The following is a 144,179-nucleotide window of genomic DNA, read 5'->3' as shown; positions in this document are numbered from 1 at the left end:
GTTAGGTCCCTTTAGTTTTAAATATTGAATTAATTGAAAATGGCCTCGTTTACGCTTCAAAAAAGTAATTTATTTAATCATTGTCCATGGACCTTGGATAGATAAAAATTGAGCAACGCGGAGGACAGAACTCTTGTCTATTATTGAAATTAAAAATAACGATACACTTTTATAACTGATAATCGTTGAAATAAAAAGTAATTGATTTTTCAATATTTATTTTTGTTCTGTCTACATTATGTCGACTTTTCATAACGAGATGAAATGTATGTCTAATGTGAGTTTCTTTTTTACAGATACAAAACTTACGGTATAAAATGAAAAACTATATATCATTTAAAGTGAAAGCTAAAGGTTTACATTGCAAAATGTACGCGTAAATTGTTCATAACTTATGTATAACGCATTTACGCGTAAGCTTTTACGTTAATGCGCTGAAAGCAATAATCAACACCGCAAAGGTGACAATAACGGGTTAAAAATGAAATCAACGACGGAGGCCGTGTTCACACCAATCGCCATGTACAGTTAACATTTTTACAATTAATTTATCGTAGTGTGTCATAAATGCTTACCTGGTCACTTGATATATGAATGTCCAAATGACTGGGTTTTTAGAACATGCAAAGAAAGTGGGCATACAATGATGGACTGTCCAACTGACCTTCAAAGTGAACATAAAAATGAAGACAACTCAGAACTTGATGTTAATGAAAATGAAAGTGCAGATGTAAATCTACAGTCCATTGAAGTTCAGACAAAAAAAACAAATGTCTGAAACAACTGACAAAATATCCAACACATCAAAACTTTTAAACCTTCACAAAATAGCAATGGATCTAGCACAGTGATACAAGAACAGGATCAACAAAAAATGTGCAAATATCAAATGTCAGTTACTCAGGCAATGACAAATCACAACAATCAATTGATAAACTCCAAATAATGCAAAAAGAACTGCAGCAAGAAATATGGAAAAAACGACAAAGTAAAAATTAACACACTTATTGGCGAATACAAAAAAAAAGGGATTAAGAATGATTGATTCTGACAGTTATTTCAAAGCACTGAAAGCCTCATGGGTCTCCAAATTAACAACAACCAATCTGCCAAATTGAAAGATTATTTCTACTAAATATTTTAACAATCTTGGTAAAAACTGTCTTGTCTTTAAAATGAATTTAGATAATTGAATCAAAAGATGGACTCGGAAAAATATCCGATTTTTATGTACAAGTAACTTCAAGTTGGGTTAAAACAGGAGGAGGTTTATCAACATTTTCTAATCACTTTTCTAATATGCCAGCATAGCTGGCACTTATGGTAGAAGCATCGTTTTGGGACAAAGAACGATAACTCTTGCTAGACGACCCATCTGAAAAGTTTCGTCAATCTCGTTAAATCTCGTACGATTATTTTTTATTAATGGCTGCCAAAATTCTCGTTCAATCGCGATCTTGTAAAAACAGGCAGAACGGAACAAATTCGATGTTAAATACGACATGAATTTTTATTTGTTTGCAAAAACAAGAATTCAGAAATGTTGGCTACTTGTGTAGCTTATTTAAATTTTATTGTACCACGGAAATTACCGAAGTAATGACAACAACATCCGACGCCATGTTTCGTCTGCTTCAACATTCCATTATCAGTGAGGTCAAAGCAAATGTCCTAAATAATCACAGGTACTTCATTCAAAAGTCACAAAATCATAGTTAACGATAACATATTTAGCGTAAAAGTTCCGTCCAGCCATGGGAACACAGAAAAAAACTCTGCAAGCAATATATTTCGCATTTCTTTTTACAAATTGACCATGTCGGGCATGCGGGGTAAACTCCGGTGCACTGGTTGACCATGACTCCTTATGTTCATCTGCCACATATCATTATTCCCCACACCAAGGAACAGTGATAATTATACAGTTGAATGTGATCACGGTTATTCATGTAGTCAATGGCGAATCAAGCATTTTTCATAAAAAGGGGGGGGGGGGGGGCTGACGGGGCGCTCCAGTCATGCTTCAGTTATTCCCTATATAATCATCATTTTTCCCCCAAGAAAAGGGTCTCCCTCTGGATCCTTTGGTAGTCCACAGACTAATTCAAAACTTAACAAAAGTTAAAACATTCAAATAATTCACAATCTTCTTATTCTGTACTTTCTAAATGGCAAACTCTCAAGACATCTTTTCATTGATTATGTCACACCTTATACAGTCCCAGAAAATGGAAACTGTTTTGTTTTCTCTCTCTAAGTTTAATCATAAAAGGAGACTTGAGTCTGAGTAGTACATTTAGAACTGACTGTATATATATTGTATGCTTCAATATTGTCCAAAATTGGATTTTATGGGAAGATGGAGTTATTATGATAACCCATGAGAATAAACCATGATGTGTATATAGGGCATGTTACTTGGAAGAATGTTGGCTACATCCTTTAAAATTCAAGCTGCAGCAGTCGCCTGCATATTTTATGCATCAGTTTATCCCTGATCAAAACATTTTCACTCTACCAAGTACTTTATCACTATATCACTATCAGGTTCACATTTCAACCTATTTAGCAATACACACTTATGATATAACATCACAGTACAAAAATTGTACTCAGTAACCAAATTGCACCTATTCAACAAAAAAAACCTGCAAAAAACTTACAAGTTTTGTTTCACCATGTGAAATTATCTTATTATCATCTTTTTACTCTGGTACATTAATTAATAAGTGATAGATTTCTCTTAGAAGAAATTTAAAGGTCTGAGTGACTATAAACTATACAGAGAACAATACCTGTTGTATTTGTTCAATGGGACAATAGAACTGCAAAATTTAAAAGGACAGGTAACTTAAAGGTCTGAGTGAATCTATGGAAAGGTTCAATTGGGTTCCAATAAAATGAGCAAATTAAATGTGTTACCATGAACATCCTTTTCTTCCAAAAATAATAGTTACAGCATGAAATAAAACAAAATCTCTTTTTATATCCCAGTTTAAAAGATTTGAAATTAACCATACATGTAAAGATGTATGGAATTTGGGTACTGGTCTCATTACAGGATCATGGATTGTTTGGATGTTATTTCAAACTAATTTTTCAATGACTCTACATGGACTCAAAATTAAATTTGTATAACTCTATTGTAAACAAGGGAAGTCTACAAAATAAGCACAGAATAAACTTTTGTCTGGTACATAAAAAAAAAGTTTTGTAAAAAAAAATGACAATTTAGGTAAAATTAGGGTATTCTCATGTTAGCAAATTTATTTTCATGACCAAAAAAAAAAGTACAAACCTAAAGGCAATAAAATGCTTTGCCATGCACAGCCTGATACGACCGCAGATGTATATTGAGCATATAAATAACACCAATTTTTTTTATGTCAGTTGAAATCAAACATATTTTAATTTTGGTCCTTTAAACTTTAATATGGACTAATTAGAAAACAGGCACAGGTAGACCCACGTATTTCTATTCAGCAGAAGTCTCGAACTACATGTACATATCTCCTTAATTCCATATGATAGTAAGTCCTACTAACTATTGAAAGTGTGTACATTTAATTTTTTTCTAGCTCCTCTCGTGTGAAAGCAGAACCTTTTTGGTCACTATTTATGTGTTGCGTCTAAATAAGAATTGTAACACTTTATAGTGACTGAACAGGTTAAACAAATACTTCTTAGGAAACAGAAAAAGAAGACAACTTGAAACAGCACAGCCATGCCAGTATATGTATGTATAAAACTCAGATCAGAATAGCATGGACAATGTGTTAGTTCTATGTCCTTGTGAATTTATTGTGAGGAAAGTTATCAATAATTCTGCAGATAATGCAATTTATTCAAGTGTTTTGTACATTGCTGTTAAAATTTTCACACAATCAGTGAAACATTCAAACAAGCTAAACTGAATTTTTATTACTGAAAGTTTCAAACATTGACAAATGTTTTATTTACCAAATAACTCATGTGTTTCTGTGAGAGAAAAAAAATCATGTGCAATTTTTGGAATTAAAGGGAAAGAAGATCCTTTTCTGGCTCTGGTGCATGTCAATTGTGAATATATACTTACGGTTACCAAATATATTTTCTTTATCATGATACTCACATCAACATTATCAAGAAGTACATGTACATCATAGGAAAAATGCACAGACTACAGATAAAATGTTTAAAACACCATATTTTGAGTGCATCTCCTGCCAAATCTGTACTAGATGAGTTTAATTGATGTAAATAAGGTAATTTTTGGAAGAAAAACCCAGAATAAAAAAATAAAAATACCCCCAATAATGTACTATAACCCCAAAATCAATTCTTATCATCCTTTTGAGTTTTGTGTATGAACCTCCTGGTAAAATTTCATGGAAATCCATTTACTTAACTCAAGTTATTGTCTGAAACCAAATGTGTTTTTTTTAACATGCTTGTATTTCCCATTTCCATTCTCAATTTTTTTTTGCTATCATATAAGAACTTGAAAAGTAAGCTACTTTATGTACATGAAACAAAAAAAATATATGCAAGAAATGACATAAAACTGACTCTGAATTTAATAGTACATGTCAGATATTGATGTAGAACTCACAAACTGAAGATGATCAGAAATACAAATGTTTTTATTCGAGTCATTTTTTTTACCGAAGCCCTTCAGCGCTATCATTTAAAATTATTTAGTCAAAATTTAACACTAGTATTAAGGTTTATCATAACAAATTGGCAAATACAGTCTTATTATCATCTAAAAAATACTGTGTACAGACTGACATGTGCGGTTTGGGAAGTTTTTATGTTTTTAGATATATAAAAGTTAAATTTAATTTGCATATCTGAAAGATGAAATCATTTTTGGCAAAGATCTGGATTCAAAATATTTTTTTGTCCTGTGCCTTTTTATTCATCAATTTGGGAATCAGAACATTTTTTCAAGAAAAATAGCATTTTCCATCTGAACTTATAATTTTATTTTAGACATAAACAAAACTTTATTGTAGCCTTGGACATTCGTTCTGAACATGCATGAAATATTTGCCACTGAACGTTAAACAACCAACAACCAATCAATATCTAGGACATTATAAAGCTGGCATTTAAGGTAGCGCCTTCCTCATATTTATTTATTAGAAAACAGATTAATTGGGAAAATATGTTAAATATCGCAACAAATGCTTATTTTTCCCGAACTGGATTAAAAGTGGATTGGTGTATATTAACGACATATTGGATCGTGAAGGAAATTTCTCCGAAAGTTTTATTTAAAAAAATCTAATTAATAAAACAAACTGGATTGCAGAGTTTAAGATGTTAAAATCTTGCATCCCAAAAGAACTGATGCAAGTTTTAAAAAAAATCCGTTAAGAGTATAATCAATTTATGTGAGGTTAAATTAAGATGGCAAAATAAACAAATTGGAACAAAAGATATCAACAATAAAATACTGTATAAATCTTTAGTAGATAAGAAATATATAAAGCCAATCGGTATCAACATTTGGTCAAGATATTTAAAATTAGAATATGCACCACATATGTCATTCGTATACGATTTTATATTTAAAATATACTTAAAATTTTAAAGGAAAATAAGTAGATAATTTTCATATATTAAACCTACAAAGCAGCTACTATTAAAGTGGGAAATATCTGAGAACGATAAATTCATTTTTGTAAAACAAAAGAAAAAGATTATTTGCATTTCTTTATCTTTTGTTCATTTTTGACAGATTTTTGGGAGAAAGTACATAATCTATCAAAAACGAATTTTCAAGATACTAGCATAACTGAAATTTTAAAATGTGTATGCTATGTTTATAAAGGAGCTACGAAGGTTTATGAATGAGAACAAATCAGTATCGCAAAAAATATTTTTCATAAGGTTAAAAAGATTGATTTACTTAATGGAGACAAAAATAATGTTTATATTTTATTATATATATATATATATGTATTTTCCTGGATACTCAGAAAGTATTTCACAGGGATACTTTATTGAAGCTTGGACAATGAAGTAAAGTTGTAACAAGCAATTTGAAGAATAACGAATATTTATTTGTTGAAAAAAAGAATGTAGCATGGTAATGTATACTGGTTTCACATTAAATTTGTTCACATCGAAACACCTGGTTTGATGACCTGTACAAAAGTTTTGTTCACACCCGTGTCATTAAATGCAATTGCATGGAAGTGAATTTTAATTACTCGGACAATTTTTCTTTTGTTTTAGTCAGAATTTTAATTATCGACGCTATTAATCAAATTATGTTTTTTTTTTATTTATCAACACTATAATGCATGTAGGAAATCTGAATTCAGAATATTATAACTTTTTTAAAAAGTAAAAAAATAATGACCCCATCCCCTTTTTTGAATACTTTCTTTGTTATTCAACAACAGTTTTGCAAGCTGTTAACCATTACTCCACTTACACATCTATCTCAGTGAAGGTCCCTGTTTCGTTAGAACCAGAAGATCAGGGATTCTTCAGGTAGGGTAGATAAACTGCCTATCGTTTACAAAATATTAACGTAACATCAATAAATAAATAATGTTATTCTGATATAAATAAATTTTGTGTATTTACTGTCTTCTGATTGGTTGAAATTATTAGTTTTATTTTCAATGTTATCAATTTTGATGGCGACACGCCCAATCTGACGTTATGTATTCATACGCCAACATGTGTGTACGTTGTTATTGTCAAGATAAATAGTATAAAACATTCTTTGAGCCTGAGTTTTGATAGAAATTTATTTATAATGATTGGCAATAATTTATTTTGATTTTATTGAACCATAAAACTAATTTTTGACTCTTCACGTTTTACATAATCCGCTTCGCGGATTATTCAATGTGAAGAGTCAAAAATTAGTTTTATGGTTCAATAAATTCAAAATAAATAATAGCCATTCATTGAGTGTTTCCGGATAATGGTTGTTTTCAATCAATATCGAAAACGATTGTAATTATCTTTTTCTACATCGTTATTCAGGTAAGACATTTATAATTTGAAAAAATAATAGTCATACGGTAATCAAAAGACATTTTGTAATGTATATACCTAGTACCAGATTATATAAATATTGTAATGTCTATCAAGCATCATAAATAAATACAAATTTAGATAATACATTAATCAACATTACTTTCAATGTTATCAGTTTATACAATTCAAATACACCTAAATATTTTTCGCACATTCCCCACATGCTATATCAGTTTAATATTCCTTTTCTTTCAGGGTTGAAACATTTGTTTTGTAGAACAAGCCTACTTCTAAGCTCAGTTTTAAAAACAAAAAAATACATATAAATTCTTTGTTCTAAACTCTGACAGATAGTGTATTTTGTAAAGAAAATATAATTACTCTAAGAAAAAAAATAATATCTTAGTATTCTATATCACTTATTTTGTAACCCCAAATCAATTTTTTTTACTTTAAATATTCATGGTAAAATGCATGTTCTCAATACCTTGGTTTGTGTACACTTAACAGTACTACGTTGATTATCGACTGCATGTAGACAAAACTTGATTTAAACTACATGTACATGTTGAAGTTGAGCTTTATCAATGGGAACGTAGCTGTGTTAAGTTTACATGTGAAATAAACTAATAAAACACTGATTTAAAGTCATTGTGAACACGGCCTAAAAGTAGAAACCAACGTGTTAAAAGATTTATACGATGCGTTTTACACCGCCTACAAAACAATGACCATTGGTATTTTTGTGTGTTTTTAAAGATGTTAACGTATGTAAAATTTCATTTGGGTAAATCCTAGGCTCAAACTTCGTTTTCAACAGCTATGTTTAAAAGTATAGGAAAATTTCAACATGAATATTACGTCATAGTAATTATTTTTAATTGATCTTTCAATTATGACTTTCCGTTTCTGAATTTCCTTGGAGTTCGATAATTTTTTTTTTAATTCTTATCATATATATCCTTCTGTTTGACTTTGTTTAGCATCGCACAATTTCTCATCTCTATAATTTTTAGGTTATCTGCCTGCATATGTAACTACATTGACAATGAACATGTCGCATGCACAAATCAATCATTTAATATATGTTCATGTATTGTGTGTCAATTAGGAACTGATCAATTTCATCCGAGGGATGGGCCAGTGAACAGCAACAAATTGATCTAAAAAATAAATCGTTTCGTTTCGAAAAGAAAATCACCAATAATAGACATTCAGACTGTACTACAATAGTACATGTAATTGTATTAGAAACAATTGCATTATATGTCTCCGCTTACATGGACTGTTAATTTAGTATAGAGATTGACCTCTAACTTTACTGCAGTTCCATTAACTGACGAATGACATAATAGACATGATAGATTCCAATTGTTGTGAACCATATCCTTATTTCGGCAATTAATGTCTTTACAGTAATGCTCGATACCAACATTTCTCAAAATCAAAAGCGTATTAAAAAGATGAAGAGCTATAATAAAAAAAAAAAAAAAGTATATCCAAAGCCGGGGAAAAATCAGAGCTTTGCACAATGGAGATACATTCCTTAGTTTTCAATAATTTCCAAATTTTTTATTAAGAAATTCAATAAAAAAAAAACGTATGTTCATGCCAGTAGCGAAGAACTGGAAACTGGGCTAGTGATACCCTGGGAGACTATCAGTCCACCAGCAGAGCCATTTAACCAGTGGTAGCAATAACTTGAACGGTATCATTTATTTTTGCACCAGTTGCGCATTTCGACAATCAGCATTATAAATGCCTCATCAGTATTGCCCAAGGCCAAAATATTTTAAAATCAAAAGCTTATTAAAAGATGTAGAATTGCAAACCAAAAAGGAACAAAAAGTTATAAAACAAAATAGATGAAATGCGACGTAGCCATTCCGACCAAACAGGGAGGGTTGCGCTACGTCATCACCACTGCAATGAGCGGAAAGGGGAAGACAATCGTGTTAGTACCCACCTCCTGTAACAAGACCTATTGCATGTAAGATATGTTGCAACTCGCAAGAAAATTAGACAGTCCCTGTCCGGAGAGGATCGTAAGGCTATATTAAAGATAGCAATTTGTCTATGAGGAATACAGAGAACAGTTAGTCCTTGCGTTGAACTCGACTTGGGTATTCCTATCAATTTTTTTAAAGTAACGACTGATTTACACGGAACGTGGAACATGATCATATTAAACAATCTGATATCGACCTGGACAACAGATTCCCGAACATGTCAACAAATGCAGGAAGGAATTCAACACCCAATCATTTTAGATAATTGTTTGATATGAAAGAGACATTACCTGATAACAGGGTTTCTTTGTTTATATTGAACATGTTGAATATGACAACATAATTTAAATAAAGTCACAACTAAACCACTAACAACAGAACCAATAGAAGAAACGTTGCGGTTTTCCATTTCTTTTATCAACATGCTTGAATTAAAAAAAAAAACAGACTTCGTCCCCATTTGCAGGTAATACCTGCCTCATATTATTATTATTGTAAAGATACAAAAATCTGCCTGATTTATCTGAGGCGAGTTTTTATAGAAATCTCATTTCGTTTTCTTTAAAATGGTAGGTTGAATACGCTTCAGATTTATGACGTACACAAAAGATTTCAATCAAAATGTTCGTCTTCGTTATTCTTTGTGGTAATGAGTTATACACAATATGTAGGAAATCGTATACAGCGTCCATGAACATAACAGGAACAGGGTAATGCCAAAAAATAAAAAAAAGTATATGTATGTTTATATTGGTTTTTTCGTTTTCGTGATTTTCTTACTATTATTAGGGACTTTGTCCGCATAATACACTGTGTCTAAACTAACCCGTCGATAAATGTTTACACTCAATAATATCATATAGGTGTAATACCACATAATCATGGTACGTCGCATCCGGTTGCATACGAAAGTAGGCCTAAAAAAATATTCCCTTGAATTTGACAGTTGTAGAAAATTAACCCTGCATTTCAATGCACTTAAATTTTTCTGAGTCGTAAATATGTATGTTGGAAAGCATCATTCTTTTTTTATTTGATGGTCTTATAAAATATTTTGGAACGTTAAGTTTACATAGTTACCAAAGCAGGTAACCAGTAAATAACAGTGTAACAAATGGGTTGTTTACTTCCGGTGTTGGTTACTTTCTTATTTTCATTGTATCACAGGAAAGGAATTATCTTTATACATGCAAAGTGCCAATTTAACAAGGACTACTAGGGAATAATCAATGGTGGTATTACACCTATTTAGGGAAACTACATGTGCACTTTTAACCTTATTGTACTTTCATTTTTAAAAGTTATTAATAAACAAGTTCATACACTCTACACATGGACTTTTCGGAATGGATTTAGACACATAAAGCACGTTTTGGGGTAAAATTGCCTTGAAATGGGGGTTTACGGGTGTTTGTTTAAGTAAAATGGATGGACAGACGAAGCTGTATTTGGTTTACTGTGTTAAATTTTAAATTACCCTTACAGTTTTGTTTATACAACATGTGATTTTTTTATTTCAGTGTTAACCATGTTCTGAAGAGCATTCTGTTGAAAAATCTTATATGTGAATTGGTCTGCAGATGACACTTCAGAATTAGAGTAAGTATCAACTATTGTCATGTTTTTTTTGTTGTTTTGGCCACAAAAGTTTACAATTTGCCATTGTGCCGTCTACATTTTGCACAGACAAAAAATCATCTAAACACTTATTTGCCCTGGATTTATGCACATCAGAATCCAGTGTCACATACTTAAACTTTATAATTCTTACCAAACATTTTTTGTACCAGCGTTCCAAGGGACATAACCCTTTTTGAAAACATTTTGAGGTATTTTTTTATTACTCTTTCTCCCCATTTTCTAATGTAAAATACAAAAAAAAAGGACTTTTTGTGTAAATCTATTAGAAATATACTGTTATGAGTAAATAAAAAGACTTTGATACCAGTAACAATAAATGACTGAAAGGGAACCGTTATTTGTCACACTAGGGGAACAGACCAAAAACTCAAGTTGCACATAAGGGCTTATCGAAACTTCCGTGTAGACTGTTAACATTTATAGAGACAGTTCTTTTAGCTAAAACACTTTAATTATTGATTTAACATTACATTTATTTCATTTTTGTGGGAAAACAATCACATTTGTTTTATTTTTTAGACAAAAGATATCAAGTTTTGATGAAAAAGGAAGGATTGAGTAAAACAAAATGGAACTAAACAGACTAAAACAGACCTTCAAATGAACTTCAAAAAGGTGCAATAAAATTGTTTATCATCTTAAAGTTGTCTTGTGTATTCTTTTTAATTGTTTCAATGCATAGATCATGAATTTATGATCAGATATTAGTCAAAACTGCATTTTATAATGATACACCGAAATTAGAATTTTTCGAAGAAATTTGACTGAAAGTGCCGTAGGATATGGCCTTACATTATAGTGATTTTCTCTGAAACTATAGCTCTAACTGAGACAAAACTTGACAGCTGTGCTTGAAATAACTTGCAATTGGAGGGAAAAAATTACATTAAGTTTATTTGACATTTAGGTGTTCTATATCCGGTACGGTGACTGACCACAAACAAAAAGAAAAGAAATAATTTCGGTTCATTTAATAGTTATTTTTATAATATTAAAAACATACACACGCAACTACATGTATAACTTTTTTCGATTGTGAGATTTAATATTTTCTACAACCGTTTAAGATGAATGCATATTGAAACCTAAATAAAAAGGAAAATGGTGAATTGGTTGAACCTTGCCTCGAAGTTGCATAATTTATATTTAAGATTGCAGGTCACTTTGGGCACCTTAATGTTTGTATTTCTGTGTCATCATCGTGTCACAAACTCAATTAGAACCAAAACAAACGCATATTAAATAAAGAATGAAATTGCAAAAGGAAACGGGGAATGTGTCAAAGCGACAAAAACCCGACCATAGAGCAGACAACAGCCGACGGCCACTAATGGGTCTTCAATGTAGCGAGAAACTCCCGCACCCGTAGGTGTCCTTCAGCTGGCCTCTTAAAAATATGTACACTAGTACAGTGATACACCAAATGTAATGGACGTCATACTGAACTCCGAATTATACTCAGGAAACTAAAATTAAAAATCATAAAAGACTTACAAAGGCCAGAGACTCTTGAGTTGGAACAGGCGCAAAATTGCGGCGGGGTTAAACATGTTTATGGGATCTCAACCCTCCCACTATACCTCTAGCCAGGGTAGAAAAGTAAACGCATTACAATACGCAAATTAAAATTCAGTTCAAAGGAAGTCCGAGTGCGATGTCAGAAGATGTAATTAAAGGAAAGAAATAAAATGACAATAAATCATAAATAACAACCAACTTCAAGCAGTTAACTGACATAACAGCTCCAGACATTAATTTAACAAATTGAAAGAGTATGTCTTCATCATATGAATATCAGGCACAATCCCTCATGTGTTTAGTATCATAAACGTATCACAAACGTCTATCAAATTAGTACTGACGTTATTAAACAAACTTTTCTAAAATTATCCGTTTATAAATTTTGAAATTATTAAGAAACTAAGGTTTCAACTACCTCAGGCAATGTTGACTTTAGATGAATTTGCCTATTTATTTTGATGTTCTTGTCATATAGCTCTTCAAAGGGTTCAAGACTTATACATCTTCGGATATTCCTGAATAAGGTAGATCCAGAAATGCGCCTCGAAAGCATAAAATTATTAAACGTGTTGTTTTCCATTTTTTAACATCTACATTCATTGCTTACTTAATATGTATACTAGTCAACAAAAGAAATGATACACGGCTTTGAAATAAAATTTATCAAAAAGTATTTAATATAAAACAAAATGAGATACACTATTTTAAAAAGCTTTCATTTGCCATGTATGGACATGTGATAATGAAAATAAAAACTTGTCGGAAAGAATCTAAATTCCGTGTAAATGATCAAAGGGTGCAAATTAGTTTTGCGGAAAATTAAAAAAAAAATCGACACATAATTTTCTCAGCACTAAATTAAATTTCAAATTTGTTTAAAAATATTCAATATGATAATCAAGTTATGTTCATGATTTAATTAATGGGTTGAAATATTGATATTGGGACCGAACTTTGCTTAACAAATAAACGAAGAAACTGTATGATTTTTAAAAACAATTTGATGGCAAGCACTTTTTTTACCTTTAAATGAGAGATTAGCATCATTAGTTGGAACATCTGTTTTGAAAATTGTCGTTTTATGTAAATTTTGTAAAAAAAAAAATCGCGAAAAAACGACACAAAAGCAAAAAAAACATTTTTTTAACGGATTTGTTTTCCATAATGATTGAGTATTACTACCTTCAAATATTGGTCCAATGAAAGGAAAACTTCATCTTTAATTTGAAAAAAGTCTTGTATCGTTTCTTTTGTTGACTAGTATATATTGAATCAACCCATAAATGATTGAAATATTATAAGTCCTTTGACTAAATGGCAAGGTTCCCATAAACTCTAGTGTAGATTCGCGTGTTTGTCGTCAGAATGTTAGCGTTACACAGGAAGAGATTTGAAATAATTTTGTCTTTCAAAGTATATTCAAAATTAAAACGGAACAATAACATTCTGGCATTAAAATAGAACAATAACATACTGGCATTATTATAAAACAACAACATAATGACGAAATGCTTAAAAGTACAGAGCCACGTCAAATGAACCAATAAAACACAAACAGTCACACGTATAAAACATATCATCAAAAATAAAAAATAATACAAACAACACATTGACGCGCTGTATAAGTACCAAACCACGTCAAATGGATATCGCCGCAAACAGTCCCAACATTAATATTAATAATAGAACAAAGACAAATAAAAGAACAATATAACACGACATTAAGATGACAAACAACGTCAGTACGCAAAATCTATCCATGAAGACCATCATGTTTCATTTGTGAAGTTGATACGGAATAATTATCAACAAGGTTTTTGTACCTTTCGATGAACTTTTTTTTAGAAATAGGACGATACTTTCTTTTATATGCCTCTAGTGTCCGAACTGTCTGCTCATGTAACGTTTTACAAAGTCAGAGTAGGAGCTGCATGGTCTTGAATATTGAATAAGTTGGGATATGTATACCCCATATGCAGATGCAGTTGATATATCGCAACTGAGTTTTATATATACATAATGTGGAACACACGTTGGATAACGTGGTTGATTGTCTTATCATACTTATTGCAAAAGTTAAATATGTTGTCTGAAGTTTTTTTGAGAACATCGTTTTGCTATTTTGTTAACGGAAGACTGAAGCGTAACATCAATTTGTAGTTTTAAAATCTGTTATAATTTCTATTTGTACAAGATTTGTGAATGCCTATTATGTTGCCGAACAACATAATGTCTTCAGGTGTATCTTTATATATGATTTCCTATATGACAGGTTGTTGATGGGATACGCTATTTTTTTTTTTATTATTATCAATAATGCAACTCGTACATGATATTTTTAATTTAGAAAATAACAAGTGAATCCTAAAGAGTTAAAAGTATAATCTTATAAAGATGTATGTTACCTGGTTTTAATTTATGTGAAAACCTACATCTTCATTATGTTGCTTTGAATTATAACGTGTTTACACGTGTGATGACAAAACACACATTCTATATCTCATGAAACATTTAAATTATGATAAATACTCACATACAGTAATACATACTTACCAATTGTAATACTGGAGCTGTATTGGTATCTTTTAGAGTTATCATAACATTTACAACGGTATGATCCACGATCAGCAAAGGTAAACGATTTAATTGTCATTTTTGTTGAAGCTTGAATTTGATGTTTGTTGCTCGCAGGAATATCTTCATATTGACCTAGTGATGTGGCAAGTTGCCATTGGCAGTATGGACGTTTATGCTTATTCGAACATGTAAGTGTTATATCTTCATTGGTTGTAATTCCTGAAATAAATTTTTCATTTATGAGTTATCGAACAAAATTCATTTGGTATTTTATAATTATTTGATGAGTCATTTGTAGACACAACCAGAGTACACAATCTAATTCCTAGTGTGTGTGATGAGTTCCTTGTATGAAAAGATAAAGCTGACTCCCTTATATTCTCTCATATATTTTTTTGCATTTTGTCTTTCCGATGTGGCCGTAGAAATATAGTTGTCCGTTTTGATTTTCAGTATCGCTGGACCTTTTTCATAAAAATTAGGTTAGGCAATTTCTTTCAGTACAAGGAAATAAGTTTCCTATCCTTGCTTTGACTTTTTTGTATTGCATATGATATTTGAACAGAAGAGAATTTTATTCTACTTTCTTAATTATTGTTATAAAGATTGATCACGTTGAGGACTAATAAGTTATCGAACGTAAAACAAACGTTTAAATATCTCCGTATGTGCTGTATAAGTAGTAGCAATTTCGTTCATTTTTCCTTTACTCTGTCTGTTTATCAGATGACAAAGATAACGCATAACAAACAAAAACAGTTGAATATTTAAAAAAAACATTATGCAAGTAGAATCAATAGAACAAACCTGATGTAATCTCGTCATGATCACCCCGAACAAAGGAGAGCAGCAGACAATATATATATAATTCCATAGTTTATGTATTAAATGTTTCCGAAAATAAACCAGATTTACGTGTAATATTCCTTTAAGTACAGTTTTCCGGGTTAGATTATAGCCAAAGATATCATAAACTTCCCTGTTGTATATTTCGTTGTAGCTTTATTTGATTTGGGATAAATGTGTCATAATCGGCGATGTATTTATTTTCTGATTTTTTTTTTATATTCGAGTTTTTCAGAGTTTTGATTTAAACAAGAAGAACGGGAGGGTGTTTTCAAAAACACAAAGATAATTCTTTTTCCTAGTTGCAACGTTGAAACACAAAATTATTCATACCACATTTGGGATCTGGTAACAGTTAATGTATTTGATTTTGTTCTTCTATTTGTTGTTGACGCTTAACCCGTTAAACTTAGGAAGCATAATTTATTTACATCACATTAATTGTCTCTACCGATTCGGTCAGCAGTTATATTTCATTATAAAAAAATGAGACAATGGCAAAAAATAGAATAATAGCATAAAATATCAAATCATTTAAAATGGAATGAAATATATATAGTGAAATAATATTCGGCTTTTAGCAGCCATTAGTGTTCAATTTTGTCAAATTAAGTAACGAAACATTGATGATAATAAAGTATACATTTACAAGTGAATTATCCGACCTCATTGAATCCGTAATCATGTGAACCTAAATTTCACCTTTTAGTTAGAGATGTATACCATAGATATTGTGTGTGCTGAATTATTTAAGGTAAAGAATGTCAACATTGAAAGTGAAACAAATGTAACTCGTTTGATTGACTGATTCGATCCCTAATGTTTGTTTATATCGCTTTTTTTGGCAATCGGAGGTGCTTGAAGGTCAACCAAACAGGTATTAAGATGGCGTCTAGACTAAAATATACAAAACGAAGCTACAAATTATCGAGTCTATGCCCGATATATTGCTTATTAGAGAATTTTTATAATTTAGAAAAATGTTTTACACTGACACTGACAAAGGTGAGACAAAAGATTGACATAAAGAGTAAAAAGTCTCAAATGTGTAGAAAGAGAAAGGTTAGAACGAATTTAGAAAAGGATAAAAAGTTAGGAATTCAGTCGAATCGGAAAACACGCTCGTCTGGCGCACATAATTATTAGACTTATATCATTGGTGAGTGTTTTAAAAAAAACCATAACTATACAAAGAGTTATATATGATACTTTATTTGCAATACTTTTGTTGTTGTACATGTATCCTATTTTCGTGAGAACCTTGATATTATAAAAGAAAGAGCATGTACACACACAATAAAAAAATGTATCATATTTTTGTAGTCAAGACCAACTCAATATCACCGTTTATTGTGATAGAAAAATACATTTGACGTCCAGTTGTTCATTAAACGATGACATACAAAGTTCGTTTACTAAATATAAAACCACAAAATATTCATCGGCATCCATATGACATTCCCTTATTTTAAAATATTTGTTTTTCGTTCTAAATGCACAGCTTCAAGATAAATACATTAAATACAATTGAACATCAACCAGCTTCATCTAAAGTGTTTATGTATACAAATCGTAAGATTCTTCGAGTACGTTTTCCGGACAAATATTCTAACAAGAACTACTTCCCTGTGGTATACACGTCTACCACCAATTGTCGGTACTTTACATGTTACTTATCTGTAAAGTGTTGTCGATGGTCACAGCATAAGTATCTTCTTTTGTACAAATCATCAATGCTTATTCGTGCAATTGTACGAGATAAGCATTTGGCATGTGAAACAAATTTATTAATTAGAATTAAAGACTTATAATAATGTGAAAGTATTGCCCTTATCCATTTAATAGTAGTAGCATGCAGTACATAACTCTTAATTAAATGACGAAATAACATTACTTCGACATTATTTTCATGAACAATATGATATAAAATTGGTCATACTGTTATATTCATAACAGATGTTCACTTTGTTTATAACAGCCATACTAAGAGACTTATTGAAATGACATAAACACACAAAAGCACATTTTAATTGAATTATATATGTGGTTAAAATATACAAAATTTACTTTTGACACTTATAGTGGAAGATATTAGCAAGCAAAATCGAGGGAATGCGCGTATATGTGAAAAGTAGCATGTGTCTGATTGTTATGATAGTTTATTTATTTAATTTGTACACCACTTGGTCGATTCCACTGCTTGCGGACGATTCGTCCCCGTGTGTATCACCAGCCCAGTAGTCAGTACTTATTGTTGACATGAAAATCAATGTTATGGTCATTTTTGTAAATTTCCTGTTTATAAAACTTTGATTTTTTTTGGTAAACTAAGGCTTTTGTTATCCCAGGAATAGATTAACAGCTGTATTTGACACAACTTTTTGGAATTTTGGGTCCTCAATGCTCTACAACCTGTCAGGCTCTCTAATTATTTTGATCTAAACATCACCGATGAGCTTTATGTAGACGACACGTGCGTCCGGCGTATAAAACTGTAATACTAGTATCTTTGAAAACTTTTAAGCTTTTTTCTCTGCCAATATTTCAATTGAAACAAAATCACACCGAAAATACCGCTGCATACGTATTCGACAAAATAAGTAAACCTTACGCATATTTACATTGTCTGATAAGTGTACATCAAAATCCTGTTGCGCACAGAAAAGCATAAATAATCTTTCTAATTTGTGTCAATTAAAGAGCAATGCCTGGTTTCGGAAATGTTAGATCAGGCAAACTGATCATCGGTGGATGCTAAAGGTTGCTTATGATTTCAGCAGGAATACTCTTAGAAACATATCAGTATAACATGCATTAATATTAAAAAAAAATCACATTCATAACGTAAAATTACATATAAACGACAAAAGGAACATAACTCTAAATTAAACAGTCAACCTTGTGTACTCACCAAACATAAATTCTTCACTGTAAATTTTTCATCTCGTTTCTATTTGAAAATCCTAAATTATTTCAATTAAACCAGGTTAGAAATTCGGAGGTAAATTAAATCGAATGAATGGTTGATGTGACATATATATTTTTCTCTAATTTTTGTGCTATTTTCACATTTCCTGACCGGTGTGAGAAAAATATTTCTCCTCACTAGTGAAAAATCTGTTCTCGGCAAATGATTAGTCGAAATTTGATTATGACGTCAAAATGTTTTGTTTTCTTCTCAATTTTCCTATTGTGACGTCATCAAAAAAGGAGACCTTGGCTGATGACGTCGCATTAAAAAAGCACAATTTTCTGATTTTTTTTGTAAAAGAACGATAAAAAGCATTAGAGAAACAGATTCCAACACTATAACTCGTGTATTACGATATTTCTCCACTCTCGACAGTTAAATTTTATTATTTAAAGGGCTCGGCAAGCCTCGCGCTTTAAATAATAAAATTTAACTGTCTCGAGTGGAGAAATATCGTAATACACTTGTTGCAGTGTAAGAATCTATATATCACTGACAGTAGATGCATTATTATTTAACACCAAGAACACACTATACGTTGTGTGACCGAAGCAAAACATAATCAAACAAAACCGACTGGATTTAAATATTTACTGAACATGATTGGGGACACTTTTAAATGTATTAGAAACTGAACGAACAGTATTTTAAGTCATGATAGTTCATTTTTGATAACAGAAATATTTCTCATTTTTCATGTCGATGTTATTTTTGTCCAAATCATAAGCACTGAAAAATCATTCCTACAGAAATCAGACATTTGAGTTGATTTTGATTAAAATTGTACCAATTTTCTCAAAATCTGTCCTTTTATTTAGCTTACAATTTCGATTTTGTGTTTCACTTACAACACGTAATGATATGCCCGGTTAAATCTGTAATATATGTAAATCAAACCTGTATATATAAAGCTAAATTATTAATTTTATCACCCTATTGGACATAAGGATACTAACAGAAGATACTTTTATTATAAATCTAAAGATGTGCCCATTTTTTAATTCTTCACAGATGACATGTTAAATGCATGTGATTATGAGACACATCACAGTCCATAATATCTTAGCTCTAGTGCACATACCACTTGTTCAAAATACGTCCGAAATTATTTACGTAACAAGGGATATGGTCTGGCTAGAACGTTTAGCGTTCGCCGAACAATAACTGCAACAAGTTAATCGACCCAAAATTTATTAAAACAATTCTTGTTACGTCATTTCCTCTTTATTCCAACGGCAGTCTGTTTTATATTCAGTATACATCGGGAAAAAATGGTCTGTTCACCTTACAGGAACACTGTGTTCAACCTGTCTGTAGTTCGATTAAAACAACGTGTAACTAGTTCCTCAAATGTGAAATCCTATTTTACTATAGCTAGCTCTTCAAACTAAAACACCTCGTTCAAAGACAGTTGGGGTATTTTCTGACAACATCCTTATTGAGGTCTGGCTGTTTTTTCATAACGTACTAGACTTAAGGCTATAATGATTAGCACGTGTGTGCAAGTCCTCTCTCATTCACTTTTTGTTATACATTTTGTAGTTGTGTTGGTAGTTATAAAACGTGTGTGTTGATGATGTTTGTTATTTTGTTTGAAACCTATGATGCTATTGAAATATTTGTCTACAATTGAATATAAGCTGACGGACAACATGGAAACAACTATTTAAAGATTAAATGTATATTGTTTCCCTTCAATACAGCGAAAAGCTTTTATTACGCATACTTAATACATCATGCACTAGAGCTGCAACCATCTGAATAGTTTTGATTATATAAGTAACTAAACAATTTACCACTGAGAAAGCACACACGTTTTATACTATACATTGTTCCATGGAACAGTAGAAATGCATTATAACGAATTTAATTAACGTACTCGAAACATGCTGTGAGCTGTTAAAACTCTGCAAAAATGAGCTGCTAATTTTATTTTCAGAACATTTTATCATAACTTGAAATTCAGTATATCAAAATTTCTATTTTGAGATGAATCATACGAGTTTACTGTGTTATCTTCTTTTATGAAAGAGAAATTAAACGAGATTGAACCTTAAACTATTGGAAAGATATTGTAAGAAAACAAAATCAACACAAAATCGCATGTTAAGGGAATTTTATACAAATTAGCTGGCTATATATAGGGGTTGGATAAAATCATGATATTTTCCTGCAAGAATATATTTATAGTCTCATTATTGTTAGGTGTGCATGTACATCAGACTCTGCTTATCGTTCTGGTGTTTATCGGGATTCGTGTTGCTCAATCTTTAGTTTTCCTATTGGTAATTTTTGTAGTGTTTGACTAGTCATCGTCTCTTGTTATTTGTAATGACATTGTCAGTTTGTTTTCGACTCATTAGTTTAAATATCCTTTTGGTATCTCTTGCCTCTCTTTTATATTTAAAACCAAGTTGTAAAATACTAAGAATAAATCATAAAGTTTTGGAAAGGAAATCGGAAAAGGTTTTCACATTCTCTTTAAACAAAATGTAGAAAACAAGATATGATAATGTACATAATGTAATTCTTAACACTGTTATTTCCCAAAGTGTATTTTGCTAGAGTTCATGAAACCAAAATAGATAGAAACAAAATATCAAAACAAAACAAAAAACATATTAACATTAAAACGCAATTAATAATAATTAGAAGATATTCTTCACCATCCAGTAAATGTTAATCATAATTATAAAATACGTTTTTTTCATAAATACGTCTTGGATTACTTGTGTTGTCAATTTAAACATCAAATCACAGGTGTTTCTAGAACTTAGAGACTATTCTCAATGTTGCACAATAATGGTTTGCAACATTGCTATATTTCTTGTCCTATCAAGGGTACCTTCATTTACAGTGGCAGTGTTTTATTTGCATCCTTGATAGACCTACCTTGAAAAACCTACGTTTCGTAAAATTGGAAATGAAGTCCTTTTTATTTATGCATAAAGTAACTGATAAGTCTTGAGTTTGTGTTCTATGTTTTTTTAACATACATTCTTTGTTTTACTATTGATCTTTATTTTTTATAGCCATGGCGTTTGGGTGTCTCTATTGTATCGTTTGATTCTCTTGTGCTAAATGTCAACGTTCAGCAAGCAACCATGGATTATTCAATCGTCTTTTGTATCAAATTACGCACGTACTACATTCTGTCGAAATTCATGTATCCATTAAAAGAGGAATAAGTCGTATGGTTATTTATAAAGTTAACAAAAAAAGCTACAGAAATTTTATTGACAAATTCACATGTTTGGCACAAACACAAATCTCTGCTTTCTGGCAAAAAAACTTATAATTTGTTGTTAACAAAACAGGACTATATGTACATGTCATGTACATGTGAAAGGCTGTATGAACCTTTTACAAATACAATATCATTAGACATCTTCACTTATTCCAATCAGGAAAATATAAGAATTTACATAATATTAGAAAAAAATAACATTGAATGTCCTAAGTTAAGTAACTGCCCATATACTAGTCATATGATTATACCGTAGACAAGTTTAATAAATTTCTGGGTGTAAGCACTAATTAATTGATCAGTGACTATTGAAAACTTACTAACATACATACATATCTATATACACAACTAAACGGAAACGATGACGGGGTTTAATTATTAAACAAGTGTTTCGGCATATCTCAACTATTTAAATGCTTGTATATTTGATCAGTTTAATAAAAGAAAAGGAATTTTTAAGAATAAACAATTTCGTATTAGAAACATATGTATAGCTCTGAAATACAGGTGTCTCATTGGCACTCACACCACATCTTCCTATATCTATAAAAATAGAATCGTTGAAAAAAATACAACAAAACGTGATTTTACAAACAAACAAAATTTATCTAGTTTCATACTAACGTTATCCATCTGAATATACAGTAGGTATGCTCTTCATTTGATCCGCATTTACTTATTACATTGGTTATATTTAAGTGTCATCTAAATGTTTAATGAGAACTTTAAATCTTTCAAACGTAACACTGAGACGTACTACCAATTATCTCGTCATATCTCAAAAACGTCAGTACAACACACATATATGAGACATTTTTTCTGTTAATTTTATCTTAACATATTTTCTTCTTTAAAAGGAGAATCATAATTACTTTTTTATGATATACATGGTTTCCGTAGAACCCCTTAAAGTATTGTTTTTAAGATTTGACTGTCTAACAGTTTGAATTGTTTTCCCTAGATCAAATTCTCATATTTGAGATTTACAATTAAACAAATGTGTATAATGTCCATACGCGCTATTATTTATTGCACATAACTACATCAAAACGTCTTTTGAGACTAGCAATACTCCGATAAAGCACAGAACTAACACTTACAAACGTCGGTTCATGTGTTATAAGTTATACCATTTAAACTAAATCTAAGTTGAAAACATTAAATTGAAATTGGTTGACTGTTCACAAAGTCAAGTAACAATAATACCGAACTCAAAAAATTAAAACAGAGTCCATATTTTAATGGCAAAATAAAAAGCTCAAATACACCAATCGCATAGATAATAAGTGCCATCTTCCTGACTTGGTAAAATCATTTTCAGATATAGTATATTGTGGATTTGACCTGTTTGATAACTAGTTAAACATCCTTTCTATGACAGGCAAATACAGTTCCATTATTTTGACATTTATTTGTGAACATAACAGCAATAATTGGTAAAAATCCCAACAATAAGGTTACAGCAGTCAACATTGTGTTAAAATCTTAATCATTATAAACAAAAACAAAAACTAATATGGCAACAAAGAAAAAGAAAATGCATTAGAGACAAAGCACAATATAAAAAATGAAAAACAAGAATACAAACAGTTACCATACCACATATAATATATACAGGGTAAATAAATACCGAGACACGTGGAAAAAGGCTTTAACCAAAGAAGACTGAACAGTAGAAGTAATAATTAACAAAGACAAATAAAATAACACTTTACCATGTAACGAGATAATAAACAACATCAGTACATAAAATCGGTTCTACGAAACCACTGTGTTAATACGGAATATTTATCAACGAGGAATTTGTATCTACCAATGAACTGTTTGCTTAGAAAAAGGATAAGACGTTCCTTATAGCTAGTTTGACATACCAATGGTTAGTGATAGAAAAATAGAAATAGGTGTGATGAATTTCATCTTTAAATGAAAAAAAAAGACGGCAAAAATCATGACAGACACGTGGACGTACGGTGCAGTTTGATTAAAAATGCGTGTTAGACATATTTCTACAATCCCCAAGTAGTACACGCATTAACCATTGTAATAATAAAAAGACACTTTACAAATTGTACAATTCAAATATCATTATTAACACAAAAACAAAATAACCCTGCACTAAATGTATGATGTTTAAAATAATTAATGAAAACCACAACATAACATTATCCTACAATATTATCTATCTTTATACAAATCATGTCCTTGGGATTAATTTCTCCTTATTTCAATCATTTAAACAGTAACTTTATAAAAATACTGGACTCCGAGGAAATTCAAAACGGATAGTCCTTTATCAAATGGCAAAAACCAAAAGCTCAAACACCCAAAACCAATATTATACAATCCTCGTGTACTAGGGATTATAACGGGTACTCGAATATCCGAGCATAGGTTGTAAAGTATTGAGTATCAAAATGATACTTCTCTTTTCGGTTCCCTGATAAGACATATTCCCTCTTTCATATAACGTATACTCTTTAAAATGCTTTGTTTGGAAAGGATATCGAAGTCACGTGACATATATAACTTACAGTGGCGTGCAACCCACAGGATAAATTTTCCCAAGTCGGCACATTCAGCTAAACGTGTCTTAGCCATTAGAATAAGTATAAGAAACAAAATTGTAATCGTCTACATTTGAAAAAAAAATGTTTTTTTTTGTTTCCAACTAGATACTTTTTAATCATTTGGTTATAAACATTCTTAAAAAAGAGATATCCACACAGTCAATTAGAATACATTTGATTTCATGAGCAACGAGACGTTTCGACTTCCAACACATGTTCAATATATCTAATTAGAGTCATTTAAACAACTATTGTAAAAGAGGGACGAAAGATACCAAAGGGACAGTCAAACTCATAAATTTAAAATAAACTGACAACGCCATGGCTAAAAATGAAAAAAGATAAACAGACGAATAATAGTACACATGACACAACATAGAAAACTAAAGTATAAACAACACGAGCCCCACCAAAATCTAGGGGTGATCTCATGTTCTCTGGAAGGGTAAGCAGATCCTGCTCCACATGTTGCACCCGTCGTGTTGTTTATGTGATAACAAAATCTTGTCGAAACAATTGTCATATGACATAAACTGAATCAACATACATGTGACGTTTCAAACGTGTATCATACGTAAGTATTATATCATTAGAATTATAATATTAAAATGTAAATAAGCTGTTATATCAATGCATGATTTTCTGAATGATATTCATCCATACGACAGCAACCTAACAAAAAGTAAATTAAAAATTTTATCACTCTAAGAGTAACATAAAACTTTTCAAAACTTGACTACTGGTGAATCATGATAAATATCTGTGTTTTACTTCAGTCAATTGCATCATACAAATGATTGCTCTCTAGATGGTGTTGTATCAACAGATAACAAAGTTCATAATCAGTCTGAAATGAAAATACAAAAAATAAGATGTCTCGTCTCGTTCATCTAAGTGTGATTTATTTATAGTTTTGAATAGCAAACAATTAAGATGCACAACTGATCTTGACAAAAGTTCGATATTTATCAACAATCGTATCAATTGTATTATATAAAGTTTCAATCTCGTTAATCATCGAATTATTTATAATAATATCGATAAATTGATTGTTGATAGGTTGATTGTATGTTGTTTGACATTAATATTGAATACTTCGTTCTTAAGGAAAGACTTTAATTCAATAATTTTATGTAAATCACAAGAAATATTTATATATTTTTTCCCTATTGTGTGGTACTTAATTCATAATACCTAATCTTTAAACTTATTTTTAGTATCTTGTAGAATTTGCAGTTTATAATAAAGACTTTATAAATAACAAGTGAATAAGTTAAGAACTTTTTTAGTTTTGATTTCCACAAATCAAACAATGCTTCATCCTGATTCGAACCATGTCGTACTTTTTGTACTTAATGTTATAAAGTTCGTAGAGAAATATATATAAGGGTTTCAAAATCATTCAAGTCATAATAAACAGATTTTCAACAGGTAGAATGGTTTAATTATTGCCTCTTTTTTTTCAAAGCAGGTTATTTATAGAAAAAAAGTTAAATACAAAATCAACAAGGGATCTACAGCCGTATTAATCTATGCAAATGATATACTTTTTGAATTTTTTTCATAAGTAAATGAATATAAAATTATACATGGGTTACACGATCTATGTTTCTAGATAATAAAAGCCACACACGCGAAGATGCATAATGTATCATCTTTCGGTGAATCATTCGACGATAAATATTCAATCGGCCTTCGCTTAAATCATTTTTATAGAATATCGAGTCAATCTGAGACACAAAGAGTTTTCGTGTCGAAGGCACTGAAAGTTAGTTTAAAAAGATGAAAAATATCAGATATCATGAAAATTTCTTTTATAAAAAACAAGAATGTGTCCCAAGTACAGGATGCCCCATCTGCACTATCCATTTCTATGTTCAGTGGACCATGAAAATGGGATAGAATATCTTATTTGGCATTAACATTAGAATGATCATTTCATAGGAAACATGTTTACTAAGTTTCAACTTCAACTTGATCAAAAACTAACTCGACCAAAAACTTTAACCTGAAGTGGGACGAACGGACAAACGGATTGAAGGACGCACTGACCATAAAACATAATGCCCATAAATGGGGCATACAAATGGTGAATTTAAAATCGGGCATACAGCTGCAATTTAGCTAATGGTACGTTAGAAAAATAAGTTCTAAAGGCACCATTGCCAAAGTATAGAACCGGATATACGAGCAACAATGTAAAATATTTATCAAAGGTGCCAGGCTTATAATCTAATACGCCTGACGCAAAATTCGTCTCAATAAGACTTATCAGCGACGCTCATAACAGAAAAGTTAAAAATACAAAGTTGAAGAGCATTGAGGACCCAAAACTTCAAAATGTTGTGCAAAATACTGCTTATGTAATCTATGCCTGGGATAAGAAAATCCTTAGTATTTAGAAAACATCATACTATTGCGAACAGTTAATATATTAAAATGACAATGCAATTTATGTTCATGTCAACACCGAAGTGCTGACAAATGGGCTGGAAATACCCTCTAAACTTCCACCAGCATTGGCATACATTTTTCATGAGTAATACAATTATTCGAAAACAAACTTACTATTTCAAGGAAAATCTTTGGATGTTGATTTCTGGCTTCTTTGGCCAACTGGAAAATACTAAAGCTTGTGCTCTCATCAATAGCTCGGAATACATCTGCACACACTTTTAATATCCAAGCCATACATATGTCTAACTCATCACTGGAAAACAAGTTAATCCAGTAAAATATCATACCTGTACTTACAATGAACAAACTATTTGAAATTGACGACATGGTCAATCACGCTAACAATATGTGGTACGGTTTCCAACGAGACAACTGTCCACAAGAGACCACAATGACACAGACACTAACAACTATAGGTCACCGTACGGCCTTCAACAATGAGCAAAGTCTATGCCATCAGGTGATTTTAATTACTACTAATGTTCAATTATTTGTGTAAAACATTTTCCGCTTCGATATAATGTGAGCGCTTAACATTATGAAAAGTGGTTTGTATTTTTCTGGTTTTATCCTACATATCTTTTTCCTTCATTCTGCGTTTGATTACACATTGACTGTGATACTGTTTTCGTCAATATGACACAGTATTGGGCCAGCGTCGTTACTTATAAATAATTCAGACTATTTTACAAATTTATTTCATAAAATTATTGATATTATCATAAGAATACTTTGGTCGTTTGTTGATGCATTTTATTGTCTCATGACGTAATTCATATTGATTACACTAAATGCATGCACTGTCATGTGCAGTTAGTGAGTTCATCTAAAAAGATTGGGTTGACAAAGTTTTACACTTGGAAACATATGCAAGTTACTTAACCTTGTTTATTGTTATATAACCTCGCAGAAAAACGCAAATTGACATTCCTAAATGTTATACAGCCTTCAACGAATACAAAAGATAACACCATTTCCTGATAATAAAATATAAATCAATAGTTATATAGACTACAAGAATGGACGACGGATTACAGAGTTTTGGCAAAAAAAGAAGAATGATGAGCCGGTAAACGTACTTTTAGGACCTTACATATCTTTCTGCTCAACATAACAACAAATCTATAGTCAAATCGTTATCAAGCACAGAAAATGAGCAGCAGAAACACAAAACATACACATTAAAAATTCTGATTCCTTGCAGTTAGAGAATATTATTTAAAAATTTCAAATTAAATTGAGATAAATTCGTACTCTCTCAGACTGAAATGCCAATCATAAAATTCGGCCCTTATGCTATTCAGACTCCAGGGGACTGACAAGCCTCAAAAAGCGGAATCGAGAACCTTATCGCTTTGAAATTTGAACTGATTATTAAAAGAAGAGTTTTTGTTACACCTAATCGTACTAATTAATGGCATAATGAAATATTTGCCACTGGACGTTAAGCAACCGACAAGCAATCGACTTAACCCTCAAAAGATAATTGATCGTAATATATCAATGTTTTGTTTATATATGTATAATCTTAAAATTGTCCAAATGCGTTTTCAAACAAATAACGTATCTTTTGTGAGGCCAAATTATTTGAAAATTGCAATTTTCTTCTTCTTAAATTAATAACGAACTTATAAATAAAGGCAACAGTAGTATACCGCTGTTTAAAACTCATAAATCCATGGACAACAAACAAAATCGGGGTAACAAACTAAAACCGAGGGAAACGCTCTAAATATAAGAGGATAACAACGACCCACCACTGAAATGTAACACACACAGAAACGGACCAAGCATCAGACAAAATCCCACGAGAATAACAAATATAACATCAAAACCAAATACATGAATTTAGGATAGACAAGTACCGTGACACGTATTATCGCAATGTGAATTTACACTAAAAAATAAGAGAAAACAAACGACGCAACGTTAAAATGTAACACACACAGAAACGAACAATAATATAATAATGGCCATCTTCCTGACTTGGTACAGGACATTTTTAAAGGAAAAAATGGTGGGTTGAACCTGGTTGTGTGGCATGCCAAACCTCGCACTTGAATGGCAATGTTAAATAAAACATTGAAATGACACATAATATAACAGGACTACAATACAAATAAATAGGAGAACATATTAAAAAAAAGGTTTAAAATTCAATACGCCAAAAAACGCGCCTCGTCCACACAAGACTAGACGACACAAGACGCCCAGATATAAAATATCGAAAGTGAAAAAGTACAAAGTTGTACAGCACTGAAGATCAACAGTTGAAAAAGGTTGTGTCAAATACGGCAATGTTTTTAAGCTTGGCAAAAGAGCATCCTTATTATTAAGAACAATTAAAGCTATTGCAAACAGTAAATTTTATCAAATGAATATAAAAACAGATATACATAATGAAACTGAAGTATTAACTAATTACAGAAAACTAAACCCGAATACATAATGCTAAGACCAACACAGAATAGACACACCGGACTCAGTCAGGCCTCAGCGCAATAAATCATAAAAATGACGTCACATACGATGGCGAAAAGGCAAAACAAATACGTCACGTTAGAATTTAAAATTATAAAACCTAAAAGGACAAAACACGTGTATCCAAAAATGTGCATGGAATAATAGCTTTACAGAGAGAGATTTTTCTAAATTTAAAATATTTAACAAAAATGTTGCAACAAAACATGCCATGTTCGTTTTATTGGTAGCAGTTTAAATTACCTTGACTGGCTATACAGCCCTTGCACGGTCGGCTGTTGAGACCATTCATTTTACGTGCAATATATATATATATATATTTTCTAATTTGTAGGGATTCACTATCTATTTTTCAAATGATACCGTCTATTTATAAGGTATCAAGATAAAAATGCATTCAGAATGATATGAAATTATAAAGTGTCCGTTTAGACAAAATTCAAGACATCGTCATTATGTTATATTTCTATTATAAATTAGAAAATACGTTAGAACACAAAAGTCAAAAGTTATTAATCATGTAGTTGAATGAACCATTTGTGGATTCTTATAAAGTATACAGAACTTTGAGACTATTTCAGATATCGGTCTATTTCTGAAACTAATTTTTACATACTTTTTATTTTTTTTATTTACCCTGTATGCTAACAGTGCCCATGTGAAATTTTAAAATCATTCGTATAAACATTGAACGACAAAAAATATGTGACGTATACATATTTAACGTCAGACACACGAAATTGTTTCTTTTAAAATTGTAACACGATATTGACAGATGTACCCGTATTTTGACTATCTTATTTATTATGTTTGTTTAGTTTACACATCATTGTAAATATAACGGAATTTGATGAAACTGTCGTAAAGAGTGAGATGTTTAGCGCTATAAAACCCGGCTTTATCCACCATTTTCGACAATTGAAAATGCCTGTACCAAGTCAGGAATATAACGTTGTTCTCCGTTCGTTTTTGATGTGTTTTGTCATTTGATTTTGTCATGTGATTAGTGACTTTCCAATTTGATTTTCCTCTGAGTTCATTTTTTTTTTTATTTCACTTTTTATTTTCGTATACTTTTATTTTCCTGGTTTTAACTTCATAGTAAATAAATGTGTCCAAATTTAGTTCAATTACGAGTATAACTGTAGACCTTTTTATCTAGTTCTAACATCGATAGTTAATTCTGATTGTAATCCTAACATCTACGTCCTTGTATCATTTTCAGTAACATAGTCAATTGTTATATGTAATCACATATCCTGACATAAAAAATACAATTGAACATGAGTAGCAACCGATAGATAACGTCGTGTGAATCCTATAATGATGTATTTCCCAGTTGGTAATTTCAATAACTTTTTAATTAACATTTAACGCTCCACATGGCCAATATCATAATTGTTTGACTAAGACAATAAACAGTCAAATATTTGTTTAATTGGTTTTGTTAAATAGTTGAGCAATCTCTTTTTATTATTTCAGTGCAATCAATGAACTTTAAGAAATTTATCCGTATATTTGTTTTGGGTATAGGCCATGACTTTTTAACTTTGTAATACCCCCAAATTCTGTACTGAAACATTTTCGAAAAATTGTCCACCGATTTATATTAAACCATGCAAACCATTTTATCATGGTACTACTAATAGTAGTAATTAAAGTTTTTAACAATTATTAGACACAAACAATTGATGAGAAATATCAGAGACCCAACTCTACTCTGAACTTAATAAATAAATAAGTCGTTATTAAACAATGATAATAGCCTGGGAATATAGTAATGTAAATCTCGTATTATAGTTGTATATGTAGCTAGACCATTGTACTCGGGTCTGAAATGTATATCTATCTCCATTTATATCAAAAGTTGACATATAATACTATAATACAAGTATTCAGACAATGATTTGACAAAGGCTAGCGGTTTCTATCTATAAAAGGTACACACATTGTATCAAACATTGTACAAAGTGTGAATATATATCGTTATTTGCCAATATGAGAGTTTTGATGTTAGTCAAAGCAACACCGATTAAAGGCGACATTTTAAAGTGGCAGAAAAAGTCGAAGTTTTAGATCGTGCATACAAGCTGAAGATGTTGGCTGGCGGAAGGGAAAATTAATTGTTTTTTGTATGTTGTTTTCTTTTGCATTAAAGTATTTTGTGTAATATATTTACACCTTAAAAACACAATTATTTGAAAAAACTAATGACCCATTTTACACATTTTTCTTTATAATTCCCTAATTTTGAGTGAAGAAATAGTTATCAGATTTACGTATCATACATGCATGACATGTATATTTCTTTCTACATTGCCCTTTCATTTTGTCATAAAATATAGTAGTTTGTTGAGATAAACATAATTACTTTGTCATTAAGAGTGTTGATTTAGACTTTGATGATCTGGTCACATCAAGGAGCTGTGATAAAACTTCTAATGGTAGATGCTTATCTTTTTCTTTCCAATTAGTAGTCTTGTAAATCCTGACAGGGGTACTGGATTTTTTTCCTGTTAAAAGAATAAAAAAACACAAATGATATTATAATAGAATACATTTGTGCATCAATATTAATAATGTATAGCAATATATAAGAGTGACAAATCTGAAGTTACTCATTTAAAATGCAAACAAGAGGCTCTCAAGAGTCTGAATCGCTCACCTGAATTTCAATGTAGAAGTTTTTTTTAAATGATGTTTTAACAAACTTGATAAACAAATTGTGTGAAATTATCTTTAGCTTTACTCTGAACGCTTTAGTTTTTAAGATATTAGCCCAAAACCTGCATTTGATACTGATGTTCTATTTTTAGCCATGGCTTTCAATGGACAAAAACTACGGAAACAATTTGAAGACTAGATTCCTTAATGAATATTTTGTTAAAGTTTATAGTATTTGGTCTAGTAGTTTCAGAGGAGAATGTTAGCAATATTGATGAAAAATTGTGTAACATGGTCTTCAAAGGGCAATAACTCCCAACGGGATCAATTGACAAAGGAGTAGGTTCAGTAAGGCCCTTTTGGCCACAAAATATAATAGTTTTAGAAAATTGTGGAAAGTAATCTTTCATTTGTTTATTCGAAAGAAGAATGCTTCTGCTACATAAATATGGGCTGTTCGTTACAATACAATGCACATATATCGGGTACTAGAATCATTAAGTCATGATAAATCACCGAAATCTCCATAATTTTAGCCTTTTAGTTAAATTTTAGACGATTGTCGTCTTAAATGAAAGTGGCCGCATTCGTGTTCATATATAATATTGAAATATAATTTGTATTTTATGATAATACATAACATATATAAAGGTTGAGGATGAACACGGGTGCGGCTACTTTAATTTTTGAGAAAAAACATCTGAAAATTTACGTTTTTTTTGCATATTTGATCGATTTATCATATTCTAGCTTAAATCGGAGCGTTTTGAATGACCAAATTAGTTTAAATCTTTCACATACATTAATCGAATCAATTTTAATAGACAATTAAGTGTTGAAAAAGTGTCCAATTTTTTTTGTTAAATTAACCTGAAATTTGAGGCCAAAATCGGCCATAACCGGACCTACTCCTTTGTAGATCTTACCTTGTTATCACTATTGCTGTTTATTGTTTCTATCTATCTATGATAATATTTTAACAAAAAATTGTAAATTTTCCTTAAAACTATCGATTTAGTGGCAGCAACCCAACAATGGACAAAAAAAAGAAACCAAACAGTAATGCTAACCTATCCTTAAAAAAAAATATGTAAATCATACCATGGTTCATTATATTCAACGGGTATATGTGTTGTTTGAGATGAATCTATAGTACTTCGTTAATTTGGGAACATCTGGTACATTAATGGGGCTATTCCCAGAAACAGAAACAGTAAAATGAAAATAACACTTCAGTTTGGTTTTCGGTATTCTTGAACTCATTGCAACCGGAGTACTAGTGCCTGGACCAAGGATGTATTATAACATAATAACAAATGGAGTTGTATGCTAACATGCAGACATAAAATTCAATTGGAAGGATTTTGTTTTAATATTTTCTATTCCTTACATCATGGAAACATGTTTAATTTGCTAGTTGTCAAATTCATAAGAGATAAAAAGGCAAACTATATAACTTGTACCTGATTTTTCAATTGTAAATGGATCAAAAATAGGTTCTTATTCATCTTTTCCGATGAATCGAGTTAAAGTCTTAACTATTTCATTTCTATCATTTTGTAACTAACTGGGTAAAATACTACAACCTAAAATGCATGAATAATAAAAGATAAGTTTTCACCTGATCACTTGAATTTCACGAGAAAAAATATACCATCAACTAATGTATTCAATCATTTGTCAATGACAAATGTTTACACTTACAAGTCCAGATCACTCTCAAACGGAAACATAAACATATTTATAGAATAACCATATATTGTCTCGAAATATCAATTTTATTTGTACAAGGCATAGAAACAGGTAGAAAGCGAAGCTGTGTCGAGCATTTCTACCTGTTTCGAGCCGAGTACAAATAACAGATTGATATTTCCAGACAATGTATGATTATTCTTTATATACTGCAACTCTTAAAACTGTTCTATATGAAGTATTTGGGGTAAAAAACATAAATTAATTTGAAGCGGACGACGTTGGATTTCCGCGAAAATGTATGTTTTATTGACGTCATAAATAAAACTCTACGGACACGCATTGTCAACGTCATAAACAAGGTGATATACGGTCAGTGACTGTATATCACATATGAATATACGGTCAATGCAATTTGACTGCTCAAATAGCACAGCTGCAGTATTTATACACGTATAAGTACTGCCTTTAACAGTAAAGCTAAATGATTAGGCATGTTAAAACGTACATGCAAATAATAGCTGAATCCACATCAAAATTAACTTGGTCTCAAGATAGTTTGTATCTTAGGTTCTGATAAATTTATCAATTCGATTCTTTGTTGTTGTATCTTTCCTTACAATGAGACATAAAAAAGCACGAAAATAAAAGAATGATATAAGTCGAAGACTACAAACACTACGACCACTAAGTTTAATTAAACAGTGTTTATCGAAATATGTGTTCACAGTGGCATCAATTTGCCCTACGATCGTTCAATTACTTCAGTGACTTTTATTTTGAATTTAGCGTAGCGTAGTTTATTTCAGGTTGCTCGCAAAATGTTGAATGTTTAATTGGTATCGTTACTTGAATGCATATTTCACAAGTCCAAATAATATTGTCAATTTACTTTCGATCCTTTATCCGACAACTGAGGGATGACCGTGTCTTTTAATAATACTTAATTAGTTGATTGACTGGTGGTCAACGTCATTGTCAATACTTTTGTGATTTTGAAGTGCACATATTTTTATTTATTAGAGGAAGCCAGAATGCTAGGAAAGAAAAACACCGACTGTCGGTACGTAGTAAAACTGACAATCCTAGTCAATTAAGATTGTAGTTGAGTATGCACATGCCCCGTTCATCATGTCATGGATTCGAACTGATAACATCAGTGTTGTGATGCAGTATTTTTTTGTATTTGTATAAAACAACACTCAAACGTGGTTGTATGTAATGATCAATCTTCACTATCAATTTCAAAGCTAAGAAATCAAACATGTTGGTTTTCTTTAGTAAGTAGGATAATGTGTTCAACTCCATTCTTGCTGACAAACTCCCAAAACTGGCCAATGGAATTTGACTGTGGAACTGATGACATAAATATCGTGGAATTCTTCAAAGAATTCAGAAATACAAAAAAATTAAGAAAATACATATTGTTTTTTTTATGTTTACAAGAATAGGTACAGATCTAAAATGTGCCAACATGACGATTTATGTTCTCATTAAATAAAAAAGGAATAACAAACATATGGTCACAGTTGGTTGCATCGGAAATACAGTTCTATACTTTGGTATTGTAAACGCATTTGACTCACATACGTTACTCATTGAACTGTTTAGGAATTAGTTGAGTATTAGCCTGAAACCAAGACAAAGTAACGCCATCTTTGAAATTTTTTATTCTGGCTCAGAAATCAGTCATTCCCTTTCATGATTCGTTTTTGCTGTTGACTCTTTCATCGTTTAAAATTTTGCCATTTATGTCCATTTTTTTAGTTAATTATTTGTAAAAGCCCCCTATAGGTAACTTCTCATTCATTTTTCGTTTTTTTATCTGTGATTAGTAAACGTATTAAAGTACTGACCTCATTCAGGGTTAAGGCTGTGTTCAGGTATGTACTGTGCTCAGGTGGATTCTTATGTGTCATTGTAATTAAAATGTTTAACATACACTATACAATCATAATCGCATGATTGTCGAAGATGGGCAAAGGATGCCAGAGGGATAGTCAAACTCATAAAAAACTATTTGTGTGGCCATTGGTATCCCTAAAGCTAAAATAGAAATTGGATAATGTGGTATGATTGCCAATGAGACAACTCTTCACAAAAAAGATTAACAACTGTAGATATCACACGGCCTTCAACAACCAGTAAAACAAAACAGATTGTTTGCATGTAATAGTATACACAACATGGATTGTTTGATAACTAAAGAGCATAAAATTTTGTAATTGTTCATAAAATAATTTCCAACGTTTTAGCATGTGCAGGTTAATATATCATAATGATTGATAGCATATCTGAAAGATAATTAGCATGACAAAGGTATCCTCAATATACATGTGCATGGAGCAGCTTGATATGAAAAAGAAAAAGTAAACTTAATAAAAGGGCATAATACAATTATCAGGATTTTGACCGTAGCTTGGAACGTTTTTTGTTTGATTAGCAAGTTCTCTATGGCAAAGTCATGTTCCGACCGTACGCGTATGGTCTGTTAATTAACGGGTTTACTTCTAGTTGTCACGTCATTAAAAAGACACTATCAAAGGTCATTTTATTATAGATCTATTGAAAACTAACAATAACAAGATAAAAAAAATAAAGTAGGTAGTTTAATACATTAATTTCATCACTAGTCAAAACTACAGTAAACGCATTTGTTTTTCATTACCGATATGTTATTAAGAGTAAATGGCAAAATGTTGACCTGGGAAGATATATAAACTTCCAAAAATAAATTAATGAACTGTTACGCAATAAGTCAACTATTTTACTAAAAACTGACGGAAAGAGTCTAATAATTTGCTTACTTTTGAAACTTTATATAATTAGCATTAGCAGTGCAATATTCAAAATAATCAACAGTCTGTTAATTCTAAATTCTTCAAATAGTATGATTGTTCTTTAAAAAGACGCTATCATATATTCAAATTTTATTGTTATATTAAATTAAAAGACGAGCTTGATCAAAGTAAGAAGTTTCACATAGCTCATTTAACTTACTTGTCAAAACCATAACAAACACATTTTATACCGATGGTTATTACCGATTTGTTATTACAAGTAAAAGGCAATTTGTCGACTTAAATTCCAAAAATTTCTTAATGAAGTGTTTCACAACAAGTCACTGGAAAAGAACATAGTTTATTTTTTTAAGTTGTCTTGTGAATATGGTGTATTGCAGTCATGTTACGATATTTGAAATCTAGAGCTTCTTAAAAACACCGTAACCATATCGGATTGGTCCAAAACTCGGTACAACTGTTCGCACTTGCTAAAAGGCTAGCTTTTCACTCGCAAAGAAAAGGTGAAAATAAAAAGAATCGTGCACAAACCAAAACTTGCAAGTGAAAAAAGCTATAATTCTTCTTATATATGTATGATACTAAACCCCTAACGGGAAGGATTATGCCTGATATTTATATTATGAAGACCTAATCTTTCAATTATATTCTAGATACACTTTTTGTATTATTGAAACGTTTATAATGTAATTTGAAAAAAAATACTTATATGGTCCAACTACTCATATGGTCCGGCGCGGTTATAACCTAACGAGTATTATACTCATATGGTCGTACGCGTACCGTCGACCATATGAGTATACGCATATGATCATAACCATACGCGTATGGTCCACTTATTGATATGGTCCGGAACATATATATAATCATTTATTGAGATCGTTGACAATTCTATTATCGTATCTTATAAACATGGTTATTTTTTGCACTACGATTCTTCAAACAATAAACACTGGCTTAGGAATACCTATACTTTAATTAACTGTGTAGCATTTTGTACAAATCAACGAATAACTGATGTAGTTAAAATTTGAAAGACTATACTATAATGACGTCAACAAAATGGGCTGTCAGTTGGCAGATATCTGCTTTTATTTAAAATACTTTCATTCCTAGCACATCATGTATAGAACTTGCAGAATCTACCTATTGTTCTAATTGGAAATGGTATCTGTGTTTTACATGAATGAACTGACTACTTGTCGACCTTACGCAAGTAGCCATTAAACATTCAACAGCCGCTATAATAAAATGTTGCCATACAATTCTTTACAACTTTTCATTAGACTGCGAATCCATTTAAGGTGGCACGGTAGTATTTCCTGGCCCATAAGGGATAATGATAGCCTTCTTAGAATTTTCACCACTTTCTAACACTGCAAAAATTCTACATTCACAGTTAACTGAAGTACTTTCATTTTACTATTCAGAAATGAACTTGAATATGTATCATGACCGTTTACTTTTTTTGCTATTTCTAAAAACCCAAGGCCACTAGTACTTTTAGGTCTTTTATGGTGCAGTGAATAAAAAGTTTAAAAAAATTCTCAAAAATTCATTTTCATCTGTATGTAAAGTTATTTGATATTTGTCTTCACCTGATTCATCACTCAGTTTGGGAAAGTATGTTCAGTTGATACTGTATTTTTTGTCCAATCACACTGTTTAGATACATTTACCTAAGTAGGGTACACAAAAGAGCAACCTAAATACTGGAAAGCAAATACTACCGTGCCACCTAAAAGCGGAATAAATCATGTTTCTAATTATAAAACAAACAACATAGGCTTCAGAAAATTTATTTATATAAACATGCAACAATAAAAATTAATATGAATCTCTGAAGGAAGCACAATACAAAGATTTTATAACTCCAACTCCCAATTTTAATAATGCTATAACTTTCTTAATAATGCTTGAAAATATATAAAAGTGGTAGTTGTGGATAGCTAACATATTACTCTTTTAAATAAATGCAATGTAAGTATGATGCAAAAATTATGTAACTAAAAATGATGTAAACTGTCTAAAATATTTTTCCTCAAATTTCCACATTCAAATGGAGTTAGCTTTTTCTTATGTATTCCTAGAGGATTGACTTTATTAGATGTTGTTCCTATGGCCATTATCTACAAGCGGGTGTCTCAGATTTTAGATAGAATGTATAGAACAAATTTTACACCTAATTAAAAATTATCGTCTTTTATGTGATTAGGATGTTCATACGAAGTAGAAATTTATGAGAGAATGAAATACCATAGGGACAATTTGAGACACCCTTTTGAAGCACATGATGTGTTGATTAAGATTGTGTTAAAATTTTCTGTATAGTTAAAGAGATGAAAGAGCTAAATTTGTTCAAGTTAACTGACCGAGATTTTGATACTAATTACATAATAATAAATTGCATAATGATTGCATAATAAAAATATTGCATTCATTTAAAAGTTTAATCTTGTATCTATCTATCTATACCTCTTTTATTATTGTGTATGCAGGTCTGTGACTGAATTAAAGTATAAAACTACGTGTAAGCCTTATTTTAGCTTGAATTTTTAGTATTGATATTGTCGTCTGATAAAGTCATGCGGATTATACGATGCACAGTTTTTACCCGCTTTCGAAATCTTTCTGTTTGAGCCGGTCGATCTGGAACTTATCAAATATTGGTAATATCATAATAACCTTCATGTACAATAGCAAACAATATGAAGTAAAATCACAAAAATACTGAACTCAGAGGAAAATCAATTTGGAAAGTCCATAATCACATGGCAAAATCAAAAAAACAAAAAACAAAACGCATCAAAAACGAATGGACAAGAACTGTCATATTCCTGACTTGGTACAGGCATTTTCAAATGTAGAAAATGGTGGATTAAACCTGGTTCTATAGTGCTAACCCTCTCACTTTAATAACAGTCTCATCAAATTCCGTTACATTTACATGATGCGTTAAATAAACAGTCACAATCATTAAATTACGTGACAATGATTAAATTACTAAGTAGTGTGATTAAATTACTAAGTAGTGTCAACCCTGTTATTATTACCCGTGTATATAGCAAATCCCAAAAAAAAAACAACGTTTGATGGTGCTCCTGTCAAATGCGGAACGTACAGATACGAATATACTATTCGTATCGGTATCGGAATCGACCCGGATCTGGTTAATTATTGGTTATAAATTAAATAAAAAAAGGCTTCTCCTTTAGTGAATAGTTTGTTGCCACTGCTTCATAAAATAATTGAATTCAATTATACCAATTTTATTAAAGTTTTCTTTGCAGAATATAGGAAAATGTAGAAAAAGCGCGCCAACACACTAAGTATGAATGTTGTCAACATATTTTCATGGTAGAGTACTATTTTCTGGAAAAAGTCTCATAACAAAGTGTTTTGGAGACTGAATCATCTAACAATATTTCATTTTTTCTTAATATTTCACATGAATAATAAGACATTTTAACAAATGAGAGTACTTACAAGGTCAAAGTACATGTGCACCTTTGCATACTAGGTTTTTAACCACTATTGATTCCCCCTATTAGTCTATGTTAAATTTGCACTTTTCAAAGTAATATATTTTATCTTTGTTTCAAATAAGGAAATAATTGACTCGAATAAATAATTATTCTGTCCAGTTCTATAGAAAAAAAATCACATAACATTATCATTGCATATAAATAAATACCCATCTCTCGAAGTTTACCAATCAAAGTTTCCCCTTTTTAATAACCTGTGTGCAAGCTTTAGTAACCATGTACACTCAAGTTTTCAAAATTTTCTATAGAAAATCCAAACAAAAAAAAAACAATGGTGCTTTGAAATAACTAAGCTATATGTTAATGACCCAGAAATCACATATCCATTATACTCAGTTTTTTTTATTGATTATTCCTTTTTTGGAATACACTACCTCATGATCAGACAAAGATAACCTCAGCTGTATTTGGCTAAATCGTTGTTTTTTTACTCTTTTGGATTCGAGCGTCACTGACGAGTCTTTTGTATCTATGATGAGTTTATTAATGAACATGATTAACGGGTAGACTAATGTGCAACTGAAATAAGTTTTGTGCATATATATAAAAATGAAAAGTTCAAGACGGAGTCATGAAAACGCTACACCAATCATGATAGAATGACATTCAGTGAAAAATATACAACAAAAAACAAATACACTGCCACTGACAAGGTGTATGCAATGAAACATACGTTAATAATCTCCTAATATTTTTGATTAGTGAAAAAAAACATCAACAAATAAATAGCTTTATATTTACAAATCCATTTGAATCGATTTTTGATTTCAATCATTTAATATGTAATCCTCATTTACTAGGAATGTTAAGAGCCAGTCTGCCATAAAACCATGCAAAATCTCAAATTTCGCCCAAATTGGTAGTTATAACTTGGCAACATTATATATATTTCCAATATCTTTGGCTATTTAGGAGTAAAGATAATTTTTTTTTTGTAAATTCACACTATTTCCCATTTTACAGCTTTATTTGCATATTTGTAAATTATTTAAAAAAAAAGGCAAAAAAATCACCATATTTAGGTACTTTTTAAAGGTCTGGATAATTGACATATCTCTTAGATATAGCATTATCTTGTTATATTTTGCAAAGAATATTATATAAAAAAAGAAAAAATGCATTTTGACGTTTTTTTACCTTTTGGCAGGTTGCCAGAGAGGTTCGTGATACAAAAAAAAAAAAAAAAGAAAAAAAAAAAAAGATACAGATGTATTAGATAACTTGAATGTAGTACATGTACTCAGTAGGTTTTTTCTCTCAAGATCATATTTATTTTGATCAACTTTTAGGATTGTTCAAAGGTGCATATCAGTTCTAAGACAAGTAACAAAATTTAGCCTTGCAAATATTGGAAAACTGGTAAAAAATGCTCCAAAATATCGACAAAATACACTAATTGTATTAGTTTTTGCCCCTTAATATTTTAACTAAAACTGATCAAAGTAGACTTATATTCCGGACAATAACTTTAGTTTAAGTGTATAGATATTTATGATCTTTTTTCTGAAGGTTCAATATCACAAACAGAAGGTTTGGATCGATTATTGGGATGATGGTCCTAATCGTTTAGGAATAAAGGGCCCAAAAGGGGTCCAAAACAAGAATTTTATTGTTTAAGGATAATAATTTGTGTATAAGTATTTCAATTGCTCTGATATTGTATCACAATGTTTAAAACCACACTAGAAGAAGGTTTGGATTCATTGAAATGGGTCATGGGTTCAAAGTTAGGAATTAAGGGCCAAAAAGGGGCCAAAAAGGGGCCAAAAATAACAATTTTTCAAGTTTCAAGACAATAACTTGTGTGTAATTGTAAGGATCTCTCTCAAATTGTACCACAATGCTCCATATAACCAAGGGGAGGCTGGGATTTAGTTTTCGATTAATTGCCCAAAATTTGTAGAAATAAGGGACAAAAAAAGGGACAAACAGAAACATGTTTGTAGTTTCCAAACAATAACTTGGGTTAATGTATATGGATCTTTCTGTAATTGTACTACAAGGTTCTATACTGAAATGGAAAGGATTGGATTGTGTTTAAGGGTTATTGCTTAAAGGGGGTTTCAATAAAAAAAAAAATTGGGGGGGGGGGAGATTTGTAAACCATTTTTTAAGGGATTTCTTTTTTTTTCAAAATTTTTCAAATTTCAAATTTTGAAAATTTTCAAGAAGAAATCTTTAATTGCACAGTATTGTGCAATAGATTTGGTGATCTTTGACCACGTTTATTTTGTTACTTAAACCTTTATTTTGTCAAAAATTCAATCACAATTCAAATTCAGACAGCATCAAGCTTGAACATTATGACCAAAATTAATTTGCCTCAACTGTCCAGGGTCCAACCACTGCGGTTGTATGAAGCTGCGCCCTGTGGAGCACCTGATTTTCACACACTTTCAATTGATGACAGTCTTTTAAAAAGCGTGTTATACGAAACAGAGTTGTGAACATACTTGTTCTTAAAAAAATCTTCCTCTTTGAAACTTTTGATTGGAATGCAACCAATTATAGGGACAATCACTCATTAAGTTTCTAGATTAGAAAGTTGTGTCTATTAGAGCGTATGTAAAAAATGTGGCCATTTTTTCCCTCTACGACGAAAGTTTATATTTGCATATGTAATGTGCCATATAAAAGTTTTTGATTTATATCTCAGATTAAATCAAGATAAAAGAAAGACATTTGAGGTGACCCTCCTTCTTCTAAAAACGAAAGCTTTTCCAAAATTATTTTGAATGTTCCCTCTCTAAAGTGCATCTCTTTCCTGTTTGTTGATACTTTGAAATTTTGATTTTAAAGTCTCCTAACGGCTAACGTCTAGGTGGACTTAGGTTTGCACTGCGTTTGTCTGTCTGTCAGTCTGTCTATCTGTCATTTCGGCAAATCAAGACTTTTTTGTGCTTGTAGATTTTGATTTGATATTTGGTTTATTGATATATCATGACAAGTTACAGGTCAAATTAATCATTCACGCATTAAATTTTTATCTTTGTTCAGTTGAAGCCCTTTATCTAGAATAAAATGTTTGATGAAACACTAATTCAATAGAAGATTTCTGTTCAAACGGAATTAACTCATTCTTTTAAAGACAAAATGACATTTTGAATGTTTTTCCTTTTCTTTGGTATTTAGTGATTCAGTTTTCTCCCAGTCTGATATTGTGTGCAGAGTTGTGGTCTTTGGACATAAAAAAAATTCACTTAGATAGTCAGAATTCAACAATTTGTTTTGTTTTCCTTGAAGATTTTGTCTCAATATTTTTATGTAGTTTACACCATGACAAATTATATATCAAGTTAAAATTTTGTTCGATTACAATGAATTTGTAACGGTTTGGGGAGTATGTATTGCCATGTATTACTCACAGAATGCTTGTTTTTATAAAAAAAAAATCAACTCTGATGATGAAAAATTGTTTAATATTTAGTTAAAATGGATATTGATGGCAAATTATGTTAAGTTTTTTCAGATCTATCAAATTTTTACTCATTTTTGCTAATACCTTCATCATGTTCGTTCATGACTAAAAACTTGTATTTAGACCATTTTCCATGTTTTTCTTTACTGTAGAGCACCATAATATTACATGTATATTAACATTTTAATGACAAAATGAAAAAGAAGATGTGGTATGATTGCCAATGAGACAACTGTCTACAATTAAGAGACCAAAATGACACAGACATAAACAACTATAGGTCACTGTACAGCCTTCAACATTAAGGAAAGCCCATACCACATAGTGAGCTATAAAAGGCCCCGATAAGAAAATGTGAAACAATTCAAATGAGAAAACTAACGGCCTTGTGTATATAAAAAAATGAACGAAAAACAATATATTACACATAAACAAACTACTACCACTGAATTACAGGCTCCTGACTTGGGACAGGCTCATACATAAATAATGTAGCATGTTATCCGGATCCCAACCCTCCCCTAACCTAGGACAGTGGTATAACAGTAACACATAAGAACGAACTATAAAAATCAGTTGAAAAAGGTTTAATGTATTTAGATTTTTAATATTTGGGCCTGGTTATCAAATGAGTCCATATTGAGGTCTAAAGGGTCATAAATTGAACATTATTTGATTTCATCACAAATTAAATTATTGGGGTTATATGATATGCTGAATCTAACCATGTAATTATATTTTGGATATCGGACCATAATAGGTAAATGTCAAATTTTTTATTTTTTTTTAAAGTTTTTAAGTTTAAGTTCTTAGACCACACTCATTCTGTTGTGTCAACTATTTAATCACAATCCAAATTCGGAGATATATCTAGCTTAAGTGTTGTGCACATACTTGCCCCAACTGTTCAGGGTTCGACCTCTGTAGTCGTATAAAGCTGCACCCTGCGGAGTATCTGGTAATTACATGTGGTTATGAAATAAATTTTATTGCAATTCGAAATATTTGTGTTTGTCTCAGCTGGTAGTAATACGCCAACTGTATTTTACATGTCTTATTCCCAAGCCTCCAATTGCTAGAGATTACATTCTTGGAGAAAAAATGTCCAGTTCTCCCAGAATTGACATAGGGATAACTAACTGGTTCATGTCAGCGTCTTAAAATTTCAGTTGCAGTTTTATCAGGAAACTACTAGGAGTAGTCTCTTCATTTTTTTGGCATAAAGCTTTATCACAATATACAAAATATAGAACTTTTCTAGGTAAGAGGCACAATTCTATGAAATTCACAAAACTATTAAATCTTCCTCTTTTCTGGAAATAGATAACATGAATGTGCAATTTGTACAATTTTGTCTACATTTTCATACTATTTTAGAAAAGATTTCATCTGAATGAGACGTGCTTAGAATTTTTAGTATTTATATGATAGTATTTTTGTCTAAATTGCAAGGGGCTTCATTCATGTTGAGTCTCTATCTCATATATGTTAAACAGTTTTATGAATCATTATCAAATACAACATGTTTTAAAATTTTAAGATTCTCAATTGTGGCCACTCTGAATTTAGACAAAAGCGTCTAAAAACTAGACTATTATAAAATGCTTAAATTGTGTAAAACTCATGATGGTATTACCTGATGAATGTACAAAGTATTGTATATAAAACAGCCCTTTTTTAAGTTAATATTTTAAATATATGGTAAAAATGCTCAGTTTAGGGGCAAAAAATGCAAAAAAGCGGTCTTCCCGGGTTTACTCCTTTAGTATATTTTCTAATTTCAACTAAGTTAAACTTAGTTTATTCAATAAATATAACCAGTAAACATTAGTTCAGTCGTTATTTTTCTTATATTTTGACTATTACAGACTTTTAAAAAGTTTCTAATGAAACAGATAAAAAAATCAAAAAAAAATGCAAAATGGCCTCCAGGCCTAACTTTAATTATTATTTTCTTGTAAGAAGGTATCATTTGCCGAGCACCATTTTCTTGCATTTTATAGATAAATATATAAACTTCATGAAATATATCATTTTATTGAAAATAAAATATGATCTTACAAGATTCAAGCCTTTAAAAATATACAAATTTTGCTGAATCGGCACTTTTTCAAAACCATGCAATTTCAACCTGTTAGTAGGGGTATGGAGAAATCTCACAACTTTTTGAATTATCATAATTTCCTTTCATTTCAAGTTGTTTGTTAAAATATTTGTTATCATTAAGCTGTATTTTTTCTATAAAACAGAAAAAATCAGATCAAAATACCCTAAAATAGGCTTGAAATTGCCATTTGTCAGTACAGAAATAGACAATTATCGAAAGTTCGGCATACACAAATAATGGCTGAATATTTTTTTTAAATATTTTGCACAAATAGTTATTACATATAAGGTATCTAAAATACAAAATATCAGTCTGATTGGAATATTTTTGATTTGGACCATTTTGCATGGTTTTATCACAGACTGGCTCTTTACAAGTATTTAGATATATCCGTTTATTGCCAGGTAGAACTGTGTAACGAATAGCAAAAATGATACTCAACGATTCGGTTTGCTGTTTAGACATATTGCATGTGCATGTATGATTATTTTTCTTGTGAAACACAATCGAAATAACTTTCACACTTTTCGTGAGTTTATTCTAAATTTTCTGTTTGGAAGTCACGGGATATATCCTTTAAGCTGACAACGAAAATATGTGAACATTTTTCATAGATCAACAAATTTGGCTTAATGTGTCGTAGTAATTACATTAAGTACTCGTGAATCAAACAATAAAATAAACTGGTACTCGATACGTTTTACTTCCATGAGTTGACATCCATATTACATATCAGATATACTTAATCTCAATCACATTATGTGGTTCAATTGCAACGTCAATTATTTTGAATTATAACAGAAAAGTACTGGTGGTAGCAAAATGATACACTTAAACGTAATTAATAAAACAAGAGCTTTGGGCAATTTTTTGTAATGATGAAGGTTAAAACGGGTCAAACAATTCACCAATATATAAAATTATGAAATCATGACGTGTCGCCTCATCTTGTTTGTATCGCCGCAAGTGAAGTTACACTATTTTAGACTTTGTCATGATTAAATTTTTTATAAATAAATTTTGTATTTGCAATCGAAAACTGGTTTTGTTTGTTCAATTTTAAAATTAAAAATATTGGATTTAAACATTCATCATGTTCATAACTTAGAGTTGTTGACACAGCAAATTATATTGAAATGCCAGAACTCTATTACATGAGCTTCAAAAAAAGATTGATATAAAAAATTAACTAGTTACAATGAACATAATAAATATAAATAGAGTCAAACAAACAACATTTACAAATCTTGTCGAAGTAATCGTACTACAAACACTTTTAAAGAAACTTACGATATATGTACAAAATTAAATAGCCCATCTCTATTATTTATTATCTTTTATGTTATTGTTGTCATTGCACTTTCAAATTTCGTTATTATAATGACTACAGCTGTTATGTACATGTGATATCATTGGATGAAACTTGAAGGATATTCATCCATACGACAGCAATCTTACAAAATAATCATGAATATATGATAAAAATTTAAAGTAGCTTCAACATTGACAAAACTAGTATTCTAGTATGTACATGATAAACATCTGTGTATTTACTTCTTAGTCAATTGCATCATATAAATGATTGCTCTCCAAGTGGTATTGTATCAACAGGTAACAAAGTTCATAATCTGTCTGAAATGATAAATAAAAAAATAAATATGTCTCGTACAACTCGGTGTGATTTATTTAATCCTTTTTAATAGCAAACATTACGACCAAAAACTGATCTTGAAAAGAGTTCGATATTGATAAGCAATCGAATAAATTGCATTGTATAAAGTTGAAATCCAGTTAATCGTGGAATTATTCCTTATAATATAGTTAAATTGATGCATTGATAAGTTGAGTGTAGGTTTAAAATTATATCAAAAGAGGGACGAAAGATACCACAGGGACAGTCAAACTCATACATTGAGAAGAAACTAACTAGTGCGGTGACAGAATAGGGAAAAGTCGATTACAAAAAGAATTTAATTTCACTTCATGGTATACGTCTAAAAATTGGCACAGTCCTAATAGAATGATTTAACTGGAATTTAAGATTGGTCGTCAAAAAGTCGTATAGTGCTTTTTTCTTTTTTTTAATTCAAGCTTGTTGTCAGCAGATTTGACTTCGAATGCAGATTATAAGGGGCATGTAGTTTGGCTTTTAATTCAAAAGCTGCCGTCGAATATCGTTCCTTTTTGTTTTATTCAAACATCAAACATAATGCTCTGTGCATTAATCTAAAGAGATAATCCTAGAAGCTTTTAGATGACAAATTATGAAGGTAAAAACTTCTGTTAACGGGGACATTTTGTGTTTTATTCGATTTCACCACCATACAGTAAGGCGCTGATAAATGGATTACATGTATATCGGATATACTATTAAGTAATAAAACTTTATTTTTTCATTTTAGGTACACATCTTTTTATGAGGTAAGATTGTTTACAACGATATTTTTTAAGCTTTCAAAAATCTCTGCAATTCAATATCTTACTTTAAAAAATTCCGAATAGTTGTGTCCCGGCCATAATTGGGCTGAGTACATAGTTTTGCTGTAATATTTTGGACTTAATATTACTTGTTTCTGTTGATGTTTTATTGTATCCTTGAATTATTTGGGTGTCCGTAATTTTTTTTAATGTTGTGTTATTATGATTTTATTATAAATGAGGCAAAATAAGTGTTTCAGTTGTTTATTTTAGAAATAGGGATCCGACAATTTCCAAACGATAACAAAACTAGAAAGTCCGTTGAAACTTGGCTTTAACATTTTCAAAGAAGCTAACATTCAATTCCATCCCCTAAATAGTGTTACTTTCTTAAATGCGAAAGTGGAATATTGATTTTTTATTTACCACTTACAGTAAATCGAGTTTTTTTGACACAATGTATTGGTGTAATGATGAAATTTACCCGACATTACGCGGATGATTCGGACTTTAGTTCATTCATAGATGAAAATATATGGTTCATTCTATTCGTTTGAAAATTGTTTATAATTAAAGTGGATACGAATAATACATAGGTATACATAACATGATAGTATTTACAGTTGGCACTGTAATTTGAAATGCAGAAGCTTTTCAAAGACCTAAAGAAACCCATTTTGCTTGAATTAGTTCTTTTATTTATTGAATCAGATATATTGAAGTTTTCATGTCTCTCTTTTACCCACACATCAGTCAGTCAGTAATTGTATTTCCTATGTAGATTTTTATAAAGGATACTACAGAAACTAAAATGTTTGCTTCATATCTTGACCTTTTCTTTGATACTGAGACAGATTAAAGTCTACAAACAAAAATCTATGAGAAACTTTGGAGTGCGATTTTAACTTTCTAATTGTCGATTCCACATGTCCTATACTCCGCTGCGCCATTGTATTATATGCACATATCTGAAATGATGCCTTCCACTCGTGAACGTTAAGTCAACACAGACTTTATGAACAGTGGTGTACACTGGCTTATCAACAAAGGCCGCAGATTTCAAAGGGATATTTAAACATATTAGTCTACGATAATATCAAAACCGTATGTCAAAAGTAAAAGAACGACGTTAATGACCAATAAAATTCTAAAAAACTTTACATAGACCACCAAAGATCCACACGAAACATACTGAAAACCAGGGGTTATCTCGTGTAGCAGATTATGTTTCAATTGTGACACCTGAGTGTTTAATAATGAAATTTGAATTTGGTGACATGAACTTAATTATGAAGATTTACTGGTGACTGAAATAAACACAAAAAAGTTTTTTTTTATATCACCGTATCAATAATAATGTTACCTTTAAACTCAGTCGTGACCCAACTCACCAGCAACATATTTTTGCAGTTTAAGATTTTTAGATAATAAGTATCAGATCAGATCTGAAAATTTGCAATTAATTGGTGTTCCATTCCTATTTGAAACATATTTATACTTTTGATTCGCATGACACAGGTTACATGTTCATACAACCAAACTGAACCCTTTTTGAATTATTTTGAATTTTCATTTCTTTTTTACATGTGGTATTGAGTTTATAATAACTAATCTTAAAATAGTTAATAGTAACCAGTAGACTTTGTGTTTTATAATACATACTTTGTAAACAATAAGTGAATAAGATAAAAACCTTTTTGGTTTTGATATCACAAATCAAACAATGTTTCATCCTGATGCGAACCATTTCGTATTTTCTGTCATTCTAAATGTTATAAAGGTCGTAGAGAAACACCTGATAAATGTAAGGGTTTCACAATAATTCAACTCGTATTAAACAGATTTCCAACAGGAAGAATGGTTGAATTATTGGCTTCTTATTTTTCAAAGCAGCAAATTTATTGAAACATCTAAACGTGCATATTGTCTCAACTTTCGGTTAATAATTCGACAATGAATATTCAAACGGCCTTCGCTTTAATAATCAGTATATAATATCGGGTCAATCTGAGACACACTGTTTTTTCGTATATAAGGCAAAGAAACTGAGATAGTATTAAGAGATGAAAAAGACAAATTTTATCAAAAGTGCAAATTTGAAGAGCGTTGAGGACCCAAAATTCCTACAAGTTGTGCCAAATACGGCTACGGTAATATATGCCTAGGATAAAAATAATTCATGCTTTTGCAAACACTAATATATAAATGACAATATAATTTATATTCATGTCACCAGCAGTTGCATACATTTTTCATGAGTAATACTATTATTTAAAAAACCTTACTATTTCCTGGAATATCCTTGGATGATGACTTCTGGCTTGTTTGGCCAACTGGAAAACACTAAAGCTTGTGCTCTCATCAATAGCCCGGAACACGTCTGCACACACTTTTAATATCCCAGCCATACATATATCTAACTCATCACTGAAAAATAAATTATTCCAGTAAAATACCATAACTGTACTTGACGACGGTAATCCTGCTAACATAATCTACATGTTTCAGTAACCTTTTTTGCTATTAATATTTTATTAGCTTTGATATCATATAAGTGCATCTAATTCTGAATAGTGGTTTGTATTTTTTGTTTTTATACAACAGATATTTTTCCTCTATAATATTTGCTATTGTTAAATTGAAAACGTTCGCACAAGAATCTGATAGCTTTCACTTTTCGTTCATTCTGCGTTTAATGCAACGTAAATAAAGTATGTAGTGTCATTGAACGTTGATTTTAATACTGCCTTGTCACCGAGTGTCAGTATAGGTCTAGTATCATTATTTAAGAATAGTTTTTGTCTTGCCATGGAAAAACTGATGTAATTGAGAGATATACATGTACTTCGGTCGGGGTTTGCTTCATTTGTATGGTTTTTGTGACGCAATGACTGTTGATTCATAAGGGAGATAAATGTCTTCAAAATAACATAATCATCTAGTTTGTGCATCTTTGAGTGCATTGATATAATAATAATTCAGTCGCGAATACAAAGAACATAGTTTATTGTTTTCAACCTCAAATGTTAAAATTAAAAAAAAATTGTGGTAAGATTGCAAATGAGACAACTGTCCACAAGACACATGCATGCTAATATTATTAGTTATCATACTGCCTTCAACGATTCAACATATGAATCAATAAAAAGACACCTACGGCATTTTTGACCTGAAATAAGCCACGAAGATCACCAAGTTATAGCCTTCTGACACTAACTAGAAGAATAAGGCAACGACAAAAGTGTGATCGCTGAATATGTCTCACTACCGGGACACTGGTGTAACTCAATAACCTAAGAACGAATAAAAACAAATACGTAGTCAGATTGTTACTAAGAATGGAAAAGAAACAAGTAGAAAGAACAAATGACACCAATTAAATTTCTTAGACAGTTACTGAGAATTGTTAGAAAATGTCAAAGTTAAAGTTAACTTCAGATTAATCCATGTTTTCGCAGACTTGAATGGCAATCAGAAATCTTAACCATTATGACACTTCCGGGGACCAACAATCCAGCAGAAGAGGCATCATGAACATAAGATTATTGAAAACATAATACAGTTTATATGTATATATTTTTTTTAATTACGAGATCTGTATTAACGGCTATATTAATGAAAGAAATGCTTCCTACGTATAGGAGTTATTGCAGTTACGGAATTCCTGACTCGCTAATTTATATGTTATACGAAGGTTGAGTTCACTGAAATCTCAAATATCACTGCCAACTCTGGTATAGAGAACGGATTCAGAAATATGCAAACGGTAAAACGAAACCAAAGAGAAAGTCACTATCCAACCTCAAAAGAAATTACTAACAAAATATCAGTATTCTAGTCAATAAATCGTAGTATAGAGTTTCATATGTAAATCTGATAAAATTCTGAAAAATGAAGTCAAAATTACTGTAAGCGAATTGTGAGCTGAAATATCTGAACGGTTGTTGAACATATAAGTGCAAGACTTGTCATGACTTAATAATTTATTGATCAGAGCTGTTCAGATCAAAATGACCGTTTTCGATTGACCTTGGTTTTGCAATGTTAGAATTTTCTATATTCAAATAATAGTTCATCTTAATGTTTCAAGATGATTTTTAAAAAATGTAATACATGTAATAATTCCAATTTCACCAGATGCACATTTCAACAACTAACGTTATTTAAGTGATGTTCTTAGTCAAAATGTTGAAAAATCCGGAACTGTCTTGAAACATTAAAGAGCTGATGGGACAAACAGTGTATTAAGTCAGTACTATGACCGGATTAAATGTGATGCATAAGGGAGATATATTCCTAAACTTAACAAAAGTTAAAAATTGTTATCACCAAAAATGTCAATAACACATTATTCGTAAATATTACCATGATTACTACGATTAAGACATTGATCAAAACATTTTTTTTTATATAGTTTTCAGTATTATTATCTAAATGATAACGTCTATTGTTAACGTATGATTACAAAAGTTCACTCAATGCGAGAACAATTTTAATGTGTTTGTTTAAATACAATTCAAAATGGTTACATACGTTTCTTTTCCTGTTTTTTTTTAACTTGGCCACAGACCACAATTAATTCCTCTATCAGTTCTTTATAACCTTTTGCATCATTAAAAAAATTGCACCATGCACTTTTGTCAAATTTTTTGTGTGTGTAATGTATTGTCCTAGTCCAAATATATATCCAAAATTCAGAAAGATTGAAGCAATCACTTTTACAAATTTAGCCAATACACATCCATACCCCTATTGACAAGTCAAGAGATGTTCCGAAAACTGTAAATATCACCTTTTTGCACTTGACCTAATCACTCATTCCATATCAAAATCAGTTAAAATACAACCTCCAAAAAATTATTTGACCTCTCTTCTTTCATTTCCACCCAAAAAGATTTAAGGAATGAGTGAGGAAAGGAAAGAAAAAAAATTAAGGAAAAATACACTCTAATTAAAAGGAACTATATTCGTGGACAACGAAAAGCGGGGTCATTAATTGTGGTCTTGGGCCTATTAGGGGCCTAAAACTTGACCAATTCTAATAAAACTTGGCGTGATTCAAGCTTAGTATATTATAAAACAGGTTACAAAGTTTTAAAGCCATATGATACCAAATAAAAAAAATGTGGCATTTTTTATATCTGAATTTTGGGTGCTGAATTGTGGCGTTGAATTAGAACAATTAAAACTATCAAATTTGAGCTTCTAAAAACCAAAAGATACCAAAACTAACACTTTTTAATGTCTCTATGTATAAGTTAACATCTATTTAAAGCAACAGAAAGCATACTTCATGTATCAGACTTATGAAAAATGGCCAGAAGTTAATTTTATATGAGCCTGTGCCAAAAAATAGAGGTTTTCAATTAGGGTGAGGCCTTATATCAAATGTAATATTTTTCACTTACCACAATTTTCTGAAATTGTTAAGTTATCAAACAAACTTTAACAGGTTATAAATGTACTTTTGATGAAAATATAAGTTTCAAATAGCATAACACCTGTGGATAAAATGGTCTTTAGCAATGTTATGCTTAAAAAAACAGATTGCCAGTTTAGGCCGTTCCCCACATTTGCATATTTAAAAGCATATAAATGATATGGGAGATGGAGATATACTTCTTTTTGCTAAAATCTGTGCTCAGATATGATAAAACATGGAGCCTGGATGCAACAAGACTGTCACTTTCAACTATATATGCAGACAGTATGGTCTGATGCAAAGTTTATTAACTTTACTGTTTAAAAACTGAATGAAATTTCAGCCTCAAAAGGCCAATATTTAAACCACTAGCTATCCAACAGAAGAAAGTAAAGGTAGTCTGTGAAACAGAAATGGTTAAGCAACCAGTAATAAGTGTTTTTGATGTAGGTTCAGTGCAATCTGTTTTGGAATACAACTTTTAAGTGCATAGAACTTCACATTTCACCTGCTGCGTATACTGACCGTTAGCCTTAGACTATTAAAACAGCACATTTTGCACTCATTTTATTTTTTTATCTACTTTTTTTTGTGTTCAGAGTTCACAAATAAGTTAAACAACTGAAATAAATACCACAAACACAAATAGATATCAGAAAAAAACTGTCAGAGAGAAATTAAGCATGCTGTTTTTGAAAAAATTGTGAAAAAAGTGAAAAAGCTACATTTTAGGCATTTAACCTGAAAAGTGACTTTTTCACAAAATTTCTATCAAATGAAAGTGAAAATCATTTCTTCTCAAATAGTTTGACAAATCAATACCAATAGATCATTCAGAAAAGATGCCAAAGTAAAAATTCAAAATTTGCTGAAATGCACCTCTTAGGCCACAGACCACAATTAATTCCTCTATCAGTTCTTTATAACCTTTTGCATCATTAAAAAAATTGCACCATGCACTTTTGTCAAATTTTTTGTGTGTGTAATGTATTGTCCTAGTCCAAATATATATCCAAAATTCAGAAAGATTGAAGCAATCACTTTTACAAATTTAGCCAATACACATCCATACCCCTATTGACAAGTCAAGAGATGTTCCGAAAACTGTAAATATCACCTTTTTGCACTTGACCTAATCACTCATTCCATATCAAAATCAGTTAAAATACAACCTCCAAAAAATTATTTGACCTCTCTTCTTTCATTTCCACCCAAAAAGATTTAAGGAATGAGTGAGGAAAGGAAAGAAAAAAAATTAAGGAAAAATACACTCTAATTAAAAGGAACTATATTCGTGGACAACGAAAAGCGGGGTCATTAATTGTGGTCTTGGGCCAGATTATTTTTGTCGAATCTAGGTCAATTAGTTGTTGATTTATTGATTATATTATTTATCTTTTTTTAAACATGTATCACAAAATCTACGTCTTTGTATTATTTTAAGTAACCAAAATCTATTGTAAAATTTAATAACACATCCCGAGAAAACAGAAATATGGTGATAGTAGGTACACTTTCACATCTGTCAATACAAATCTTTCTTGTTTCAAAACTAATTTTGTTTCAAACTGATAGATGAATGTTTATAGTAGTTCTATTATAAAAAGGGCATGCATATTCTACTCTACAAACAGTGATATTCAGGTATATTTGTCAAAGAAATTTGGTTTCTATCCTATATAATTCAATTCAAACTTGTAAAAGGGAACATTTTAAAACTAGCAGTAAAGTTAGGGGCTTCACCTCGTGTTAATGGTCGGATAACAAAAAGAAAAGATAACGCTCGTTTATTTGTTGTCTATTTTATTAAAGGATTTTCGGGATAAATGATTACCTCTGATTTCTCTTTGTATTTATCAAGAAACCAAAACATTGGCAGAAACCTATGACGCATTTTACATTTGTCCCATAATTAGTTATTTTTGAGAAACTTTCAAGATTCACGTATCCTAATATAAATTTGTTTCTGTATTTTGTCATATCAAATTGTAGTCTGTATAGATAAACACAATTACTTGGTCATTAAGAGTGATGATTTAGACTTCGACAATCTGGTCACATCAAGCAGCTGTGATAAGACTTCCAATGGTAAATGCTTATCTTCTTCTTTCCAATTCGTTGTTTCATAAATCTTGACAGAAGTACTTGATTTTGTTTTCTACAGAATAAAATAAAAAAAAGTGTAAATATTAATTTACAGACTTATATGGCAGATTATCAATACTTTATAGTAATAAATAGAAATGATAACTCTGTTTTTACTCATTAGAAATGTGAACAAAGATCAACATTTTTTAATAAATTAGTACATTGCTTCTGAACAAGTAAGCAATAAAAAAACAAGAGATAAACTATTCCTTTACAAAACTATTAGTCACATTATGCTTTCTATGATCAACGTGTGTAGGTGTTTTTTGAATTTGTGATATTTTATTTGACAATATTTTTGCATGAGGCTTTTCTTATTCAAATCAAGTATAGAATCGAAATGGTCCACATGCGGAGGTATATGGGCAACTTTCCACAGATGGCATAGTCCTATACCAGATACAAGCAACTTGCTATGAAATCCGCAATTTTTATACGTGTGCATGTAAAACAAAAAAAACAGCACAAACAACATTTTCCAAAAGACCAAAAAAGTGAAAAAGTATATTTAAACAAAACGCCTTTGACAAACAGGTCGAACAACCGATGTTCTTAAACCCTGATGACTGCCATTGGCGATTGCCAAATAATTGATCACAAGATGTAACAAAATGGATCTTTATATAAATTTAATACTAAACAGAAGACCGAACAAAGTTGTGGCGAGATGTTATGCCACAAACACAAGGTGACCATTCTTTTTTTGTACACCAGATCTCGATTTCGACAATATATGTCTCTTCAGTAATGTTAGGAATCGAAACGGTATTCGGAAATCCATATAATTTACCCTTAATTTCAGACAAACTCTTAAATTTTAAGAGTCAATATAGGATGAACAGATCATATAAACCGGAGGGAAAATATGAGAAAAGTCCAAACGAAAAATATAAACAAGTCTAAATTGAAAACTACGTTCAAACCTATGATTGCGTTGGATAAAAACCGCAATTTTTATACGTGTGCATGTAAACAAAAATTCGTTGAAGAAGGGTCTAAAAACAGCACAAACAATATTTTCCAAAGGAACAAAAAAGTGAAAAAGCATATTTAAACAAAACACATTTGACTAACAGGTCGAACAACTGATGTTCTTGGATTCTAACAGTGTTATAGCATAGCTTTGCCAGTTTTGTTTCGAGGTTTCTGTGATCTTTGTAAAATATTGCTTCAAATAACAAACGTGATATGAACAAGCATGCTTTTCATTATTTATTCTGGAACAACCTACACGATATCATCATCTGAACGACAGTTTGCCTAAGTATTGTCTATTGTTTAAAATATTTAAGCATTTTTTTCAAAAGTTACAAAAGCTTATTATATTATTTTTACCTTATTTGTCAGCTGCAAATGAAACACAAATAGATTCTGATTTTTCTTTTCCGATGAATCGAGTTCAAGTTTAAACTTGTTCATTTCTATTGGTTTATGACTACCTGGGTAAAATTCTGAAACCTAAATTGATTAATTAATTACATAATTTTCCTCATGATCACATAAGTATAATGAACAGATATATAAGCAATAAGCTAAGTCCACTATCATTTACAAAATCAAGACTGTTTTAACCCGAACACTTGTAGAAAAAGGATCTGATTTAGTTTCTAAATAATTTCTATTTTGTTTTTGTTATTTTTGTAAAGTCTTCTTTAACACTTAAACTATAAACGCACGAATATAGACGGGTATAATAACAGTCATTGAATACATATATCAAGTTTTAGAACATAGTATTTTGCGAGATTCCTGCACACAATTTATTCACTGACTGATGACTGTTGTGTGAAATTATGTTTTAGCTTCTACCATCTAACACTTGTAAAATATTATTAATCCGAAGCGTTATGTCGATCTCAGCTTGATCTAAAACGTTTAAACATGAATTCAGGAAGTTCAGCCATGATTACCTTTACCGTAAATTTGAATGTTTATAAAGAAAGAAGAAGTGGTATGATTTCCAAGGAGACATCCCACCACAAGAGACCAAATGACACGGAAAATAACAACTATAGGTCACCGTTAGGCCTTAAGCAATTTGAACAGCAAATACCGCATAGACAGCTATAAAGGCTCCGAAATGACAAATGTAAAACAATTCATACGAGAAAATTAACGACCTGATGAAGGTAACAACATGTAAGAAAAACAAATATGTAACAATTCAACAAACGACAACCATTGAATTATAGGCTCATGACTTGGGATAGATACATACATACATAATATAGTCTGTATGATGTTGATGTTTACAGGTAAATAGCAGGTACTGAATAGTCTTAACATGAACTGAATGTATATTAACTGTCAACAAACGAAATATATAAATAGCTTTATATCAAAATGTTTAACTGATGTAAGGTTTGCTTGTATCTTGCCTCAATGCGTTTTTACAGTAATATTTTACTAAATTGAATGTGAATAATTTTATCAATATGATTTTATCCATATTTCGTGTAGGTAAGAGTAGTTTCTAATGTATAACGCATGTATTAACGGCTTAACAGAAAAAAAAAGAAATATTAAATCTGATCTGCCAATTTCAAGGTACGAAATAAACCTGTTGGTTTTCTTTAGTAAGGAGGATAATATGTTCTACTCCGTTCTTGTTTACAAACTCCCAAAACTGGTCAATAGAATTCGGCTGTGGAACTGCTGACGCTAATAACGTGCACCTCTACAAACAATTAAAAGTCATTTTATTGCTAATCCACATACACAAATAGGTATCCATTGTAATGTGCCATAATATTATTTCTTTTTTATATAGACAATCAATGTTCATTGATACAATTTAATCTTTCCCTGTCGAGGTTTTTTCAAAAGCTTCCTTTTTCATTAACAAATAAGAGATAACGACGCATTAATTCTGATCAAATATAGTCAAAGCGGTGGTGAATATAGTTGTTAATGTATTGTAATTGCACGTACGGCACTCCTCGAATAGTAAAGTAGCTATATTGTTTTTAGAGTAAAACTTGAGGGAAAGAAATAAGTACATCTTGGGATCCGTGTTGCATGGTTTATAGTTTTCTATGGTATGTTTTTCTTTAAATGTTTGTCTTCACGCATGCGTCGTTTAAATATTTGGTAATGAATTGTTCGTTACTATTGAACTATGAATGAATCCTTGGTAACTTATAATTATATTGTCTTTTATTTAACACATATACGTTAAAGTATAAAAGTACAGACCTCTTTTATGGTTAAGGCTGTATTCTGGTAAGAAGTATTACTAGCTGGATTATTGTGTTTCACTAAAATGAAAATGTATTAATATACTATGTATGTGGCATGGTTATCAAGATAATTAAGATCTATATGATTATATGTCAGAATTATATAATTGATATTTATCAATTACTTCAAAATCCTCAGTTAGAATTGCATTTCAGTATATGCTTTGCTTCTTTTCTCTCTAAAAAATATTTGACTAAATTATGAGTATAGCCGTATAGCTTGCTCCTTTTTGTGGGATACTTTTATTCGGCGGATGTAAAGTATGTCCGTAAGTAAACATGTTTGTGGTCATTCCTATTTCTTCATAAAAACTAGTAGTCTTATTTCCGGTGTACCACTATTGCTTGTGTCAATACTTTTTTCCATAAGTAGGTGGTTACCTTTAAATTGTATATGACTTTGTCTTGAAAAACTTTTAATATATATGATTTTGTAATACTTACTTAACGATGTTGTTTCGTTATAGTATTCACTTCCGCTATGGCAAGGATTGTCAGATTCCGAAAGATTCTAAATATTAAAATAAATAAAAAAAATGTTTTTATCTTACTTGTTTGAGTTGAGTCAACGATTCGTCAAGACTGTTACTGGTTAAATATAAGATCATTATCCCTTATAGTACTGTTAATAATTGTCTATTAAATAAGCTTAAATGTTGTGACCGTAACTTGATTTATGTAGCAACATTCCAGTACATGTATATACGAGGGTTCAAGGATTGATATTCATATCATAATTATTGTGAAAGAGCATTATAGCTCACAAAGTTGCAAGTGGTAAGTTAAAATTATGACTATGGGAATTTTATGGATACCATCACAATTTGGTTGACTGTTGGTGAAAATCTGTTTCATAGATAATGGCGGATATGTTCAAATTGTCCAAACAGAATCACGAACCACTTCAGAAGTTCGTGTTGCACAATCTTTAGTTTTTCATGTTATGTTTTGCATACTTCTGTTTGTTTTTCTGTCGTTTTTAGTTTTTACCATGGTGTTGTAAGTTAGTTTTGTCTTATAAGTTTGAATGTTCCTTTGTCATTTTTTGGCCTTTCTTTCACTCCTTCGGAATAATCATGTCACAGATGACCATAAATATATTCGATATGTGGAAGTCCAAACATCTCCTTCTATTAAAATAGAAAAAAAGTGTTATTATTTACAATGAGACAACTTTCAAGCAGAAACCAAACAACACCTATCCATAAATATCGGTTCCCACGAGTCCTTTAAAAGAGCAAAATCCATATCACATATCAAACTATCAAAAGCTACAAATAACGCCATTTATAAGCAATAAAAAAATCAAACATGAAAAAGAGGAAAAAACAACAGCCACTGAACAATAAGCTATTACTTTTGACAGGCTCAAACAGAACGGGATGGGGTTAAATATGTTTAACGGCGCCTATGTTTTTTTCTTCGGTAATCCATGAAAAAGAAATAGAGTACCACGTATAGTTAACATACGAATATAATTTGACGTTTAGTTCATTGAAAACGTATATAATGCATTCGTTATAAAACAAAAACATTATACGGCCGTAAAAAATGTTCTAATTGAAGTCTTATCATTTGTTTTAGTGACAGGCATATATTTGATGACACAAAAAATACACACATTTGATTAAAGAAAAAAAAACCATCAGGAATCTGATGTTCAGAAGTTGTCGTTTCTTGATGAGGTTCACATGTTTTTCTCGTTCTTTATAAAGATCAGACCGGTGGTTTTCCCGTGTGATTGGTTTTTCACTATTGATTTGTGAGGTCTTTTATAGCTTGCTGTTCGGTGTGAGCCAATGCTCTGTGTTAAAGACCATTACTTGGCCTAAAATTAATTTTTATAAAGTATGACTTGGATTTTGTCTCATTGGCACTCATACCATATCTTTCTATATCTATTCAATAAGTTTTGTATAAGGAACAAGTGAGTCTATATTCATGGATTTATTTTATTTAATTCGTACATTAACAAGAGGAAGAACATTCCTTGTATAGTCTATATAGAAGAACCTAAGTGTATGTGTGACAACGTACGAACGTGACTCTGTACTTTAAAAGATCCCGTCAGTATGATAGTGTTCTATTTTATGACATTATGATATATCTCTATTATGAAATACAAAATCCGTTGAACCACAAACGTCAAAATCATTCATTCGTGTAGTGGAATTAACAATTTGTCTATTCTTATAAATCCTATATACTAGTATAACTTTTGGACTAGTTTAAATCTTGGTCTATTTCTAAAATTTATTCTTACATACTCTTGATTTTTTAACAGTGTATGCTAAAATTGCCTATGTAAATTTTAAAATTGTTTGTACGCACATTGAACGACAAATCTATGTGAGGTATACAATTTTCTGACGTGAGACACACAAATCAATGAATAGGCTTGTAGATAGATGTTTTTGTGTTCTGTTAAATTGTTCCTTTTAAAATTTGTATACGATGATGACTGATGTATTCGTATGTTGAACATTTTATTTATTGTGTCTGTTTAGTTAACGCATCAATGTAAACATAACAGAATTTGATGAGACTGTCATCACAATGAGAAGGTTAGCGCTATAAAAACCAGGTTTAATCCACTATTTTATACATGTATAAACGAGGGGTCAGGGATTGATATTCTTATCATGATTTCTGTGAAAGAACAATATTGCTCACAAGGTTGCAAGTGGTAAAGTTAAAATTATTTCTGTACCACGTCAGGAATATGACAGTTCTTGTCCATTTGTTTTTGATGCGTTTTGTTATTAGATTTTGTCATGTGATTATGGACTTTCCGAATTTATTTCCTCTAAGTTCAGTATTTTTGTAATTTTACTGTTTAAACAGGCGTTTCATAGCGAAAAAATGCACTCATAATGGTAACTGTTTACATAAATATGAAGTCTCGTACCTTAAATTCAAGTTGAACTTGTCTTGTGTATTTATCTTTTTCATTAAGCAGTTTGAGAAATTCAGGAACCATGAAAGATCGAGTTTCCTTAGGTTCGTTTCTGTCATCCTACAAAAAATGAAAATATATGCGATATGTAACATGAAATGTATTTATTGTAGAATCCGTTTGCATTATTATTGTATGTAAGTACACAGTAGTTTCATACCGTAAAACCAATGCCTGCATATCATCATGGCACAGATACAACTTTTGTTTAATTTGTTATTCAATTAATTAATTGATAATGCATAATAAGTTTGCTTTGTGTGCAATGATAAAATCGGAGATGAGAAACATGTTATTTTAGACTGTCCATTACATGCAGATTTACGTGAACGTTTATTTCAAAAAGTTAAAAAGTTAAAAGAAGTAATGGTGAATTTAATATTTTATGTGATGATGATAGGTTTCTTTATATTTTATTTTAATTAGAAGAAATAGTTTTTTATATGCTTGATTGTTGGTCATGTTTTTATAAACTTGAAATATTTGATATACATGAAAATTGTAGTTGGATTGTTTTACTTAACAGAAACTTTTTATGGACATAATAAATATACAGTTATTATTTATATTGATTTTCATAGTCTCTCATAATTCTTTATAGAATGGCACTTTCTATTTCGATTTATAAAATTATTGTTATATTAAATGCATATATTATGATGATTGTATTATATGTATTACAAGTGGTAAGACTCTAATTAAACATTGAATCTTGAATCTTGCAAAATGTGCTGAACATGAACGCGAAAGAACGATCGAAAATTAAATAAAAACGCAATTCAAGTCACAGCAAGACTTACAAGACTTCCCGAAGTCCCTAATGTATTATTATCGTCAATTTGGTTGGGTAAATCGTATTCGTCAGCATTCCTTGCAGTGCTATATCTGTGGACATCACCTACAAGGCACAATACTAAAATAACAGTTATTAGAAAGTTTATGTATTAGTAGAAAGTATCGCGATTGACAAAAACTCATTTGTAAAACGAAACGTGGAATAAGAGGCAGAAAAATATCATATGGTCATTCATATCTTATAACTTGAAGAATAACTAACAAAGTGGTTGCAATAAGGAACTACGACGAACACACAAACACGTCTCCAAAGCTCTACATAATAACAAACGACAATCAAATTTGTAGTGATCGCAGGTTCACAAAATAGCATCCTTCTTCACTAGTAACCACCGTCATGTTGCTCATGGTAATATGGAAACTGAAGTAAAGACTGAACAACTTAAACGCTCAACTTTGTACAGAGTAGTCGTATCATCAATTTCAATACAATTAAAACTATTATAACATATGCGTCGACAGAATAATTTTCTACTGCATAAATGCATAACTTGCCTAGCATTCACTTTTAGTAATCATTTATATATTCGAAAAAGAGAATACTCGTTTATATTGTTTTTAACAGACAAACAATTCTTTTCTGTAATTCAAATCGAAATTGTGAACATAAAGATTAATATTACGAACATGCCCAAGCTTAACGTATAAGTTGATATATCTAAACTATATATGCTAAAGCAGAATGTATGTTACTATGGGAAGATCGCAATCTCAAATTCGAAATTATCACATTGGTCATGAATTTTATATGGAAGTCATACATATGTGTTTATACCACTAACATATCGATTTACATTCACAAGTCGACCATTGACCTCGAGGATTTATATTTGTACATGATTGTTTTTGTGTTGTTGGTATGTTGTTTTATAAAACGGAAAATTTAAACATTTTTTGGTAGGTCATATTTATTTTTTATAAATCATAGGATACCTTGTTCAAAGTCTGGGTTCTCATAATGACTGATATTACGCTGACGACGTCTACAAGAATACATTAATTATAAAATAAATAAACTAATACAGTATTGCAGTGTAAAGTGTAAAGGAACACATAAGAAATTATCCACAATGCCTTTCAACATAAAAATGGTAGCATACGCTATAAATTTATTACTTTGGGATTTCATAAAGCGTATTTCGTTAATAGTGACAAACAAAAAGGTAAATCATGCTACACAGAAGAACAAGTAGTCAGTATGCTGGAGTTTCTTATCGACAACATATTTGTTGAGTTTGGAGGTAGACTTTTCCAACAAATTATCGGCATTCCTATGGGAACAAACTGTGCGCATCCTCTTGCCGACCTCTTCTTATTTTCATATGAATCGGAGTTCCTCCAGACACTTGTCAAAAACAAGAGGATCAAAGAAGCCAGATTATTTAATTTCACTTTCAGGTATATTGATGATGTTCTTTCCATAAACAATCCGAACTTTTCTGATTGGGTTCTATAATATATCCCCCAGAACTAGAGATTAAAGAAACAACAGACACGGCTTCCTTCGCCACATTTTTAGACTTATATCTCGAATTTGACTTACACAGTCATCTCAGTACCAGAATCTATAACAAACGAGACGATTTTAATTTTGAAATTTCCCCCACCTTAGTAGCAATATACCAACTTCACCTGCTTATAGGATATATATTTCCCAACTTATTCGATATTCAAGAGCTTGCAGCTCCTACTCAGACTTTGTAAAACGTCATCAGTGTCTGAGTAGAAAGTTGATAAACCAGGGGTATGTCAAAGAACGTCTCGTCCTTTTTCTAAAAAAAGTTCATCGGAAGGTACCAAGACCTTGTTGATAAATATTCCGTATCAACTTCTCAAATAATACACGGTGGTCTTGATGTATAGATTCTGCGTACTGATGTTGTGTATCATCTTAACAACATGTTTTATTGTTCTTTTATTTGTTTTTGTTCTATTATAAAGATTACTTTTACTGTTGAATGGTTTTATGTGATATCCGTTTGACGTGGCTCGGTACTTATACATCTCGTCAATGTGTTTGTATTGGCTTTCATTTTTTGGTGATTTGTTTTGTATATGTGACTCTTTTTATTTCTTTTGTGCTTATATCGTGACTCTGTACTTTAAAAGATCCCGTCAGTATGATATTTGTCTATAATATGTCATTATGATATATTTCTATTATGAATTACTATATACGTTGAACCATACACGTCAAAATCATTCAATGGCGTAGTGGAATTAACAATTTTTGGATTCTCATAAATTCTATGTATAACTTTTGGACTAGTTTGAATCTCGGTCTATTTCTGTAATTTATTCTTACATACGTTTGATTTTTAACCCTGTATGCATACATTGCCTATGTAAATTTTAAAATTGTTTGTATGCACATTGAACGACAAATTTATGTGACGTATATAATTTTTCTGACGTCAGACACTCAAATCAATCCATATGTTCGTAAATTGTAGATGTTTTTGTGTCCTGTTAAATTGTTCCTTTTAAAAGTTTTGGATTCTCATAAATTCTATGTATAACTTTTGGACTAGTTTGAATCTCGGTCTATTTCTGTAATTTATTCTTACATACTTTTGATTTTTTAACCCTGTATGCGTACATTGCCTATGTAAATTTTAAAATTTGTTTGTATGCACATTGAACGACAAATTTATCTGACGTATATAATTTTTCTGACGTCAGACACTCAAATCAATCCATGTGTTCGAGAGTAGATGTTTTTGTGTCCTGTTAAATTGTTCCTTTTAAAATTGTTATACGATGATGACTGATGTAGATATAGGAAGATGTGGTGTGAGTGCCAATGAGACAACTCTCCATCCAAATAACAATTTAAAAAGTAAACCATTATAGGTTAAAGTACGGCCTTCAACACGGAGCCTTGGCTCACACCGAACAACAAGCTATTAAGGGCCCCAAAAATAGCCCCTAAATGATGTAATAAAATTGAGAATGTAAATGGAGAATGTGTCAAAGAGACAACAACCCGACCAAATAAAAAACAACAGCAGAAGGTCACCAACAGGTCTTCAATGTAGCGAGAAATTCCCGCACCCGGAAGCGTCCTTCAGCTGGCCCCTAAACAAAAATATACTAGTTCAGTGATAATGAACGCATACTAATTTCCAAATTGTACACAAGAAACTAATATAAAAATAATACAAGACTAACAAAGGCCAGAGGCTCCTGACTTGGGACAGGCGCAAACATGTGGCGGGGTTAAACATGTTTGTGAGATCTCAACCCTCCCCCTATACCTCTAACCAATGTAGAAAAATAAACGCATACCAATACGCACATTAAAATTCAGTTCAAGAGAAGTCCGAGTCTGATGTCAGAAGATGTAACCAAATACCCATATTTTGACTATTTTATTAATTGTGACTGTTTATTTAACGCATCATGTAAATGTAGCGGAATTTGATGAGACTGTTATTAAAGTAAGAGGGTTAGCGCTATAGAACCAGGTTTAATCCACCATTTTCTACATTTGAAAATGCCTGAACTAAGTCAGGTATATGACAGTTCTTGTCCATTCGTTTTTGATGCGTTTTGTTTTTTGATTTTGCAATGTGATTATGGACTTTCCAAATTGATTTTCCTCTGAGTTCAGTTTTTTTTTTATTTTACTTTTTATAATATCAAATGCATTTTATTACTTAAAAAGTCGTAAGGGTTCCGCGGAACCCAGTGTCTCGTCTACGTTTGCTGTTAATCGCCTACGCAGTATACGACCGTTAAATTAGGACACGAACCTAGGGTTGTACCATAAACATTCTGACATCAGGACACCAACGCAATTTTTAGGCCTGGACGCGAACACCAACGCCATATAAAACCCTTGAATTGGGACACGAACATCATACCTTAGGGTTGGAACATGTTACTCTGACATTGGGCCAAAACCCTTAACGCCAAACCATAATGTTGGACCACTCTACTTTCCAAGGTGGACATTATACGTAAAGTCACACCCTTGAAAGTAGTTTTCGGATAAATCGCTCTCAAACTTCCCGATACAAGCTCTAGTGCAGGACTTGAGACTTGCCACAAAAACATGTAGATGCTTTAACAATTTTTGTAATGGAAAACCGGTCAGATCTGTCGTAGTTGAACGAGTTAATTTAACACCTTTATACCCCCTGAACCATAAGCCTGTACTACGTCGTAAAAGGAATAGTTTTTGATGTGCAACAATCAAGATTTTATTTAAACATGTGTTGCTTAAAAACAGCGTTATGACAACTTGTCTATATAAGAATTTAACTTGCTCAGTAACTGTCTGTATGAAATTATCCACCATCAGAACAAGACATGCATGGAAACAGAGTAGACTTTAATAAACGTTCTTAGATAAGTAACTTCTAAGACATGCTTATAATTACTATACGAATTCTACAAGATACACTATCTATATTTAATCAGTTAATCAGATAAACTGTTTGGCGTCTTCGTCCGAGTTTTTTTAAAAAAAAGGCTCCTACTGTCCGGTCTATACTAATGTCAGCTATACAAGATCTCGAAATGCCAACTGTAAATTAGCTCAAACGAGAAAACAAACGATTTTATTTATGTACAAAAAATAACGAAACACAAATATTAACACAGCAATAAACAACAACCACTGATTTACAGGCTGCTGAAAGGAAATAAACTAAGAATATTGCGGGGTTTAACATGTTAGCGGGATCTCAACCCTCCCCTGACCTGGGAAAATGGTATAACAGTACAACATATATACGAACAAAATATAAAAATGAATCAGAGGTTGTACTTCTGTAAATATAGACAATGCAATTTCCAATCGGAACGCCCTTTGCGACCAAAACTGTGACACTTTTACTATGAAGTTGTGTGAAAAAGTATGTCCAATTATAGAAAGTTGATATGCACTATAAATGTATTTAAAGGTCATAATATAGGGCTGTGTGGCATATTTTCAACATTTATGTACCCGAACTTGTTAGAGTGTTAGCTTCTACTAAAATTTTGTATTACCCCAAACTTTTTTTTTGCCTGTTACAGAATTTAATTTTCCCCAAAACAGTATGTTTTTATACTGGTAACAGTACTAAATTATGTCTCTATGAGATAAACCTAGAGATCATATATAGGAACCAGTATATCAACAAATCAAATTATTTATGAATATTATATTTCTCCCCAAAAGGGGCGTGGTTTGAGAAACAGCTGTATTTACAAAGTGCAAACTATAATAGGGTTAATTCAGCAGATGAATACAAGTATAAATAGATGTAACAGAAACACAGAGTGGACTTGGCCCAGTACTTGTACATCCCAACAACGAAACAGAAACTATGTAAAGATCGTAGACTGACCGAGCATTTAAGAGATAACTGTATTTTATTTGAAGCTTTAAGGACGTCCATCGGTAGTTTTACTGTCGCAAATTTAGTTCACGTGGCAGAGCGGAGCGGAGACAGGTAAACGGGTATTTGCGACAGTAAAACTACCGATGGACGTCCGCAAAGCTTCCTATACAATACAGTTATCTATATTCTAATGCAAACTATTTCATAATTATATTTCAATCATTATTCCAGTGTAAAATCTTCATTAAAGAAAATTCCACGAAAGATGTAATCTTCTTTGATCCCTACACTTGTTGACGTCATAGGTATACTTCCGACGTCAAACATAAATACCGGGCGTTTTCTAGCTACATTCAGAATGTAATAATTTGATAAAAAGAAGAGATTTAGGTGTAACATGTGAGGTTTTTTTTTTGGCTTATTATTGTAGTAATTACATGTCAATACATTCAGCAATTCATAATGTCGGCTTCCTTAGTTACAGACAAGGAGATAGAGAATTTTATGCTAACTGTCATCCAATTAGAACCATTGTTACAAAATCATTACACATCAATCATCTAATGATAGATTTTAATATATCGTAAACAATATTTAAGTATTTGATAACAGTATTAAATTGGTTACTTCTAAGAAGAAGATTATTTTAAGCATCTTTAAGTTTACAAATTTCCAGGCACGATAAACAACATATTCGAATAAATGAAGATGTTAGGTCCCGTTTGAATACGCTTTTTGTAACCAAAATTCCTGACTAAATATTTACAAATAATACACACGCTATACTTTGGTGTAGACCAAGCATTATATGTAGGCGGGCAAAAAATGTTAACGCAACGTTAGAATTTAAATGAAAACTAAAACTGTCATTGTATCGTGGATACACTGACTTAACATTTCACATGACAAGGCATTTCAAAATGACCAACTGTCCATGTTCGATTGACATATTGACGAATACAGTTAATTTTATTAAACCCTTTAATTAATTGAAAATTAATCCAAATATATTAGAACAGAACGGATATTTGCCCTGGAACTGTCAAACCCTCAAGACCTTAAGTTTACATCTTTTAAGATGATAGTTTAAGATGATCGGGCAAAAAACATTACTGAAGTTAGTGATATGTTGATACGATCAGTTAGTATTCAAAGTTCTAGAAAAGGTTATAAATGCATTTCGACGATGTTTTCGTCAAAGTGGAAATATTTGTTTGTGTCGAAATTCGTATATGTCCATGGTACCAAGAGAACATATACAGCATCCGTTATGTTTAAGTTAATGGAACTGATTGTTTGCTATTCATACAAGATGATATTTCGAATAAAAAGCGACTTATTACGATTTTAAAAAAGACAAATAAGTAAAATATCAAAATATTAAGATAAAAGTCGCATAAACACAATTAAATAAAACAGTTTCGTTTATCAGTTAACGTGCGTTTACTTTCAAGTGCACAACAAATTAATTGTTCCCCGAGTTAAACATAACTTAATCTTTGACAGTTACATTTGATTTATTTAAAGTAAGTTCTTTTAATGTAAATTTCGGCAGTAAAACGATTATTCAACTAACAAATATCATCGAGATTACGGTAAGTGTTGCTGAATGTTTCAATTAAATGCAATTTGGACGGGTCTTTATTGAGGTTGGACTTAAACATGATAATTAGTTATCAAAGGTACCACTGTGAAAAATGAAAGTGTATTCGGAAAATTCAAAAGATCAACGATGAATCTATATTATACAGTTTTTTTGTGTATTTTATGTAACCAATACATAGCAGGGACGTTCAAAGGTTCAGGAAAGGCCTTAATCTTTGATGTGAATACGGTATCTTTATCTTCTATATGACTTTCTGTGGAGGAAATGGATTGAATGTAGATGAATTGTAAATATCTTCATTCTACAGAACGTTCATGTAGTATTTATAACATACCACCACCATCACAATGTTGACTGCTTTGTTTGCCGGTTCAAACGAAAGTGTATTTCTTTTTCTAGAAATAGACGTATTATGCACTTTTTTATGGAACGCCGGAAGTGTAAATATTTAATGTGTTATGTCGCTTTGCCTTTACGTCCTGTCATTTCGTCTTTATGTTATGTGCAGATGCCTTTATGTCCTGACACGGCATCTCTGTGTTATGTCAAATTAGTAATTTGTTTGGTCAAACAAATGTATGATATGTCATTGCTAAACTTTGTTGTGTAAAATATGCATTACATTATGCTGTAACTACTATATATTCTGTGAATACTTCGGAACTTTATGATCAACCACCTTTACATTCTCTCATATTTTATCTATGTTGTGTCTATTCTTCTTTTACGTAGGTCAGTTAATAATTGCGTCCTGTCTCAAGTGTTATTGTTATGTCAAATGTTCTAAACGTTTTGTCGTGATACACCTTTGTTCTATGTAAATCTCATGATATTATAGTCTTTTGGCGTTATGTTGTGTTTATTCAGATGTATCTCTAGTGAAAAACATAATACATCATGGTATAATTCATATGCGTTTTGCCGTAGAGTAAGGACTCTCTGTGAGCATTCATTGCGTCATGTGCAAATGCCTTTTACATTATGTGCAAACAACGAATACGTTTTGTGCAAACCTCGTTTACGTTATGTGCAAAAATTGTTTACCTTATGTGCAAACACCATGTAAGTAATGTGCAAATACCTATTACATTATGTTCAAACATCTATTACGTTATATGCAAACACCTATTACGTTATGTGCAAATACCGCTTACATTATGTGCAAACACCATGTAAGTTATGTGCAAATGCCTATTACATTATGTCCAAACATCTATTACGTTATGTGCAAACACCTATTACTTTATGTCCAAACACCTATTACGTTTTGTGCAAACACCTATTACGTTATGTGCAAATACCGCTTACATTATGTGCAAACACCATGTGAGTTATGTGCAAATGTCTATTACATTATGTCCAAACATCTATTGCGTTATGTGGAAACACCTATTATGTTATGTGGAAACACCTATTACGTTATGTGCAAATACCGCTTACATTATGTGCAAACACCATGTGAGTTATGTGCAAATACCGATTACGCTATGTACAAATGCCTATTACATTATGTCCAAACATCTATTACGTTATTAGCAAACACCTATTACTTTATGTCCAGCCGCCTATTACGTTATGTGCAAACACCTATTACGTTATGTGCAAATACCGCTTACATTATGTGCAAACACCATGTGAGTTATGTGCAAATGCCTATTACATTATTTCCAAACAGCTATTACGTAATGTGCAAACACCTATTACGTTATGTGCAAATACCGCTTAAATTATGTGCAAACACCATGTAAGTTATGTGCAAATGCCTATTACATTATGTGCAAATGCCTATTACATTATGTCCAAACATCTATTACGTTATGTGCAAACACCTATTACTTTATGTTCAAACACCTATTACGTTATGTGCAAACACCTATTACGTTCTGGTAAACGCTTTTTTGACATAGATTGAAATAAAACGCATCAATGATATGCATTTTGAAAATGAAGAAAATTAAATGTTGGACCTTTTTAACAAACTGTGGATTTTCATAATTATATTGAATGGTGTAAAAAGGCTATATACATACTATGTATTTAGTTTTATGGGAAATTATTTTGATCTGCATTAAAAGTGTGCGTTATGCAAACCCCATTAAAAGTTGTGCGTTATGAAATAATTATATTGAATGGTGTAAAAAGGCTATATACATACTATGTATTTAGTTTAATGGGAAATTATTTTGCTCCATATTAAAAGTGTGCGTTATGGTTGCATAACGCACACTTCAGGTGACCCGCCCCTCTTATCTGACAATTTTTTTTAAAACTCACAGGGATGTTGGAAAAATTTGATCCAATTTTCAATCAGACAGGTAGACGGGTGTAACAAAAAGCTGCATTTTCTGATTAAAAACTGCCTTATCCTGTAATCCACAAAAATGACGCATACATATATTAATCTGAAAGAAAGGGTTATCAGCCTTGTTTAACCTTCACTGGCCATACTCAAAATTAAATTCCGCAACTTGAAACTCCAAATAGTGACTTTCATTTATCCGTATTTCGTCTGGTAACTTTTCGAATCGTGTCATCAAGAACGATACAAAAAAATACATAATTTAGTAAATTGTTATTGTTTTCTTCTATTATTTTTTTTATAAGTGATGCACATATCGTTTCTTTTGTTGTCTTTAAGAATAAAAAGATAATTTCGTGGCTAAAATGGTCATCATAACCTAATTTTTCCTTTGAATTTCAGAAAATACTAACTATCTTTTAAAAAGGATGTGGTGTGAATGCCAATTAGACAATTCTCCACGAAATACCAAAATGACATGGAAACAAATAACAATAGATCCCCTTATTGCCTCGCTTTTCGTCCTGTTTCTAAAGCTCGTACCAAAAAAATCACGTTTACCGACAAAGTACATTTATAATCAATACATTATTCCACAGTTGTTGATATGGATTTATCTATTTGTTCAATATTTCAACGAATATCGTCGTATAAATTAGAAACATAAACTTATTTTCCGAACGGAGAGTCTTAAATTCATTGAATATCACGGGATATACGGTATAAACGGTAAGCTTCGATGCGTTTAGTTATAAGCGGGAATGGTTCGATCAATATAGCTAAATACACAATTAAGCCAAATGTTCATAAAATGAATTTGCTGCACATCATTATTCTGACAAATCTTATATAAAAAAATATAAAGTTTCATACAAATATATTCTATTGGATTTCAATGTTATCATTCTAAAATATTTTTTGACAGTTTCTGTAAAATATTGCCATTTTTGTCGAGCCTTCGACTTTAGTCGAAAAAGCGAGACATAGCGATCCTAGATTCCGTCGTCGTCGGTGTCGTCATCGTCGTCGGCGGCGGCGTCCACAAATATTCACTTTGTGGTTAAAGCTTTTGAAATTGTAAAAACTTTCTTAAACTACATAAATGTATACTGGATTTCTTCCAAACTTAGACAGAAGCTTGTTTATGATAATAAGATACATGTACATGTATCCTGAATTAAAATTTGTAAAAATTAAATTAATTTTTTTCCGTATTTTACTTATAAATAAACTTAGATTTTCTGCCAGGAAATAATACATTTACACTGTGAAGCAACACATTCACTCTGTGGTTAATGTTTTTAAAATTTTAATAACTTTCTTATACTCTTTTGGATTTGTAACAAACTTGGACAGACGCTTGTTTGTGATCAAAAGCTAGTATCTGGAAAGAAATTTTGTTACGACCTGTGTTTTACTTAAGAATGGACTTCCAGTTATCATTACAGTCTGAAGTTCTTCTGTAATTTTCCTGCTACTGATTATAAATTAAGAGAGTTCACTTGTCATGTTTAATATTATTGGAATTTTGGAACCCTGTTGTTCATCAGTTTAAAGCACCATGCATGCAACAATTGCCAGGTAACTCCCAGTTTTCAAGAATCTTAAAATGTGCAGTATGTCATTGATACGATTCGAGCTCTCAAAGTGAATCAAGATAATATAAGGACAATAAGACATTTGTAAAAAATATAAAACTCTTGTTATGTGTTGTTTCTAGTTAAGAACATCTTTATGTTAAATATATGAATCAAAGCACTGAAGTACTGAACATCGGATAACCGCAAGTTCTTGTGGACAGTCACAAGCACTTGTCCCAGAAAACCAAATCACATCTCTTTACCTGAAAGTGACGTTAAAGTACAGATAGATAGTTTTTTCTGCGCGTGGATGATAAATTCAACCTCATCGTAGAAGTCATAAAAATCAGTAAAGTCTGTTTTTTTTTGTTATACATTATTTTAATATTTGTAAATTACAGTTACATGTATATATAATTTTCATCCATTTGTATATCATTCAATTGTACTATATTAGTTATAGTGCTGTGCAAGTGCATGGTGGACACTCTTCTGTAATATTTCGATTTTTGTAATAGATTGCATTTGAGTGGGCATTCATATTTTCCAGCAAAACATTCAATGTCCCACGAAAGAGGAAGCAAAGACAGATAACTCTGCATGTGATATCGCAAACGTTCTTGAGATATTCTTCCGCATGCGGTAACACACTTTTTCTGTACGTGTGTATAAATATTAAAGATTTGTTTACTTTATTTATGTTTCTCTTTATTTGTGTAAAAATAACTTCGTCCTCAGACAATATAATCTGAAAATACGTATATATTATGTGTTGACCTTGTCAAAAGTCTATAATAAATAAATGTAATTTGGCGCCTCAAAAACTATATGTTATGATTATGTATGCAAGATATGGCGACCTATGAAATGGCCCGCTTGGTGCAGATGGAAAAGAACATTACATAAATAAGGCCGTTAGTGCTCTCGTTTGAATTGTTTTGCATATTCTTTTCGGTGCCTTTTATTGTTGACTATGCGGTATGGGCTTTGTTGATGGCCTAACGTTGACATAAAGTTGTTAATTTCTGCGTCATGTTGGTCCCTTGTGGAGATTTGTCTCATTGGCAATCAATCCACGTCTTCTTTTTTTTTGTATATCAACTTATTTTCCGTTCACATTTTCCGTAAAGAAATGAGGTTGCATTTTGTTTTTTACATGTAGCTTTTTTTTGCTTCGAATAACAGGGCGGACCTTTTAGTTTCAGTCGACATACACGCTATCTTGAAATAATAACTTTTCACATATAAATTATGTTTGGTTGCTTCATGATGTGGTTGAAATTCAGCAACAACTATTGGCTTACATTAGATAAATATTTACAGACTGTTCTCTTCTGAGGATATTAAGCCATCAAATGCCGGAAAATTAACTGTGTGTATTACATTTCAGATCAAATGTAATTAATTCATGGTCGTTTTATTATGCATATATTACACACTGAAATTGAAAATTGAAATATCAATCATTAATACGTCTTTACTTGCGTTGCTAATCTGCAATATGTAGCCGTTACGAGCGATGTTCGTGTCCATAAGCGTAACATACGTTATCGCTAAAAAAAATCATGGTTTAGACGCTACAAAAATACTTCTAGAATAAGTAAAGTTAATGTACCTGTCTGGTTAGGGGAGGGTTTGGATCCTGCTAACATGTTTAACCCCGCCACACTATGTATGTATGTGCCTGTCCCTAGTCCATGTAGTCAGGAGCTCGTAATTCAGTGGTTGTCGGTTGTTTGTGTGTTACATATTTGTATTTCGTTCATTTTAAATAAAATACAGCTCTTAGTTTTCCAGTTTGAATTGTTTTACATTGTCATTGCGGGGCCTCTTATAGCTGACTATGCGGCATGGGCTTTACTCATTGTTGAAGGCCGTACGGTGACCTATAATTATTGATGTCTGTGTTATTTTGTTCTCTTGTGGAGAGTTTATTGTCTCATTGGCAAGCATACCACATCTTCTGCGGTACCCCAATAACGGCTTTAGTTGTTCTCGACAATTGTCGGTATGGTGGCCTTATACTTCAAATGGAATATGTATGCAGTCTTTGAAAGTACCAAACAAATAGTTTTCACAAGAATAACATGACAGGTACGTAACTGTCAAATAAGCACCTTTCAAAGAAGAAAAACATTGATAAAGACTATTGATATTAGGAACGATTTAAAAGATATTGTCTCACGATCTATACTCCCGAGTTCTGCCCTGTTATTCGAAGCAAAAAAAAAACTACATGTAAAAACAAAATGCACCCTCATTTCTTTACGGAAAATGTGAACGGAAAATAAGTTGATAAAAAAAAAAGGAGACGTAGTATGACTGCCAATGAGACTTCTCTCCACAAGAGACCAAAATGACACAGAAATTTACAATTTTAAGTCAACGAACGGCCTTCAACAATGAACAAAGCCCATACCATATAGTCAACAATAAAAGGCCCCGAAAACAATATGTAAATATAGTTTCTTAGTGTCGTTCAAATGTTTTCCGCAATATTTAAAAAAATCTACCACAGATTGTATTATTTCGTTCCCGCGAAAAAAGAATCTTGTCTACTTGAAAAAGCCCCCGGCTGCGTCCTAATGTCCCTTTCACGAAGTTTCGAAATATTATTTTTGAATAAAAATTATATATCCGTGTTTGAAACAAATGTCGGTTTAGTAACATTTAAAACCAATTGCGTGACTTACATGTATACTAAACCGATAATATAAAGTGATAGTACATGTAATATCCGGCAAAGTTTCTACTCCGTCTACCTCTATGTCGATAAATGAAAGACACATACATAAATATCTAGTTGCGCTGAAGATAAGTTTGCAACCGTACTTTTTGGAATAGTCATGAATTATATTACAGTGCTAATATTGTATAGATGATAAGTTTTCTTTCAAACATTTAAATTGTGCATTTTGCCACTATGCACGGAACTGATGTCTAGCGAATTTGTCTTAAAGTTCTCTAAAGTAATTCAACATGTTACCCGGTCTAGTGTGTTTTCTGACAAGTGTAAGTTTTTTCTTAGTTTTTACAGAACTTTATATATTCGTATCGTTTCAAAGAAACATTGGGAGCATCATCCGAAACATTCTTCGTCCGTAAATTTTAAAGAAGACTCTTTAATGCTATAAGATAGAAACGCAAACAAAAAATGCTCATGCAATTACGCACCCAAGTTTTACTCGTATAAACTTGCAAGTGTTGCACTTAATTTAAAATTTGTGAGTAAAAATCAAACATTCAATCTGTTCCGGGTTGAGGGCAACATTTATCAATATCATAGAATGATAAAAATAATCAGAAAAATCAGTAACATATAGATAGATCAAATCGTAGTTTAAAAAGTATCTCTCTATATATGTAGCACAATATATGCACCGACAATGGACTAAGTTGTGCGCTTGTTCTGTGTGTTTTTATGGCACTGCGTTTTTTGTTTCGTTGGCTATTCAAAACCACGCTAGGTTGCTGCGAACATTACCTTGAACAAGAACTATCTTTAAAAAAGATATCCGACCTATTTAAATTTGAGTATATGTTTAAAACTATCATTTCGATAACCTTCAGAAGCACAATGACTTAATGATGCAGGATCTCTTTAATTAAATCTCCATCTGAATGTAACTACAAAAAATTCTATACTAAGTCTGGTTATACTAGGGCAATAATATATACGAATATTGTGATGACACCTAAAAAAAATATTTGCGTTCAGTATTCTTAATCCTCGTATCTTTGTGTTTACATTCACCAAAACCCCGCGGAAATCTCACATGCGTAGGTGCGTTCTAAAAGTCATGTACGTTCGTATAACAAAGTTAACATTAAAAAAATTATAATTATCCCGAATAAACAGCTGTCATGGATGCAAAGAGCTATTGGAGAAACAATTATTTTAATAAAAATATAAATCTTTGTAAGATCTAGTTCAAATATTTATAGTTTTTCACTTGCTTTCCATCACGATATAAATAACGAGACGTGTTTTGAAACACAACCAAATCATCCACCATGAGATCATGTTGTCCAATCACAGAAATGATTTTCGAGCATGCGTATTTTGTTGCCATAGTTAAGCGTCCTTAAGTTCAAAGGGCACAAACAGAAACTATACCGACTACGTCGGAAAAAGAATACAGCGAAGTAGTTCAGAGCTTTTAAGAAAGCTAAAACTTATAGTTTTGAAAGTGTATATCACTGATGTGTTTTGTTTTAATCTATGTCAAAAAAAGCGTTTACCAGAACGTAATAGGTGTTTGCACATAACGTAATAGGTGTTTAGACATAACGTAATAGGTGTGTGCACCTAACGTAATAGATGTTTGGACATAATGTAATAGGCATTTGCACATAACTTTCATGGTGTTTGCAAATAATTTAAGCGGTATTTGCACATAACGTAATAGTATTTGCACATAATGATGAAGTTTTTATACATAACTTAATAGGTATTTGCTGATAATGTAATAGGTGTTTGCACATAAGGTAAACGATGTTTGCACATAGGGTGAACAATGTTTGCACATAAGGTAAACGAGGTTTGCACAAACCGTATTAGTTTTTTGCACATAATGTAAAAACCATTTGCACATGACGTAATGAATGCTCACAGAAAGTATCAGCTGAACGGCAAAACGCATATGAATTATACCATGATGTATTATGTTTTTAACTTGAGATACATATGTATAAACACAACATAACGCCAAAAGACTATAATATCATGAGATTTACATAGAACAAAGTTGTATCAAAACAAAACGTTGAGAACATTTGACATAACAATAACACTCGAGACAGGACGCAATTATTAACTGACTTACGTAAAAGAAGAATAGACACAACATAGATAAAATATGAGAGAATGTAAAGGTGGTTGATCATAAAGTTCCGAAGTATTCACAGAATATATAGTAGTTACAGCATAATGTAATGCACATTTTACAGAACAAAGTTTAGCAATGACATATCATACAACTGTTTGACCAAACAAATTACTAATTTGACATAACACAGAGATGCCGTGTCAGGATATAAAGACATTTGCACATAACATAAAGAAGAAATAACAGGACGTAACGGCAAAGCGACAGAACACATTAAATATTTACACTATAAGACAGTTCCGGCGTTCCATACTTTTTATTTAATCTATTTTCTAGTTACTCTAAATATCTAATTTCTAAAAATCTACAACATTTATTACTTACTTGTAACAAACCACCAGACCAACAAAAATCAGAATGATACCAATCACCGACAGAGTGATAATCAAAGGCGTCTTATAAGAATAATTCTTTCTTTCAGAAGACGGAGTATCTTAAAATACAAAGTATAACAGATTTTCGATTGATTCTAATTTCAAATAAGTACTTTTTTTAGTAATTTGTGTTGATTATTATTGTAATTATTATTGAAATAGATGATGATGAGGATAAGGAGGAGGAGGAGGAGGAGGAGGATGAGGAGGATGAGGAGGAGGAGGAGGAGGAGGAGGAGGATGAGGATAAGGATGAGGAGGAGGAGGAGGAGGATGAGGATGAGGATAAGAAGGAGGAGGAGGAGGAGGAGGAAATCATATAAAGAAACGGCAGTCTATATCTATCACAATCAATTTAAATGATTTGTTCGGTTGTTTTTTTATTTTTATTTGCCATGGCGTTGTTAACTTGTTTCCTATCTATGAGATTGACTGTACCTCTTGTATCGTTCATCCCTATCTATAATTCTTTATTTTGAATATCCTTTAGGTTAAGTATGGATGTCAACTGTTATCGACTGTAACCCAGTAGCCACTTGTAAGTCTAATCTAAACGAATAAAGCATTTGGCTTAAAAAATTATATCCTGATATATTTGGCCAGTCGTTTGTATTAAGTACTAAAAAAATATGATTGAACCAAAACAACTAGACCAGCATTGAAATGTTTATATTTGAAAGAACTAAATATCATACCTCTTATGACAAGTTGGAATGGTTTACTGTATCCAATACCTAATTTATTGGACAATGAACAAATATAAATTCCGGAATCACTCTTTTCAGCATCATGAATAACTAATGAAGGAAATACAATAGTACTGCCGTTATATTTCGTCGTCCTATCGGCAGAAATGTTGACACCGTTCTTTATCCAATAAACATGTGTCGGTGTTGGATTGGAGTCATGAGAACAAGGTAGTACTATATCAACTCCTTTATTACCCTCAATCGTTGTTCTGGTCGTAGTCACAAGTGGTTTGTCTTAAGTTGATTATGAAAATGGTATAAGAAAAAGGTAAAATCTATTAGGATAGACATTAGACATTAGACATTAGACATTATTTTATTTTTCCAATCATGGGCCCTTGTCAGGCAAGATACAAAAACATCATAATACAATGATTATATAAACATTAGTGAAATACACAATAAGTAATACACACATAATAAATTGATAATATGAGCAATGTAGGATATAATTATAGTAAGAGACATTGAGTGCAATGAGGCCGATTTAATAATAAAAGGATATGATATTAAGTTTATTTTAAAATACGGAAACTAAAAAATAGCAAAAATAGAACCGGGAATATAGTATCTCAATCTGCAGTAGTTCTCCTCATGACCAGTGCACAGTAGTGAGGGACTTCATCACAACAATGCAAAGGTCATCAAGGGGGGATCCTTCAGAACTAGCTACAGATACATGAGATTACTCCAATAGTGATTCTCCTCATGACTGATGCACAATAGCAAGGGTTAACATTGCTACTGGACAATATTCATCAAGGGACGGTGCTCTAGAACTCACTATGGAGAAAATATATAGTTCAAATTACAAGTAGTAGAGAGAAATAAATCCCATTAAAACTTTTCATATTTCTTAATGAACATGCATAATTCTGATAATAAATTCTCATCTTCATTATTAATTAACCATATCAGTTTTTGTTTAGGGTCAAGATATTGAAAATTCTTGCAGCAATTATTTATCATTGTTATCATGTCTTTCCTTTGATCTGATAAACTATCACAGTTAAAAAGAAAATGTGTTTCATCTTCGACCTCATTACTACAACATCTCTTACATATTCTATTGTGTCGGGGAGTATTACTATATCTACCTCTCTCTATAAGTAAATGGTGAGCAGATATGCGAAATCTTGTTAGAATCCGTCTATCTTCAAATTTTTTAACAATATCAAGATATTTTTCACAACCAAAATTTGCTTTAAACGTAACATATGTGCAAAGTTTTCCTTCTGAGTGAGTTTTGAGATTCTTTTCCCAATCTTTTAACATGGCAATTCTTAGTTTTCTGTTGTCAATTGGTTTAGCCATGTCTGAGGATATTTGATAATTATTAATCAGTGAAAGAAGTTTTTCAGATGACATATACCATGATGGTTTCTTTGACTCATACAATTTCTTTGATTCTATAAATGCATTATATAACAATGGAAAGTTAGTGTCTGGCTTTTCTAATCTGTAATAGTATTTAGTCATTGCTTTAATCATGTTAAAATATATTGGTAGTCTTCCCAACTCAGTTAATACTGCAAAATTGGTGCTTTTTTTGGAGCTCCAAGAATAAATTTACAGAATTTAGTATGAAGTTTTTCAGCAGGTAATTTAGAATAAATATGGTCAAATGAAAAAATTCCATTTCTATATTTAGACGACATAGGATTAAAGGCACCCCATATCTCACAGCTGTATAGCAAGATGCTTGTTTTGACTGAAGGATGCAAGGATAAAAAATCTTTAGATAACTTAAAATAGGCTTTTAGAGCCTTTTTATACAATTCATCCTGGGCTACTGTAAAGGAACCAGATGCACAAAAATGTATACCCAAATATTTATATGTTTTGACACACTCTAGTTTTACACCATTTAGCATAAAATCATATTTGTTAATCAATCTACCTGCCTTGTTGAATATAAGAACCTTTGTTTTGTTTGTATTCACAATAAAGCACCAATCATTGCAGTAATTTTGCAAAATGTCCATTTTTTTTGGCAAACCATTCGGAGATGTTGACAATAAAACAATATCGTCAGCATACATAAGGCAGTGTAAATCTTGATCATTTATTGAAACTGGGTCTTCAGAGTGTTTTATATAGTTTGTCAAATTATTAATAAAGATCTTGAAGAGGTTTGGACTCAGATTGTCTCCTTGTTTCACCCCCAGGTGCGTTGAAAAGGAATTTGTTAAGTTTTCATTTACCTTTACACATGATTTACTTACTTCATACATGCTTTTGATGATGTTGTAAAAAGAAGATCCCACCCCAATATCTATAGTAGGGTGCCCAATCAACAAATTTTATCGATTTGCCTTAACGGAATAACATACGGCTATATTTTATATCCTTGTAAAGAGGAGAACAAGCCTCATCGAAATAGCGTTGTCGTCGTTGTCTGCCGTGGTCACATTTTTTTTTTAATCAGGGTCAAAGGTCAAAGCAAAAAATCAAGAAAAATGCACAGTCACAGTTTAGATAGCTAGTTTTGCCTACATATATGCGTTTGGAGGAAAATAAAAACAACTAATTTAGAGAAAAATATCTTATGTATCTATATTTAGAACTAATTTTATATTTTTATCGCCAAAAAGGACTTTAAATTGACTTTTTTGCATATAGGGTGCAAATTTGAAATTTTCGAATAGCTGTTCAATAACAGTGACCTTGACCTATTTAAATTTCTAAATTTGATTTTTTTGTATTAAATTCGCTACAAGTACGATCTAAAGATATTTTTTAGATCTTAACTTTAATCATTTGTCGAAAAAAAAATGTGATTTTCACGTCTTTTGATAGTAAGGTGTTCGTCAATTTCAAGGTAAAAATCAAATTTCTGTTATTGTGTGTTAAAGAGTATATATAAATGATTTGTTTCAAAATTAATATCACATTTGGTTGAATATAAAGCTCTGTGTATAGCTTTGTTTTAAAAATTACTGCAAACAGAGAAAAGGGGGAGGGGAAAAAGTTTGGAAAACAAAACAGGTATTAGAAACCCTATTCTACATATACAAATGACTAAATAAGCAACAATTGGCTATAATGTTTACACGTATTCCAAAAATATAATGAGGGAGAGGGTTATGTTCAGCATTTATGTTTTTTACAAACAGTTGCAAACAAAATAGGCGTGAGAAACCAAAGGAACATTTAAAACTTATAAACTGAAGATAGACAGACTTCAGCATAGCAAAACACGAAAAAGAAAAACAAATGCAAATAGAAAATTATGATCGAGGCTAGTATAACCTACACTACATTCGATGGTCTCCTGCAGTTCCCCGGCCAACGTCAAAGAACATATAGCAGGTTGTTTTTTTCATATTTTTTTTACATATCTTTCCCCACTAGATAGATTATTACTATATTTCCCACGATTTCAAAATTGAGAAGATGTTCTATATATTGTTTAGAAAATATAATGGACTGCGTTATCTTCATTCAATTGCTAGACAATGATTTATAAGACACATACAGAAAAATGAAATCTTATACATCGTCATCTTCGTCGTCATCAATTTGTCTAACTACAACCACACGAGTATTTTCATTTTGACATATGTCATTTGCCTGACATGGGCATACATCTATACATTATAGATTTTGATCAATGCAAATGCAACCCTTTGAAAACACAGAATTCTCCTTACAAGTAGAAACTAAATCTTGCCGAAATTCGGATGACATATGACCTCCGAGATAGAAAGGCCCATTTTGAAGAGGGGAATGCTAAGGTGTAGTTCTGCTACACGGGAAGACATAGAATTTACGTCTGGAGTGAAACTCTGATTACATATTGTTTAAAAGTAGATTCACAAGGTGGAAGTTTGACAAGGGAGAAATTTTAAATTGTAGCCAATTTTACGCTCAAATTGTTTAGGTCGCAGTGATCTATTTTTAGTTTGCCTTGAGATCATTCAACCTGACAACAAGATCATCGATCTGCATCTATAGGTTCAGCGATGTCACAATAAGAAAGGTTTGACAAATCGGTAAAATCATCTGGGCTGTCCTTCAAGACTAAAACACAGTGCGCTTACTGATCATAAACAGGGTCCAATACGTTGTATTGCATCATGTAACAGCACATGTGGTAGAAAATTACAGATGGCAAACCCGAGACTTTTACATATTTCGTGGACAGGTTTACAGTAGTTGTCAATTGTTTATGTAATTTATACGTGTTTCTCGTTTCTCGTTTTTTATATCGATTAGACCGTTGTTTTTTTCCGTTTGAATGGTTTTACACTAGTAATTTTGGGGCTCTTTATAGCTTGTTGTTCGGTGTGAGCCAAGGCTCCGTGTTGAAGGCCGTACATTGACCTATAATGGTTTACTTTTATAAATTGATATTTGCACGGAGAGTTGTCTCATTGGCACTCACACCACATCTTCCTATATTTATATAGATGCGAAAATCTTGTATTCAAGTAATAGTGTCTGTTCGAAACCATAGCTCATGTTTATGCTGCGTGGAGTGGATGTAAAGAACTCATAAGATTAGAACACCTGTACCTAGTGATTTGTTATTATCCTACCCTTGATTCCTTTCACACCTATCACTTTGTCTACATGAATAGCATGCATATGTAAAATCATGCGAGTATCTACTTCATAGGGCGTACAAATTAATTCTTAAAACCTAAATACTATTTCTGAGCTGATTTAGGGTCCTTTGAAGTGCTAGCTAGAATATGACTTTCTCGTGTTTCATAGCAACTGTTGATATACTATGATGCTGAACAATCGATTCCCCAAGAAATCTGATTAAGGCCTGCTGGATCTCACTGACTCAAAAAGACTTTTTCCAGGCAGAAATTTGACGACCTTCTATATGTTATGTTCTGAAACACTTTAACAGACGATCAAGAACTTCATTCAGCTTTAAAAAAAATCAGTTGTGTCTGCTAGTGTAAGATTTGTAGCAAGAATGATGCTACAACATTTTGTAATCATCAGTACGAAAATGGTCTAGGTCTGAAGCATCAGGCAATAAACTCAAATATTTCCGTGCTCCCATAGCCTCGATAAAGCTTTTGTTTGTGCTTATTACTCGATTATTAATAAGCAATTCAGTAAAAGAACCTTGATATATAACACACTTATCCCATTGTATTAATTTCATTCTTACTTCGCTTATGGTTTGATCAGCTTAGTTTAACAGGACTGTAAATGTGTGTCATATTCCGGGTCCTAAACTTGATCGAAGGATTTGATTTGTATATTACAATAATAACAAAACTATCAATAAAAAAACCAATTAAAGTTATGAAAACCAACAAAAAATATTTCATATTACAAAACAACGATCTTCAAACTAACTGGACTATTCCAAATATACAATTCGACCATACGACAAGCAAAAAATGGAAATTAAATTAATGAAAATTGTCCTAGTTAATGACCTGGTAGTGTAAACCACAAAACGATTAACGGCACGAGAAAAGGCGTGTTTGAAACAAGGCAATTATTATCACTAAATTTGTGTTTTAAATTGCTATTTTCTTCTCATCGATTAACAGTACACAAAAGATATTTGGAACACATATGAACCATGTGTTATTGATGTAATCAGAGTAAAAATCCCGTGAAAGTAACACGTAATAAATTTTCTTTTGTTCAAAATGTGGTAAATTTCAGCTAAAAAAATAGCCATACTAAAATCATGAAATACTTATTTTTAAATTATATAAATCTTTTCATCTTTAATTATATGATAAATTTAATTTTTAAGCTAAATGATCAGTATCATTTGAACTAATAAAATAGAAAGCAATAATTTTATTTTTCGTGTTGAAGATGGTCTGTATGAAGAGGTATCTGTGGGTACCCTAAGAAAGCTCAAAATTTTGAAAAACGTGACCACGGGAGCATACGACGACATTCATGATTAAAAATATAATGATTTTCCAATCGTTTGCACATAAATATAGCCGTATGTTATCCGTTAACTTAAACTCGTTAACTAGACGTCTTTTTCGATACTTCGATACTGGGCACCCTACTACTAGTAGTTTCAATTTGATTCCAGTGTGAATAACAGTATCAAAGGCCTTTTTGAAGTCAACAAAGCAGGCATATAGTCTACCACCAGGGTTATTACAATATTTATCAATAATTGTCTTGATTACAAACATGTGGTCATTTTTTTTTTGTGAAGCCAATTTGGCAGCCATCAATTATTTTGTGTTCGACTAGAAATTTGTCTAGTCGGGAATTTAAAATAGAATTAAACAATTTTCCTATTGAACTAGTTATGGTCAAACCACGATAGTTATTAGGATCAAGATATCATTAGCCTTATGTAAGGGTGCTATATATCCTTCTGCCCATTTTTCAGGATAAATGCCATTACTCAAACAAGAGTTGAATATTTTGTTGAAGCAACCAACTAAAATACTTTGGCTGCATTTAATCATATTATTTGTAATATTGTCCAAACCAGGGGATTTATTCCACTTTAATTTTGAGATGGCAGTGATAATTTCATTATCAGTTATTACAAAATCTAATTCATTAAAACATTTCGGGGATATCTCTGCCGATTCTAAACTCTCCTCAAGATGTTTAACCCTATCTAAAAAATTATCATTAACCTTATTTAAATCTTGAAAGTGATGAAGCCAATCAGATGGTGATATATTGTTAACTGAAGAATCATGATTTTTGTCCTGTAACTTATTAATCAATCCCCAGTATAATGTTGGATTGTCCTCATGAAGAGTTTCTAACTGTTCTAAAATATCTGCCTTATAAAATTTCTTTTTGTTTTTTCTGCATTTGTTATATTCCCTATATAATTTGTAATAATGATTTTTAACTATTGGATCTTTCGGGTTAGAAGAGTAAATTTTTCCATAATTTATAAGATTCTTTCTCATTGAGTGCAAATCAGAGTCAAAGAAATTTTTGTGTTTCTTTTTCTTTTTCCTATATTTAGGTGTTTTTTTCAATGATTGTTCAGCAGCCTCAATGAAAATGTTAGTTAGTTTAACTGAGGCTTCATTTATCTCTATTTTGGAAGTAAAATGCCCTTTAAGTATGAAATCTGATATTTTTTCAAGTACAGATGGAGAAGTTAGAGCCTCCTGAAACACTGTAACTGAGTTCTCTGACCACATGTATCGAGAAGGCATAGTATGCAAATCATGATCAATACAATCATCTCTTAAATTAGTACTAAATTGGGCTGACATTTCCCATTCAATTTTACAATGACAATCAGATAATGTAGGTACAAATTCAGCAACTCTAAAGTACAAAATATAATCAAGGGCACTCTCCGACACAATAGAATAGTCTACAACACTTGCTCCATTAGGAGTATAACAGGTAAAATTACCATTTAAATCACCAAGTGTACGCCCATTTAAAATTCTGAGCTGATGAGAAATACAAAATTCACATAAATCTTTCCCTCTACAATCAAGCTTTTTGTCTCTGTTTTTACGCAACATAATATTTTTATTCAAAGGATATGTATTGTATAAAGGAAGAAAATCTATTTCATCTTGGATATAAATACATGTTCCGGACCATATGAGTATTTGGACCATACGCGTATGGTCATGACCATATGGGTATATACTCATATGGTCCGACCATACGCGTACGGTCGGACCAAACGCGTATGGTCGGGATAATTAACACTCTGTTACAGTTTACTTTTTAAGCTTATAAACTATTCATATGGTATGACAGTTCATTAGAAATACGCTGTCATATAGATGATTTTATTATTATTATATTATAATAAAAATTAGCTAAATAAGAATTAGAAGTTTCACATAGTTAATTTAATTTTATTTAACTATGCGAAAACTATGATAAACACATTTTATACCGATGGTCATTTCCGATTTTTCTTTATTACGAGTAACTTAAATTTCTCAAACTGTTACACAAGATTTGAAGGCACTGGAAAGAAACATAGTTTATTTAATTTGTCTTGTGAATATGGTGTATTGCAATCATGTTACGATATTTGAGATCTATAGCTTTTTAAGTACATCGTAGACATATCGGAATGGCCCAAGACCTCAATATCACTGTACGCATGCAGCTACAAAAAGGCTAGCTTTTCACTCGCAAACAAAAGGTGTAAATGAAAAGGATCGTGCACAACCAAGACTTGCAAATGCAAAAAAGTTATGATACCGTGTGGAAGTAAATGTCACCCAAGCCTACATACAAGAATGTAATTAGGAATGAAAACTAACTATGACATCAATGTTTAATTTTTACGTAGTATTTGAATTATAAAAATAATATACTGTCATGTAACCATCATTGGTTTTAGATAACGTTTTTGTATTACTGAAACTTTTCAATGTAATTATAAAAAAATACCTATAAAGTCAAAATACTCATATGGTCAAGCCCGTTAATAACCAAACGAGTATAAAACTCATATGGTCCGACCATACGCGTACGGTCGGACCATACGCGTATGGTCGGACCATATGAGTATACCTATATGGTCATGACCATACGCGTATGTTCCAAATACTCATATGGTCCGGAACATACACACAAAATTATTTAGATCATTTATAGAAAAGTGAACACTGCTATCACTAGCAGCACGATTTCAGTCTGAAACGGTCATTTTGGTCTGATCGCATCTTGATTGACTGGATTTACCGCTAGAGAAATTCGTCGAGATATTTAAGATTGTTCAGTCGTCGTTCAGATCGATAGCCTCACCAGGTAAATCAGTTCGTTAAGGCATGTCAAGACGGAAAAGACTGAATCGTCTAGCGGCTTGTTAAGATCCGTTAAGAGCGTGTCAGACCAAAACAGACCATGGATACAAAATTACGTTCAAAATTTTCAGACCCTGTTTAGATCGGTTCAGTATATCGGTTTGATACCACGAGTTGCGCCCCTTCTACTCGATAATGAATTTTAGATTAATATGTATATATATATTTTAATATTAGAATTGGAAGTATATTTTGCCGGATTAATTAATAAAAAAGATTAAATCTTCTGTTGATTCTTTATTTCTTTTCTTGGTCTGTTGAGGAACAAATAAATTATTCGTCTATACATGTTGTTTATTTTTCAATAAATGTTAGTTAATATAAATATATATTGAAAATAAATTAAATGCAAGGGCGTATGTTAATTGTATACACTCCGATATGTATGCCATAAATTTAACCTTAAAATGTTGTGAACACCGGTGAAATAGTTTTTCGTATTTGAATATTAGTTACGGAAAATCCTTAACGTAACCTAAAAAAAGTTACTTTAGGAGACACATGCATATTTTTGTTTTATGTATGACAGATGCTTTAATTCGTTGTCTGTTGATTAATCCTAGTTTACCGTTGAAGCTATAGCTATTGTATGTTTATTTATTTTTTCGTGCGAGTTACTCTATTAAACTTGGAAAAAATATTCCCGACATCCGGAAATTCGAAAAAAGACTTTCCGGATTCCGAAAGCTGATCATAATACTGCTGTCAGTCTCTGTCGGGTCGGTGTTAAAGTATCACCGTATACAAATTTTCATTCGAACAATGTATCCTTATAATATTTATTTTCTTATCTATATAATATATATACAGTACTTAGTATAAATATAAAAATATATATATGGCGTTAATTTAAAAAACAAAATCTGTTTTAGTTAAAATGGTCGAGTTCAATGGCACGTGCTAGTAATCTACCGGGTCAACAGGTAACAAAATCATTGATCCATAACGTAAGAAAGTACATGCCTATTATATTACTCTCATCATCATTCTTAATAAAAAGGTGCCGTAGGGCTAAACGTTAATAAAGAATTAATTAATTTGTGTATACACGTATTAGTGATGTCTGACCGTCAGTTTTTAATATACATGCTTGTTTTTATTTATTGAGGAAAATAACGAATTTGAATCTATTATACGTTAAAGGTTCTTACAATATCATATATGTCTAAACACTATACCCACAGACCATGCAAACTATTTGAGCGCCGCATGGAAAACCATTTAAACATGTGCTGTTCGAAAGGTTGTTTAGTCACAGGAAACTTTTCGCTTCTCTACTTATATAGTTTAGAGAGTGTGTCAGTTATATAAAGTAGTGTGTATTTGTATTCTATTTATTTGGCTAATTGTATCATTATAATATACATTTTGTATTTCACAACTATAGTATACTATAAGTTGTAGTGTGATTGATTGTTGTTTAAAGTCCAGTGGCAAATACTTCATGCATGTTCAGGACCAGCTGTAAGCCGTTTATGACATATATGGTCTCACCGGTGTGGTTTTCACGTGTTATACTTATTAGATAAAAAGAATAATTAATTTTTGAAATATCGAAACATAAATAAAGGAGGAAAGCTAAAAAGCGCAGGGATTACCCGCACTTATCAGTTCTTTTCTCTTTTTGTCTTAAAAAAATAATGTTTTTTTTGTTCAATTTTTTTTTATATGTTTATATAATTTACGATAACAGTGGTGTATACGTGCTGTCAGACGAAATATAAATATGTGCTTTCTAAAAGTCTTCTTTAAATTAATGAATTGTTTGCTTTCGCATTGACGTTTAACACACAACTTTCACTACTTTCTGTGATGTATGTAGAAATTCAAACGTACTGGAGAATTAAGGATTCAAATCCAAGCTTTGAATTAAAATGGTAATTAAATAGCCCTAAATGACCTATACAATATATATATCAACATGTGCATTGCCGGAGAATTAAAGTTTGATTTTACTTTAGTAACTAGACAAAATTGCAGAGAGGCAGCCCAATCTTTTCTCCTTTTTGTTACGAGTAAAAATAAACTGATCTTAGTTATTTCGTACAGCATTTTCTTAAAGCTTTAAATAATAAAATCGCGCGTGATTATCTAACAAATACTCACAGTGCAGTGTACTGCTTTCGAGACAAATTACATCAAATTATAGAGCATTTTAATGGCTCCAACTCAAAATTTTAACCATTCTATGTTGGGGGTCGGGTCTACCATTTAGTTTGAAAGCCCTTCTTATTGTGATGATTCGGGGAATTTGCATTAAGCCGTTGGTCACGTGCCGAGTGGCACACGCTGATTAAAAAGTCATTTTACTTCACAATAACTATATCTATTGATACCATTAATATGAGTTATATACTAATATTCTCTTTCATCCTGGCATGTTCTTTGGGGCCTTAAAACGTCGGGTTTTTTTAGAGTCCTAAGTGCTTAAACTTTCTTCTTAGTGCACTAAGAAATCCTTTGTGGTATATACATGTAACGGACGCGTTGGTCTTAGTCACTACTTCACCTTAGATTTGTCACCTTAATTTTCACATGTATAATACTACTTTTTATTTGATGCATCACATATAAAGGAAGAAATTTGAGAGATTAAAGCCTGCATTATATGTACTAGTATGTCATCGAATCATTGCAGACACTCATACACAAAATATTCACACTGTCGTTTGCTAAATATGGACTATGATATAAAGAAGTGACGTATTCGTAAAGATAGATTAAGAAGATGTGCATTGTCAGGGTTTCCCCTGGATCAATTATTTTTTTCGCCACCTCTTTCGCCAAAACAATATATTTTTCGCAATGATTGTGGTATGAGAGCCAAAGAGTCAAAAATAGTATTTAGTTGTAAAATAATTGTCTAATTGGCAATAACATAATTCCATGTTTTTAAATTCAAAACTTCTGGTGTAAAACAATCCATGACTCTCGAGCCCTGACTATACCGAACGTTGACTTATTATACGAACTTTTAAACCACTATCACACAGTTTTTACAAGCATGGCCCGTGTTATTACTTATATTGTCATACAGCAAGTTTTATATTATCTACAGTTATGTATCATATATTCGTTATTTTTTTTTATCTAATATTTAGTTATTAAAAATAAATCAACCTCACAACACACGTGTCAAGAAATATAAAAGGTGAATCTGGTAACAGTAAATCTAACTATTATATATATGTTCCTGCTTGGGTAATTTATACAGTTATACATATACAGATTTGGTGCCACAGATTTAATGGTTATACAAAATGCATTCATGTACACGTAATAAACGAATTTGGTAATTGTCATTGTTTGTCGGGAATACACGTACTTGTCATAATTATCCCTACATTAATTTTGAATGTTTTTCCCCGAGGGCTAATCATAACCTACGCCATACGGCATGGATAAATTACTAGAATAGTTTGAAAGGTTTTAAGCTATTATTTCGTACCAACCTGTATTTGACACAAAATCGGTTATATTGTACTCATTCTTTACACAAAAAAATAGAAATAGTCTTAGAGAACGAAGTCGACCTATGCACAAATAACACTAATCAAAGAAAATTTTGTACATGCTTGATCATGATCAAGTGTTTATTTTATCTTGAATTAAATCAAAATACCCAAAAAAGTTTTTATGTCGTAGGGTTACGTATTTTGTCACGTATTTGACAATTACTTTTGAAATTTTTACTGGAAAATCGCTGTTTTTGGCGTCGTAAGAATATATATGCATCAACTGATGCGGACATTATTTCTCGCTGCATTGAAGACCTGTTGGTGACCTTCTGCTGGTGTCTTCTCTATGGTCGGGTTGTTGTCTCTTTGACACATTCTCATTTCCATTCTCAATTTTATTATAATGACTTTTGTGTGTATGAATAATATTCTTAAAAATTGTTATATATTTCAATGATTTCCAACGAAATGTTAACAAAACGTTTGCCTTGAATTTTTATAATCAAATACTATTCTTGTCATATATAAAAAAAAAAATGATCTCTGACAAACATAACATATATACAAAAATATACAGTACAATATTAAAATACAAAATGTAACAGTTTAAATTATTGTTTTGGGTCTCCCGTCCTCAGTTCTAAAGACTCATATTAAGGAAACTGTATTTTGAATTTAAATGCGAGATGTGGCGTTTAGTAATATCCTAAGTTTAAGTGTATCATCTTTTGCAGTGTTTTTCCACTCCGAATTGATTTTCGTTGAGTCAAAATATCTTTTTTTGTTGTAAAAATTATATTTAGAGCATTTGAGACAGAAGTGTTTTTCGTCCTCAATCTCATTACAGAATTTGCATATCTCTGATATCTAGGAATGTTTGATCTTTTCTATTAAAAGAGTGAGTTCGCTAATAATGAATTTTGTTCATAGTTTTCTGGAGTCAGAATGGTTATGTTTTAGGTAAAATTCTTGTTTCAAGTTAATCTTAATATTTTTGTATAGGAGAATTTTATTACTTTTATTTAAGTCCTTAATTTATCTTTTTTTTCCAATATGTTATTGAAAAAGACATTGCAATTAGATTTAATTTGCTTTATAGACATCGAATAGAATTCAGGTCATATAACATTACGGAATATGATCTTCAAAATATATAATTTTATACCAAAAACATGTAACAAATACATTGTTTTTTTATATATATATATTAAAGTAATTTTTCGGTCATCGGTGAAAGCAGTAGCGTTTATCTGATTTTAAAACACGAATCGATCTATACTATTCAAAATTACAATACGCAAGCTGAAACCGTACCAAGTAATTATTATTTTTGCACACGACATCTAGGCTGTCGTCCCTCCTCTAATAGTAGACGGTTTTCTTGGTGGGGATATTGTGCATTCAACCGTGGATATGATAAAATATCTGTAATAAACAAAATTGTAATGTTTTGTTTGTGTAATGCCCTAATTTTAAGGTTACGCGGGACGATTGGTATGAACACATTTCGATATACGTGTAAAATATATTAAAAGAGCTTTCAAACGCAAAGATATTTTCAAGGAAATTTAAATATACAAATAAAGATCCTTTTTATGTTTTTGAATAAGCCTTTTAATTTCCATTCCTAATTATATATCATTGTAGAAAATATGTATTTTATACATTTAAAGTACATGTAATTCTTTATGCTAGCTAGCCCATCAATTAGGTCTCAAAACGAAGATTGCCAAACCAAATATATTATACTATTTTGTTCGCCATTCGATTTTTCATCATTTAATTTATAAGTTCACTTGAATTGTTTAAGTTTTATGTGGTTTTCAATTGAAGGATGGAAGAGTTATCATTGATATGTTCATAATTATAAATTTACAGTTAACAATTTTATTTTTTTTAACAAGAGGCTTTTCTATCTTAGGAATAGATGACCTTACGGTGGATGTAATTGGGAATACGTATGTTGGTCCTCAATCCTCTTCAACTTCGAACTTTATTTTGCCTTTTTTAAATTTTTTATTCGAGAGCACTAATGAGTCTTATTTTTTTAAACGAAACGCACGTCTTCCGTCAATATAAAATGTCAATCATGGTATATATGATGAGTTTATACCATAGTGTCAATAGAGAGAACATTCTTCGATTAAAACACACCGGAAATAGCAAGAAAGTTTACAAAAAGAGTAGTGGGAACTTTGCTAAAAATTTTTTATCATATATATTTCTGATAGTTTTCCCGACCTATTCACATATTTTCAAACTTGAAAGGAGACCTCTTTCAGCGACACGAGCCTGGAACATGTACACATAACATGCAGTTGTAAGAAATATATCTATATAAATATAAAAGAGAAGATGTGGTATGAATGCGAATTAGACCACTGTCTACAAGAGACCAAAATGACACAGATATTAACAACTACATGTCACCGTACGGCCGTCAACAATGAGCAAATCTCAATAGAATAAGAATAAAAGGTTAACGTACTTACAAAATATGTCATCTTGTAGAATGTGATTTCACAAAAATATGAGTTTCAAATTCGCAGTCCAAGTCAATGTAAAATCGGTTACACACATTTTTCATGCTATAAATCCATTCCAACAATATCAATTTAAACACAAACTAGCTTGCCTTTTCATTAATTGAATAATACAAATTCAGATAAATTTTGTTTACTAGTATTTCCATCAACAGAGATTTCTCACACTCATCCCAGACGTTAATAATACTCATGCACTTCAATTTTGATATTAAACAATTTATTGATACGGATGACTACGCTTTAAAAGTACGGTTATGCATCAGGGTGTAAACAATGTGAATTTGTTTTTAATTGAATTCAAAGATAGATTAAACGGTAGCTTTAATAGTGAAATGAAATATTTTTTTGAAATCTCGCCTAAATGTATGTTGCATAGATGTATTTGACAACAACAATTTATTTAGATCAAGCTGTTTTAAAAATATATTGGTAAAACCATTTATTTGTAAATACCGCATATATCTGCTCACTGTTGAATATAGAAACTTGTCGATTTCATAATATTGAGAGATATCCGAGATTTTGTAATATGTGTGATAAACGAGTAATTGAAGATGATTATCATTTTATTTTAGTATGTGAAAAGTATAATGAACTTCGAAAGAAATTTATCAAACCATATTGTTGAAGAAAACCGTCGAATCTTAAACTGTTTAGACGATAATGCATTTGAATGGGGACATATAGTTGGAACTCGCCCCTTTTTTGTGCTGGGATGGGACCCCTTTTTAAAGTGGCTGGGTGCTCACCAGTATCTGTTCATAATATAAAGCAACTTAAAAATTCAAGGGAGGTTATTATTTCTGACTGATAAGGCACGAAATTAAATTCCTTTAAAAATGTGTTATATTTGATCATACTCTGCTGTACTGTTATATGCATGGGTACAATGTATACTTACTTATATGATTATTTGACTAATTGTTTAAATGTAAATATATTTCACTGATGTAACTGAATATTTGTAATAATTATTTTTTGTAAGTTGTATTACTTAGGAATAAAAGATTATATTATTAATAAAATAAATATTATGACTTTCCTTTTTTCATTGGATGAGCATGCAGTGGTGTTGAAACGCCAAAGAACTGGAAATAGAAAGCTATTTTAATTTGATACATAGGACAATGAATCTTAACAAAAGGTTCTATAAATTCAATTGGGAAAAAAATCACAATACCGTGCATTAACTCAACAACCGTCCATCGACAAATATTACTTGATATTCATTGAAATGATAACAAGTAAACAGTTATTGTAAAAGCAGGGCAGCCTTAAATTCTAATAGTTTTTGTCAAAAAAGATTCAAAGTTTTACTGATGCAACGATATCTTATATATTTTGAGTTGAAATGGCCTAGCGGTAGTCTAATCACTTCGAATGCAACACGCTCAATCTTTACTAAAGCATTCGTAAAGTTTTTAAACTAAAATAAGATCTATATTAGCTATCAAAACATATGTTATATGTTAGCTATCTATTATAAATATATTATGAAACGAGATTAACTTAACTGAAACAGAAATTAACAACTATAGTAACGTACGGCCTTCAACAATTTGCAAAATCCCTACTTTAAATTCTCTTTTGTATTCAGTATAATTTCCTAAAGTTATTATAACCAACCCCTTTCAAGAAGACTTTGTCATTTCTGCGGCTCAAGAGATATCGGTGAGTGACATGTATTCAAATATGACAATGTATGAAGGAAGAAAATAAGTTTAAAGTGTCATTTCAATTATCAAAAGGTCACCTTGAGATATATTTCAAGGTTATCATGGATATGAACTAATACCTCAAATCAAAAAACCATGATTGGTCCTAATTATATTAATTTGATTTATGATAAATTTGTCTTAATCTGTTACGATTGCGATTTGTTTTATATTTTACTTTTTTAATTACAGGCAAAGAGCTGAAACACAGGGACAAACAGTGCGTCAGATGCTTAATAAGACAAAAAGGTAGGGCATCCTTAAATCAAAATCAATGTCGGGCTAAAATAAAAAGCATCATAAAAAAAGCTCAACACTATAAGTGGCACTTTTTAACATTTTTGAAGGTTCAAAATTCTTATTACAAACTAGAGGCTTAAAAATAGCCTACCCTAAAGATTTTATTGTCATTTTTCAGTAAGCACTGTTAAAGTCAGAATGTTGCTCCCATAGACTCAATGTAAAAAAAAACCATAAAATAAAAAAAAATCCCTACCTACCTACCCTAACTTTTTTTCAGATGTAACTGGAACCACACATACTTCTTTATTTGCCCTTAATATCCTGGTGGCCATCTTGAACAGTAAATCGACAACTAAGTTGCAAATAATGATAAGCATCCCATAAGGAACATTTATAAATGTAATGTTTGGTTTCATTTCATAATTAAGAGGTTATCTAGATGAAGACATGTGTATATATTTTGCATACAGGGTGCTTTTTAAACTAAGTTCCCCGTTGTCAGCCATTTTGGTTGCTGGATTGCTTCAGAGTACAAGCACATCATTTGGAGCATTCATTCCATACACATGATACAGTGGTTCTCTAACAGAAGACATTCTAATGTATTGTCCATAGGGTCTTATATGGTTAATCAAGTCCTCAACTAGCAGCCATCTTGGATAGCACAGACTCATCATAATTTCTATTATCCATATAAGATCATATTTTAGACCATTACTTCTGGACAATGGTGTATAAAATATTCAACATGAACATATTAATCCATGGAATATATTTGCCTGTTAATAATAGATATATTGTTATGTCTTAAAACTAAATTTATGGTGTGAAAACCAAGAAATGCTTATTTGGGCCCTTTTTGGCCCCTAATTCCTAAACTGTTGGGACCAAAACTTCCAAAATCAATCCAAACCTTCCTTATGTGGTCATTAACCTTGTGTTCAGGTTTCATAGATTTCTATTGACTTAAACTAAAGTTCGAGGGCGAAAACTTAAAGTACTCTGACGACGCAGGTAACCATGCCAACGTGATATCAATACAACCAAAATTTTTAGAATTTTTGCGATCGTATAATAAATCATTGTAATAAATGGGCCCTTTAATTGGAATAGAATTATCTTTAATATCTTATCTTATTAATTAGGATTTTTTAATTTCAGACTTGAATCAACTTGTCCCCTTGATGACCAAACAAGCACAGACCTGATGACAATTGATCATGACCGAGAACCAGAATTCAACCAGCAAGATGATTCTGATACCAACAACACAGACCTTGAAGCCAAAACACCGGTTGAAGCAAACAAAACTGCTGGAGCCAACATAACAATTAGAGCAGAAATTCATCACAAGTCCAATGATACAGATCATCATGATCATATAATATATGAAGCAACACCCATTCGAGACTTAGATGCTGCAAAGCCAACTGATGAAATATCAACTGTTCCAACTGAACAAAAATCAACTGTTCCAACTGACGAAATATCAACTGTTCCAACTGATGAAATATCAACTGTTCCAACTGACGAAATATCAACTGTTCCAACTGACGAAATATCAACTGTTCCAACTGAGGAAAAATCAACTGTTCCAACTGATGAGATACCAGCCGATGAAGCTTGGGAAAAAAAACTGATCCATTATTGTCAACATTTTTAAATTATATTTGTTATCATGGTTATCACATGTTATTTATTATAATATAATATATATAAATCAAAAATTGAAAGCCTTTCAAACTGTCCCTGTTTACTTGGTATGATCAACTTTGAGAATGTTTAAGAATTTTTTTAATTGAAATATATAACTCAAATTGTTTGTGTAACCAGAACTGTTTTTTTTTTTATAAACCTTGTACTTTGTTCATAACGATTTTTTATTGACATATTTTATCATCATCAAGTCATCCCTAAATTAGCTTAAAAAAAAAACCAAATGAAAGAATATTAATTTAAAACCCAAAAGACTGATATCATCAAAACCTAACTGTATGAAATTGTATGAACATTCAAGATAAATTGTAGGCCTAGTCTAATGATTACAGCACCTAAAATTGTGGCATTATATTTCTCATGTTTCTACATTGTAAATGTCTTAAATAGAATGCCCAAAACTTTCATGTATTGATCTTTTGTAAATTCGACAAAACACGATACATGCATGTATGATAGAGTGAGGAAGGATAAATTAGGATATACATATTTTTATATTTTTTGTATATATATATATATATCTATATTCATTTTTCTATTCATGTATGATCATCAATATACATGTATATTCCACATTGTATTTATTAAAAGAAATGCTAAAGGCAAATATAACATCATCAAGTCTTTCTTTAAATATTTTTTATCTACCAGCTCAGCCATAGAAATAGAGATTTGGCATTCACAGCACCGAATTAATACTTCACATTTTGCTTATGAATGAATAATGTACTACAAACTTAACAGAAATTGACAGAACCAAATGTACATGTATATCTACACATGTTACAGAACAAGGACTGTATGTGGTTTTTTAATTTCTAGATCAGTAGTTAATAATATTATAAAACATAAAATTTGGTATGAAACTTCTCAACAAAGACTGAAATGGTGTTGAAGTTATTAGGTATAGGCCACCATACAGGTTTCAACAATGAGCAAAAAACCATATAGAATACATTGTAGTAATACTGTTCCTAATGGTAAGGTAGACTGTTTTACCAAGTACACAAGAGACCAAGTGCAGCATCGGTATTGAGAATCTGGTTTATAAAACAACCAATATTGAATAATAGAAATAATGCCAGAAATATCTGTACTATTTAACCAGATGTGTGTCAATTCTCTTCTTTCCACAATAAATTAATCATCATGCCTCTGTGTCCTATAGGTACAGTGCATAATTGCATTTGTCATCCATTCATATAATTATTCAGATTTAGTTTTTTGGGGAGAAAAACGAGAAAAAGGTGTTCTGATATGTCAGATTAGACTTCCAGTATGTGTTTTTCTCTATACTTTAAACATACATATACTAAGAATTAAGTGTATTTGCTGTCTGATATTCGTCGTTAGATGCAATTTTAAGTCAGATTAGACTTCCGGTTGGTGGTTTTCTGTATACTTTTGAACATACATATACAAGTTATTCATGTATTATTAAAATCAATAGCAAACAAAAAAACTTATTTTTTTGTGAAAAAAGCATGAGCCGGGCTATAAAAACAATAATCCTGTCCCAAATCACCTATGATTTGTTGTTCTGAAATTCTTCAGTTATTAAATTTTTTTACCAAAAAAAAGATGTGGTATGAGTGCCAATGAGACAACTCTCCACAAGAGACCAAAATGACACAGAAATCAACAATGAGTAAAGCTGATACGGCATAGTCAGATTTAAAAGGCCCTAAAATGACAATGTAAAACAATTCAAAGGAGAAAGCTAACGGCCTTATTTATGTACAAAAAATGAACGAAAAACAAATATGAAACACTTAAACAAACAACAACCACAAAATCCTTCCTCTTTACATACTTTTAAACACGCTTTGAATGCCTGCAATTTCGCGGGTTTGTTCTAGTTATATTTAGAGGGGCTTAAGCTGTCAAAATCCTATTCGCTGATAGGACTAAAATTCTCATATTAGATTCATTACAATATAAAACATCAACATGATTAATTCAAAAAAAAAATAATATACAACATTTCCCACAACTGCACTCACTATTATCAGGATACATGTACATGTATATATCAATGGTTTTTTTGAACAATCAATAAATAGTTACACAAATGTAGTTTCATCACAAGTAATTACTGGATATCATTTGATATATCGATGGTATTTAATTTCAATATAATAATGACACTATCAATACTGTGATACAGGAAATATCTCTTCATGCAAGATTAAACATCCTCACATACCCCACATCCACACATTGTCTTAGGAGAAATTAAATAAGTGTAAGAATATAAAAAAAAATCCTGTCTTTATGCACATCTACGTAGTATGTCCTTATTATCTTCAAAAAGCTTCATTAAATTCTGTTACAGTGTAGTTTCAGAGGAGTTGCTATGACAAGAAACAGGACTGACGGGTGGACGGGTCAAAAGCATTATACATGTACTCTCCGTGCCTTCTTTCCATGGGGTATAAAAATGATAACAGTCCAGCCACAGGACCATAAAAAAATACAGTTGTACGAATTATGCACAATTAACATTTTTAATTATTTGTATTGTACTTACCACATATATCAAAATAACCAGAAAAATCCATATTCATCTAAGGTAATGTAACCATCACTTTGTACACGTATTAACCTAAATGAGACAAAAGTTAGGAATTAATTTTACATATATTTAGACAAATTTCTTTTTATGTTGTTATTTAACATAATGTTATGATCTACAAATATCCCCCCTAACCCCCTATCATATTACAAGAGTTTATGTGAGTTAATTTAACATACAAAAAAAATAGATATTTAACCCCTCTTTTGTGGTTATAAACATTGTGTTAAAATTTTTTGATTTCTTTTTACTTATATAAATACAAAAGTTATAATTCGAAAACAATCCAGACGATGTGATACCAATATACAACCATATTTTTTTTTTAATTTTTGCGGCTGTGTAAAAAAGAATGCAGTCAGTGGGGTTAAGAAAAGCATGAAATGTCAATAGACTCGAACTGGTCTTACCTGTTTAGCTTGCCAATATTTCATTATGTTTTAAATTATTGTCTTATTGGTCAATGTTTACAAACTCCTGATGTACAAAATTCCAATTAGGGTGTGTATTCGAAAGTTGATTTTGTGCATGTGTGTACATGGTGAAAATAGAAGAAAACTTACAGAGGCTTGAAATGGGGAAAATGGTCCTGATTTTATGTTTGGTGATGAAATAAAGTTTATTTGAGACTAATTTACTGATGTTAACTTATTCTACATTTCAAAGGAGTACATGTAACACTTCTTTGTGATGAAAATACAGGTAACCTTATAAGAGATGGTGAAATTGCGCCACTCTTTATCTTAGCTGTAACTAAAGCTAGGAACGTGGCCATAGTTTGATAAAATACAATATTGTCTTAAATGACTGCCATGCATAAATAGATTTCCAGAAGATTTTTGCTAATTGACTAGAAGTAAATCTTACAGTCATATGTCATGTATGTCAGATTCTAAAATAAATAAAATACAATGTCTAATTCAGGGCTCATGCTAGCAGGCGACATCAGCGTTAAGTCGCTTTCCAATCAATTCCTTTTGCCTAACCATCAAAAGTGAAATCTAGTCATGCTGTTGTCACCTGACCATTCTCTATTTAGTTGCTTTCATGGACCATTCTACATTTTCAATTTTAACAAGTCAATGAAACATAATTTTTTTTTATGATAATTAAAAGATTTGGACTTAAATTGTATACTCCAACTTGAATTGAACAATATAAAAAGAACATTATTTACATATATATAAACTCATCATACCGGTAGACACTTAATACTATAGTACTAGAGCACTTCTCTCTCAAATCTCCACTTCTCCCTATCTGTTTCAAAGAGAGTCACTTGCAATGTATCCCTATAATTCTGAAGCATGTGAGCCCTGTCTCCATGCCAGCTATTAAATTTTATCAGTGTGTTTAAATTTTATAGTTAAAAGATATCTAGTATGATTTACAATATGACAATGCCATCACAGACCAAAGGACATTGAATAATCAGGTAAATGTAAAGGTGAACAGCATACAACCATAAACAAGTAAACTTCTGTTCATCTTTCTATAGTTTCTAACAGTGTTCTCCCAAGGGCCTTTTAACTTCATGGTTATGTGATTTTACAATTTTTAATGTGATGCTATCTGAAGTGGTTTTCTTATAAATTCAAAATTATGCTATGGATGTGTTGCTATACATTTTAAAAACTAGATGGTTTTTCAATTTCCCCTTAATACCACGAAACAACTACATGCACTATACATACAAAAATATGCAAATTGCTCTGACTATGGTCATTGCAATTCATTTCCTTAATGACCACTCTACACCTACATGTACATTTTTGTACATTTGAATCTCCAGTACAGCCCTGTTTTATCAGACTCTAAATAAATCTTAATTTAAGGTCTTACAATGACAATGTTTCTCTCTCATGTTCCATAACTAAATAGCCAGCTATTTTTAATATATTAATTACGTGGTACGTGTACATGTACAAAAATGTATATGTATGATTACTATTGATACAAGTCTCCACTAGATCAAATATTGTAGCAGTTAGCAAATATAGGTGAACATGGTAAACAGCCTTCAATAATGAGCATTTATACACCTTTTTTTTCTTGGTTGAAATTTCAGGTATAAATTGCTGTTGTATACATGTATTAGTGAAATCCTTCATATAACAACAAAATTATTGGCCTAAATTATGTACAAAAAAATAAACAAATACATGATACATGGCACAGACACCATACAGAAATTGAGAATGTGGCTGGGTGAAACATCTAAGCCAGATCCTAACCATTCCTCTAACCATAGGTCAATGTTATACATAGAAACCACTTAAAATTTAAATCTGAGAAAATCTTGCTACTAAATTATCAATGCATGTACAAATATATATCAACAATATTTTCTCAACTGAGTGATGGTGCTAATCTGTAACATTTTAATTTGCATAAGGACAGTACTAGTCTATATGAAGCTGGGTGTGATTTAGATGTTAGTTACAAAAATGTAACTTGTTATAATTATTATTACTGATATCTATACATGTAAATCAACTATCAGTCATGTCAGTGTCACCAAATGAATATTACATGTACAAGAAAGCTGAGATGAATAAAATCGTTTAAAATCGAACACAATATAAGTAATAGCTAAGAATCTGCTATTAAATTCTCCATTTTTCCTTTCTTAAATTAAAGAAAATAATGATTTTCATATACATGTATGACAATATTTTACAGCTTTCTGAAAGGGATTTTTTTTTATTTAAGTAAGCACTTTCTACTGCTTTTTATGCTTCTTATAATGTAATATAAAGGGTAGAAAAAAGTTAATAATCAAACTTCAGAACTTGAGACCCTTGACCACCATACTGTGAAAAGTCAAGCTCCACCAATGAAACTTCAGGAAAAATTGAAAGTCTGTGTTAATACTTTTAAGAATACATTTTTCATGTTTTTCAAAATACATTAAGTTTTAAGTAGAAGTACAGATTAGTTATTTTTCAAATAATTTATTCATATTCATTGCCTTGTCATGCATATGTTCTGAATTACACTTGCACCTTAAGAAAGTTTCTTATTCAAATATTTAAAAAAAAATTATCAATGACAGTGGACAATACTTCATTTCATTCTTTTAATTTCAACAAGACTCCCAGTTGAATGCCATACTTTGACCTTCTTAGGCCAGAGAACACAGTTATTTTGTAGTGCATTTCTTATAGACAATAAATTCAAATTAAAAAAATCTGCACCTGCTCTTTCTCAAAATGATTTTTACAGTGTAGTGTACTAACAGTGAGACAAATAATATCAAAATTATAGAAACTTCTACCAGCTCTAACTCAAAATATTGAGAATTCTGTGTTAAGGGGGTGTAAAATTCAGTTTGACAGCTTCAGACGTGCATAAATTTGACCTTTTAGAACTGGACTAATTTACTTCTTAACATAAAGATTCAGCACCCAATTTTTTGGACATGTAATTACATCCCCCTACTTAATATTTCATGCATTTAATATCAAGAAATAAATTGGGAAAGTGTATCAAATAAAAAATGCAAGTTATACACTGTTTACACTAGGGACTATATTCGTAGACAACGAAAACCAAAGTACGATAACTGTTTCCTTGGAACACATGTATAATGGTTTACTTTTATAAATTGTTATTTGGACGGATAGTTGTCTCATTGGCACACACACCACATCTTCCTATATATCTATGTATAACAGTGTGTAGAAAAATATTCAATACACTACTTTGTGAATTCTGTCAGTGAATATTTCATCAGGGGGGGGGGGGGGCAATAGGGGTCTGTTAACAGGTTAACAACACCTAGATTTTGTCAAAAAAAGGTCACAAAAAATGCCAAAATGCTGACAACATATAACGAACAACTTGATCTCAAATGACAGTTACCAGCACCTTGAAAAGGGCCATAACAGGTTAACACAAAAAGGTATATTTCCCCCACCCCCTCATTTCATATATTTTTTTTAAAATAGAAAGATCAGAAATATACTTTTGTGTGAATACAAGGGATTTTCAAGTCAGAAAGAGGTGGTTATGTTTCAAACATTTATTAGCACGGAATTCACTGCCAAGTTATCAATTTTAATGTTTGTTATGATGGAGTGCGGAAACTGAAAGAAGCCTCTAGGCTCTTACTCTGCAAATTGCAATATATCTATACATTTTTACATTTATAAATGATATTATAAGGCCGCTGGCAATATAAGATAGTTTTTATTAGAAAAATCTACTTACGGGTGTCTAGAATTTCCGATGTAATTTACAGGTCGTAGTTTGTTCGGCTTCAGCATCTAAAATGGCGCCTACGATAGCGTGCCTCAATCGATACTCCTCTGGGGTCACCTTAAACTACGTAGCGATTGCAAGAGTCTTCCGAATAATTTGTGCACTGCGAGATTGATTGGCAATTTTCGTTATTTAATAGATTTTTCCTGCCTCAAATTTACCCAAAATGAAATTTATATATGGAAAACATAAAGAAAATAAGTGATAATTCTTTTCTTTTCATTTCCAATATTAAAAAAAAAATACATCAAAATTTAATTAAACATCTTACGCGTTTTCAAGTCACTATGATCATCCCGACATCCCGTATTTTTTTAAGAACATCTGTAATTCTTTAATTTATAACTGAGAAGTCCAGTTGACAAATTTTTCACCACAGCACCAGTCAGTATAAATTGCACAAATGTATTTGAAATCACTTATAAAGTTTCACATGCTTTAATATTCAATAAATAAATAATACTTCGGCAATCTGTTGATTTTTAACTCAAGTCGTAGCGGTTTGTGTAGTAGTTTGACTTTGAGCTACTTATTTTTTTTAATATCAAAAATATTAATTAATTAAATAGGAAGAAGCAAGAATTAAAGTTGATTATTTTTTCTATTTAATTAAGGGGACATGGTACACTTTCAGTTAACATAAACCGTCTTCTTTCTAATTTTTATTTTATTCTTAAAAGGGGAGCAACCCCTGATAATCACTGGGAAAGTTTCACCCGTTTTTTATCCAAATTTATAAAATCTGAACATGCCTTGACACGGTCTGACAACATCTTAACGTAATTTTCTATCCGTAGTCTGTTTTGGTCTGACACGCTCTTAACGGATCTAAACAAGCCGCTAGACGATTCAGTCTTTTCCGTCTTGACATGCCTTAACGAACTGATTTACCTGGTGAGGCTATCGATCTGAACGACGACTGGACGACCTTAAATATCTTGACGAATTTCTCTAGCGGTAAATCCAGTCAATCAAGATGCGATCAGACCAAAATGACCGTTTCAGACTGAAATCGTGCTACTAGTGTATTAATCTCATCACTTCATTTACACCATGGACTATCATGCAAGCTCCATGGAAAATATGGTTCTTGATTTGTTTCACATGTGTTGATAAAGTAAGTAAATAACGTACGAAAGCTCAAATACTGGTCCTTAAATTTTTTTTTTCTTGAAGATGTAAAAAGATTGCCTGTAACATAACTCTAGTACACTTCCTTTTCAAACCGTTTAGTTACCGTTTACCTGGTTACCGTGGTTACTAATACTACAGGGAGAGATAAATCTGTACAATCAGCTAAATAGTTATCAATGGTACCAGGATTATAATTTAATACGCCAGACGCGCGTTTCGTCTACATAAGACTCATCAGTGACGCTCAGATCAAAACAATTAAAAAGCCAAACAAATACAAAGTTGAAGAGCATTGAGGACCCAAAATTCCAAAAAGTTGTGCCAAATACGGCTAAGGTAATCTACTCCTGGGCGTAAGAAAATCCTTAGATTTTCGAAAAATTCAAAGTTTTGTAAACAGAAAATTTATAAAAATGACAATATAATTGATATTCCTGTCAACACCGAAGTGCTGACTACTGGGCTGGTGATACCCTCGGGGACGAAACGTCCACCAGCAGTGGCATCGACCCTAAACGTTTTAATGAAGTTGTATTGTTAAGGAAATATTAGGCTTTCGAATTATCAAAAATAGTGTTTGTTAAGCAGCTTTAAATCAAGTATTTCTGAGGAAATCATTGGTTTTTATAGTTTTGTAAAAGGGTCAAAGTGAATATTAAGTAAGCTCTTGATGAACATTAAACGTGCCAAATTGTGTTGAGTGAATATGTTGGGTACCACCTTAATATTAACAAAAGGGTGTTTGGTATGTGTGATTGAGGGAACAAATCAAATGAGAAAAAAACTAAGAACCTGATTTATTTATTATAATGCAATAATGAACGAATAACTTATAAGGTATACAACAAGAAGCGACAACCACTGATTTACATGCTCCAGACTGAACAGCCACATGCAGAATATGACGGGATTGAACTAGATCTTGTTACTAAATACCTTACACGGACTGTATTCTCAAAAGACTTAATTACACGACAGTCATCAATTAGCAAAAGCTATATTGAATAAAAAGCTTTAATAGACCAAAATCATCATAACAAGCATGCAAGCTTGATATGTAATATACAAAAAAGGTGAAACAAATACTATTACAAATGTATTACAGACAGTAAATGACTACAACCACTGACACACAGGGCCGTGGTTTGGAAGTGCCCATTCAGAATGTCAGGGGTTTGACCAACCAAACCCTCCACTGACCCTTTTCAGTGGTGAAAGAAGACGCAATAAGATCAAATTAAAAGAAAAATAAATTGTACTAGGATTTTTTTCGGGTGAAAATAGGGATGTTAATTTCAAGGGTAAAAATAGTGTTGTGTTGGATATGTAAAAGGGAAGGCAATGCCAGCTCGCTCATATAAGCTTTGTATCTTTTTTTCAATTATGACTGCTTGGTACATACTTATGTAATTTTGTTGCAATGCAGTCTTTCAGTACGTTAAATTATTTATATTTGTTTATGAGTAGATACATTTACGTGTCATATGCACTAGATGATTAATTTCATTACCTTATTAAGGGTAGTCAAGATGCTTTTATCCATCTTCAAATGTAATGCATATCCAAAAAAAATTACATAGAATTTCGCTTGAGCCGGTTCTAGGGACTGTCTGACACTTTTAATGAGGTAAGACGTCTTTTGTGCGGTATTACAGGCCTTATTTTGACTTTGAGAAGAAAACAGCTGTACCCTTGCCTTTGTGTGTGTTAGTTTATGCTGTAAATGTACTGAGTTTGTTCCATATTATTTGCTTCTCTATCATTTCAGTTCACTCATTAGGAGTATAGTATACTGACGAATGAAATAACATACGTGGAAATGTGAAAGCCTGATTCGAGGTCTGAGTTTCGGTCCTGATTATTGTTGATATTATTTGTTGTATTTGTGATTTATCTGTATAGTATTTAATGGACTATTTCATCTCGATTTTTGTCTTTTATTTCGGTGAGACGTTCCATTTTGGTCTAAGATTTTCGTTTGAAATATTTAATGCTCTTACCTAATATAAGAACACGCCATGCTTGTGAAAAGAGAGGCGAAGAATACCAAAGGGACATGCAAACTCATTAGCCGACAAAAATGATATCGTCATGGCTAAAGTAGAAAATACGAACAGACAATCGACAGTACAAACCCAAAGCATAGAAAAACCGAAAACTGAACAAATTGAAAACCAACAACAAATAGGGTGATCTCCGGTAATCCATATTGGTAAGCAGATCAACATGTAACACCTGCCGTGTCGCTAACGTTAGAATACACCTTGTGAAAAGTCTCATTCTATAGGCCACCTTAGAGTTAAGGAGCAGGATATGTTATAGATAATGCATATTTTACGGTTTTTCTTGTCGTAGAACACACCGAGGGGTGTCAGGATTGATCAAATGAAAGACCGACCGGAGGGAGGTCTTTCTTTGAACAATCCTGACACCCCGAGGTGTGTTCTACGACAAGAAAAACCTTAAAATATGCATTATCTGACTTATATACCGTCAAAAAATATTAATTTTATAAAGATTATTAAAAATTTAGTATCCTTTTTTACCGACAACACTAAAGTGGGATATTCCTTTCTAATGCGTTCAGGTTTTAATACGCCCTGCGGCTCATTTAAAATTTGAAATAAAACTCACTAAATAATTTAGATATAAACCTTTTAAAAATTGTTATCAATACATAATTAAAAATATTACTGTAACTGCATGAAGTAAGACACAAATGTATTGTTACCATCCGATAACGGTGTATGACAAATACAAGACACTTTGTAAGTTATTTATTGTACCACTTAGCTTATGGAAAAGGGGGAGGGGTGTGTTTTTTTTCTATTTGTTATGTTGTTTTCATCGCGGAACAGGTGTTATTTATTTAACCATTTTTTTTTAATCGAATGAAAAATTCAGAAATATTGTCTTTTGAATAGCAACACATTTTATTAAAAGATAATCAGGATACAATTATATACCCTCCGCACCCGACCCTTTCGTTAATTACGTTAAAGTTATTCAATAGAATATAAGATTATTTTATTAGTTGATCATTTGATAGAGTAAAAGGTATACATAAATTTTAAAAAGATAAGAACTGACACGAAGACGAATATAAATACATGAAGGTTACAGTATGATTTCCTATTCAGTGTGTATCGTTCTGAACATGCATGAAATATTTGCCACTGGACGTTAAGCAAGCAACCAAAAATCAGTCAACCTATTCAGTTTGACTCAATAAGATTTTCAAAATCTTACACACGAATATGTTAAATCTGGATTTATTTCTGAAAGTCTACATTAAAATTAATCTGACATATATGATAATGTTTCTTTATTATAGCGATAAATCAACAAAACTTCACGTTATTTGTTTCTGAAATTGAATTGCGGGACTATATATATAATGACGGTTTCTTTTACATCTATCATCGGTTGAACTTTTGAAAATAAATGTCCAAATCGGCAACAAAACACTATAAGACGAATAAAATTTTGAAGTAAATATAGATTGCATGTTTATCAAGGAAAATAATGACCTCACACAGGTCATTATGTTATGCCTTGGAGCATATACCATTGAAACATAGTATCGTCCGGGTTGATTCTGAAAAAAAATGACCTGACGTTCTGAAAGAAAATAACTCCATATAGGTATATAAAAGTTAAGACACTTTGAACATATATGTTGTTATCTTTAAAACGGATATTCCGTAACGGACATACATATATTTGATAAACTGTGTTTATCAGGTTATGTTATTGTCTTACCTTTGACATCAAGCTGTACTATGCTGCTCCTTGCAGTTACAGTTTCCAAATTTGTTTCACATGTGTAATTTCCTTTATTTACACGAGATATTTTTTTGATTTTCAGTATAAGCTGATTAACTCCTTTCAGTTGATTTCCATTTTTTCGCCAAGTTACGGCTATTCCACCAAAAACTTCACATTCTATTGTAAATGAATCATTTGCCTTTTTTTCTAATTTACGGTAACCCTTGTATCCTTTAATTGTAGCTGCTGTAATCGATATGTAAAGTTAAGTTTTAAGTAAATTATACGCAAGTGATCAGCAAGTATGGTATAATTCGACCCGGTCAGAAATAACATACAGAAAACAGAAATACAGGTTTAAAACAATTTTTCCAATCATAGCTATGTCCATGTTAATAAGTATAACAGTTGGGTTATGTGTGTATCAAATTCAAACTTAAGGACTTGGGATCAATGTATAACTATTTGAGAAATTTTGCTTGAATGATAAAACAAATATGTGAAATTAAAAAAAAAAGATCAGTATTGCCTGTTTTGTACTACCAAACTTTCGGGAACAATCACTTTCTAATGAATACCCATGAAATATACTTAGTATTCAGTTAGTCGAAACAAATCAGGATAAGTAAAAGTTTTGACTGTTACATGTCCGTTCTATCTTTTCATGCGATACTGGAAAACTAAGTATAAGTATAATTATAATTATTTTTCCGGTTTAAATTCCTTGTATAAGAAAGATATAACACTCATTAACGATAATTCATTCAAGTCGTTCTACGCGTTCAAACAGAGTACATGTAATAGTCAAAACCATATATTAGACTATTGACAAAATGAATGCTAAGTATAATTCATTGGTGTACGATATCATAAAGATTGGTGGTCTTCAACTTCGAATTAAATTATTTATTTGAAAAAATGAGGTTTAAAATGATCTTCTTTATTTGATAAGGTAACTGTCGTTGTCAGAATATATGTTTTTTTTAACTGAGTTAAAACAACCTAAAAAAGGAAAAAAATGTAAATCGTAAAAAGACCAACTACAGTACAACACAACAACGAAATCTAAGAAGCAACAGAAAATCAACCAACAATATTACAGCGGATTCCATTGAGTATGTAGCCAAAGGTAAATCTTTGGTTAGCTTGCTTGTTAGCTGAACCTTGAAGTCATTGTCAGGTTAGATAAACTACCCTACTTAATAGAATACACCGACAGAAAACCAATCTATCTGTATGTTGGACAATGCTACTTCGAAAGGAGGGTAATATACCTGACATAGTAATGCCTTCATGGTTCAGCTAACAAGCAAGCTAACCAAAGATATTACCTTCGGCTTCACACTCAATGGATTCCGTTGTATCTTGGATTGATCTCAGTTGCGCCCTATATTTAGTTTTTTTCTTCTTAACAATAACAGTTTGAAGTTGTTTTCAATCAAAACGTTTTAAAATTGCCAGACGCCATAATTGTGTTATGAATTACTTTACTGTTGCTGGTTTAATTACGATGTGACAAAACAGTGATTATCCTTGATTAACTGTTTTGTTTTTTATTTTTTTAGCATGGAGTGGTTTAGTCCAAATAATTATGACGTCTTTGATGAATTTCTTTTTCTTTGACGCCCGTCGATTTACGGACTGAAAGAAAAAAAAACCATAATAGCCTTTTAAGATGTCATAATTATTTGGACTAGGAGTGGTTAAATTCAAATCCTTTGATAATATGAAAAAATGTAATATAACAAATAAATAAAGATTGAATATCTGCAATATGTATATTCAACGATGTGATATTGAAAAAAATAAGAAATATGCTTTTTGTCCAGAAACGCTGATTGTAAATAATAATCGGATGGTAAATGTTCACACATTATTATTCACCTCACAAAGATTAAGCAATAATATTAAATCAAGACTTACAAATCACTTTCAGCACCGTTAAACTTGAATGGTTTCCATATGTATTTTGGACATAGAGTGTATAATTTCCTGCATCCTTCAGTTCGACATTTCTGATTGTTAGGAATGGATTACGTAGTTCTCCAATTGTGTGACGATGACTTTTATTTATATATGTTCTCCACTGTGTCCAATTTATTGTAGAACCCGGTGGAACATTTCTTACACTTACTTCAATCGTCACGTCACCTCCTAATATAATGACATAGCATTTCTGACTGATACTAACTACTGGAGGATCTGTAAAAGGTATATACTATAAACTGGTCTACGGACATAATTTTATATCAATCTCAAACATCGAAACAAAGTAGACTAGCCAATTCCTGCCTTCGTATAACTAAAACAAATAAAGGAACAAATACTGTAAGTCGTATCTAAAAATAACGTGTGTGCACATTTTTCCTATATATAAAATCCCACGATCTCATAAAATTTTAGTAACTCAAGAGAAAGAGGACAACCATGTTGTATGGTCTTTCGTATAATAGTAAAGAGTAATGCAACTGTATGGCAACTCTGGTGTCTTGCTTTTCTAAATGCTATGAAATGAATGTAATTTGTTAAAGGCGTAAAATCACAATTGAACTAGATCATATTTATTAGTTATTAGTATTCAATAATTTTATGAGTAATGTTGTTTGTTTTTTGTTGTTTGTCGTTTTTAAGCTACATATCACTTTGGCATCTTTTGTCTGTATCTTGATCATAATCTGTCTAATCTAGGGGCATACGTCTTACAATACTTTAGACTTTAACAGAATGGTACAAGAATGCAATGACATGACTGATGCTTGGACAAAGATCTCAATGGGACAGTTCCCTACTCGACAGTCTTCGATACTAGTTATCAAAGGTACCAGGATTATAATTTTGTACGCCAGACGCGCGTTTGTCTACATAAGACTCATCAGTGACCCTAATATCAAAAAAGCTCAAAATCCAAACAAGTGCAAAGTTGAAGAGTATTGTTTATTAATTTTTTGCAGAGAGAACGATTAAATTTTCAATGAAAACTACAAGATTAATGTGTTATATTGAACGCTTTTCTTTTAATACCAGTTGCACATACACGTGGAAGAAATGGGAGAACTTAAAGAACCTTCCAACAATTTACAAATAATGGCTCAACAGTATTCTAATTCAATAATGATACCCAATATGGATGCGTATAGAATGAGGATATTGTAAGCTGAAGACTTTGTCGTAAGATAGTAATGCATTAGTTTAAAAATTTGATTTACATTATGTAAGATTATGTTTCACAACTCACGAGTTCATATGACTTTAAACAAACGTTAATCCAACTATTAACCCCCTGTTTCGGTCAGTGTTTTTAAGAACAATGTATAATCACTTGTTTCCAGAGCGTTCACAAATTGAGTGAACGTGTAGCTTATTTCGATGCTTGTAGATAAAAATTTCGGTCAATCATCTTTATGTTTATCAAGTTTAAGTGTGCATTACCTTTTAATTAAACTAGATTTATATTTAAAAGTGCATAGGGGTTAAAGAATTTGTAAAATCGCAACAGAAGTGAAATTGCATATATAAAGCACATGCTACTATATTGTAAATGGTACGCATATATCAGAGATTTTTGAATTCACCTTGTTCAAATTATTAAAGAATTGTTTATATGCAAGAAGTATTCTATTGCAAGCAAGGGATTATATCAAACTGGAAATCAACATAAAGATTAGAAAACCTCCATTTCTTTTTATCGCCTAATTTCATGATGTTAGTTAATTTATTTTTTTAGTTTCATATAACTATATGTCTTTTCTTTTAGTTGATTTTTTCATATTCAACCTATTTATTATAAATTAAAGACAAATTGTGCATTATAACTTACCTTAATAAATAAATTGCAAACACTTGATAGTATGTCTTAACCTTTTCATGTTATGTAAACATGAAAACGTAGGAACTAACCTTACTCCATGCATGCATGGACGAAGGCAACTAACACTAACTTAGTCACTGCTTGCATGGACTTATACAACAGACTTAGCCCATGCATGCAAGGACGACGGCAATTAATGTTTACTTCGGCCATGCAGCATTGACTAACACAACAGACTTAGTTATTGCATGCATGAGCTAAATAAATGCAACAGTAGTATACCGATGTTAAAAACTAATTAATCTATAGACAAAAACAAATCCGGGTCATAAACCAAAACCGAGGGAAACTAACTTTACATAGACATTGGCAATCATTTAATTATGCAAGCAGACTTAGACAATGCAAGCATGAACTAAGTAAATGTTAGTTGCCTTCGTCCATACATGCATGGAGTAAGCTTAGTACTTAAGTGTTCAAATTTTAACAGGCCTTTATCAACTAATCTTTACTTACATCCAATCATCAGCTGCGTTGCTAGGAAATTTCCACCATTTTTGTTTGCACCATAACACCTATATTCACCAGAATCACTTTCGGTTACTCTATATATGTTAAGATTTAGGCTTTGAATTGATCCAACGTGATATTTCTGTTCATCTGAACCTGATAAGTTTTTATCGAGTCCATTGTTGAACTTTGTCCACCAACCTGTTGTGGTCTTTGGTATTGTTTGACCAAACGTACACTTCAAAAGAACATCAGCTCCAACCGCTGCAATATCGTGGCTACTTGGCAGATATATCATCGGTAATCTAATATCTTAAAAGAAACGAAGTCATGCACAAATACAAATGTAGGGTGAACAAATTTCATAAAATTACAAACACAAATAGTCTGTTTATAAGTTTCTGTAAATCCTATACTAAGCGATCCCTTTGTTGTTGTCTCTCCTATGATGGACATTGGTTTTAATTTACAACAGCGAGATAGCATAAAGTGCAAATTTACCTTTTTGTTATGATTTCAAATATGTTTACTAAATACATTTGTAAGACTCAGATCGACGTCCAGTCTCTAATCGACGTCCGTTCCTCTAATCGACGTCCGTTTCTCAAAAATCTGACAGTCACATTCTCAAATCGATGTCCAATATTTGATCCTCTAATCGACGTCCAATATTTTGGTCCTCTAATCGTCGTCCAATTTTTTTATCCTCTAATCGACATCCAACGTGGCTTTATGTATTGCCAAAACGACGTCCAATAGATTGTAGTCTTCTCTAATTAGTGTTTAATATTTATAACTAATGAAATAACAAATGACTGCACTTTCACTAATACATGTACATGCATAGGACATTGATTGATTTTGAAATTTTCTAATACGAAATAAACGATGCATGATGTTCTGATTTGTATGTATTTTGTAAAACAGTAATACACACTTTCCGTAGCGATTTTCTTCAATATCAAATAGGTAACTTGCATAATGATATTTATCTTGATAGAAACTAATCCAGTCGATTTTCATTGACGAATTTCATTCATATTCATATTGACAAATGACATGTGAGTATACTCAATGAAGACCCAACGACAAAGAAACAAAACGACATATAGAGGGCAACAATCAGTCTTCAACAATGGACAAAATAAAGAAGTAAAGCCAACTGTTTTGAGAGGATTGTAAGATATTTTTCAACAAATTGATAGTTTTACACATGCAGTGAAGCATATACAAAATAAATTGGCATTATTCCTTTATGTTGTGCTGTTACACAACTGTTCCAAATTTTTACGTGCTCAAAACATGCCAAATATTTTATGTGCCTGTTGTCCAGTAGTTGTCGTTGGTTTATGTCTGCAATATCAGTTTTTTTGGAAATGTTTTGTTACAAGCAAGACCAGTAGTTTTCAGTTGCCTACATATCATCAATAAACCGTATTGTCTACAATTTTAAAAAAAAATGCAGAAAAAATGACAACTAACAGCATTTGTAATCTCATCAATATGACTATTCAAATGAGAAAAAGTGGTGTTGTGATGAAAATAGTTTACCTGTTTTATTTTATCATAACTTAAAATTATCAAGGTAAAATATTGTTGTGCTAACTAGTTTAGTTTAATAACTGAACAGTTGTCTTTCAATTTTGTTTTAAGCTACCTTTCTATGGAAATTTATACTATCTATAATCAATAACGGACAGGTTGTGGTTAGCAAACTCGGATATATTCCGATCAGTAGTTGTAGTAATAATATAAGGGCCGTCATTAAACGTTTAAGCAATAAGGGTTATGTATTCTACATACACTCATAGGAATAAAACATTTGGTATCGTCCAAAGTACATTGTATGGCCCAATACTATATAAACTGATGCGCCGTCAGAAAAAAGTGTCGCTTAATGGATAGTCAGGCGTCTTGAAGAAGCAAGAAGGTAGTTATTTCATTTATAAAAGATTAAATAGATTCTGAATAAGAATCTATCTGCATACCTAAATAAGAATACAGGAGGTTATTATAAGTGGAACATACGCATCGGGTAAACGGTGCATTGGCAACTGTGCGGTTATAGTAATCAGGTAAACCAGCGCACAAATAAATCATAGATCAGAGAGTGCACTGGTAAAGAAGTTCACCCGCGGAACAGGCCATAAAGGGCTCAGAAATAGCAGCGAATATGTAGAATACAGCAAAGTTTTGGATAGTGCACAGGTTATCACTGATTTACTGCTTGTCATACAAGGTGTGTGCACAGACAGCAACACGTCCCAAGCATTGCTAGTGAGTGATACAGGCCAAAATACCCTGTTCAAAGATAAAAAAGCTAAGAAACGGTGTATCTTCCAATATCCAGGGGGAAACTCTGGTACGATACCCATAAATTACTACACCGAGTACGTGACAGTATAACTGCTAATGAGACAACTCTTCACAAAACGACACAGAAATTAACAACTATAGGTCACATGACAGTTGTCTATTACGAGCAAAGCCATTACCGCATAATCAGTTATAAAATGACCGAAATGACAAACGCTCAACAAATCAAACGAGAAAACTTACGGCATAACTGTTGTACAAAAACATGTACATAAAAATCATATAATATGTAACAAACCAAAAACGACAACCACTAAAATAGGTTCCTGACACAAAATGTGACAGGGTTAAATATGGTAGCAGGATACCAAACCTCTCCTTATCTGCGACAAAGGTGTAACAGTTCACATATGAACGAACTACCAAAATCAGTTGAAAAAGGCTTAACCAATCGGATGGATACGAATAGAAATACATATCTAACAAAAACATCTAAGCCTTTTTTAAGATTTCTGTACAATATAACGAATTACTGACTGGTTATATTGGCCGACACGACCACAGTTCGAGACAAAGTAATAATGTATTAGAGGTGAAATCCCGTTAGAAAACGTAATTCAGATTATCGTCTTCCTTGTAAATCAACCAAATGCTGAAATCATTTTCCATTTAGTGTTAGAATATTTGAATCGCTCTCTGTTTTAAGGAAACATGTTCGTTATTAGAGCGAACGAGTTCCTTAACTTTTATGCTGGATGTCGATCGGTCAAGCTCTTGATTGGCGATTAAGAATGAAGTTTTACTGTATTAACATGTCACTTGTTTTAAAAGAAATTTAGTTTGGTAATTTCGGAGCTAACTCGCATGTTGTAATATTTTGTTAATTGTTAGGACATAAAACAAAAACATAGTAATATCAGTCGGAAACCATTGGACACCGAATTACAAATTAACAGCTCAAATATGATTTCAAATGAAACAAAAAAACATTCGTTTATTTATCATTGTACCTATGTTTTTTTTTTGTATTAAATATTAAAAGTTTACTAACTAATAGTTTACACAATATACTTGTAGCAGTAAGCATTTCGTCTTATTAGCATCTTTCGTTTTTCGTTCAGTTCTTTATGCAACTGACTATAAATATTTTTATTAAGTAACAGAGCATTTTTTTTTGACAGATACGTAAGCACTTGCAATCCTATTTAGGAATGTGGATAAATAATGCAATTCGTTATAGAATATTCTGTATATTTGCGAATACTATATAAGGAATACGTGACAAATGTGAGGACTCGTCAATTTAAAAGATTCTTTTTTTGTATTTCTAATTAGTTACAATTTAATTCCTTTTTTTGTGGTAAAATAAAGTCACATTATATATACTTTGGATAATTGTTTTAACGTTAATTGCTTTACCTTTCACAACTAAATAAAAATCCACATGTTGCCATTGGTTATGATAATATGTACATCTGTATATACCATCATCATTCCTATCAACATTCAATAGCGTAAGTACTTCTGACTTAGCGTTAGAGTAATAACTGTTATCGTAGATTCCACGACCATTGTGCTCCCATCTGTAATGAGTTCCAGTATGTCCACAGTATATACGCTTTTCTGTGCGTACGTCTGCTATATCTAGATAATAAACAATATAAAATAATACTGTATTCTTACAATTGCATAACACTTTCCATTAAGTTCAAATAAACTGAAGTGTGCAGAATATCATACACTTACAAGTATAAAAAAATCATAAAAATCATAAAATTGCCGCTATTCCGCACTCTGACAGGGATCTCTTCTTCGCTGGTAATTAACAGAAAAACACGACATGTTGCATTATGTAAGATAGAGCTTGAAACACATTTGGACATATGGACGCACAGGCAGATAAATAGATAAACAGGTTGCTTCTCTGCAAAGTGTGTTTTTTAACAAATAGCTTGTGACGATATAATATCGCGCAAAATACATGAGATGTTTCTCGTACATTGAAGACGCACGTCCACACATCGCTTAATTATAAGAGGTTTCTCAACATCTTACGAACGGACGAAACTCTACGAACGTATCGTTATGGAGCAGTAATTTTGTTATAATAAAATCAATAATAAATGTCTACCGATACTGCAGTGTGTTTAAAAGACAACAGTTCACAGCTCAATATCCTTTTTTGCAACCTTGCATTTCATTTGTGTCATCAAACATCCGTGTTCCAATTTATTTTCTGTTGTTGACTGTTTCATTTTCTTACGTTGAGTTCCGTTAGTTGACATGTCGTAAATTATGCGTTCGATTTATCTCCCTTATCCATTTAAAAAGATTTTTGTTTATAATGACTGTCCTTGATTAAAAAAATTCAACACATCTAGTTTGCAATTGGTTGATTGATTGTTTGGTGTGCAACGTTCAGGGGCAAATATTTCATTCATTTCATTGCGAAATTAGCGTTTGGTAAAAGATTGATAAGTGATCGAGATAACACAACTTTAATATATTTCATATATTCATACGTCTCTTCTATGGGTCCAATCGGTTTGAGTTACTATGAGTTTCATTATTTGGTATCGGAGAGTATCTTGAATAGATAAGTCGTACGATAGGTTTTTGAATTCTAATATTTGTTGGGAATCAGTTAAAGAAATTCAAAGGTGCAATCTATCGTTAGAAATAGAAATTTGTGCTACAGCCCTAACACAACTGGTTGTCACATAGTTATCAAAATATATATTTTTATATATGACACCCCTAACTAAAAAGAAAAATTGGAAGTATGAAAATAGAGGAAATATGCACAGTATGCCATAGAAGCTTAACGGAAACAATAAACAAACAAAAAATATGTATATACTCATAATTATACTACAGAGGAAACAAACACATACATGTAGAATAAGAAAGGCCATGATAACAAAAATTAACACAATATATAAGTTAAAATATGTATTTCAATGTGTTCCTTTATTTTTCTTATTAAGTCTATCAATGTATAACAATATATCAATAAGAAGAGATCAGTTGGATTTTAGTGGTTGGGGCAAAGAAGTTTTCCCGGAACTTATTGGGATGTTTTCTTTTCAAATCTAAATCGAAAGGCGTTCAATTCTAGATTTATTTTACCTCGTGTCCACGAAAGAATTTCTACCGTTAATCAGCTTCTAGCTAAGATAAAAAAAAAAATATCCTATACCTTTCGATCCATATACATGAATCTATATTTACTTTTTTTCACATATACTAAATAGTGATGTTGTCATCATGTTTATTAAAATTTCTTGTACAATTACTGTCCTTTGATTAAAAGTATTCTTCACTTCAGTTAATAGATCAATACGACTTTCAACTGTGTTGATTGAACAGTAAATTGTTTATTATATATTATATAATATCAAATAAATGTAATATGTATTTGATTCAAAATGGTTTTGAAAAATCAAGCATGCATATTTTACACGTAAAATACATTTCAAAGGGAAGAAGAGCACAGCCGATAATCCAAAATTATAAGATAAATTACTGCTCCCTCTTTTCTCGTTACGGCAAGTTACGTCCAGTTAGGGCGATTTTCGTTCGGTCGTAAGATGTTGAGAAACCTCTAATGACCGACTCCCAATGTGTAAGTTTGTACATAAAACGAAACGTTAATTTATTTATTAAAATAATTACTTCCTCTTTTTTAAGTATTAATGGAGATTTGCTAAAGTCGGCTAAACATTAAAAGTAAAGAATTAAAAAAAACTCTGACAGTTTTGTTGCACGTTGCGGGAGACATGGAAATACCGGGCGTTTGTCCGTCTTTGTGTCTGTCCGACTGGTCTTGCAGACGCTCTCACGGGTAAAATTCTTGCCAGATGTTTTTTTTTTATCAAACCTAAACTATATTGAAGTCAGCAATATGTTGGACAAGTGCTAAACTGGTGGACGATCTGTCTTTTTAAAAGGGTTAAGTCCCGTTAGTTTTAAATATTGAATTAATTGAAAATGGCCTCGTTTACCCTTCGAAAAAGTAATGTATTTAATCATTGTCAATGGACCTTGGATAGATAAAAATTAAGCAACGCGGAGGACATAACTCTTGTCTTTTATTGAAATTGAAAATAACGATACATTTTTATAACTGATAATCGTTGAAATAAAAAGTAATTAATTTTTCAATATTTGTTTTTGTTTTGTCTACATTATGTCTACTTTTCATAACGAGATGAAATGTATGTCTAATGTGAGTTTCTTTTTTACAGATACAAACCTTTTGTATTACGCATTAACGCGGTGCTGAAAGCAATAACCAACACCGTAAAGGTGACAATAACGCGTTAGAAGTGAAAACTAACCCGTTAAAAATGAAATCAACGACGAAGGCCGTGTTCACACCAATCGCCATGTACAGTTAACATTTTTACAATTAATTTATTATAGCTTGTCATGAATGCTTACCTGGTCACTTGATATATGAATGTCCAAATGACTGGGTTTGTAGAACATGCAAAAAAGAGGGCATAAAATGATGACAACTCAGATGTTGATGTTAATGAAAATGAAAGTGCAGTCCATTGAAGCTCAGACAAAAAAAAAAAAAAATGTCTGAAACAACTGACAAAACATCTAACACATCAAAACTTAAACCATCACAACATAGCAATGGATCTAGCAAACACAGTGATACAAGAACAGGTTCAACAAAAAAATGTGAAAATAATCATTGTAAGTTACTCAGGCAATGACAAATCACAACAATCAATATATAAACTCCAAATAATGCAAAAAGAACTGCAGCAAGAAAGATGGAAAAAACGACAAAGTAAAGATAAACACACTTATTGGCGAATACCAAAAAAGGGGATTAAGAATGATTGATTCTGACAGTTATTTCACAGCACTGAAAGCCTCATGGGTCTCAAAATTAACAACAACCAATCTGCCAAATTGGAAGATTATTTCCACTAAATATTTTTACAATCTTGGTAAAAAAAACTGTCTTGGCAATGTCTTTAAAATGAATTTAGATAATTGAATCAATAGATGGATTTGGAAAAATATCCGATTTTTATGTACAAGTAATTTCAAGTTGGGTTAAAACAGGAGGAGGTTTATCAACATTTTCTAATCAATTTTCTAATATTAGAAAACAGATTATTTGGGGAAATATCTTAAATATCGCAACAAATGCTTGTTTTTCCCAAACTTTGTTAAAATGTATATAAACGACAGATAAATTTTAATATTATAATGATAATTTACAAAGATATTTTTTTTGTTGAAAAACATGTAATGTATTAAATTTCAATTTTTCTGACTTCATTTTTTAGTTGCAGTCTTCGACATATTTTAAGTATTTATATTCGTTTCATTTAAATAAAAAGACAAGATGAATATTGACATATATCAAATACAACGTTTAAAAATGAACGGGAAAAAAACTAAAGTTGATGTTTCAGTACAGAAACATTTCATTCGTTTTATTTTTATTTTGATATACTAACATTAGCTAACATAAGTGCATATTCCAGGATGGATTTACAAAAAGAGAGGCGTAAAAAATACAAGAGACGGTGGATGAGTATTTAACGTTCAATGAATAAAGATGTAAATGTAGCTTCAAATAATGCTAAATACACAACAAGTTCTGATGATGACGAGGCCCAATGCCAAGACTTTAGCCAAAACAAAAGTGTGGGAACCTGTGGACTGGGAGAAGAATTTATCGAATCTTCAAGATTTCCTAACATTGACATCAATCAAGATTTATCAGATGACTCTGATACAAGAGTACCAATGAACCAAAATGAAGATATTATAAATGAAGAATGGGATTGGGATATGATTGATCAACATATTGAAATAACAGATGAATGTGAAGGTGACAGTTCAACTATTTTTACTGATCTTTCGAAAAAATTCAGAGTGGGCGACTGAAAATCTTATTAAACAAAATGCACTTGACAAGTTGCTCGAGATTTTAATTAAGAATGGACACAAAAATCTTCCTTTCACTGCACGGACTTTGTTACAAACAAAAAGACATATTGACACACGAGTTTTATCAGATATGGAGTACTATAATTTTGGTTTGGAGAAAGGACTAAAAACTAATCTGGAAAAGTATCCATGTGAGTTAATTAGCCAGGTTAACAGGATAGAAATAAGTTTAAATACTGATGGTTTACCATTATTTAGAAGGTAAAAAAGTACTTTGGCCAGTCTTGTGTGGTATTAATTTGAAACCAATGAAATTTTTTGCAGTTACATTAACATTGGGAACTTCCAAACCTCAAAGCTTAGACTTTTTAAATGAAGTAATTAATGAATTAGATATACTTCTTCAAAGAGGAGTAATGTTAAACGAAAAACATATCAACATAGGTTTAAAATGCATTTTTTGTGATGCTCCAGCAAAGGCAATGATTAAAGGAGTTAAACTTTACAGTGGTTATTGCGGTTGTGAAAGATGCGAACAGAGAGGTGTATGGAAAGGCAATATGACTTATCCAGAAATAGAAAACTTACCATATAGGACACACTTATCTTTTCGTAACCAAACCCGGCTAGAACATCACCGTACCAGATCCCCGTTTTGTGATCTTCCAATAGATATGATAAAATCATTTCCTGTTGACTACACGCATCAGGCTTGTCTTGGTGTCATGAAAAGATTGCTATTACTTTGGATGCGTGGTAAAAAGAAAGAGACCAAAATATCATTTGGTCATATTAAAAAAATCAGTACACGACTTTTGTCCAATTGTCTAAATTCATTCCAAAAAAATTTGCAAGGAAACATAGAGGCTTAGATGAAATTGACTATTGGAAGGCCACAGAATACAGGTAGTTCTTACTTTACACTGGTAAGCTTGTGTTAATTGCCATGACTATACTCGTTAATCATTTGACTCAAGAATTATTGGAGGATACAAATTCCAGATGAAAATGCTTTATGTTGGACTGCTTAATCGTCAAGCAATCGTGATCAACAAAAATGTTGATTTGCATGTTACCTTTTTAGCAATTCTGCATGACTTTTAGAGGTAAGTTAAGCCTAACTAAAATTATAACTTGAACCTGTTGAATGAGTTGAATCTGATGTAAATGTATCAAAAAAACTAACATTGTTGCACAAACCTTTCTGCATGAAATTAAAGGGAATATAACAATGAGTATACAAAAGAATGGAAGTTAAGGGAATATGTCAAAGAGATAAAAACAATTGAAAACATTTTTGTCCTTAATAGACCTCAATCAACATCATGCAAGTACGTTTAATATTTCATTAGAGTTCTTAAGCATATGAAAAACCAGTTGCATTGATGTTTCAAGTATCAATTTGTATGCTTCATATGTAAATCATATACAAGTAAATGTATATTTTGTACATGTGTGAACTTAAAAATTATACATGTGCCATATCAGAACGCTTCCAAATTTCAGGCTTTTAACATCGACAACAGGTTTCATATGAGATTGTTATTACTTTAGGTACATATGCAGTTTGCACCATAAAACTTTTTTTTTATTATTAAACTACTATTCTGAAGACCCGTATTCTGACATTTTTCTTATTGTTCCATTACTAGTCTGGGGCATGAGACAAGTAGCTAACCATGCAGACTGTATATATATATATGTAGTTATTCATTGTAATCAATATTCTTTTTATAAGAAATTATACTGGGTTTAAATCATTAATAGCAGAAACCTGTACATGCATTGATAAAAATGTACATTGTAGCTCAAATTTCATATTTGTACATTCTTTTCGTTGTCAAGGATAATGAAAATGAACTTTTAATTATTCAGGAGTATTTCTAATTGGTGATTCGCGTTAACATTATTTACTTCATTTCAGATGTTAAAGCAGTATGTAGTTGTAGGTTTTAAGGATGATTCAGTGGCAGTGGCACACAAAAAATGGCTAGGAGAAACATCGGAAGGGGTAAGAACTGACAGAAACACATTGTTTTCGCTATTTAAAGCATTGACAGCTATGTACACAAAATAAATTTGGGAAATATAAATCTACTTTGGAAAAGGTACTCACATTTACAAAACATTAAACTAAAACCAAAAATAGTTGTCTGAATTAGTTAGAAACATATTTTTGATACCAGTAAACAGTTATCACATGTAGATTGAAACAAACACATCATCATCAAAAGGTGTAAATCGCAAGAACTTATGTTAAAAATGTTGAGATTTATAATTATACAATAATTCCAAACCTCGTTGGAATAAAAATTACAGGTAAATATTGGTGTCGAAAAGTACGGGAAATATCAACCTTGTTTATCTCCCTTTATTTCCTTCTCGCTGTGACGTCATGTGAGTCCTTTGTTACATTGGTATCGAATACACATGTGTTAGAACGTAAACTTGTAAACAACGTTGATTAACGTTAACCGGTTATGGTGTTTTGTGTTGCATACAACTGTAATACTGGATCATGTCGGGGATTTTGTTTGTTAACATTTCCGAAAGACCAACAAAGACGAAAGATTTGGACACGAAAGGTGAAGACCTGTTACCTTCTGTACATCCCTCCTCTATCAGGAGAACCTGGAGTTCATCCAGTAAAATTTTGTTGCTTTATATTTACATCTGTTTCCAGTCACTGTACATTATCTTTAAACAATTTTATCTATTTTCAGCCTATGAGTTTGGTAAACCTTACAACTTTTAAATGTTTATTTACTTTCAAGGAGCACACTACGCTTTCCATGGAGCGAGTAACACAGGCTTCTAGTGATTGATTCCACAAATTTATGTCATTTTTCTCTAACACATGATACCACTCGAAACGACTACAGTCCAAGATTAAGTGTACCATTTTCGAGTTACTAACGCAAATTTCAGTCCATGCAACAGTTCCGATCTTTGGTACAACAACTGTATAAAGCTTTGAGATAAAAATGTCTCTAATACTTGTTAAGGCAGAGCATACGACAAGAAAATGTTCTAAATTTTCAGTTCCTTCCTCACATAGCGGACAAATAGAAGTTTTTTGACCATTTGAAAATTTTGAACGGTGGTACTGTAGAATATATGTATCCAATAGCATTTTGATCTTATAACAGGCTTTACGTATACACATTTGTTCTGAACCAGCACTTTTCCATATAGAATTAACAATACCAATTTTACAGTTTTTGATATTTAAGTACCGTAATGACGGTTTTGATTTGGCTTCAGTAAACAGTTTTTCGGACCAAAAGTTATCAACACACTTTTTTACATTCATTTTCCACTTGTATTTTGTCTCTGGTTTAAGTAAAACTTCTGAGGCACACGGTAAGTTATATTGTTTCAAAATCTTGTCAGCCCTAATAAACCAGCTTTTAGAGTTTTTTCCTTTTGTAGACAGTTGACGCTTAGCAAGATCATTTTCGACAGAGTCATTTCTGGCAATGGTACCAAATGTTATCAGAATCTTTTTGTGTAGAAGTGCAATAATAGGTAATTGACCTAAAAGTAGATAAGCTCCAGCGTTGGAGGCTCTAGCAGGTAGATTTTGAATTTGTTTCAAAAAGTTATTACAAAAGATATCTAAGCGGGAAATATCTTTAGCACTAAGATTTACAATTTCAAGTCCAAATAACAAACGTGGAACCACATACGTTGACCAGAGTTTACATGACACCTCTGGATTAAGTCCATTTAAACCATGTAGTCCTGAGCCCATAAGTGCGTATGAAGTCTGTCTTGCAGTTTTTAAACGATTTCCAATAATTGTTCTTGTTGCCTCTACTTCACGGGAGTCTATATCAATTCCAATATGTTTATAATTTTCTACAGTTTCTAATGTTTCTGAGCCAATGTGGAACTTTTCCATTTGATTCCAAAGGTTACAATTCAGAGATGAGTTCCATATCATAACTTTAGTTTTTTCTTTACTTATATTATATTCTTCTGTCTCTGCAAAATGGGTAGTATAGCTAATCATAGTCTGGAGTTCATCAGGTTTTGAAGAGATAAGTAGCAGATCGTCTGCACACATTGGAGTACCCACAAACACATTACCAATTTTAAAACCCAAACTTTCACTTTCTAACTTTTTTATTAGCGGATTAACAAAAAGTTTGTAGACAGAGGGAGACCATACGCTGCCTTGACGGACGCCTTGGAGTTCAGCAAACGACGTAAATAACTTGCCTTCCCATCGAACTGCAGAGCTCATATTCGTGTACCAGTCATTTAAGATTTGCCAACTTTGTCCAGATATTCCACTTTTAAATATACTTTTTAACAGAGAGGCATGCCAAACAACATCAAAAGCTGATGACGCATCAACAAAAGTAGTAAATAATGTTTGTCCTAATTCTTTTGCTTCTATGATTTCCTCAGTCAGGGGAAGTGCTGCAAAAGTAGGATTGACCCCGGCAGTAAAGCCACGTTGAAGTCTGCTCTGTACCTTTAGTAGTTTAGGTTCCTCTAAACAAAGATGTACCGATTCCATCAATTTTCCCATTACAGGAGAAACTGTAATACGTCGATAAGATTTTGGTAGGCAGATAGGTTTTCCATGACCTTTGAACAACGGTGAAACAATACCTTCTTTGAAACACTGTGGTACACGCTTAAATTTGAATGCTTCATTTATCAAGTTTGTAAGTATTTTGGCTGTTTTTCACCTCCATATTTAAAATGTTCAGCATTTTTTCATCTTCATGTTCCAATATGTCTTGAAGCAAAATACGGTCTAGCTCAACTTGAGAGCGGTACTGTTGATTCTGTGGTTTTTAAGACGGAGTAGATAAATCAGTGAAATAATTTGTCCATGCCTCACGAATAAGATCAGGTGTATCAAAATGAACATCATCAATGATCAGACAGTCGAGTAAGCGTTTTCCACTCTGCCTCTGACTGCGAATAATTTTATAAAATGTTGCATTGTCACCAGAATGAGCATCCATAATGTTCTGATAGAGAGAATGTCGCTCTGCTGCATTCCATTGTCTTTGGAGTTTTCTAAGTTCTCTTTTCATATCGAGACGTTTTCTGTTTGCAGGGTCGTTTATGTCAGACGGACTCCCCAGAGATTTCCATTTCCAATGTGCATCCTTGCTTTGTTTACAGAGTTGTTGCAGTACAGAGTTCCATGAACGTTTCCTTTTTCCAACAAAAAATGTTGGTGCACATTCAAAGGCAGTTGTAGTTAAAATATTAAAAAGTTCTTCACAGCTCATTTCGATAAATGAGAAAATACTATTATCAATAAACATTTAACTAAGTCTCTGTTGAAGTAATTGTTCATATTTTTCATTGTCAAGTTTTTTCCAGTTCACTTTCTTCAGTGTTGAAATCGATTTTCCAGACTTAGTAGCTCTTGTTGAAAAGAAACATGACAAGATTGCCTGCACTGACCTATGAGATGAAGTGTTAAGCGGTCCATCTATCATCACTTTTATATCTGAGATTTTATCTATTTGAATTGAGGATATGACTATATAATCAATCTGGGAAGATTGTTTCCCACCGTGGTGGTAATACGTATGCTCTTCTGGGTAGTCCTTTGGCATGGACAGATGTTTCTCGTTCAGAAATGACTTTAAAGCTTTATCTTGGCGATAACCCTTTGACCTATTCACACTGGCATTCATGTCACCTAATATCATAGTTGTTGACTATACTTTGTCATAATTTCACCTAGTTCGTCCAAAGTACTTTCAAATAAATCCATGGAATAATTTTGACACGGCATATAAACACAATACAAATTAAAATCTAAAATATCATCACTAAGTGTCACTGCACTAATTCTATGACTCCCCTCATTCAAAACAGTAATTTTCTCTGTTATTTTATTTGACCATAACATTGCTGTACCGGCCATACCTCGCGGTTTTGCATAATTTGAAATCGGATCTGTATCATCAACACACTTTATAAGACAACTCCAATCATTTTCAGAACAAAATTTTTCCAATTTTGATTTTTCACAATTATATAGAAAATGTTCCTGAATGGCAATTACAGAATTTGTTTTCATTAAAGTTAATAAATATGCCTTATTGGATGTAAAGCACTCATTGTTCAATGTTGTAAGACTCAGTTGTTTACAGATGTTCCTGTAGTCCTCGGAGGATGATTTGATGTTTGGCCTTTCTCTAAAAAATGATGTGTTGGTAAAGTTTCACATTCCGCATCTACTGCACTCACTAACGGGTTGTTATAAAAGTTATTTATGGACACAGATTCAGCTCTTTCTGACATGTTCTGAGAGATTTCTAAGTTCGTTTCTTGCTTCTTTCTATGGACTTTTGCCTCTACATGAGTTCCCTGTTGTCGTAAATTGTTGTTGTTATACGTAGAGTTGAATTGTGAATGATTCCTTGTTGTAGGGCCAACATTTTGGTTAGTGTGCATTTGGAAGTCTTGCGCTGGTCCAGGTTGACCTTTAGGAACATGTACAAAATACGGTCGTATAACAGAGTTGCCTAGAGTTGGTGCAAACTGCTGAGGATGCAGTACTGGTACAGTAGTTGGAGGTTTCCTCATGTTATAATGCTGCCTCATATGTGGTTGAGCTTGATGTACATTTTGTTGAGCTACATTTTGTAAATTAAAGTTATTTGATGATAAAAGTTTATAGTTTATCTTTTCAATTTCATGTTTCATTGTAACCTTCTCCACTTCCAGAGAACAAATTCTTGACATGAATTCATACTGCCTTTCTGACTGAGTAGCTTGCATTCGCAGAAGTTCCATTTGAGTATCAAGTAACTTTTGAGTTTGAATGCCTGAGTTTTGACAATTATTATTTTGATGACCTGCTGAGTATTGGAACGATTTACAGATATGATCTTGATTTAACGAACTAGTGTTCAGAGATGTTTCATTCGATTGGTTTTCTTGGTTTTTGTTTTGTTCTATAAGAAAATGGGATTTGAGTAATCTATTTGAGTAATCTAGATCAGTCACAGTTTTTTCCAGTGCTAAAATTTTCGAACGGGAAAGAGCTAATTGTTTTGCAACTGCTTTTTGGTCGTATTCGCGTTCTTTTTTTTTTTTCCCCATTTTTCTAACTCCTTTTCCTTCTTTTTTAACTGTTGTTCGAGAATAGTGAGTTCTGAGTTATGAATGGTTGGCAATGTTGACGCAGTATATAGCGATTGATTGACATTACAATGACTTTGTCTTGCATTTTTAGGCTCAGATATAGTAACATCAGTACCATGACTTTCATAAATAAGTGTATTATCATTATCCTTTGCTAGTTCAGAGATTGTTGGAGAGAGCAGGATTTGATTGTCGTTTGAAAATATGTCAGAGTTTGTATCTTGGAGTAGATCTATGGCTATAGGCGACGTGTTTACAGATAGAGAACACATTTATACACAAGTGACATCTGGATTTTCAGATACCGATTGAGAGTCGAGTGGGGGTCCTCGAATATGATCACATTGGAGATCTTCAGTTAGTTCGTTATAGGAAATATCAGAGATTGACAGTTTATTTATTTTTGGTGAAGAAATTCCCAAATTTTCATCAGGCTGTGTATCATGACCAATATTATGGTTTACTGGTGTTTCTAATTGAGATAGACCTGCTAAACATGCACTTCTGATATTTTCATTTATTTCCTTAAGTAGTGGATTTTGATCCAGAGTCTCTAACACTTTTGGTAGGTCAACCTTCACAAACTCTAAGAACTGAGAGCCATTGACAAGAATACGAGATGTTGTATTATAAAGATTGATTTTATACAGTTGCCTTTTTGGTTGGCTAGTTTTACAGAGATATTTTCTTCTACTGTCAGACCTTCTTCATCAATAGTTTTAGTAATAGAGTGAACTTTTGTGCAGGACGGATCATTAAATGTCTATAAAGTTCTATTTTGGAAACCTCAAATAATCCGGCATCACTTTCAATAATTAAATTGCCCTTTTTAACAATTGCAACTACTGAGAATTCCCTATCTGAAGCTTCAATTTTCTTTTTCTGTGCTTTCTTTTTGTTCAGTGCGTAACTTTTTGTATGAATATTTTCACTTTTATTTTCTACACACAATTGAGTCCTGGAGGGTGTAAAGACTTGTGCTGGTCTTCGAGTCCTCCTAGATCGAATTGACAGTTGTGACATGATGACGTTTTATAAGTTAAAATTTTTTGTAGGTTGTTGATAAAAAGTTAATAAAACTATCTTGGCATTGATAAAAAGTTCATATGAGGCTAACTTGACGGTGGACAAGGTTCTAAAATCTTTAAAAATACGACTTCTGCATTAAAAAAATTAAAAGTTCGTCAGACAGGCTGGCACTGCCGGTAAACATTGTTCTAAGTGAATATAAAAGAGATCCCAAAGTTCATTTATTTGTTTCACTTGATGATAGGATCACAATAGCTATGCTTGCTTAAGTTTAAAGGGGTACCAAACTCATATTTGTTTTTGAAATCATAAGGTGGCCGCCATTTTGGCTTTTCAAAAATATACAGGTGCGTGAGATAAAAACCTTTATGTACACAATAAAAGGTAAAATTTCTGGCTGTGAATGTTTGCGTGGGTGATAAATGTATATATACAAGTGACTTTACTAAAAAGTGATGGAAAACAGACTATTAAAATACTTTAAAATTCTAAAAATCTGTGAGCTGTGAAAAAACGTGCTGCTATACAACAGGACTGCCAACGTGACGTTGACGTGAAGAGGCAAAATTAAACTTTGTTCAACGGAGCATTCCAGATTATCAATTTGTTATTGATGCAAGGATTGTCTCGTTCATGACATTCACACCAATTCAGAATAAGACTGAAAGCAAATGTTATGACTTTATTTAATTATGACAAGGACTTTATTTAATTATGACAAGACGGCAGGAACAGACTGCTGCCCTTCCTGCCGGGAGCCAGCCCAAGTATGCATCTAGTGGGTATCGGTATCGTTCGCCCTGATTACATGTTCACCCTAGGTTCGTTCGCACTGCGTTTGTTCGCCCTGGAACAGTAACTAGGGCGAACCGAAATCAGGGCGGACGGACCCGGATTCCATCTAGTGCATAGCCATAGGAAAATGACAGAGATTAGAGGTATTTACATTACATTTACAAAGTCATATATTTCATTATTCGTAAGGCATATTTGGTTCCTAAATTAAGGCAGGGTAGGCATCATTTGTGTTTATAATTTGGTTATGATTATTTTTATTGGAGCTCGATCTAGAATACATAGACTGGTTTAAACTATATCTCATCTTCGAGGCTGTAAACTGTTTAGGAGATTCAAGTCAGAGTAGACCTGCATAAAATGTGTGTACACAAGTGTGTCACTTGCAGTTACATATATGACAGACCAAATACAGACATGTTAAATGTTTTCTAAAACTGATAACAAAATGGTGGTAGGTTTGAAAGTTAATCATTTTTTTCTGTAAAAGGGGGCAGGGGGCTTATAAATACCAGGAAAACATAAAACCTACAGTGGCGGATCCAGGAATTTTCAGAAGTGGAGGCCCGCTCCAGTCACGCTTCAATGATTCCCTATTTAAAGCAACCAATTTTTTCCCCAAAAAAGCCCCCCCCCCCTTTTCTCCCCCTAAATCCGCCTCTAACCTACTAAAAAATAATTTGTTTATAGGTTGCTGTCTGATTTCTGTATATATAGTATTGTATAAAATGTGCAAGGGTTCAACAGAACACAGGGTCTCGTCTACTATTGCTGTTAATTGCAGACTCAAACAAAATGAGGGGGGAAAAATAATTAAAAAATCCACATGATTCTATCTTTATATTGTGAGCAGGTTCTGTCCAAGTTTGGTAAAGAAAAACACGATAGTTCATTAATCTAATATTATTTTTTTTAAACTTGAACTGCAGACTGTATGTAATGTTAATTGACAAAAATAGTAAGTCTATTTATAAGTAAAATACGGAAAAAAATGATTTTTTTTAACAAAATGTACTATCATATGATCACAAGCTTCTGTATCTTGATGCTTCTGTCTAAGATTGGTAGAAATCCAGGCCAATTTAAGAAAGTTATTACTATTTTACATGTTTCAAAAAAGTTTAAGAACAGAATGAATATTTGCGGACAACGACGATGCCGCCGACAGAATGTAGGATCGCTATGTCTCGATCTTTCAACAAAAGTCGAAGGCTCGAAAAAAAGGATATACAATGTACTTCACCTACAGTGTACATGTACATGTCAGTATAAAACCTTCAATGAGATAAACATTAACAGAAACAAAACAGCAAGGCTGACAGTTTAGTCTTAGATGCATGATTTTTTTATTAGTTGTTAGTGGCTTAGAACTAGCTGTCAGATAACTATGAGGAGTCTCAGATCTGTTAATTGTATCTTTTTGTGTTAGAATGTATAAGTACCCGGCAACGCCCACTTGTATTTGTGTCCATCTGATGGGTTAAGCCTTTTTCAACTGATTTTATAGTTTGTTCTTATGTAGTACTGTTATACCACTGTTCCAGGTTAGGATAGGGTTGGGATCCCGCAAACATGTTAATGTGTTACATAGATATAGGAAGATGTGGTGTGAGTGCCAATAAGACAACTCTCCATCCAAGTAACAATTTAAAAAGTAAACCATTATAGGTTAAAGTACGGCCTTCAACACGGAGCCTTGGCTCACACCGACCAACAAGCTATAAAGGGCCCAAAAATTACTAGTGTAAAAACCATTCAAACGGGAAAACCAACGGTCTAATCTATATAAACAAAACGAGAAACGAGAAACATGTATATATTACATAAACAAACGACAACTACTGTACATCAGATTGTATTTGTTTTTCGTTCATTTTTTTATATAATTAAATTATAAATAAGGCTGTTAGTTTTCTCTAATTTATCGATAAATAAAGAAATGGTTGAAAAATATTTCACTCCAAAAAATTTCTATATACATGTACATATAACTTTTTAGAAGTATTAAATGTAGATTCATATGAAATGACTGTAATGAAGTCAAAGTTAGCTTTATACACATCCAATGTAGAGAGTGAGGATCAGGGGGAAACCCAGAGAGATAGCCAGCCCTGTCAATGTTCAGCCAGTCCAGACAAAATCTAGGATAATTAAAGGCCTAAAAAATATGCCAGTATTCCAGATGGTAATACTTGTATATATATATTTGTTCAGTACTGATTATTGGGTGCATTTATGATTGCGATTTTGTCATTTTAGACTCAAATGCAATTTTAAGTTTTGCGATATTGAGAAAAATCCTGTTTAAAGCACAAAATTTAGACATGTGAGTTTCAATTACAATGTATTGCTAATATTACCCTGTCGCATGTTTTGTTGAAACCATTATTTTGCTCTAAAGATCACTGTTTAAAAATCATGTAAATATTCTTTTGATTGTTAGTAGAAATTCTTTTATGACCTGTGGTCTAGTTTGGTAGATTAGATATAGTGCAGCCTGTTGATTGAAAAAAAAATGAATAAAAACTTTATTTTTCAAGTCATTTCTATAGTGTATATTTTTTTCAGCAGACTCGGATCATGAAGATTAACCATCCTGTTCATCCAAAAAAAGTTTTAAAACTGCCAGTGCCTCCAATGCTATCGCCATTAAACAGAAGTTCATTGGCAACCCTATCACCAGACATGGATAGACAGTTGACTCTATCACCAGCAGTAGATATGACACCACTTGATAGAAGTAAGTTAGTAACAACATGATAGTGAGGCTTTCCTGTATCATTTAATTGCCATTAAAAGCTCATTGGTGCATCCTGAATAGAGATCAGTGGTAGATCCCAAAAGGGGAGTGGTGGTCAGGAGTTGAAACACCCCTAATTTTTTTTTTATGAACAATACATTTGAAATAGGACATATAGTTAGAACACCACCTCCACCCTTTATCCTGAGTTGGGATCCCTTTTTAAAAAACAATTAGCTCGACCTGTTTCATATATATTTGAACTGTTCTAGATAAAAAAAAAATGACCATTGCTTATCATTATCCACAATATGCATTCATTGGGGAAGGGTTTGAAATAAAGATAAGATTAGAAGTGTGAAGACATATTTTACTTTTAATATAATCTCATCAGTGAAAACCTAACTTGAATTGCTGTTGAAATGTGTTAATATTGTTCGACCATTTAATCTTTGACTTAATTATATATTGCAAGCTTGTGTCTTTTAGTATGCATACTGTCCTATTTTACTATATTTAGGAGTCTGAAATTGATTTGTTTATTTATTTATTTATTTGTTGTTTTTTTATAATATAGATTTCAGAACAGAATCGTCATTTAGACCACTGAACAGACGCTTGACAGGTGAAATGACCAGATCAAGTTTATCACGGTCACCATCAATAATTAGGTCTGATATATATAGTAGCAGGTCATTGATGTCAACAGTCCCATAACCATTGTTGATTGGCCACCACATGATACAAGTAAGTTAGTAACAACATGATAGTGAGGCTTCAGTGTACTGTGGACACATATTCTTTTAGTAATGACCTAGAAAATCAGAACATATGCATCTAGCCAAGAATAAAAAAATGCAGTTGTTAGAATTTTCAATTGTGTCCGTGTCTCTGGTGGTAACAATATGTTTTTTAGAGATGAAATGACCCTATCAGCGCGCATTTACCCGTTCAAGCGCTCGGTTAATACCCAGTTACCTATTCGTTACTTAATCGCTTTTAATACGTTTGTTGTACGTTGCATCTTTTAGAAAAGAATTTTCAATGAAGTTAATATCTCTGGTGGTAACAATGTGTTCTTATAGATGTAATACCCCTATTAGCGCATATGTACTCGTTCCAGCGCTCGGATAATACTCTGTTACTTATTCGTTCCTTATTTGCTTTTAATGCACGAGGTATACGTTGCACCTTGAAATAAATCGTTCTTTAATTGCGTTCATGTTTGTTGTACGTTGCACCTATTAGAAAAGGATTTTCAATTGTGTCCGTGTCTCTGGTGGTAACAATATGTTTTTTAGAGATGAAATGACCCTATCAGCGCGCATTTACCCGTTCAAGCGCTCGGTTAATACCCAGTTACCTATTCGTTACTTAATCGCTTTTAATACGTTTGTTGTACGTTGCATCTTTTAGAAAAGAATTTTCAATGAAGTTAATATCTCTGGTGGTAACAATTTGTTCTTATAGATGAAATACCCCTATAAGCGCATATGTACTCGTTCCAGCGCTCGGATAATACCCGGTTACTTATTCGTTCCTAAATTGCTTTTAATGCACGAGGTATACGTTGCACCTTGAAATAAATCGTTTTTTAATAGTGTTCATGTCTCTGGTGGTAACAATGTGTTCTTAGAGATGAAATGACCTTGTTAGAGCGCATGAACCCGTTCCAGCGCTCGGTTAATATCCTGTTACCTATTCGTTACCTATTCACTTATAGTACGTTTGTTTTACGTTGCACCTTTAAGAAAAGGATGTTCAATTAAATTCATATCTCTAGTGGTAATAATGTGTTCTTATAGATGAAATACACCTATTAGCACGTATGTACCCGTTCCAGCGCTCAGGTAATATCCTGCTTCCTGTTCGTTCATTTTTTGTTATGCACGAGATATACGTTGCATCTTGAAATAAATCGTTTTTTCATTGTGTGAATGTCTCTGGTGGTAACAATGTGTTCTTAGAGATGAAATGACCCTATTAGATTGCATGAACCCGTTCCAGCGCACTGTTAATACCCTGTTACCTATTCGTTACCTATTCGTTACCTATTCGTTACCTATTCGTTACCTATTCACTTATAATACGTTTGTTGTACGTTGCACCTTTTAGAAAAGGATTTTTAATTGTCTTTATGTCTCTTGTGGTAACAATGTGTTCTTAGAGATGAAATTACCCTATTAGCGCGCATGTACCCGTTCCAGCGCTCATTAAATACCATGTTACCTATTCGTTACCTATTCACTTATAACACGTTTGTTGTACGTTGCACCTTTTAGAAAAGAATTTTCAATTGTGTCTGTGACTCTGGTGGTAAAGATATGTTCTTAGAGATGAAAATACCCTTTTTGGCGCGCATGTACCTGTCCCAGCGCTCGGTTAATACCCTGTTACCTATTCGTTACCTATTTGTTACTTATTCACTTATAATACGTTTGTTGTACGTTGCACCTTTTAGAAAAGGATTTTTAATTGTGTCCGTGTCTCATGTTGTAACAATGTGTTCTTAGAGATGAAATGACCATATAAGCGCGAATGTACCCGTTCCAGCGCTCGGTAAATAACCTGTTACCTATTCGTTACCTATTCGTTACCTTTTCAATTTTTATATGTTTGTTGTACGTTGCACCTTTAAGCAGGGTATTAACTGTGCGCTGGAACGGGTACATACGCGCTAATAGGGGTATTTCATATATAACACATTATTACCACCAGAGATATGAATTTAATTAAAAATCCTTTTCTAAAAGGTGCAACGTACAACAAACGTACTATAAGTGAGTAGGTAACGAAAAGGTAACGAATAGATAACGAATAGGAAACAGGGTATTAACCGAGCGCTGGAACGGGTAAAAAAACGCTAATACGGTAATATCATCTCTAAGAACACATTGTTATCACAAAAGACATGGAGACAATTAAAAATCCTTTTCTAACAGGTGCAACGTACAACAAACGTATTATAAGTGAATAGGTAACAGGGTATTAACCGAGCGCTGTTACGGGTACATGCACGCTAATAGGGCCATTTCATCTCTAAGAACACATTTTTACCACCAGTGACATGAACACAATTAAAAAACGATTTTTTTAAGGTGCAGCGTATACCCGTGCGCATTTTAAGCGAATAAGGAACGAATAAGTAACAGGGTATTATCCGAGCGCTGGAACAAGTACATACGTGCTAAAAGGGGTATTTCATCTTAAAGAACACATTATTACCACCAGAGATATGAACTTAATTCAAAAGTCTTTTCTAAAAGGTGCAACGTAGAACAAACGTATTATAAGTGAATATGTAACGGATAGGTAACAGGGTATTAACCGAGCGCTGGAACGGGTACATACACGCTAATAGGGTCATTTCATCTCTAAGAACACATTGTTACCACCAGAGACATGGGCACAATTGAAAAACGATTTATTTCAAGTGCAGCGTGTAACCTGCGGATTAAAAGCATATAGGGAATGAATAAGCAGCAGGATATTATCCGAGCGCTGGAACAAGTCATACGCGCTAATAGGGGTATTTCATCTTAAAGAACACATTATTACCACCAGAGATATGAACTTAATTAAAAATCCTTTCTAAAAGGTGAAACGAACAACAAACGTATTATAAGTGAATAGGTAACGAAAAAGTAACGAATAGATAACGAATATGAAACATGGTATTAACCTGCGCTGGAACGGGTACAAAAGCGCTAATAGGGGTATTTCATCTAAAAGAACACATAATTACCACAAGAGATATGGACACAATTGAAAATCCTTTTCTAAAAGGTGCAATGTACAACAAACGTATTATAAGTGAATAGGTAACAGGGTATTAACCGAGCGCTGGAACGGGTACATGCGCGCTAATAGGGTCATTTTATCTCTAAGAACACATTGTTACCCCCAGGGACATGAACACAATTTAAAAAACGATTTACTTTAAGGTGCAGCGTATATCCCTGCGCATTAAAAGCGAATAAGGAACGAATAAGTAACAGGGTAGTATCCGAGCGCTGGAACGAGTAAGTAAGCGCTATTAGGTGTATTTCATCTAAAAGAACACATTATTACCACCAGAGATATGAACTTAATTCAAAATCATTTTCTAAAAGGTGCAACATATAACGAACGTATAATAAGTGAATAGGTAACAAATAGGTCACAAATAGTTAACAGAATATTAACCGAGCGCTTGAACGGGTTCATGCGCTCTAATAGGGTCATTTCATCTCTAAGAACACATTGTTACCACCAGAGACATGAACACAATTAAAAAACGATTTATTTCAAGGTGCAACGTATACCTCGAAGGAACGAATAAGTAACCGGGTATTATCCGTGCGCTGGAACGAGTACATATGCGCTTATAGGTGTATTTCATCTATAAGAACACATTATTACCACCAGAGATGTGAATTTAATTGAAAATCCTTTTATAAAAGGTGCAACGTACAACAAACGTTCTAAAAGTGAATAGGTAACGAATAGGTAACAAGGTATTAACCGAGCGCTGGAACAGGAACATTCGCTCTTAAAGGGTCATTTCATATCTAAGAACACATTGTTACCACCATAGACATGAACACAATTAAAAAACGATTTATTTCAAGATGCAACGTATACCTCGTACATTAAAGCAAATAAGGAACGAATAAGTAACCGGGTATTATCCTATCATCTATAAGAACACATTGTTAACACCAGAGATATGAACTTAATTGAAGAAAATTATTTTCTAAAAGATGCAACGTACAACAAACGTATTAAAAGCGATTAAGTAAAGAATTGGTAATGAATAGGTAACAGGGTATTAGAGGTTTCCAGATTTGCTACCGTACCAACCGTAGTACGAAGTGGGAGCCGTCATTTAACTTTTGAAAATTATTGATGAATACACTGTATATCAACACATGTTTAAGCATCACATGCAGAACTGTTTTGAGAATTTTTAGCTGTAATTTGGAACTAATTTCATGTGGTTTCTTCTTGTATTCGTAGGAAACAATAGTGTGTGCACTCGATTATGCTTTCAAGCAACCGTTGCACGTAACCGTACGAAAGGTTTATAGTTAAGAGTTATTTCCCCGTGAAACTACATAGATATAAAGAAGCTAAATTACAAAACAAATTTAAAACTTTATAAATTTTGTTTGAAATAACTTTATGTATCATTGTAAAATGTTAAAGTTTTGTATTTATTTTGGTAATTCTTAGAAAACATGATCAAATAAAATGAATTTGAACAAAATAAATTGACCTTAATAACAAAAGAAAAATGACAAAACTAATATAAAACCAAATCGTTGTTCAGTCTGAACGCGTGAGGTCTAAAATCCTTTTCAATGCACACTGAAGGAATAATAAAAAAAAAAAAAAAATCCAGGTAAACGTCTATAATACCAAAATTACGAAGTCCAATTTTTCAGCCGTCATCACGTAAAAACGACGAATCAAAGAATTCAACTCTATATATCACTAATATAGTACAACTTCAATGTGTAGATTGAAAATTACACCACTCCAGGCCCTTTTGTTTTCCACGTAATTAATATTGCCAATAATTTGTACGTTCCGCATCTGACAGGCGCACCACCAAACGGTGTATTCAGGATTAATATGCTATATACACGGGTCATAATCACAGGGTTGACACTACTAAATTGTCAAAAAGCTACCTATTGTAGTATTTTAATCAGTAAGACTTTCTAAGATAACAAGACTAAAAATGAGGAACAGTTGCAATTGTTAATTTGTTAGTGGGCATACATGACGTAAAACAGCGAATCAAAGAATTCATCTTTATTTATAACTAATATAGGACAATGTTGTTGATTGAAAAAAACTCCATTCCAGGACCTTTTGTTTTCCAAATAATTAATATTACCAATAATTGATAAGTTCCAGTTCAAGCAGAGAAAAACTGTGTATCTTATAATCGGCATGACTTTATCAGATGACAATACTTATACTAAAATAAGGCTTGCGCATAGTTATAAACCTTAATTCAGTCACGGACCCGCGATATCACGGGTGTGTTCTAGTACTTTGTAAAAATTAATACTCTATTACAAAAAACCGAAGGTGTCAAAACGTTTGATTTCAATCTAATTATTGTACTGATTATGTATGTCATTATACTTTTAAATAACATTGCCTTGTGATAATTTTGTGTTATATGTAATTTATCTGTTGTATATATATATGTTGAAGAATTAAATAAAGATAACAAAAATCAGACGTCTGGAAAGAAATTATAAAAAATACAAGGTCGTTTACATCTTCAATTTGAACAATTATGCATAGAGATATGGCTGATATTGTATTTACTTGACACCCTTCCTTTTTGGACAATTATCTTTACCGTCGGGCTTAAAGTTTTTCTTAATAAAAAACCCTCATAAAATCAATGTGCTCTATAAATTTTAGAAACATGCCCTTTTTATTAACACAACTGTTCATTTATTTCGCAGTAAGCCGAGAGAAAAAACTCAGAAAAACTGGAGTTAACTATTTTAAGAAGCATCGTATTCATGATACTAGTACATGTAAACCTGAACAAATTACATAGAAACATTTACCAACCGATGTAAATGATCCTTAATTTTGAATCCACAAATCAGTTGTAAATGGAGCAAAAGACATTATATAGCAACATCGTATTTTCCTTGCAACATTACGAAGAGTTAGAAAGACATATTCATATTGCATTAGACTAAGTGTAAATATAGCGTCAAGTTATTGCCGTTATTAGTGAACAAAATACGCTGTGTTGTACGAAGTTTTTTTGGCAATGGTGTACGACAAGAGGATTAATGGATGGATATTGGTTTAACATTACCCCTCGTAGATTATATTATACTACTCCCAGGCACGTGCAATACACAATTTTACTCGCGACAATATTTACAAATATTAATGTTATAACAATATCTAGTGACATATGCATAATAATAATAAGCGACCACGATGAAGTAACATCGTGATGATAAATATTTCGACTCAAAAAATGGTTTTCGTTAGTGTCATAAAATTTATATTTATTCTTTAAGTAATTAATATAATCAACAATTTTATTAAAAAGTTCAGTGAAAAAATATAAGGAAAAAGATAGATCGATGGTTTTATAATGTGTGTTGCGTTTTATGAAAATATGTTGCTCAAATGATCGAAAAGATAGCTTAATTAATAAAAATTTATTTTAATGAGAAATCAAACACAATTTTGAACTCATTTTTGCCATAAGCACGTGTACTAGTTTAGTGACGCATCCAGAACTTTTCATAAAAAAGGGGAGGCGCTCCATCCATGCTTCAGTGATTCCCTATATATAATCAACAAAATTTTTGCCACGAAAAGGGGGGTCGGGCCCAAATCCCCCTCCCCTGGATCCGTCTATGTAGTCATTAACGACACCAGTAAGGTAAAAGTAAGATATTAATAAGTAATTTCTAATTATTCCAATTTATATTTGAATATTAGAAAAACATTCTTTATTCTAATCCTTTTCTTAATATATACAGAAAACAAAAAAACATAGCCATACAGAAACGCAAATCTATTTTTAGAATATAAAGGTCGAGGCAACTCACACTACAAAAGTCAAAAAGTCTGAAAAGACCAGTTTTTGTCTTGATTTGCATGAACTTTTACTTGACATTCTCCAAAAGTATGACTCGTGTCTTAATTTTTCTTGACAAATTCTCATTTATATCAAATTTGTATGAAATTTACTCGACATATTCTTGACATTCTAAATATGGTCTTAAAATTTCTTGACAAATTCTTGACATTTGAATACTGTCTTGAAATTTCTCGACATATTCTCGACATTCTTATTCTTTCTCAGTTTGGCTTGACATAGTCTGAACATATTGAATTGTGTCTTAAATTTACTTGACAGTTCTGAGTTTTACAAATCATGACCAATATTCATAATATAACTTTAATCTTTATTTCTTTTTACATAATATACTATTGTTTTTAAGTTACACTCCTTACAACAAATATGAAGTTTGGCATGTAAAACAAGTGAGAATTTGGGTATTTAAATAGTTTCACAAATGAAATATGGCTACAAAATCTAATGTTTAAAATAATTTAAATGAGGGTGTGTTGATATAAAACAATTTAAATGTGTCTTTTGGTAAAAAGTACAAATTTTGATTCCTAAATCTTAATTATTAATTAAATTATTAAAACCAATCATATGGTAGACGTATTTCACTCTACATTCATAATGTCCATTGTTAATATGGTAAATAATTATTGTACAAAAATGTGGTTTATATATAAATAGCAGATTATGATGATATAAAATCATTCATTTAACAGAAGAAAAATTTGTGTAATGCCATCTGTTGGAATATATATTAAGTATTATACATGGACAGGATGTTCCCCATGAAATTAATTTAAAACACCCCCCAGAATACATGCAACTGTCAAATAGAAATTACTGATTTACCTGTAATCAGCCATACAACTTATCAGTTGACCTGCCATAAACATTCCAAAGATTAAAAGAAAATTATTATTTAATCCAGGAATAATAATAAAAAAAAAGTATTCATAATGGGTCCCATCAATGATTTCAATTTACTATTCAAATTTGAGTGTTGAATTTTATAATTTTTAATCAATAATTTCATTGGTCTCAAACAAACATACATAATATAGATCTAAACATATTTTTTTTCAGGAAGGAGCACGTTAGCGCAATTTTTTGTTGACAAAAAATTATAAAACTCAACACCGACAAATATAAAACAAAAATGTTTTGGGGTTGTTCTAAAATTATAGAGTTTGAATCAAGACAAGAACAAATTCTTTGACCAACACGAAAGCCCCCCTCCTCTTTTTTTAGCCACACAAACCCAAAAGATTTCATAAACCGTTCAGGCGAAATTTATACTGTTGAGATAGTGTCAAGACATATTTAATACTGTCAAGAATGTGTCAAGACATATTCAGACATTATTAAGAATGTCAAGAATATGTCAAGACAAATTCAGACATTATTAAGAATGTCAAGAATATGTCAAGACAAATTCAGACATTATTAAGAATGTCAAGAATATGTCAAGACAGATCGAGACAAATTTAAGACAGTCAAGAATTGGTCGAGACTAATCCAGACTCTTATCAGATGATACAGGAAGTGTCGAGAAATTTTAAGACAATGTTTATACTGTCAAGACACTTGTCAAGAAAAGTCAAGAACCTTTTTAGACAAACTAATACTATGTCAAGAATTTTCAAAAATTATGCAGACAAATTAAGAATGTCAAGTAAAAATTCATGCAAATTCAGACAAAAACTGGTCTTTTCAGACTTTTTGACTTTTGTAGTGTCAGTTCCAGTAACGTAAGGACTGTTTGATTCATTCTCTTGTGCACAAAATAAATTTTATCGTATAAAATCACGTGCATGATTTTCTAGAAGCAGAGAAATCGTAATAAAATAATAGATTTAGGTTTTTATCACTGATATGCAAGTTTGTTCCTTTATTTTCATCATGTTACATACAATAATCTCATGCATTAAATGAAACCTCCCAAACAACACCAACCGTTGTGTTACGTACCAACCGTACCTGATACGTAGCAAATCTGGAAACCTCTATTAACCGAGTGCTTGAACGGGTACATGCGCCCTAATAGGATCATTTCATCTATAAGAACACATTGTTACCACCAGAGACACGGACACAATTGAAAATTCCTTTCTAAAAGGTGCAACGTACAAAAAACGTATTATAAGTGAATAGGTAACTAATAGGTAACAGGGTATTTACTGAGCGCTGGAACGGGTACATGCGCGCTAATAGGGTAATTTCATTTCATAGAACACATTGTTACCACAAGAGACATGGAGACAATTAAAAATCATTTTCTAAAAGGTGCAACGTACAACAAACGTATTATAAGTGAATAGGTAACAAATAGGTAACGAATAGGTAACAGGGTATTAACCGAGCGCTGGAACGGGTTCATGCGCTGTAACAAGGCCATTTCATCTCTAAGAACACATTGTTACCGCCAGAGACATGAACACAATTAAAAAACGATTTATTTCAAGGTGCAACGTATACCTCGTGCATTAAAAGCAAATAAGGAACGAATAAGTAGCAGGGTATCAACTGAGCGCTGGAACGAGTACATACACGCTGATAGGGGTATTTCATCTATAGGAACACATTATAACCACCAGAGATGTGAATTTAATTGAAAATCCTTTTATAAAAGGTGCAACGTACAACACACGTACTATAAGTGAATAGGTAACGAATAGGTAACAGGGTATTAACCGAGCGCTGGAACGGGTTCAAGCGCTCTAATAAGGTT

The 144,179-nt window shown here is 31.8% G+C and overlaps 3 protein-coding genes and 1 non-coding gene across 4 annotated transcripts; 1 reads left to right on the top strand and 3 right to left on the bottom strand.

Annotated features, from left to right (window-relative positions):
* Positions 1-37,234: 37,234 nt before the first annotated feature.
* LOC134685837 (small nucleolar RNA SNORD71) lies at positions 37,235-37,317 on the bottom strand. The gene has a single exon (XR_010101453.1). It is a non-coding gene; the product is annotated as a small nucleolar RNA SNORD71 (small nucleolar RNA).
* An 8,167-nt stretch (positions 37,318-45,484) lies between these two features.
* On the bottom strand, positions 45,485-61,765 carry LOC134683906 (tyrosine-protein phosphatase non-receptor type 20-like). The gene is made up of 8 exons (XM_063543214.1): positions 61,664-61,765; positions 59,200-59,266; positions 58,712-58,773; positions 58,077-58,193; positions 56,852-56,974; positions 55,384-55,526; positions 50,232-50,373; positions 45,485-47,160 (listed from the first exon to the last, which is right to left on the bottom strand). Exons 1-8 carry the CDS (start codon positions 61,733-61,735, stop codon positions 47,086-47,088), a joined length of 801 nt encoding a protein of 266 aa, XP_063399284.1. The 5' UTR covers positions 61,736-61,765; the 3' UTR covers positions 45,485-47,085.
* Positions 61,766-78,593: 16,828 nt separating this feature from the next.
* On the bottom strand, positions 78,594-118,501 carry LOC134684635 (hemicentin-1-like). The gene is made up of 7 exons (XM_063543937.1): positions 118,480-118,501; positions 117,636-117,860; positions 113,907-114,212; positions 111,506-111,784; positions 109,577-109,828; positions 79,343-79,630; positions 78,594-78,706 (listed from the first exon to the last, which is right to left on the bottom strand). Exons 1-7 carry the CDS (start codon positions 118,499-118,501, stop codon positions 78,594-78,596), a joined length of 1,485 nt encoding a protein of 494 aa, XP_063400007.1.
* On the top strand, positions 80,980-98,307 carry LOC134683509 (uncharacterized). The gene is made up of 3 exons (XM_063542818.1): positions 80,980-80,996; positions 96,076-96,132; positions 97,288-98,307. The coding sequence occupies exons 1-3, from the start codon at positions 80,980-80,982 to the stop codon at positions 97,787-97,789; spliced, it is 576 nt and encodes a 191-aa protein (XP_063398888.1). The 3' UTR covers positions 97,790-98,307.
* Positions 118,502-144,179: the final 25,678 nt, after the last annotated feature.

The sequence above is a fragment of the Mytilus trossulus genome, chromosome 9, assembly GCF_036588685.1.
Source record: "Mytilus trossulus isolate FHL-02 chromosome 9, PNRI_Mtr1.1.1.hap1, whole genome shotgun sequence".
In the NCBI taxonomy this organism is placed as follows: domain Eukaryota; kingdom Metazoa; phylum Mollusca; class Bivalvia; order Mytilida; family Mytilidae; genus Mytilus; species Mytilus trossulus.
Note: the sequence above shows the minus strand (reverse complement) of the source record. Positions and strands in the feature narration are given on the sequence as shown.

What these genes read in the sequence shown, in the direction of transcription:
- LOC134683906 (XM_063543214.1), bottom strand. Translation starts at nt 61,735, where the DNA reads ATGGTTCCTGAATTTCTCAAACTGCTTAATGAAAAAGATAAATACACA. An exon ending in CAGCCTTAACCATAAAAGAG is followed by an intron (nt 58,194 to 58,711) that starts GTCTGTACTTTT and finishes AATTGTTTGTAG; the next exon opens with AGGTGCACGTTATTAGCGTC. An exon ending in TTACTAAAGAAAACCAACAG is followed by an intron (nt 56,975 to 58,076) that starts GTTTATTTCGTA and finishes TAATCAATTTAG; the next exon opens with GTTTCAGAATTTTACCCAGG.
- LOC134683509 (XM_063542818.1), top strand. An exon ending in ATGCTTAATAAGACAAAAAG is followed by an intron (nt 96,133 to 97,287) that starts GTAGGGCATCCT and finishes TTTTAATTTCAG; the next exon opens with ACTTGAATCAACTTGTCCCC.
- LOC134684635 (XM_063543937.1), bottom strand. Translation starts at nt 118,501, where the DNA reads ATGTCAACTAACGGAACTCAAC. An exon ending in TTTTTATTTAGTTGTGAAAG is followed by an intron (nt 114,213 to 117,635) that starts GTAAAGCAATTA and finishes GTTTCTTTTAAG; the next exon opens with ATATTAGATTACCGATGATA. An exon ending in ATTCCAACTTGTCATAAGAG is followed by an intron (nt 78,707 to 79,342) that starts GTATGATATTTA and finishes TTGTATTTTAAG; the next exon opens with ATACTCCGTCTTCTGAAAGA.